The sequence below is a fragment of the Puntigrus tetrazona genome, chromosome 18 (genome assembly GCF_018831695.1).
Source record: "Puntigrus tetrazona isolate hp1 chromosome 18, ASM1883169v1, whole genome shotgun sequence".
NCBI lineage: Eukaryota > Metazoa > Chordata > Actinopteri > Cypriniformes > Cyprinidae > Puntigrus > Puntigrus tetrazona.
The window spans coordinates 24,547,285-24,691,463 of record NC_056716.1 but is presented as its reverse complement, the minus strand read 5'-3'; the positions used below and the strand labels follow the sequence as shown (position 1 = coordinate 24,691,463).

At 36.6% G+C, this 144,179-nt stretch overlaps 8 protein-coding genes, 1 long non-coding RNA gene and 1 pseudogene across 13 annotated transcripts in view; 3 read left to right on the top strand and 7 right to left on the bottom strand.

Moving 5' to 3' along the window:
* Positions 1-6,988, top strand: part of LOC122362776 — a 13,165-nt pseudogene extending 6,177 nt beyond the window's left edge.
* Positions 6,989-7,525: 537 nt separating this feature from the next.
* Positions 7,526-13,804, bottom strand: LOC122362647 (cathepsin D-like). The gene is given in 10 exon segments (XM_043264191.1): positions 7,526-7,949; positions 7,952-8,072; positions 8,322-8,420; positions 8,626-8,770; positions 9,333-9,455; positions 9,607-9,806; positions 9,905-10,023; positions 10,614-10,737; positions 12,474-12,630; positions 13,627-13,804. Coding segments are annotated over 10 exon segments (1,188 nt in total). The 5' UTR covers positions 13,689-13,804; the 3' UTR covers positions 7,526-7,911.
* Positions 13,805-15,614: 1,810 nt separating this feature from the next.
* On the bottom strand, positions 15,615-19,662 carry LOC122362651 (class E basic helix-loop-helix protein 41-like). The gene is made up of 5 exons (XM_043264194.1): positions 19,478-19,662; positions 19,303-19,366; positions 19,065-19,172; positions 18,819-18,944; positions 15,615-18,378 (listed from the first exon to the last, which is right to left on the bottom strand). Exons 1-5 carry the CDS (start codon positions 19,537-19,539, stop codon positions 17,455-17,457), a joined length of 1,284 nt encoding a protein of 427 aa, XP_043120129.1. The 5' UTR covers positions 19,540-19,662; the 3' UTR covers positions 15,615-17,454.
* Positions 19,663-21,132: 1,470 nt separating this feature from the next.
* sspn (sarcospan (Kras oncogene-associated gene)) lies at positions 21,133-27,027 on the top strand. The gene is made up of 3 exons (XM_043264193.1): positions 21,133-21,630; positions 24,881-24,967; positions 26,170-27,027. The coding sequence occupies exons 1-3, from the start codon at positions 21,376-21,378 to the stop codon at positions 26,527-26,529; spliced, it is 702 nt and encodes a 233-aa protein (XP_043120128.1). The 5' UTR covers positions 21,133-21,375; the 3' UTR covers positions 26,530-27,027.
* Positions 21,620-23,980, bottom strand: LOC122362653. Its single transcript, XR_006253143.1, has 3 exons — positions 23,394-23,980; positions 21,820-21,871; positions 21,620-21,736 (listed from the first exon to the last, which is right to left on the bottom strand). It is a non-coding gene; the product is annotated as an uncharacterized LOC122362653 (long non-coding RNA).
* A 4,486-nt stretch (positions 27,028-31,513) lies between the features above and the next one.
* Positions 31,514-100,561, bottom strand: LOC122362645 (inositol 1,4,5-trisphosphate receptor type 2-like). The gene is given in 59 exon segments (XM_043264189.1): positions 31,514-32,193; positions 33,656-33,817; positions 39,653-39,687; positions 39,690-39,812; positions 40,689-40,854; positions 41,299-41,423; positions 43,191-43,265; positions 43,848-44,031; positions 44,886-45,050; positions 45,983-46,158; positions 47,081-47,206; positions 47,308-47,500; positions 47,640-47,750; positions 50,714-50,830; positions 50,959-51,054; positions 51,275-51,385; positions 52,217-52,417; positions 52,795-53,006; positions 53,009-53,038; positions 56,220-56,400; positions 56,477-56,664; positions 56,780-56,882; positions 70,201-70,309; positions 71,738-71,880; positions 72,609-72,787; positions 74,545-74,665; positions 74,803-74,931; positions 75,084-75,209; positions 75,861-76,103; positions 76,400-76,600; positions 76,725-76,847; positions 77,046-77,171; positions 77,287-77,376; positions 77,835-78,002; positions 78,123-78,291; positions 79,082-79,133; positions 79,252-79,372; positions 79,487-79,674; positions 79,788-79,935; positions 81,379-81,526; positions 81,629-81,880; positions 81,999-82,181; positions 82,306-82,425; positions 83,149-83,321; positions 83,411-83,569; positions 83,647-83,788; positions 83,988-84,151; positions 84,235-84,334; positions 84,845-84,993; positions 86,561-86,611; positions 87,961-88,056; positions 88,207-88,353; positions 88,477-88,560; positions 89,145-89,243; positions 90,507-90,665; positions 92,057-92,143; positions 92,279-92,394; positions 93,602-93,672; positions 100,184-100,561. Coding segments are annotated over 59 exon segments (7,992 nt in total). The 5' UTR covers positions 100,276-100,561; the 3' UTR covers positions 31,514-32,109.
* Positions 100,562-103,126: 2,565 nt separating this feature from the next.
* On the bottom strand, positions 103,127-107,436 carry LOC122323037. 2 transcript variants are annotated; one of them, XM_043216669.1, is made up of 3 exons: positions 107,307-107,436; positions 104,089-104,213; positions 103,127-103,939 (listed from the first exon to the last, which is right to left on the bottom strand). In XM_043216669.1, exons 2-3 carry the CDS (start codon positions 104,109-104,111, stop codon positions 103,378-103,380), a joined length of 585 nt encoding a protein of 194 aa, XP_043072604.1. In that variant the 5' UTR covers positions 104,112-104,213; positions 107,307-107,436; the 3' UTR covers positions 103,127-103,377. The 2 variants fall into 2 exon arrangements, with proteins under 2 accessions (XP_043072604.1, XP_043072603.1); XM_043216668.1 differs by lacking the exon at positions 107,307-107,436 and adding an exon at positions 104,334-104,519.
* Positions 107,402-120,990, top strand: plekhg7 (pleckstrin homology domain containing, family G (with RhoGef domain) member 7). Of its 2 annotated transcripts, none has more exons than XM_043216667.1 (17): positions 107,402-107,624; positions 108,607-109,333; positions 110,172-110,194; positions 113,166-113,284; positions 113,446-113,486; positions 113,816-113,911; positions 114,244-114,390; positions 114,599-114,694; positions 114,821-114,922; positions 115,361-115,474; positions 116,409-116,583; positions 118,224-118,339; positions 118,430-118,517; positions 118,609-118,688; positions 119,716-119,869; positions 120,070-120,167; positions 120,291-120,990. In XM_043216667.1, exons 2-17 carry the CDS (start codon positions 108,725-108,727, stop codon positions 120,393-120,395), a joined length of 2,163 nt encoding a protein of 720 aa, XP_043072602.1. In that variant the 5' UTR covers positions 107,402-107,624; positions 108,607-108,724; the 3' UTR covers positions 120,396-120,990. The 2 variants fall into 2 exon arrangements, with proteins under 2 accessions (XP_043072602.1, XP_043072601.1); XM_043216666.1 differs by having other exon boundaries at positions 107,408-107,624; positions 113,813-113,911.
* Positions 120,991-121,242: 252 nt separating this feature from the next.
* Positions 121,243-141,032, bottom strand: eea1 (early endosome antigen 1). Of its 2 annotated transcripts, XM_043264711.1 has the most exons (30): positions 140,871-141,032; positions 138,840-138,914; positions 137,545-137,657; positions 137,296-137,350; positions 137,065-137,136; positions 136,883-136,916; positions 136,350-136,454; positions 135,755-135,876; positions 135,465-135,620; positions 133,797-133,811; positions 132,879-132,995; positions 130,763-131,101; positions 130,477-130,626; positions 130,099-130,218; positions 129,735-129,938; positions 129,441-129,641; positions 128,860-128,973; positions 128,595-128,750; positions 128,146-128,285; positions 127,533-127,863; positions 127,262-127,363; positions 126,961-127,155; positions 126,687-126,869; positions 126,420-126,605; positions 125,999-126,130; positions 125,207-125,392; positions 124,841-125,079; positions 124,637-124,757; positions 124,428-124,526; positions 121,243-123,973 (listed from the first exon to the last, which is right to left on the bottom strand). In XM_043264711.1, exons 1-30 carry the CDS (start codon positions 140,892-140,894, stop codon positions 123,851-123,853), a joined length of 4,209 nt encoding a protein of 1,402 aa, XP_043120646.1. In that variant the 5' UTR covers positions 140,895-141,032; the 3' UTR covers positions 121,243-123,850. The 2 variants fall into 2 exon arrangements, with proteins under 2 accessions (XP_043120646.1, XP_043120647.1); XM_043264712.1 differs by lacking the exon at positions 133,797-133,811.
* A 1,051-nt stretch (positions 141,033-142,083) lies between these two features.
* nudt4a (nudix (nucleoside diphosphate linked moiety X)-type motif 4a) overlaps positions 142,084-144,179 on the bottom strand; it is a 14,085-nt gene continuing 11,989 nt past the window's right edge. For both annotated transcript variants that reach the window (XM_043264775.1, XM_043264774.1), the window contains exon 5: positions 142,084-143,762. In XM_043264775.1, coding sequence (XP_043120710.1) covers positions 143,557-143,762 — 206 coding nt within the window. In that variant the 3' untranslated portion in view covers positions 142,084-143,556. The remainder of the gene's footprint in view (positions 143,763-144,179) is intronic.

Sequence of the window (144,179 nt, the reverse complement as noted above, 5' to 3'; positions counted from 1 at the left end):
TACTTTTAAGGCAGGTCCACCCTTGATGAATCAGAGATGAGTCAGTAGCCTTTTCAGTATTATGGTCATACAGTACAAGCAAGATCAAAGGAAGCCAGTAATGTCAATCATCAATCTAATTATTTCTCTTTAAAAAGTGCTTTTCGACTTAAATTAGTTTGTTAAACTAACATTAATATGTGAGTACCATATTACATATCTGAGCACGACTTTAGAAATACCAAATTCATGGGTTCGATTCCCAAGGAATGCATAAACTGATCAAATACAATGTAAATCACTCATGTAAATAAAAATGTCTCGCAAATGCATAAATGTTAGTGTAGAACAGCATTTACTGTGTCACTGTACACCTGATCTGTCCATTCTTGTATAAGGTTTTATGATCAACTAAATTATGATTGTTTTAGTGCAAAAACCTTTGGCATACTTTGAGATTCTCAATAAAAAAAAAAACTGATAATATGAAACCATTTAAAATGTGTCCTTAAAATAAATTATACACAGGCTTTAAGGATTGCTTAGTTAATAAGTGCTGACATTATAATTCTTGCTGAATAGAAAATTAGGAAATTATTTTTGGGGTGTGACTGTATGACTTTAGTAAACTCTAAACAGAAAAGCAAGCATTTGCAGTACTTCTGGACTCTCGGTCACACCTGGTTTATTGTAGTATATTCATTTATTCATGTAGCAGAGGCTTTAATCCAAAGTGACATTATTAGTTTAGTATTCTGTGTACATTTGTTATCTGTATACTAAGTAATTTAATAATATTTTTCATCTAAAATTTAGTTTTAGAAATGTTTTTTGTCTTTAATTTGTCTGTTTTGTTATTATAATTTAATAACAGATCGTTTTAGAAATATGCTTCAGTCTGATCAGATTTCAGAAGTAGTTTTTTAGTCATCTGGGATGCAACATACATCATACATAAAGCACATAGTGTCTGCAGCTGTTTCTAAATTCACTCATTTGTATTCACATGTGGCATTCAGGCTAGGTAGTCAGCTAATAGATGGCTTAACTACACCATCTGGCTCCAAAAAAGCTTTCTTCATTAAGAGTCCTTCAAAATGAGCTGTGTATAGTGATAAAATATTTGTTTTCTCTACACTGTTCGAAGAAATGGATCTGATTACTTTCTTTTTCAAAATGATAGACTGCAAAGGTGTAAAAATATGTAACACATCATCTGAAGGTTTGAAAAACAAATCACAGGTGAAAACTCCATGCGCTTTCATGCATAACTAGATGCACATTTAGTCAGCAAAGTCAGCAAGTGAGAGCACCTTTCTGCCACCTATATGCAGAGAATGATTTTACAGTTAAAGAAACAGTAATACAGAGAAAAAAACACGTAAATGAATGATATTGCAGACATTTTCTGATATTCTGTTTGGTTATGTCTAATTGCAGGTGATGTACTTCAGCTCTCTATTCCCTGTATGTTGTGCTTATTTGTTTCCCTGGCCCGTGCTTTCCTGCTCAAGGGTTCTGTTGATGGTATCATCCACATGTTTACACCAAAGGTAAGACCCTAAAGAACACGATCTGTGTATGTGAGAGCAGATGACACATTACAACAATGGTTAGACCAATTTACTCTACATGCTCTGGTTCATACAGCAGCAATTAATCCACTTTATTCAGAATTATGGTAATCATCCATTACTAATTCCCATGTGTATCCGTCGTCTCAGTCCGGTGGAGACCAGTAGATGTATCTATGGAAACAATACCCCAGCCAGATATCCCAGCATGCATTTGTGATGTGACTCGACAGAAGTGAATTAACTCTTCCATCAGCACAGACTGAAACGCAGCAGACCGTCTTGTTGTGCCAGCTATTTGACACAATACACAAGACATGGTCACATTTCTCCTCAGTGCTAGAAGCTATCAATGCGTCCCTTGTTGTGCTATGTGTCGCTTCAAAGTCTTATCAGTGGGTGGTTTGTGTAACACACAATTAAATGATAGTATGCAGCCTCTGCTTTGGAATAGTTCCGCTATTGAATTAAAAACAACGCTAATTTGAACAGAGCTGTCTGTGGCTGAAGTGTGGAGAGAAAAGAGATCAGGATTTGTTAATTAAATGTTTTGAATTTGTCTTATTATATAAAATCCCACGTTTAAGAAGATTGTGAAGCTGATACATTTCGCATGTCAATGCATCCAGTCGAGCAAGCGACACATAATAAACTGAAGTATCTTTTTACAGCTGGAAATCATGCTTGAACCCAAAGTGTGGCGTGAGGCTGCCACGCAGGTCTTTTTTGCTCTGGGACTTGGATTCGTGGCGTTATCGCTTTCTCCAGCTACAACAAGCGAGACAACAACTGCCATTTCGACGCCGTGCTGGTCTCCTTCATCAACTTCTTTACCTCAGTGTTGGCCACCCTGGTTGTGTTCGCCAGCTGGGCTTCAAAGCTAACATCATGAATGCCAAATGTGTGGAAATGTAAGTGGAAGACAAATGAACCATAAGAAGCGGTTATATGTTCAGAATAAAAACACACTCGCATTTCATAAACCGCACACAGACCGAATGACCTGTAGTTGACTTTCTCGTTTTAATGTACCGTAGGAACACGAAGAAGATCGTTGGTTTCTTGGAAAAGAAATCAATCCAAGTTTGATCCCACACCATATTAACTTCAGTAATGTAAGCCCTGATGACTACCAGCAAATGACCAACATTATCCGGGGCGTGATGGAAAACGACTACCCACGCCTAGGTTTAGATAGCTGCGACATCAAAGAGGAGCTGAACAAGGTGAGGAGGAGCTTAAAGTGAACAGATACACCTCGGGGAAACCTAAGAGACAACCGATATACACAAACTTTCCATGGAACACAACCCTGGCAGCTACGCTCTCACTCCAGTCATTTGTTTTGAAAGTTAAAACAACACAAAAGAGCACTATATACGTCAACGTGTGTTTTAAAACTCATAATCCATGGTCATTTTTTATTTGACATGGTTTTGAAAAGATTTTATTTAAAGATTTTAAATAAATGCTGTTTTGAACTTTCTATTCATCAAAGAATACTTAAAAATAATAAGCAGTAGACTGTTTTATGCATAATAATAAATGCTTCTTGAACACAAAATCATATTAGAATGATTTTGAAGAATCATGTTATGGGTCACTTAAGATTGGAGTTAATGTGTGTGTGTGTGTGTGTGTGTGTGTGTGTGTGTGTGTGTGTGTGTGTGTGTGTGTGTGTAGACATAGCACATTGTAGAAAAAAACATTAAAAAAACATTTTTTGACCACAATAAGGTAAACTGGAGAGGTACTAGTTTAGTGAAGAAGGCACAGAGGTTTTCTGCTGTGCTGTTATAGAAAGAGGTGTGTGGGTGATCAAGAGACACCGCATGATGAAACAAGCGGAAATATATGCTGTGTGCGATGCCATAATGAGATGAACCACATGCACACAAGAACAGTCACAGTCTTTTCCTTCATACAGTCACTTTACTCCTGCTGCTTTGATGTTTTCTTTCACTTTCATTTTTTTTTTGGTTTTGAGGTAAACGCTTACACTAAAACCAGCAAAACTCTTAACAGTACAGAATCAACAGATGTTTGTACGTCATTGCTATAGAAGCAAACACAATTTCACGTTTTGGCATTTAAACATCACAATTTAAATGATTAAGTAAATGTCAGTTTCTCTAAATATATATGTGATGTTTGCCAGCGCAAAACAAGTCCAAGCCTCGCCCTCCACCAGATTTTTACTAATCAGACGTCATCTTTGTATTCATATTTGCTTTTACATGTTTTTGAATGCATTCTAAAATCGTACCTGTATTTTGTTCTCACAGGCTGTGCAGGGCACAGGCTTGGCCTTCATCGCTTCACTGAAGCCATGACCCATTTCCCAGCCTCACCCTTTTGGTCCGTCATGTTCTTCCTAATGTTGGTCAATCTAGGGCTGGGCAGCATGTTTGGCACTATCCAGGGCATCCTCACACCCATTGTGGATACCTTCAAAGTACGAAAGGAATACCTCACAGGTCAGCCAAAGCCAAAACGTCTTAACTCTGCTCTATGGAGAAAAGGCGGCATCCTTTAATTCATATGTGCTTACATTTCAGAATATATATATAGTTTATAATCTGCATCACAAACATTATTTCTCACTGCTTTCTTTACAGTTGGTTGCTGTGTACTTGCCTTCTGTATTGGTTTAATATTTGTCCAGCGATCTGGGAACTACTTTGTAGCCATGTTTGATGACTATTCTGCTACTCTGCCTCTCCTTATCGTTGTTCTTCTGGAGAACATTGCTGTGGCCTGGGTCTATGGCACCGACAAGTACGTAACGCACTCTTCCTGTTAATAGAGAGAGCTTACAGCACCCTCTTGTGACAAGAGCTTAACATTGCTATGAATATTATTTTCTTTCTACCCTAATTGAATTCAATTTATGATAATGTGGCAACCAAATAAATAAATTACTGAATAACTTCTAATTAAATTACCCTTTAAAAAAGGAATTACAAAACCCTATAGACTGCTTTTACAACACAATTAATCGACAAAACTCTGATAAAATCATCTTGACTGAAACTATAAAAATATTTTGAGAAAAAAATATATAAATTATATGTATTTTTATATTTTAAACGTTTTATTTTTTGTAAACTTAAAACGTGTTAACTTTAAATACTTGAAACTATTTAAGATAAGTAAAACAAATGTTTAAAAAGTACATTTAAACTCAACACACATATATATAAAATTAATCATGAAAATAAATTTACACAAAAACAAATATAAAAATAAAATATATATATATATATTTTTTACAAAAGTTGAAAACTTACATTAAATGTTAAATATTATATATAGTTACATTGCATACAAAATAAATGGAAAAAAAAGGCCAATCACAATAAATATTTTCAAAAGCTTGATACGATCAACAAATTACAAAACAAGCTCAGTTCTGAAATAAGCAGCAACTCTAATGTAATTTGCAGTGACTGTAGCATTGATGCATCTCTGTCTCCTGTGGGTTCATCCAGGTTCTTTGAGGATCTAAAGGATATGCTTGGTTTTACTCCATACCGATATTATTACTATATGTGGAAGTTTATCACTCCAGTGCTGCTGCTGGGTCTTCTGGCCGCAAGCATCATTCAGCTGGGACTGTCGCCACCAAGCTACAGTGCATGGAACCAGCAACTGGTGGGTAATCTCCAATAAAGCTTTGAGAAAAGAGGCTAATATGTGATTTAAAAGCTTAAAACTTTGGATACAATAATAGTGCTGTCAAATGATTAATCGCATCCAAAATAAAGATTTTTCTCTACATAATACATTTGTGTATATTTATTATATGTGTGTGTATATATATATATATACACACACAAACTTATATTTTGCATGTATATAATAAAAATATGTTGTTTGTATATTAAACATTTACATATACTATCAAATATAACAAAATATATGTGCAATTAAGTGTAAATGCTTTCAAAATATATACTCTCTATGTGTCTTAATATATACATAATAAATGAACACAACACAAACACGTTATGTGAAGAAAATGTCTATTTTGGATACGATTTTTCATTTGATAGCACTTTATCTGAAACATGATTTAGCTCAAAATATGGCCATCATTTTCAGACTTTTTGTAGATTATTTTAGGTGTTTTATTTTTTGTAAACATTTCATTCATTTATCACATTTTGGGTGAATGATTCCTTTAAGCTCTGGTCAGTTCTAAGGCCTTCAATCCACAGTTTTACCCGAGGATTATAGTGGCATCATTCCTTTGCCAGAATAATCCAATTGCAGTGTCTGTTCTCAGGCTCAAGAACAGTCTCTGAGCTATCCGCCCTGGGGCCTGGCTGTCTGCATCTCACTGGTGGTCACCGCCATCCTCCCCGTGCCTGTGGTTTTCATTCTGCGCTGTCTGAACATCATCGATGAAAACGCAGGAGGCCTGTCGACCGTCTCCTATAAAAAGGGCCGCATTATAAAAGACACGGCTTGCAGGAACAGAGAAGAGGACGAAGACGACGCAAGTCTTCTCAATGCGAAGACGCCGAGCGAAGCCCCTTCACCCATGCCAGCCAATTACCGGAAGCAAAGCGGACCTGCTCCCGGCGCAGACGTCATGCTCAACGGTAGCTGCAGCACTGGATACGTAATGCCGAATATTACAGACATTCCGGACATGCCCGAATCCGATTTGTGAGGACCTGATCAGCCTCATCTGTAACTGTGAGGACCAGACTCATTTCACTTGCCCCGTTAGAACCTCTTCATCAAGTTCCAGACCTTGTCGATCACTGAGTGAAACAAACAGCATCTTCTAACGGCCATCTTCATCTCACACTGGTCCGGTACAAAAGTTTCAACATTTCTAATTGTATTATATCCGTAGCTAGCACTAACGCCCCCTAACCCCCATCCCAACCCATTGCCCCAACTGTTGCACGCACTTGCCCCCCTCCCCCGTAGGGGCCTGTAGACCCCTGGTTTATGCTCTACTGTAGAATGGCTATTTGTACAAACAGATTATGTTGCAAGTCAGGGCAGTTACTGTCCACAAAAATCGAGATTAGAAGCAGCTTAGCAGCTTTGGAAAAGTCTAGAATGTAAATGTATGCGTAAAACTTGGAAAACATGCAATACTTTTCTTTTGGATGTAGTTTTAATCATTGTACATCGGTGTATGGATTGCATTTAATACAACCCTAACTCATTGTTCGAAAATGTGTGCCTAATTCATTCTAAAAATGTTAATAGAATACAAGGCGTGAATGTTGTACATTTAAGGTATTCTGTAAATATATTATGAATAAATTTATTCAGATATAGTTTGGAATACAGATCATGTTTTTGGTAAGAAGTGCTTAAAGATCCAGTACGCTGACTTTTTTTTGTTTGTATGTTCTTGCTGATGTGCTATCATTGTAAAGAAGTCTTAAGACTTCTCCTCTTCTTGTAAATATTTTTTCATGAATTTGCTCAATGACGCAGTATTTCCTTTCTCAATATTGAGATTAAAAGATCAAAGGATTCAGACATGCTGTGGCCTATTACTACTTTGTTGCACTCCACAATAACCTGACCTGAAATAAATGAGAATTTAAAAAGATAGCACATGGAAAAATATGCATCAGTATAAGCACTATTGTAAAATTTCATTTTAACTGAGTGATTAAAAATTATTATACATACATACATACAATATATATATATATATATATATATATATATATATATACACACACATATATATATTATATATATATATACATACATACATACACACACACACACACACATTACTAATTTTCAAGGTTTACTAAAGAATATAGTAAGAAAAATGTAGAAAGTTTAATTTAAAGTGAGGTTTAGAGGATGGCCACTATTTATCCATTACAAAAACAATATGGAAAAAAAATTATATAGTTAAATCTCTATTACCTAATAAAGTACCAATATATCTTGCAGCCCTTTAGAAAATACAGGTAACAACGTAGTTGGTTTTAAAACCTTTATTGTCCATTTTGATTTGTTCAATCAGTGGGAGGTAATTTTCAACAAAAATCTGAAAACAAGTAGTGTCTAAAAATCAATGACATGACAATTATAAAATTAATGTTAAAACCTCATGTTACAATTACAGATATTCAAACAAGCTTCAAGCTAAAAATGCAAATGAGTGTAACTTGTCATCTTTTTGACTTTTCCTGAATCATTTCAGCTCCACACGACTCTTTAAAACGAAAACATTTGAAAGCTAAAAGCAGTGCAAACAAACAATCATACCACTATCGTGTCATCTGAGTAGAAATGATGTTGACGGATTCCTAGATTTCTTATTACTCTCATGACACATCTTAAGTGTTAAGTTCTACAGTTGGGTTTATACTGACTTAGCGAAGCCCACTCTGTTATTCTCCGATCAAACACGGTGTAGTACTGCCCAATGAACACATCACCCAGAATCCACAGGGGTCCAGCTGGGGGAGGGATATCCAGGCCCATGAACCCACTCAGACAGATATCCTTTCCTGCCTGGCTTTCCTGTAAACACATACAAACAAGCAGAGAGAGATACAATCTTTAGAAAGTTGTTGTTTTAGCAAAAATCCCATTAGTGTTTTGCTTTCCAAATACCGGCTAGCTGCATGTGATTTACAAGAAAATAAAACTCCAGATACTAGGGGGTTTTTTTATATCATGCATGCCCTCTTCACAAACACCACCTCGATTTCACAGCTCCACTGATGCAAACAAAAAAAAAACAACAGTGCTGAGGTAACTAATACTGACCTTGAGTATGTACTGTTCTCCAGTCAGAGAGTAAGTCTTTCCTCCCAGGACGAATGAGATGGTGGGGAGTGTGGCCACTTTCTTACAGTCCACCATGTACTACAGACAAAATGTGTTTATTACAATTTCAATAAATAAGCTGCAATTAATAACAGCCATCGTTAGTGTATATTCATACTCAACTTAAAAAAACATTATATAATATTCTAGATTTTTATTTTATTCTATATTCTAGAACTTCAATTTAATAGATCTAACAATGCTTCAATGAAAATAGCTACATAAAGATTTAAAGTTGCAGTACCTCTCCCTGGATCAGGGGGATTGCACCGATAGCCTTCTGCAGGGCTTTGACTTCAGCGGCTGGGCCGGTGATCAGAGACGTCCCAGTGTCCACGATGGCTTCACATCCTCCTTTACACAGAGTCAGCTCACTGCCGATGCTCATGCTACACACACACACACACACACACACACACACACAGACAGAGCGCTGTCAAAACTACTGTTACAGGGATGTTCTGCATTGGTGGTTCAGTGGTAGGATTTTTGCTTCTCACATGACAGACCAGGATATTTCATAACGCATCACATATTCATGCATCCCTTCCATCTTTCAGATTAAAGAACGATATTGCTTGCCTTCATAACAGATCAAATTAAACAGTGTTTCAAAAGGCACTGCAATTTGTGTGTGAATATTTTAATGTTGCCTTTACAAGCAGTTATATCTTAAAAATGCGCATTTTCAAAATAGATACAGCTTTTATGTTTGATCTGTTACATAAAAAGGTTAAACTAAATAGAGCATCAAAAATGACAAAAAAACAGGTGTCACTTATGCATTTAAGTATAACAGTAGTGCGCGATAGAAAAGCCAAAGCAGCAGTTAATCATTTGAAATGAGATACTTTCTTGCCTAAAATGACCTCTTTTCTAGCTTGATTTGTAAACATGCATTCATATAAATAAGATGAACACTGCATCACACAGCTCACAGATGTCTCTCACCCATCCATGTGAATCTGCCAATAGGCCTGTCTGCTGATGGCCACGTAGTTAAAGTCTCCAGTGTAATATTTAGGGTCTGTGCCTCCAAGAAGCAACTCACCACCAGGTTGGGTGTCAGGGTTTCTGTAGGACAAATAAAACAGGGTCATCTACAACAACCGGGCCTGAACGGTGCGACTCCATGATGCATGCTCGTGATAGACTTTTTAATCTAATTATCTATTTCAGAAACAACCCGAGACAGATGAAGATGGCTTAAATTAATGTACGTGACCTGTTCAGATAGAAAGAGAAAATATTTTTCTCCACTTTCTTCTGGCTCATCATCATGTCAAAAACAGGAGGAACCCCGTCGACGGAGATTCGAGGATAAGCCATCCCGAGAATCCCATCAAACTTTGCTGCAATGAAAGCCACTCCTGGCTGTTTTATAGCTTCTCCAAATATCTGCTTCTCAACCACGATATCCCCAATCTAAAAAAAAAAAAAAAAAAAAAAAGTAGTAACAGATCGGTTTCTTTCACCATTTGAGGTGACAAAAAAACAGAAAAAATAGACTTGTTGCTTCCTACCGTGCATGTGTCCTGGCTGAGATAACCAGACAAGCTTCCGGAACCATACTGTATGGAAAATTCAGTCCCGTTCTTCACATAGGAGCTTGACTTGCCCCCATTGTACTTGTGATGAAGCACTACAGGGTTAAAAAAATGTATTAAAAGTATGTAGCATGCTGATATAACTACTGTACATAATGTTCACAGAGACACATTCTTAACCTTATTTTACATGCCAGGGCCTTTATTTTCTAGCAGAGCAACAGCACTTATTTGAATAACATTTTGAATCCATATGAAATATTTTTATCTAAACTACACACAGTATGTTACATATACATTAGACGAAACACACACAAATGACTGCTTATTCACACCAAGAAAAGCAGTTAGACCTCGTCACTGAGGCAAGACTCTTGAAAGGGTGAGATACAATCACTGACATGTTCTTGCTCAGATTACAGGAACAAACATGCAAACGGTTCACTACAAACATGCCACGAAGTTGAGCAACATTTTGGCCGTTATCTTGTTATTCATTTTAAAGAATTTTCATGAAGTTAATCATGGTCTAATGCCAATAAATTATCAAAGATTGTCAGTTTTTGTGTCTTTGATCATTTATTGGCACTAGAACATTCATATAAATACTTCAAAATTAAATTGTGTGTGTATATGGTTAGTAATTCAAAATATCTAATCATTCCTAGTCTCTCTGTGGACTTACAGCAGGCAATGTCAGTCAGGGAACAGTGGACCGAGGGCACCCACAGGTTGGAGGATCCTGTGTCAAACACCACAGTGAAGGTCTGGACAGGAGTGCCAAGACCGATCTCTCCGTAGTACTGAGCCTGTAAACAAAAACCCCCGAATCGATCAAAACTCAGCGCCAAAACTGACTGTTATCTAAAATATTTTCTCAACTTTAAAATTCAAAAAGTCTTCAGAAAAAGTCAAATAAAATCTTAGGTTTACAAACATTGTATTGAGATTTTGGTTTCACTGTGAACTCAATCTCAGAATTGATTAATTGAATAAATGTCACACGGTTAATTCCTAAATAAATATCCCATTTTTTCAATTACTGATAATGAATTATGTTTTTATTTTGACACCGTGTTAACAGAGTTGACGTTCTTCAAAATAACTGTAAGAAGTTTTTAGATTAAAATATTTTCTCAGAGAGACCGCAGATACTTTTCAGTGCTTCAGATCTTATCAGTGAGATAAAGTAACAATTTCCTGTAACATACACAATTCTGAGAGATAATTCCACAAACTAAGAAAATAAATAAAATACACACACACAAATATATATATATATATATATATATATATATATATATATATATATATATATATATATATATATATATATATATATATATATATAAAAAAAGTACTATAAAATATCCTGATTGAACATTGATACATCAACTAATTCAGTACAAGAAGCCATTTAAAACACTTTTTAAATAAATTATTATATTGTTATGGACTGTAACATCTTGTAATTCATAACAATAAGTAAAGAATAATATATATATATATATATATATATATATATATATATATATATATATATATATATATATATATATATATATATATATATATATATATATAGACAGATAGATAGACAGATAGATAGACAGATAGATAGACAGATAGATAGACAGATAGATAGACAGATAGATAGACAGATAGATAGACAGATAGATAGACAGATAGATAGACAGACAGATAAAAAAAAGCTGAAACAAATAATGACTATTTTTGCGGGGACATCAAATGTTCCCGCAATTGCAAAATCGCTATTACAGCACAGTATTGTGAAATTGTGGTTATCGTGACAGCCCTATATAAATGGCATTCATTGAAAAAAACAAGAGAGATAAAGTAAATTATAATAAAAATAATAAATCTTTTTTTGTGAATCATAATTTATATCATGCTAATTTTATGAGGTCTTTCAGCCTAAAGAACTTGAATCAGTTACCTAAGATTGTTTACAAAACGACAAATATCAGCCGCTTATTACCAAAGAGGATTGTTGTGACCTGCTGCGGTAGAGGCATTATTTCAGAAGCATGACAAACAATCTCATGACTAGCTGTCTGACACAAACAAATCATGCTGTCCGTTACAGCATATGACAGGAAACGGACAAGCATCTTTTTTTTGCCGAATAACCCACAGAACAGGTTTCAAGTTCATTTTTTCCCCACTGTCAGTCACATTTCAACTTGCCGACATAGTTGAATTTATTAATCTTATGACATGACTAAGCAAAAGGTCTGAAACTATAGGTTAAACTATAACAGCTTGTCCTCTTTTTTGCAACTTCCTGTACGCACAGCTTTGTGCAACCTCTGTGGTCTGAGAGACCACATCCCCCTGAAAGCAAACTAATCGATTTACTCTACTACCGCGCTCAAATTCGAAATCTGAGAGAGAAAAACCCGGCCAACCAGTGATGTTTGGTAAACGATTAGGGGCCATTTACGTACAAGAGCGTGCGAGATTAACAGGCATTTCAAACCACGGTCACCCTACACGGGAAACGGCATTTACAACCAGTACTCACATCAAGGTAGTTTTTCAGGGTCTCTGGAGTAGGACCATTACTTGCTGGGAAGCCTAGGTTGTATTTCAGTGATGCAGAACTGGACACAAGCTCCTCTACAGCTCGGCCAGTGTCACTCATAGTGCGCCTGATGGAACGAAACTTCTGTAGAGGAATCCTGGAGAGAAACAGACGCAGAAATATCAACAGATCAGTTATCTCGAAGGCACAACTAAACCACCTGCTGCGAACTACAAACGTTCTCATTCTAAAAGTGTGTCAGAGTTCAATTCCATCCATTTTGTTATGACAAACTCAAGTTATATTTTATATTTATAGACAATGCAATGTCATTTGACTTGGGGAAAGGCTAGGAAGTGTAAGATTAAGCTGGTAAAACGTCAATTGCTTCAAATTCTTCAAATCAATTTCTAGATTAAATTAGGCACTTGTTCCGTGTGCATAAAAAAAAGTGATGCAGTAAAATCTGCTGTTTTGGACTTTGATAGGGTGGTGACTGTGAGTAAAACTTAGTATGTGTGTCAACTTCAAGACAGACAAATCAGGTCGGTTTCTAACATTCAAAAGAGACTTCCACCGTAACAACTAAAATCTAAAGTGAATAATGACTCTGTGTAACTGATATATACACACTATCCACGTGCTTTTTGAGTCGGCTGGGTTGAGATCTATCAGCTTAAGTGCACTAAACTGGATTTCTAAAGGTTGAATTTTAAAGGGCCCTTCATACTGATCTATAAACAGCTCTTAGTTTCTGCTGAGTCACAAACTGAGTCTCTTTGTCTGTGTCTCAATGTGCATCCTAAATTCTAGAAGATAGTGGTAATTTTCAATACTATTTAGGACAGATAGGGTGGATAGTACGGGAGCAACAACCTCCGGGTGTTTATTATTTTACACTAGGGCTGTGTCTCAAATCCTGATAAGCTGTGTAACCTAGAGAGACTTTTAATTCGTTCAAAAATATAAGTATATAAAAAACTAAGGCAACTGTTGTTTGGTAAAAATGTTGCATAAAATTATACTAAAATACTCTAGACTGCGTTATATAGCCCACGTGAAAGAACAACAAAGATCAGCGTGCGTGGTTTAGCCGTAATGATCGGATTGCGTCGCTGCGTTGTTATTGTTAAGTTTGTTTGCTCGACCTTACCGTACTATCGCGTCGGACGTCCAAAACAAGGCAGCAGCTAGCAGCAGACAGGCGATTCTCATGTTGGCGAGCCGTCGGGACCTGTTAACGCATCTGAGGAGCAGTGTAGATGTGTTGAAAGTGTTGTAGTGTGATCAGATATGTAGGGCAAACGGCTGCAGTCAGCTGATGCTATGGCGCTGCCGAGCAACTTTTGCTCACGGTCATGTGATGTGCTTTGAAGAACGTCAAAGCTGCGCTGCTTTCTGCGCAATCAAAGGGTTCTGAGGAAAGATTAAAAATGATTGGTAATTCATCGAATTTAATCAAATGAATCGCATTTTGATTCAATCTACATATATGTAATATAAATATAGAAGCAAAGGAAATATCTCAGTCTATTAATACACATTGTTAAATACATCTAAAATATTTATATATCTTTTAAAGAGCCAGTTGGAATGAAATAGTACTTAGTTAACACTGGTCCTGATAATTGTATTTCGGATTTCACCTATATTTTCATTAAGTTATGGTCTTTAACCTTACATTTAGTTATACAATTTATTTCATTAAATTTTGATGATATTCATGGAAGACTAGGAGTGACACACTAAAATTATGGAACAATTTAACCTTAATATAAATGAAATTTAAAATGTACATCATTAAAGTATTTATTATATTAATATTAGTTTTATTTGCCTACATAAAAAAAACAACTTTGAAGGTCCGTTTATTTTCCAATTTAATTTCCGATTTATTGTTTTATTTTACTCTATTTTGTAACATGAATTTAAAAAAATAGTAAAGGTCTAATAATTTGTCCATTTAAAATTGAGTTATATATATAATTCCATTTCATAGCTCTATTAAGAAATTCACAGGCGTACAATTAGATGTTGTATGTACTTACAGTTGAAATATCTATTGAAAGAATATACATGTAACTATTAACAACCTAACCCTAACCCTAACCCTAACCCTATTAACAAATACAGTTACTTACAAAGGACAGCACATTACCTACAACTTATACATTCGTTCGTTCGTATATGTAACCATAAATTATGTAAACAAAAGTATTACTTCGCACTTTTACCACTAGATGTCAGTGTGACCTAAATAATGTTCTCACTGCAGTCTGAGAAGTCGACGAAGGACTCTCCACATAGCAGAGTCTATCAATTTGCAAGAGTTTAACTTGCTCATCGTAACTTTATGTTGAAAAATAAATCCAAATGCAGCTAATCGCTTTCCACGTCCCCATCATTCAAGTGACTATGTAGCACTCTTTCCAATTAACTGCCACCACTGGAATAAGACTATATATCACAAATCTGTCTATTACATAAGACATATTGCTATCAAATCTATAGCTAAATGTTTACATAAGCATTTAGTAGCTGAGTCCTTGCTGCTGGGTTAAACTGTTTTATTTCCCACAAGCTATAATTTACAGACAACTGCTTTATGAGCTATAAAGTTTATTTTACACGTCTAGGGACTCATATCATGTGAACTGTGTTAACTTTGATTGTTTTTACGCTCCATCATTATGAATCTCACATCAGCTGATTTTAAAACTGACTTAACACCAAGATCAGAACATAAACAACATAGAACTCATTAAACGCATGCAAGGTCATTTTGATGTTTTTTATTTTATTTTATTGATATTTTGACTAATTACAGTAAATAGTTAACAAATGGGCATTTATTGACCCAAATTTTGGCAACTCCTTAGAAGTATTCATAATGTCCGTTTCATAGTAAATGGTTTTATTTTATGAAGTTGCCTTTTTATTATGCATAGAATCTGTTTACATGTCAGCTGAAGGTAAGTGGGTGTCTCTGGGCGGTTCATGTTGAAAATAACACTCTAATGGACTGTCACATGCGGACTTTGACCTGTAATGAAATCTGTCCGTCTGTTTAAGTGTTTTACTGTGTACTGTATAACTATCGTGCGCGTGTGGGTGCTGAAATGAACGAGGGGGGGAGTTTCATTTTGTTCACATGAGCTTATGTTTATTTGACAACTGAGCTGCATAATTTCAAACAGCAAATGTGTAAAGCATTAAGGAAATGTGCAGCAGTCGCTCAGTTTATCCTTTAAAAAAATCCATAGATTTCTTCTACAACATGAACATTGAACATACAGCATATTCACAAACTATATACATCCACATGCCACTTTTTAGGCAAATGACAGTTGAGGCAAAGACACTATAGGGCCTATGAAATGTGTTACAATGCAGAAATAAATGGCAGCTGGTACATCACTGTTCCTATGCATTCATAAACCCAGGTCTAAATAATAAACACATTCAATAAAAACGTCCACGATCTCCTGATTGTTAAGATCTATCCAATCTAAAAGGTCCATTTACACGTTTATTCATGTCATGTTTTACAGTGCTCCACAATATTTGTACAATACACAGCATGACCCAAACGCATTTAGCTTTTCGAAGTCATGAATAGTGACAATATTTCAGAAAAGGCAAAACACATTTGATATAATCACATCTCTTTAAAGGTTTTACCTTACGTACTTTTCAACAGCCGTCTCAGGCTAAAAATGAGCCAGCTCACACGTTTGAATATACCAGCTCAAGATTATTATGATGTCATACATTTATAGATACATATATTCCAATACTTGCCTTGTATTTAAGAAGATTTCCTTAAGAAAAACATATCGTAGTTTGAGTTCAAAGGGCATCGGCTTAAAAACGAAGAGTGAGGATTGTGTTATAGGAAACTGAGAAGGCAAGAAAAAGTGCACTTTACCTCTGGATTAAATAACTACTTTTATCAGAATATATACAGTACAAACTTTTATATCTACCAAAAGAACACAGATTACATTCAATATCAAAGTTCCATAAGGTGCTATTATATACCTTGTACATTTTTGCTAAAGGTGACACAGGACAATGTTGTCAGATTGTTGGCAAAGCACTCTCAGCGATGACTGACAGGTGATTGGTCCTGCCATTCTGATCTGGAGTGTTGATTTCCTTCACAAGAGATTCAGACTAATTGTTCGGGAGAGGGAGAGAAAGAGACGGGGACTGCTGTAACATTACATCAGAGGGGTTGTCGCTTACGCCATTTGTCCAATTAAAATCGCCCAAAACATTTCGTCACCACCCCTACCAGAGGAGCACCTCTAAGAAATGAGTCCTATCCCAAACACTACGGTATGTTGAGGTATGTAGGTAACCCTTTCAAGCACTGAACTTTAAAAAGAGCAAAATACAACCGAAATCCAGTCGTACTAGAATAGAAAGTTATATTATCTGACAAATACTGCAGCAGTCACACCAGCCTGCTTGAGGTCAATATCAAACGTTACATCCAAGAGTCCAATATGTGACGTCCAAATCTTTGAAAGGAACGTTCCGCTAGGATAAGCGGCGTTCGTTAGCTTAAAGAAGGTTAATACGTACAGCACTAAATTAAGTTTCTTCACCAAAAATGAAAAAAAGACAACTACGACAATGAAAAAAACCCAGAGATTTCACACATTTTCGGTCAATACTAATACGCCATTGGATGGCCGCGAATTGGATTTTCATTCAAATATCTCAATGAATCAGTGCAAAAGGCACTGGCTGTTATAATGTCCCCAATTCTCCCCTAAAAAAAGATTTGAAATTTGAAATTTTGAGTCCTCATAACAATAATGCTAAAAAAAACACACAAATAAAAGAACAGCCTCTGCTTGGAAATCCATAGAAACACTATAGTAAATACTCAATGACAATTAAATTAAGATAAACAGATAAATAGCAATTTTACAAGCAAACTAGTGTGCACTCAAAGGGCAAAAGATCAGCTTTATGTACCATCGTTTTCATTTCTTTGGGGCTGATGAATGGCATCATTCTCTGAGCCATGATGATCCCCAGACACAGGAGAGGCCAGGTCGGCCTCGGACAGGTCACCATCGGGAGATGGCGGCTCGTCGTCTTTTAAGGATGCTGCATTAAATCCAGAGGTTTTATCGGCGGGAGCGTTGGGGAAAGCGATGGCAGCGGCGGCCGCGGCTGCAGCGGAGGCATGCGTGGGAATCCCGGGGTAAAGCCACGGGAACGGGGTGGTCAGAGCCGCCGCCGCCGCCGCTGGATACACCAACTTCTCCAAGTGACTTTTATCAAACAAAGGCATGTACGATGCTGCTGCAGATGGGTTTATGAAGTAAAACGGCATGCAAAAGGGAGTCTGTTGTCCACCAACACCCGCCATTCCCATTAAAGAGTTCATTAACGCCACGTCCGGCCGGGTATTGGCGGATTCTGAGGCGCTGTTCGCTGACCAGTTCATTTTGGCTTTTTTGGTGACACGTTCATCTCCGAATTCCTGCTTGATCTTAACTCCTTTGGCCGTGTCACAACCTTTCTCGCATTTGCCATCGCCTTTCTCTGCCTCTCCTCCATATCCGCTGTCGGTGTCCGTGTCGTTCTCGTTAAGCTCGAGGTTCTGAGTCCTCTGGATGACAGGGACGCAGTTGGCTTGAGTATCCCTCTGTGCGTCCCGCTCGGGAGCGTCGTCGCCTGGCAACGGCCGCTGCAGGATCCCTGCACCAGGCTGGAACTGAGCGGAAACTTTGTGTAAGTGGTTGATGAGTCGCGTGCACATCTGCTCGCGCGCCGTCCAGTTCTCCACCTTGTTCAGATACTGCAGGGCTTCTTTGGCACATGCTTGAAAGCCTGAGTGAAACGCGTCTAAGTCAGCCTGGAGGGAGGACTTCAACGACCGCTCCTGTCATAAAAAGAGATTACAAAACCTGTTATAAAAAAACTCATGTGTAATATAATCAATATATATAGGATTTTTAAAGGTAATATATAAAAATAAATATTAAAAAAATAAAACCAACCTAGATTGATACACAGATGTTAGAAATAAACTTATCAACATATATATGATTTATATATATGACGTTTTTAGACAGGAATATATAGAAATTAAATAGAAAAACAAAGATAAAACCAAGATAGAATAGACAGATAAACAGATAGATAGATAGATAGATAGATAGATAGATAGATAGATAGATAGATAGATAGATAGATAGACATACAGATAGATAAACAGATGGACAGATAAAACTACTGCAGCTATTTTAGTTAAACTGCTGTACTTTTTAAGCTCCATTTACTGTTATTGATGTTTCTCTGATTGCATCGTGTGGGTTGCACATTATGTAATTTACCGTTCTGCAAAGCGATGATCTTCTGGTGCTGCTGCTCTGTGACAGCTGTCAAAGCGTTCAAATGCTTCAGAGTCAACTCGAGAACTACCGCTTTTTCCAAGTGTCCTAGAGTCTGTAAAACAATACGAACATTTATCGGATTCCCCTCTTTCTTGTTTTCCTCACGCGGGTGAGGTAAAATTACAAAACACATTTCAGCAAGACCCAACAAAAATCATTTGACTTAAGTTACCGTGAGCTTCAGATGTTCCGGTAATAAATCTTTCAGCTGCCCAATACATTCATTTATTCGGTCCCTCCTCTTTTTCTCGATCAGTCTGTGCGGTAACTTATACGCGTCCTGCGAATAAAAAGTATTAGCCATTGCAAAAAGTTCTTAAAGTAATAATCATCGCTCGGATTATAGACGCCGAGTGTTACGTGTACTTGACGGACATCACGTTTCCATCACGGATCCATAGTTTGCTTACCTTTCCTTCCTCTCTCTTCACTCCTCTTTTGGATTTGCACATGTAGAGAGACGAATATTCAACCCTAAAGAAAAGAAACACCATTTTTTTTAAAAAAGCAAATACATTCACTTCGTCATAAAAAGCGCAACTTAGTTTAAAAAAAAAAACAATGAAAAAAATCCATAAAAATTACCCCAAGAAATCCGCGTGATCCAGGAACTGTCTGCCCTGCATTCTCGGTATTCTTTCATCCATAACTTTGTCCCACTTTCTTGTATCCTTCTTTTTACAATCAGGTTTGTTAATCCAGTATCGGCGGAGCGGCAGCGCGTTGTGTCCGGTCTCGCGCAGCACCTCTGAATGATGATGTGTGTGCGCTCGCCTGAGCTGACACTCTCGCGCACTCACTCTGCGCGTGGCGACCACGGCGCAGGCGCGTCGTCACCAGGAACCGCGCGCTGACTCACGTGTAAACTGCACCAGCTCCAGAGTCTGGGAATTAAACGGGCTTGAAAGTTGTCAGTTTACTGCTGAAGAGACGCTGAAAAATAAAACCACAAGATATCTCCCGGACGCGTTAAAGTAATTGTTCGTCCTTGCTGAGGTCTCGAGGATAACATCTACACGTCTAAATGTGAATTATACTTATTATAGTATAGTATTTAATCCAAATGAGGACATATCTTATTGCTTTTACATAAACCTTTGTCTTTTTGGCATAACAATAAAAGATTATGTTTTATTTTCTTTCTAATTTAGGACATCTGCAAACTAAATTTACAGAAACATTTTATTAACTTGGCTAAATGCATTCATATTATTTATCATATATATTTATCACTATATATCTAAGCTAATACATCATATCTTTGGGAGAAAACCTATACCATGTCAATGCGTTGTTTTTATTATATATCATTATTCGTTTAATAATAGTTTATTATTAGATGCAATCAGATTTTATTAGTAGTCTCTACAAATATTTGACTGTACCTGCAAAATGTTCATATTTCCTCAATATACTTTTAAATGGGCTACATATTTTTAAGATTTTCAAATATATTTGCCTGATATATTGTAACTGAAATGAATTACATCAGACAAAAACGCAGAAAATGTATTTACTGCTTTATAATGTGAACTTTTTTTAAGTTCTGTGTAGCATGTTTAGCTTGAACTACCATCTCGATGTACTGAGATTGCTTTGCCTATACATGCCATATGAAACGAGGTGTGACATAACACAAAAGCACATAGAATAAGCTCTCAATATAGTCTGGCTGAAAATAGACTGCATTCTGTCAATATCCAGCTTTCAGAAGGCTTTAGCAGATGAACCCATTATAAGATTATAAATCAGAGTTTTTCCAGCATATAAAGAAAAATGAATCGAGTTTTGCAGTAGGTCTAGGTGAATGCAGACATATTCATTATACGAAACTTGCCCTGCATGTAGTTAATGACTCTCCATAATTAACACGAAGTGAATTGAACACGTAGCATATCTGCACTCTCTCATAATATTCATAAGAGATTAACTGTAACCCGCTCACATGCCCGCGGGTCACGTAACTTCATCAAAATCATGTGACTGACTCCAGGCTGTTATGAATAGATTGCACAGTGTGTTGCAGGAGGTTGGCAGGACTCGAGCACTCGCCCACATGTTTGCCAGAGACAAGAATTGTTTCTGCTCCGTAAGATCCCTGTTTTCTGTTTAGTTTTCAGGGAGACTAGTAGCTGTCGTGTGTTGGAGTCCCCCTTTATGTCTTCCCTCCCCTTTCCAACCCTCCCTCCTTTCCGTCTCCTCTTCTGTGCTCTATATGTGGCTCTTGTGGAATCTGCTCCAAATGTTTTCCATATTAGTTCAGAGTCCTTTCTGATTCCGAATAGCAGGGATCGCGTAGGGAGAGAAGCCTCCAGTGAGGAGGGAGGGGAAGGGCAGGGCAAGGGAACAGTCCGGCTAAAGAGAGCAAAAGAAACGCCAGGGAGAGAAAGAAAAGGAAGGACAAACAGATAGAAGGCGAGTGCAAGAACGTCCAGTCGGCCTCAAAAGAAGATTGAGAATCTCAGCACGAGACGGGAGGAATTATGGGGTCGGGGACAAGTCCGATGGGGTCGGCTGGAGGAGGCAACGCAAACGCTGGCAAGGAGAAGAAGGGACAAGCAGAAACTGGAGGCCCAGTGCTGGAGGAAGCCCAAAAATGTTGTGGCTGCCGCTTTCCTTTGCTGGTCGCTCTGTTACAGCTTCTGCTGGGCGTCGCAGTAGCTGCTGTGGCCTTCCTCATGGTTGCCATTAGCTCCTCTCTGCTGGCCAGGGAGACGCCCCATTGGGCCGGCATCATTGTAAGCTTCCTTTCGCTTCTCCCTCAACTCCCAGCATGCCTTGTTTACTCTTTTGGGGCCACGCATGAGGCCGTCTCGTATCGGATCCATTGGCCACACCGCCATACTGTGCATAAGCATACATAAACAATGTTACGGAGAGCATGCATGCACGGGCAAAAACAACATATTAGTTAGAATAATGAATACATTTATAACTTGAGTTCACGAGAATCGTCACTGGGGGTGTCATGTTGCAAATCTGGAAAAGAATACAGGTTCAAATGCGAATCACAGTAGATTTAGCCTGATAGTATTCGTGCACAGTTTTTAGTCGCAGAACCATGTAGCAAAAAAAAACAACAACTTTTAAACAATCCTTAGAAAAATAGTACTAAAAAAAAAGCTACAGCTCTGTGTTTGTTTGAGAATCACAGGAGAGTTAGATCAAACTGGATCTTTATAAATAGAAAATGAATCTTCAAAAGATTCAGAGCCATCCCTCTGTGCAGACATGCATGTTCGGTCAAGTAGGCCATATGGCAACAAAGCAGGGCTGAAACATGCATGATGATAACATTGCGCAGATCAGTTTTTTTCCCATGCATTTATAGAGAGTACATTATTTAACCCTGCCAGTCACAAAATGCAAACCAAATATTGGATTCAATCTTTTTGTTTTTAAATACATTTTCGTATTTGCAACTGATTGGCCATAGGCCTCAATAATCTGAACTTAAAAAGTGCCCCTATTATGGGTTATGAAAGGTTCATATTTTGGTACTGGGAGTCCCCAACAACAGGTTTTCATGCATGCAAAGTCAAAAACACGTTCATCTTATAATTTGCATTTATTTTTACCTTATTTGTTCAATGACTCCCAAATTATACATTTTTCCAAACCCTTCCTGTGATTGGACGACCAATGTGAAAAGACCAACAAGTGGCGATATGCGAATGTTTCATTTTGACGTCAACATGAAATGGCTTTTCAATGATTCAGAGTCGACTTTCTTTTGAGACACAAAAACTTTATACATGGTGCACTTTCAGATATAAAACTTGGCAGGATGTTTTCATTCACTTAGAGCTGTATTACACACTGCATTGACGGGAATTTTCACATTTCCAGATCAATGAGGCATGTGCTCAATCACTTGTCCGATATTGATAATACAGCATTTACCTATATAATAACTTGTTCAAAACCTTTGAACAAGACTGTTTCAAGCAAACATCCAGGGTTTGCTCAACAAACCTTTGCAGCAACACTTTACAGTAAGGTCCCATTTGTTAATATTAGTTGATACATTACTTAATATGAGTAATGAGCAATGCATATGGTACAGTATTTAATATTCTTTGCTAATGTTACTTCATGTTAGCTCAGGTCCATACTCCATTACCACTATATTAACAGAATATAAAGCAATCTTTTGATTTTAATAATGCACTAATAAATATTAAAATGAACTCTAATGCTTCAGAAGAAATTTCGATTGCTCATGGTAGTTAAATTATGTTAACAATACAACTTTTTTTTAGGTGTTGCAAAATAGGCTTTCTTTTTTTTTACATTTGAATTTCTTTACATTGTTAATTCAGATTTGCTTCCTCCGTTCACCAAAATATGAAACATAGTCTCTCTTCAATTCTAAATGCCACACAAACCCAATACAGTTTGGGTTATATGTTTAAACATTAGCTATTGTGGCAATAAAGCATAATGTTTTATGAGATTGCTATGTCAGATACACACATTTAAATTCACGGGACGCACATACTAGAGCGATAAGGCGGATCAGAGAACATCTCCGTGTGCTCTGGCATCTCAAGTTCAGTCCTCACGAGACCAGTGCTGCTGTTCCTGGAGAAAAACGCTGAGGTCACCAAGACTTCTCTGCCTCAGATCCTGGGAAAAAACAATCAAATTAGATACCACACGTTAGTCACAAGACTCCAATCACGCTGAGAAAAAGAGCGGGGAAAACACAGAGAGAGAGAGAGAGAGAGAGAGAGAGAGAGGCAGAGAAGAAAAGAGTGAGATAAAAAGCGTGAAAGATAAAGATATCTCGGAGCGTTGGGGGTCAAGCTATTCAATTTGCAACGGCAGTCAATATATTATCAGATGACAACTCAATGCTGAGTTGCACAATGCTGATTACAATAAGGGTTATGGTTGGCTCATAACAAGCCTGGCAGACGCAGAGAACTTAGGAGGTCTGCTGCACTGCAAATGAGATTAGAGCAACCCAGTACACTGGTATGTGTTCATGACAACAATGGTAACATTTTGCAACAACAGACTCTGAGATGCACATGATCGTGGTGATCACCCTCCAAACGGCCCATTACAACTTGATTAGCATGTATGATTAGTTTATTGTAGGCCACATTTAGGCTCTAAAAGACAACAGGTCCATAGATTGGTGCAGGGATGCTGCATTTTTAAAGGCCAAAACTTAGCATTTTAGCACTTTTAGTTCCATCGTCCTAAAGTTAAAGGTTTTTTTGAAATATGTTTTTTTTGGTTAAATGCCTAAAATAAGGTCTGACCCAGTTGAAAAGCTGGTTTGAACTGGTACACGGTTGGTTATAAGCTGGTAATGAACTAAACAGATCATGTGCTGGTCTTAATCAACTAGCTTCTGCTTAGGACCAGCTTAAAACCAACTTAGTACCAGCTCAAACCAGCTGCTGTCCTAACAGGGACGGTTATATAAGTGAAAGAGATTTTCATGTTTAATTCTACACTCTCAGAAATAAAGGTACAAAAGCTGTCACTGGGGAGGAATCTTTTTAAAAGGTTTGTACCAAAAATGTTTGTACCTAAAAGGTAAAAGGCACATATTAGTGCTTAAAATTTACATATTTGAACAAGGTACCATTCCAGCATTACTCTCCTTATTTCTGAGAGAGTACAACATAAAATACTTTATAGTAAAGAAGAGAACAGAAGTTTAGAGATGGTGACATAAAGTCATGCGATTGTGGTGTAGTTTCGTTTACAGCCATCATTTGCTTTTTTACTTCTCACAGTTGTATTTAGGCTTCACAAGTTGCGTTATTTTACGAAGGTTATCATGATGAACAAAACAGAATCATAAACCTTTGTTTATCGCACAGCTATATTTCTGCAATAATGCAAAAGCCAATGCACAAATCCTATTGGGTTTTTGTTGAGGGAACTGGGTGATAATTTCTGTGTTGGCCTACAAAAAATGTCATCAATGCAGCACTCTGTAAAAATACTCTGCGTTGTGTTTTGCAGATGATTGTGGTGTCTCTGCTGGGATTCATCCTCTTCTGCATCACCAGAGTGCCTGATGAGAGAGCGTCGGCTCAATTTATTGTAAAGGTAAATTATATTTATATTTTTTTGAACTGAGATATACAATTGCGCCTCATATGTATACGCATGCATTTAAAACATGCAGAGGTGCAACGTAGCTCTGAAAGCATGGAACTAAAATAGGCCTAGAATTATAGAATTCTTTTGCATTTTAAAGGAACGATTCATACACAAATCAAAATCGATCATTTACTCGGTCCATGCCATTTTTTCCATTCATCAAAAGTGTAAAGAGGTTTCAATATCTCAAAATAATCCCAAAAGCATCAAAATAGTATAATAAGCACATATTATTTATAAATTCGTATTTCAAATCTTCTGAATGAATTAGCGATTCTTTTGAGTCAGTAGTTTTCAAGGAATCAGTTGAAGTGGTTCACACAACTGCTCTAACTGATTTTTGGTGGTTCTCCAGTCAACAACTTTTCTACTCACTGAACCGAGATGAGGTCCAAACCCAGATAGACATGCATCTGCAAGATGTTTCTTAAAGAGCGCTTCATCTGGAAAGCATCTGCTGAATAAAACATCTGATAAACGTCTTTAAACGGTCAGTTTTTCATACATTCTAAATCATAAACACCTTAAAGGCATTTTCTAAATGTCCATTTAACATCTGACAGGAAACGTCCTACAGACCTTTTGCAGATGAGCAAGCACGTCAAATAGATGTCTCTGAGACGGACTGAGAGTGAAACATGAATTTATGTTCATTTATATTCCAAATAACATTTTCTGGACACGTGTTTGCTACATAAACTGAATTATGACTTGAATCGAAAAAATGGCTAATTGCGATGGTTTTGCGTGCTCGCTAAGTAAGCTCTGTACGAATGAGAATAAGTATCTGGATATGCTACATTTGTTATTTTATCATTGTCATGTCACTTTATGTTTAAAATCAGCATCATTGTTATTGTACGGTGAACGTTTTGGCTCCTTTCGTGTTTGACATGAAGAAAGTAATACTCTATGGCGTGAGCATGCTAATGACAAAATTTCCAGGTCTTCTGTTTCTGTAATTAGGCATATTTTGAATATTTAACGGCTAATCGACACTGGCAGTAACATTCCCGATTCATCAAGTCAGAACACTGAGCTGGTTTTAAATGAACAAGAATAGGCATTTTGGTCTATTTAAATCTGATTTCCAGCACTTTGCCTTAATCATCACAAATGACTGTAACCGCTCTCTCACTTCTGCCCAGCTCCTGTACTTCTTCCTGTGCACAATGGGGCTGGTCATTTCCACAGTGGTCATTGCCTTTCAGTGCTACCATTACGCCCTGACTAACAGCTACAGCTGCAAGGAAATGGGGGAGTACTGTTTGTGCACCTTGGACCCGGAGGACGCCATCGCTCGCACTTTCTCCTACAGCGGTGTGACAGACTGCAGTGCCATCGTAAGCACTCTACCCATGTATTACCTTCTGCAGATGGTGCTGAACCTGGCTCAGGCTGTCGTCTGTCTGGTGGGGGCCTTCCTCATATGGAAGAACAGGTACCAGGTGTTTTTCGCTGGGCTACAAACAGGATCTCCTTCTGCTCAGAATTGGCAAAAAGTCTAGGCCACTGAGAGATCTCTTTGGAGAAGTAAACGTGGAGCATGGGAGTGTTTGTGCCTTTAGGGAATAAACTGTTTGCTGCCCCTCTGAGAGTTTTATGCCATGTGACCTTTTTATCAAAGTCTGTGTTTGTATTGCCATATAATAATGTTTTGAAACGTTTTATGCAATCTTCAGAGATGTATTTTTCTACATTGGCTGTTTGAAAATTTCAGCTTGCGGAGGTTAACTGTTTATTTTGTACCACTGCCAGAGAGAGTATTTTCATCTATAAAAACAAGTAACTGACGCAAAATGAAACCTGAAATTTTAAGAAAATAAGCAATACAATCTGTTGTTTTGGTTGTTACTGTTGTGTTTATGGCAAGCCTAAAAATTCCTCTAATTGCTGTATTAAATTTACCTTAAAAAAACCCCAAAGCACCTTAAAATGCAATTATTCACATGTTGACTTTTTTCTAACTTCAGGTGCATTCATTGTTTCTACATATATATATATATATATATATATATATATATATATATATATATATACTATATATATATATAAACATATATATATACACACACACACACACACACACACACACACACACACACACACATATATATATATATATATATATATATATATATATATATATATATATATATATATATATATATATATATATATACACATGCATCATTTTAAGATATTAACAAATAGTACAATAAAATAAAATATTGGTTTATAACTGTTACTATTGATCTAATTTTATTTATAACTTCTAGTCTATTAATAAGCCATATTAAATGCTCGTGAGAATACACATAGAAGCAAAACTCTTTAACGCTGCTTAGGTGAAACATGATTTCAAAAATAAAACATCATTTTATTGAATACAGTACTGAAGAATTGTCTATAGCACTTAAAAAACAAAAGCACTGTGTACACAGCAGTCAGAAATAAGAGTGTGCAGTGACGAGGCTGGACGGGCTTGTGGACTGAAGTCACAGTTCATGCAGCCAGTGAACAGCAGTCAGTCAGTGACTGGGGGGATTCAAAGGGGTACTTTGACAAACAGCAGGTCACTGCCTCCATGTTCATGATATGCAAGGCCTTTAACTTTTATAATATTATTATTATTATTATTATTTTACTTACATCTTTTGCTTTTGGTGAATATTGAGCAAATGTCAAATTTGATCATCAAACCAAAAAGCTCTGTTTGTCACGATTAAGTCCTTGTCAATGAAGCTTGTACACCAAATTAAAACAACTGAGTGAATTGAACACTGCCAACAGGAAGAGAGCTGCCTGAGGTGTTAAAAGAGTCTGTTGCTTTTAAGAGACCTTCAGTCTGGTGTTTGGAAGAAATGCAACATGATGCTTCGGCACAGAAAAAAAAAAGCACCCATAAATGTAAGCTTTGTATGACTCATCTTTCCTTTGAGATGATTTCTAATAAAAGGCATTTACATAACCCTCTCTCCTTCATCATTCAATTGCATGTCCTTTAAAAATTATAACTGAATTTAATACTTGTATTTCTCTCATGTTGTCAAGAAAACATAAATATGTCATCTTTGGATCAGCCGTGATGTAAATGCAATCTAATAATGGGCTAATAATATAATATTAATAATTTTTGAATATATAAAATATTTGTATTGAGTTAAAATAAAAAATAAATAAGGTGTGTTCATTTTTATTGTAAGTGAATAATACTGTACAGTACCATTAAAAAGTTTTGATTTATCGAAAACACAGTAATATTAATAGTTAAAAAAATAAGTAATATTGTTAAATATCAATCCAATTTAAAAACGCTTATATTTTAAAATGTAACTTATCCTCTAAATGCAAAGCTGTATGCTGAACATCTAAATATTTTGAATATTTGAAGTCTTTACACTTTAAAAGCGTTATTGCTGAATTAAAGTATTCATTAAAAAAAAAAAAAAATCATAACAGTAGTGTTTGTGAATCTATAATGTGAATGGTGACCCAAAACAGGAAAAAAATAAAAAATAAAATATGTATATATATATATATATATATATATATATATATATATATATATATATATATATATATATATATATATATATATATTTTTTTTTTTTTTTTTTTTTTTTTAAAGAAAACTTAATTTTCTTTCATTGTATAGAAAAGAGCAGCGTGAGCATTTTGATAAACATCTTTTGCATTCCACATAATAATGTCAAAGGGTTTTAGAAAGACATCAGGATGCATAAACGGCATAACTGAAATGTTTGGCTGAACTATTCCCATAACAGAAGCATATTCTTGCAGATCTCCTCTGTCTCTGCAGCAGAACTTCAGCGAGTCACCCCGTACACTATTAAATTAAGCAGGAACGCTGAGTCAAATGAAAAATCCCCCTTGATTTGCAGTGCTTTTAGGAAAGAGTGCAGCAGGGGCGATCTTTTGCCGCTCCGCTACGAGCTCATGTGACAGATCTCATCTGCTCTCCGACCAACCAGCATGACAACAACACGCACAATCACATGCACACCCATCACATGCAGAAAGGAGGAAGGGAGGGTGGTATATTTAGTTTAATGAGTGTGTTTATGCAGCATGTTGTTCACGGTCTTGCGGTAATAACTGCACACCTGCATGACTTTCCTAACTGTGAGAAAGACTGTGTGTGTGAAGGAGGGATTGAATATCATCATTTTTTAAAAAGAGTTTATTTTTATTTATTCATTTTTTGCGATAGGGCAGTTCGATAACAGCATGCCAAGTGGGAGGTAGAAAGCGGGATGGGAATCATGGTATCGGGAAAAGGTCGGTGAGCTTGGACCACCCTGCTTTAAAACACAATAGAAAATGTAATAGATTTAGGGGATATAATGGAAATGTATTGGTTTTAATGAGTCTACTGGTATGTTACGGATGTTATAACCAAAACTCACTACTACTTTTTTTATAAACATTTACACACACCCCAGCCCTAAACCCCCTTACAGAATCAAAAACAGCAATTATTGTTGTACAGTATGACAATTATGCTGTATTGATGTGCACATGCCCAGTAGCACTGTAGGCCTCCCTTCTAGCCTTTTTAATCACCGGTTGTGCCAATGTCTGCAGTTTTACGGAATTGGGAAACCACTGTTGCCAAGGGTGTTTTTCATGTCAGTGCGTTTAAATGATCCCAATAACATAATAGGCTATTTATCCCTTAAAATGCTAATTTTACCAAGGGAACCTGCCAAAAAAAACAAAAAAAAACGTATATTTTAGTACCCAGATGGGTTTTGCTGTGAAAACCTGGCAACCCCCAGGTGGGACTCGAACTCAGGACATGCGTGTCTGCTCCAAACCAGCTCAAATGACGACAAGCATTATTTAAATGTAGTATAAATTACACCATAAACCATTAAATAACACTTACTTACCTTATTCAACAGCAAGCATTTCACCATCTTTAGAACAGTCTTTGAATTTGTGTGGTAAGCAGCTCTGTATTTCTATGGCGCGCTATCTAATAGTAATTTTGCTGATAAAGAAGAGTTAAAAAAATATATATATATATATATATATATATATAGTGAGTACAGTAATGTTTGAAGCAAAGGAACGGTTCATTCACAAATCCTTCAGATCACTGTCGAAATATATATTATAACCGGAAGACAAAAGACAACAAAAGGGGATGGCTGCATAAGGTCAGTATCTATGACATTTGTTTCTATTTGATTGTTTCTGTATCATGCTGGAAAGACGTGCCTGCCAACAGATGAGCGATCAGTTAGTGAGAGTGGCAGTTATCCAACTAGCTGTCTTCTCCTCCCCGATGGAGCGTTCCAGACGTGCTGGACTTTCCCCCGCTTAGTGACAGCTGTGCGCTATAATACAGCAGTCAGGGGCTAATTTTAACTCGTGCCAGAGCGAAGGCACGAGCAGACGTGAGTCTTCGCACTCTCAAGTAACTAGGCAGGGTCCGCACACCCATAAAACACACAAGTAATAAGTTAAAGAAACAGTTCACCCAAAATAAATAAATAAAAAAAATCACTGAAAATGTGCACACCCTCGGGACATTCGAGATGCAGACGAGACGATCAGAACAGATTTTGAGACATTTAAAATCACTTGCTGACCAATGGATCCTCTGCAGTCCAAACAGCTGATAAAAACATCACAATAACCCACACAACTCCAGAACATCAATGAACGTCTCGTGAAATGAAAAGCTGAGTGTTTGTCATCTCATCTGAATCGGTTTGCGTGCCTTTAATGATGGCGAGCGAGTTATGTCTTGCTAAATTTGAAATGCATCTACATCTTATACGACCTCAGGGTGAGTCAATTTTCATTTTTGGGTCAACTATTGCTTCAAGATATCTCATTTGGTATAAATGACCCATCAACATCATACACATTAGACTTGACTTTTTCTAACGGTGCGTATAAACTCTTGTTTATAGATGTAGGTTTTTAGAAAATATTTGAAAAATTTGAAAAAATATTCTAATAACATTACAAGGCAATTTTATCTTTAATTATAGACTACTTAATTGTGTAAATTTTTAAGCTGCAAATATAAAAAAAACTGCTATATTGGCTTTAAAAATAAAAGAAGGAACTAGTCTAAATATACTGTCACACGATCAAGTTCGGGTTACTCTCCTGAACAGTGGTCTTCCGCTGGTGGGTCATGACTTGACATGAAAATAGGTCATAGGTCAGCTGAATTTGCTCACAGATACCTTCATATTATAAATTATATTTTCATCATTGAGAATAGCATGAAAACTTTCCCGACTACCAAATCAGCATATTGGAGTAATTTCGTAAGGATCATGTGACTATTCTGTATTTTTTCTGTATTTATAGAACCATCTTATCTTCAGATATTCCCAATCCTTGCATACATGCCTAAATATCATGAAAATAAAAATTAATTATTTTCACAAACTTTCACACTCAAAATATTACGGGTTTCTAAACGGTTTAAAAACAGAGTAACCATTGTAATACCAAATATAAATTCTTTATTATTTTCTGTACAATTTTGTATAAGGCAAGCACAAATATGCTAGACACGTCCCCAACATAAAATACACAATAAAAATAATCATTATTTAAAGAGTTAAGACTAGCGTTTTTGTAGAAGGTGACACGACTGGTGACACGATTGTCTGATTATGAGACAATAAAATTTCCAAGTCTTATATCTTTCATTAAATTGTGAATTTGAATTCTAAAACACTATTAATTTGTTTGAAGGCACTTTATCTCTTCAGGTATTCCAGCACAGACTAAAGTGCACATTGAATTACAGCAATACTCCAGTTATGGACAGGACAATTAAAATGTGAGGGAGTTAATACTTGATGCTTTAAAAAAAAAAAAAAAAAAAAAAAAAATCAGATAGCCTTTCCAAAGACAAAGTCATCTGATGTGAGCCCCCAAACACAACCAGTGCTCAAGTCTGTAGGTTGTAACCGTACGACTGTCATGTCATGATGTAAAGTGTGAGATCACCATGAGTGTAGTGTTGTTCATGGTGTGAAGATCAGCATCTGTGTGTGAGTGTGTGTGTGGAGAGGTGCGATGAGTCGTCCTCAGTGTGCAGGGGGGATCTGATGGTTCATCTGTGATGGTCCCAGGAAGCCCAGTCTCTGTTTATTCTTCCTTTGCTCTGTCATCTGTACATGTGCAGAAACACACACACACACACACAAACAGGGAAGCCAATTCAGTTGCATCAAATTACAGCCTAGACAAAATTATCCCACAAGGCTATAATAAAATAAAATAAAAAAATCAATCATTTTATGAGTAAAAAAAATTGTTAAAAAAAATGTAATAAATCATGTTGGTTTCTCTCCATCACCTGTTTGTAAGGTGGGTATCAGTATATTTTAAATGTTAATATATAAGAACTATAAATGTAGGATTTTATCTGTAAGGATTTTAACTGTAAATTAACAATAAGTTCTAGCAACCAAAGCGGATACTTTTTTCCCCACTGACACTTCTTCTAATACTGAACCTGCTTCAAAAGTGACTTCTGAGCTACTCCACTGACAATAGATTTTTTCCACAGTGAAATCTGCTAATTTGACATAACAGGCAAAATTATTGATCAGGTTGCCTCCACAAGCACCATTTTAGAGTGTAATTTCTACACTCTCGACGTGAAGTCCGTTTAAAAGGATAGACAAACTGTTTGGTAACCAACATTCTTCAAAACTAATCCAATGTTCCACAGATGGAACGACATGACAATGACAATTTTTTGCCTGAATTATTCCTTTACAACATCAAAATCAAATTGACCTCTTCTTCCATGGGTCACTTTTTTGATTTTTGACCTCATGGCCGTTCCAGACAAAGAGAAGGAACTTCTAAGTAAACAGCCCAAGAGAACGGAGGTGGAACACAGTGTGCTACGCTGAATCAGAGAGAGCTTGTTTGTCTGAACACATGACGAGTTCGGATTTCGCCTACCGCATCTGAGCTGGATCTCAGCCTGGCTCGAGCTGAGAGGTGAGGAGGATCTGTTTAATTAGGCCTGGCTGTCGGAGAAGAAATCACTTTAATAAGTTATTTAACATCCAGCGCTGCCAGGAGAATTACACTAAGCCTGCTCCTCGTGACCGGCAGGAATCAAAAGGACCGCTGGAAGATGTGAGGGGAACCACAGCGCGGTTAACATTTCCGGTTCCACCGTTTCAGGCTCACTGGTTTGGATCTGTGCCGATTCCCAATGACTTTGCAGTTTCTGTGCGTTCAAGTGCAAGTATAGTTCAAATCTAAAGTCTATAAAAGGTCAAACAAACATGCAGGCCTTAGTGAGAAACTTAAAAAAATTGGGCCTTGGGGTAGCAATTTCTTTCCAACGTCATCCCAAAGCTCTCCCTCTCCCTGTGTCATGTGAATCTGTTAAACTGTTTGTGTGGAATCACATGTGGTCCAGGCAGGTGATGGCTGTGATCCGACACAGCGGATCACAGCCGGAACATCCATATGGCCCCGGGGCCCCGCCCCACCCCTGCTCTGACGCACTTCCACAGCAAGGCCTAATAGTAAACACTTCAGAGGCCCCGTGAAGAAAAACACTGTTTTGCTTTGTGAAACCGGGCTGCCCCGCGTGCTGCACGTTACCTGTTCTTTAAGCTCGGACAGCTGGGAAGAAAGCTGAGCCACGAGACCCACGGTGGTGTCCAGCCTCTCCTGCAGCGATCGGATCTCGTTCTGTTCGCTTTCTCCCTCGGAGCTTACCAAAGACATGGCTCTCATCCGCGGAAACCAGTCCAGATTCTTCTCCTGAAGGAAACATGGGAGATGTGAACGCCGCTTGGAAAACTTCAAAAACATCTAAATGACTATTTTGCAGTAAACATTATTCAGACATACTGGATTTTTAAAAAGAAATTAATCCCCTTATTTAGCAAGGTGATCAAAAGTGACAGTAGGCTTTTGCAATGCCACAAAAATTACTTCAAATAAATGCTTGTTCTTTTGAACTTCTTTCATTAAAGACTCATGAAAAAAAAATAATCAGTTTCCACTTCTACTTAAATCACAGTGAAAATAAGTAACATTGTTTTCACCATTGATAAGAAATGTTCCTTGAGCAGAGGATCATCATACTTGAATGATTTCTGAAAGATCATGTGACACAGCGCTCCAAACTTTTCTAATTGAAATACATTAAGCAAAAACTCCAAATCTTTTCTAATTGAAATACAATATAATCTATATCTCTATCTAATATCTATCTATAAATAGGCATATATAAATAAATATATATATATATATATATATATATATATATATATATATATCTATATATATATATATATATATATATATATAGAGAGAGATATATATCTATATATATATATATATCTCTATATATATATATATATATATATATATATCTCTATATATATATATATATATATATATATATATATATATATATATATATATATATATATATATATATATATATATATATATATATATAAAAAAAATAAAAATCACACACACACACACACACACACAAACATACATATTATATATATTTAATTATTTATATACATATACCACATTTTCAGAACCAATAATGCTGAAAATAAATAATTCAGTTAAAAAAACCTACAAATCATTGCTGAATGTGATGAATGAGTTACAAAGGCTGGTTTAATGGCTCTATGATTTAATGACACTACTTATTGGAGGATGTTTTACCCTGCTGACAGTCTCGCACTCTACAGTGCAAGTTAAGCAGCAGAGTTTTGTTGCATAACAGTTGCTGTTAAAGGCCTCAAAGTCTGTAGCACACTAAAGCACAGCATGTTGCCACCAAGAAACTGCCTCTCTAAAAAGCAACGGAAAACGGCAGGCCTCAAAAATGGGTCACAAATCTGTTTTGATCAGGTTGTGTATAGAAGCTTCACAGTAAGTTTACACTGCTGCTGAAGTTTATATATTTTTGAAAAAAGTCCCTTATGCTCACCTAAAAAAAAAAACAAGTAAAAAAGCAACACTGTCAAATATTAATCCGATTTAAAATAAATAGTTTTCTATTATAATACATTTTAAAATCCAATTCATTCCTTTGACGGCAAAGCTCAATCTATCCAAATTAGACTCATCAACATGGACAGGATATTTGACATCACAAAGAAAAAGAAAATGAGACCCAGACTACATTAAAATGTTAAATGGCTTTGTGTTGCGAATTATCGCCTGACTAAAATAGAGCATGGACGACAAAGTTGATCATCATCATGACCCATATCTATTTACAAAAGCAAGCTCATGAAAATGAACCAGTGTGCTGAAACCCCCTCGAGCTTTTTCTTTCAAAAGCTAAAGCATATAGAGGTAAGTCTGGACACTTTAAACCCCTGGAAGCAAAGACGGCTCTAGAAACAGGAAGTAGTCATGCAAATGAACCGCAGTCAGAGTTTTTTTTTAATGTTTTAGATAATAACAGTGAGTCATTCTGTTTGTAAAGTGTGTGCGCCCACACAGTAGCTCACGTACAAGATATTTGTTTGCGTTCTACAATTTGCTGTGTGTGAGTGTGTGTGTGATTAGCGTGTATATATATGAGTTTATCTAGTCTGGGGTGTGTGAGATAAGGAGAGGGGGGGGGGTAACTCATCACGGCAGTTATGTAAGGTGCTTTTCACAGTCGGCCTGACAGGAGCGCGCTGCAAGGTGCACAGAGAGTTCCAGGATATGTTTAGAGGTGGGAAAAGACTGCCTTCCCTTACACAATCATGAAACGCACGCTCACGAGGTGACACACCCGGGCACGCGCATCTTCTGATAAGAACACGGTGCTTTTCTCTGCTATACAATAGGGAATGCAGCTTTCCAAGAAAAACACACCGGATAAACAGTATGCTCTTCTAAGAAACAGGCGAAATGAACAAGGTCAAGCACGCTTTCACGTCAGATCGGGGCACCGCGACTCTCTCTATTGGAAGAGAGAAGTCTGGTTTTGCCGAAGGTTTCAGTGGGATCTTAAATAGGAAGGAAGGAAAAATTTGAATTAGGAATGAGCTGCTGCTAATTGGTTCCAGGGGATGGTGCATTATGAATCTATGAAAAACAGTAAAGGAAGAGGGAAAACATAGGTGAAGTGAGGACGGATGAACAGAGACGAGATTGTGAGGCTTTGAGTCTCATGAACCACCGCATTTTTTTTTTTACTAAAGGATACAAATGGGGCTAAAAAACAAAGCAACAAGAAAACATCACTGTTATGAACAGCTAGTGGAAATTGTTTTTTTAACCTGGAGTGGGTTTAGTCCTTAATTATCATTAAATTATACTTGATTAATAATTAATACAGAGTGAATTGACATTAAAATGAGCAAGCAACATAAAGAAGTGTAGACCAATGATGTAAAAAAATATTGCTCATTGTTAATTACTGCATTAACTAATGTTAACAAATTATACTGTAGAATTTTTTTTAGGTTTCTTCAGCTCAATAACGCAACATTTATTTGATGAAAAACACAGTAAAAACATAATTTGAATTTTATGTAATTGGTCAGAATAAATTGCTAAATAAATAATGAAATAAAATAAATATCAATTCTAGCACTGTTTTTAAATAAATTAACATAAGCAAATACACATTCATTACTGATAATAAAAATTCTGTCCCTTAGTTTTTTTTTTCTATTCATTAAAGGTTGCTAAAAAAAAACGGCACAACTGTTTTTAACATTGATACGAATAAGAAAGAAGTTATGATATTTCACAATATAACAGTTTTTTACAGTATTTTTTTATCAAATAAATGCATCCTTGGTGAGCATAAGAGACTTCTTTACAGCATTACATTTTTTTTTTTTTTTACCAACCTCAAACCGTTGAATGCTAGTGCATGCAAACAACAAAATTCATAAAAATTAACCTGCAACTAAGACAACAATATTTGAATGTCAAAAAAAATACACTAAATCACAAATAGCTAATACCTCACAAACGGACAAACAGTCATACACGCTTCAGCACATTAACGCTGCTGCATACTTGTGAGTGGGAAAGGTATTTGAGCTGTCATTAAAGTGCCATTAAACTTCTTTTCCCATCTGACAGACAGCATAATCGTTAGATCACGTGTCCTCGGCTCTCATCACCATAAAGCTGCTGTTTTGTAATGGAAAGGCGGTTATAGAGCACTGCCATCAAACCGGCTCTGGAAATAGCAGCATGATTGCAATAATCAGTTTGATTAGCATGGCTGGTCGCTGCACACGCACTCCTGCAGTCATCCGTTCACACACACACACACACACACACACACAGCCCGAGACGCCCAGCTGGGAGAAGCGGATCCAGCGGTGAATACGTGACCTTTGAACTCGCATTGATCGCAAGTCTAGAGGCCGAGGAGTTTTTTTTAAATTCTTGTTCCTGCCGACAGTGCATGACGATGGTGTTGCCAAGGAGACGCCTGACTCACTGTGTGATAATGAGCAGCATAGCAGGTGTGTGTGTGTGTGTGTGTGTGTGTGTGGGACAGGAAAGCACGTGTGAGGATAGGCTGAGCTAATAGCAGGCCACTTGAGATGGGTTACATAACAATGCTGTGACTGCTGCAGTACCTGCTCACACTCTCCTTTCCAGCAGTCTGTGAGTGATAATCACACGCACGCACACACCTGCTTCAATGTAAACTTGCAGCTGAAACTCCATGCTACACTTTTCTCTTTGAATACGAGCAGAGATGATAGGGTGAGCCGGTTTGCAGAGATTTGCATTAGCTGTGTTTTCAGGTGACTGGAGTACACACACACACACACACACACACACACACACACACACACACACACACACACACACACACACACATACACAAGCTACACGCTCATTTAAAAGACTGTAGCATTCTGCATTCAGTTACTGTTTCCTGCCGCCTGCTATACTACAAAAGAACCTTATATGAGACGGAACAAATACAGAGGAAACTAAACAAGCTTTATTTATGCGTTGTCCATGCCTCATCTCTCCCGTCTCAGCTTTAATGAGGACCCTTGTGTTTGCAGCAAGTCACAGTAATTAGTTAATATAGTACTAATAGAACTCTGTGTCATCAGTGGTGCTTCATGGAATCTGCGCCTGCAGAATCCTGCAAAAAGCTCTTTAGATTTCCACAGAATACAAACACCTGTCTACTAACATGCTGCTTTATTGGCTAGGCTGATAAACCGGGCAAACTTTGGCTCTTTGCAGCTTATCAGCCTCTGCCACTAACAGTGCACTTAGATTTTTTTTTTTTTACACTTTTACATCAAAAAATAAGTACAATGTACTTATAGTGGTCATATTGTAACACTTTTGCTGTTTTTGCGATGGGATACGAGTAAGGTCAGGGACAGGTTTGGTGTTATATACAAATATGATAGATAGATAAATTTAATTTAAATGTAAGTACACAGTAGTTTAGGACACTTTATATTAAGTATTTTATATTAACTACTGTGTACTTCCATTTAAATTTTTTTAATTTAAATTAAATTAATAAAAACTTTTAAATGCAAGTAAAATAAAATATTAAGCACTGCAACTGTTTTCAACATTGATAATAATGTTTCTTAAGTACCAAATCAGTATATTTGAATGATTTCTGAATCGTCATGTGATTTTAACATTTAATTTTAATTTAAATGCAGCCTTAGTGAGCTGACTGCATAGTTTATGTAGCCTATGTACAGTATGTATGTACCAGCAGAAACAGAAGCTCTCTCTCTTTACACACGCACAAACTTTAAGGAAGTTCACTGTCTCCTTTGTTGCACACTGAAGACAGTCTGCTTAGAGTCGAGTCAGAGATATAAATACACACACACACACACACACACACAGTCCTTGGTTTGTCAATTCTAACAATGTCAAAAATAACAACGTAAACAAGACTCCAGTTGTATAATATTCATTGTACCATTAAGTGCTATAATATTTATAAACGTATTATTCATGAATTAATGGCATATAGCTGACACATTGTCAATCATGAATTACATCTCGTATAAAAACAAGACAAGTCAAATGATGTCAGACATATTGGCACAGACATAACTGAAACAAACAACATTCCTGAAAGGAAGTCAGCTGATTAACATATTTGGACATTTGAAAAGGTCAAAATTTCACTGCATTACAACTTCTGCTTTTCTCATAAATGTATAACAAGTTGTAAACTCATAATTTAGATTTTATGTATTGCAATTTTTACTTTTTTCCTGAGAACTGCAAATTTAAACTGAATTTCCATTCCAAATTTATATTTCACAATTTTTACTTTAATTATAATTTGAACTCGAGGATGCTAATTTAACTCAGATTTATCTCAGTTTTTAGTTCCTCGCAATTGTGCAGAATTTAGCAAAAAAATAATAATAATAATATAATATAATCTTATAATTTTTCTATTGTGTGGTGGAAACAAGCTTCTATTTTTACATTTAACCAACTGGCCTGGTAAGTAATAGTTGATGTATGAAAACAGGTTCACGCAGGTGTTCCATCAAAACAAAAAACACATAAACTATGAACGTGATAATCAGAAAGTGTCCAAATGTATCATGCAATGCATCATGGCACCAAATGCGGTGATCAACTAACCTTAATCATTTGGGCCACGTGGCTCTCGGGCCCGTGTACTCTGTGGGGTCCTTCACCTTCACCAAGACCAGGAAGTACAAATAGTGCCACATGTTGTGCTCTGACTTGATGTGCTCCTCAAACGACACTGTCTTGTTATCAAACTTGTCTCTCTCAAGACCTAAAAGATGAGTAGATAATAAAAATTAAAGGTTCTTCAAAGAAAAAGCCAACCACCGTCTTTCAAAATCAATTGTTTTATTCATGGTATTCCACAGTTTATAGTCACTATAAAACTTTCTCCACATCAGTAATACTTTAACATAGACTTTATGCCCTCCTTAATGGAGTAAATGTCACCATGATCATAGTTGAACCCATCAAATAAAAAGCCCTGTCACAGACCTCATATACAAATTCAAAGGCAGTCAGAGTAACAGAATGTGACAGGGCATGACATCTGCTTAGAGCCGCCCCACTGGCTAGTTCCAAGCCATTCTAAGATTGCTGTTGTGCAGATGTAGAAAAGAGCTGATTTAAAGAGGCTATATTCTACACTTTTGTAGCACTAAACAATTAAAAAAAAAAAAAAAAAAAAACATTAGTTCTAGTGGACAATTTTCTGCCCTCACTCTGCCCCTGATGAATGAGACTTTTTGCTATTGTAACTTTAAACTATTAATTACTATTAACTTTTATTATTTGACTTTACAAATTGATATTCCAGTCAATCGTGCTTTTCGATGATTTGTATCAGAAGCGTTATACAAATAAACTTGAATTGAATTTGTGAAAGAGAATAAAGACTTAAAAATACTTCACACCAATTTCTAAAAGAATCATACTAATTTAGGATTCAGACATTTATTGATTCACTGAAAAAAAAATGCTCTTTTTAGGATTTCAATGACCACCAACTACTACTATTTTGATTAACATGGAAAATAATAGCTCAGACATTCTAATAAATATCTTTGTGTTTTACCGCAAGGATCAGTGTTATGACTGCTTAACTGATTCTGTTTCTCAAAATGTGTTTCCTTTGAATAACACATACCACAAATGAAGCAGGTGGTCTTCAGAATTTCTTCCTTTCTCTGTTTCTCACTCCTCAGGTCAGCAAAAGTGTCAATGATCACACCAAAGATGAGGTTCAACACAATGATGATGACAATGAAGAAGAACAAGAGGTCATATACGACACGTGCCGGGAACATGGGCTCCTGAGAAGCAATAGTAAGGGATTTGTGAATTGAGATTATATGGATATATAAATACAAACACATACACGCACATATATATACACACATATACATACACACATATATATATGAACACACTGTGTTTTATTTCTAAAAGCAGTTTTTACAAAAAGTCCTAGAGTACTGAAAAAACAGTTTTATCCATTATTGATCCGCAGTTTTCAATCATCCCTAAAATAGACCCTTTGAAGCTGGTGTGACTGATTTTGCAACGCTTCAAAGCATAAAGACAGATGCTCAGAAAAAGTAGAACCGAATGCAGGGGTCTGTAAAAGCATGATGTACAGATGCCTGCAGATTCCACAGCTTTAAACATGGATTATACTGACAGTATTAGTGACGCTGGAAAGGATTTATTGGCGATTCTCATGTCTGAGTGTGCTGCGTTGATGATATTCTGTTCACCTCTTTGGAGAGCTTGCGCAGAACATCTGCGATTCCTCCTCCGTTCCTCAGCCCGTGGTTCAGAACAGTAATGATGCACATCAGCAGGGTGTCACACACACGCTCTGTACCGTCTTCATCCTCTTCTTCCAATGGGATGAACATACACACAGAAATATACAGGCACTGTGTGGTTTCAAATTTTTATGAATATATATATATATATATATATATATATATATATATATATATATATATATATATATATATATATATATATATTATTTATTTATTTATTTATTTATTTAAACGTAAAGCTTTATAAATAACTAAATACATGTATATATTAAAACACACACACACACACACACACACACAATATAGTAAAATTAGTTGTTCTATATAGATATAATTATAGTTTTATATTTCTAAAGGTTTATTTTGTAAATATTTCAGAATTTTAGATGTCTATTTAAATTAATAACCACATATTGAACCTAAATACTAAATATTATACATTGACAATCATTTACTCAGATCAAACATACTTTAAAATGTGTTACATTTGTTCAGTCAATTCATCTTTCTATTTCTATTAAATGCAAATTTGATATTTTAGAGATTTGCACTAGTGGACTCCACTGTATTTGCGAGTCGTGTGTGTGTCTGTGTGTATAAACTAAGAAAAGACAGAAAGCAAGAAAGACAGGTAGATCAAAGGAATGAGAATGGAAAAGTAAGTAAGGAATAAGTGAGGACACAGAGATAGACCCAGCAGAGGTCAAGAGAAAGAAAGAGGGTGAGCGTGTGAGAGAGAAAGAGAGAGCACGTGCTGATATCTAGAAGAACAGGTGATATTTAAAGACTCACAGGGCAAAGCAGAACAAAGAAGCATATGAGTCATCTCCTCAACACACAGACACACACACTCTCACGGGTCATCTCAGCACCTTAACCTCTATAACAGATACTCAGGACCAGCCCTTTACAAACAAACACTTAGGAAAACCATAAACACACATGCACACGCAAATCACATGACATGTCACCACTATTATGCAAGATAATTCAGCTGATGGGTGAGACAGAGGTGAAATCAAAAGAGAAACTTCAGTGCTGCACAGTAAATACTGAACTATTCTTGAAGTCCTTCCCAATAATTACACTCAAATCAATTAAAAATTAAAGTATTTTAAAAATTTTAAATTTTACATGGCTGATATGCTGAATTTACATGGCTGAAATGCACACATTTCGTGGTTTGGTTGAATGATGTATATGATAAACTCTGGCCCTAAGAAGTATAACATACAGGGATACACCACCGCCAAATAAAAATGTTATTAATCACTTACCCCTATGGGGTTCCAAACCCATAAAAGATGCAAACTGCATATGTTATTCTGCATCAGCTTTTTGTTCAAATGAAAGCATAAAAATCTAAAAGTGTGTCTTGACTAACACAAAAGACTGTACGGAGTTTGTGTCAAGCGGATATTCTCCAAAATGGCGGCGCTACAGTGATAAGTCATTTGTTTTTTGTAAACAAAATAAAAATTTCTTGTTGCTTCATACCTTGCTGATTGACAGCAGATGGACTATTTTTGACAATGTGTTTCATAACTTTTTTGTTTTTGAAATATATTAAACCAATTGGAAAATATATTAAACCAATTGGCAACTGTGTAAAAAAAAAAAAACTAAGTTGAAAACCACTGTGTGTCCAAATTAATTTTCATTTTAAACATTATTACTTTAGATTTAATTATAAAGTTTTTGCAAGATTCCTTTTGTGACGCATTTAACTAGAAAAGGTTGCTATATTTAATGTTTTGTTTATTAAAAGGACATATATATTTCACGTGTGGCCTAAGTGTCCAGAAATCGTTAAAACTGTAGAAACGGTGACTTACCGTGGTGAGAACTAAAAGGGGAGTTAGGACAGCCTTCACTTAGGCAGTTCATAGACTCCTTTACATTCAACCTCTCTAAAAGAAACACCAAACAAATATACATGCGTTATATATATAGTTTTCGGTTAAAAATGTCCAAATCTACATTCATAGCGCATGGTTAATTCAAAAGTGAACAGGACTAAAATGTTTTAATAAACCATGTGTTGTATTCCAGTGCACGCGTGTGCATGTGTGCCCTTTCTGTCCCCAGTGCTTGTACAGTGATGTAGTGCACAGAGGAAGTGATTACATAAGGGAGTGTGGCCACTGCTGGGTTATGCAACAGGTGCCATGTGCTAGCAGGTCCTCTCTCACCTAAACACAGCTACAAGGCCATGTGTGTTTATACAAACACTCACACGCAAACTCTCATATGTTGACATGTGCACGAATGTACATGCTGAATACGGCACAGATGTGCTAATCTCTTTAAAAGAGTCATTTTAGTGCTCTTCATGCTAAGGTGTTTACACATATAATATGCAGGGTTGCCTATTAGCAGGGCATTTGGGATATATGAAACGAAGGACTAAAACCACAAGTTCTACAGATTAAGCGTCTGGAAAGATAGCAGACCAGAGCTTGACGGGGACACAATGTACACTTCGTGCTTACTTATAGCAGGGAGGCGGTCGACTTCCATGAGGAAGTCATCTTTAAAGAAGAGGAAGCCCACAATGGAGAAGAGGTAGACCAGGATGATAGCCAGAACAGCTGTGAGGAAGATGGAGCGGCCGTTCTTCGTCACGCTCCTCATCACGTTTAGGAGCGTTTCCTCTCTTCGCACAAGATCAAACAACTAGAGGAAGTAGAAAAGAGAAAGAGCAGGATATTAAAAAGACATGTCGAGTGCGAAATGAAATAACTATAAATAATGTATTTAAATTGTCACTGTTCTAAATCTGAAAAAAAATGATTCATTTAGCATCAGACTGATCAAAAGTGACAGCAAACACTTTTATACTACTACACAAATGTTATAAATAACGTTCTTTTGAACTTTTCATTTCTCATAGAACTAAATATTTTTGTGGAAAAGCTGTAAATTGTTTAAGCAGAACAACTGTTTTCAACCTTAATAAGAAGAAATTGTTCTTGAGCAACAAATCAGCATATTATGAACATTTCTAAAGAATGACGTGACTCTACAGATTGGATAAATGGAAGCTAAACATTCAGCTCTGCCATCACAGAAATAAACTACATTTTAAAATATAATAAAATAGAACAGTTATTTTAAATATTTTATAATATATCTGTGCTCTTTTTCTGTATTACATAATTGGTGAACATAAGAGTCTAATCAAAATAAAACTTGCAACACAAACATTTGAACGGGTAGTATATACACTTTACAGTAATAAAGATTATTTCTCTTTTTAGAGAATAATGGTCAATAAAATAAACAAGTTGTAATTAACCTCATGATTTTTGTCCAGTTTATAGAAGCAGGAATAAAACAAGTAAAATAAGACTCAATAAATGTATTAAATGACTGTGTAAACGTTTTAATTAATATCCAAAGCCATAAAAATACAAAAAAAAAAAATCTCTTAAAAGCAAGCTTCACTGGACTACACTTTTAACCTAAAAATGAATCATTCATTTCACTTATTGCTAAAAAATTGTACTGCAAAAGATGTGAAGTCTTACCAGGATACTGTAGAAAAACTCGTGTACGAACAGACCCAGCGTGCAAACGATGACGTAACTGACATGCAGAAGGAAGAAGACGTCCATGATAACTGCTTTGTAACCTCGTGTAAATGTGCCCTGGTTCCCCACAAAACTAACCAGGAACACGATTTTATTCAACAGCTGTGAAAACACATTAGAAGATAATGCTATAGTATTAGCATCCTTACGATCACATCAAAATATTCAACAGCCTTTAGTTAAAGCTGTCTTTTATGCACATATTAAATAAAATATTTGATTTGCAAGAAAAAAAAAAACTGAGAAAAGGGCTTCAAAACTTAATCACATATGGTAGTAAATGAAATTAAACAAAATGATAGCTGCACCTAACTACATAAAGTGTGCATAGTGGGAAAATAAATAAGACAAAACGATTTAATATTATTGGCTAACAAAAAAAAAGTAAGCGTGTCTAGCAGCTAGCCAGACATGGCCCGTCGCTGTGTGACATGCCCTCATCCTCAAAGCCCGAGCTCATTGAAAGAAAATACGTACGAGTTCACTTTTAGTGAGGATAAACAGTTTGTGGCGACCACTAGAAGACGTGGCAAGAGGCGTGTAGTATAACAGATCCCAGACTCCTAGAATCTGTTTCAGCACATGTCTCTGTTGGTTCTTCATGTGGTGCCATAATGGAGACGCCAGCTTGAGCAGACGCAAACAGACTGACACAACAGAGGGACGTGTCAGCAGTTTGAAGGCTGAAGCTCCAGTTGGCTGGGAGAGAGGCATGAAATCGGTCTCATTTTTTATCTGAACGCACATCAAGCACATCAGCCGCTTCTGTCATCGTAACTGACACTGATGCAAAATGGCAAGACTAGCTCCTCTTCTGCCATCTTTCATATTTAGCCAGATATCGAGCGGCTTCTCGTAATTAATCGGCATTAGCGATTAATCAGCGAACATGAGGTGTTAGCGGTTGGTCTTTTCTAATAGGAGTTCGGTTGGATTATACATTCAAAATACACTTTGACATTTAATCAATTCACGGACGCAGAGCGCTGACGAGCTAAATGAAGCGTGAATGGTTGATAATGAATTTGCCTTACGTTGGCGGCCCCCAGAAGCAGCAGTGTGGGTCCTAAGCCCAGCGTGTAAATAGAACGGAAGATGACGGTGACCAGGAACGCCAGGATCCCTCCACGCGGGGGAAGAACAAACAACGTGAAGGTGCTTACGACCACTGCTACCCACAGCAAAATAGACAAGAATGGTGGCAAGACACCTGAGAGAGAGAGAACAAAGAACAGCATGAAAATTTGGGGGGGAATTTTTCACTCAAGTGATGCATTTGCAGTTTAAATTATTCAGTTTTAATTGTTTAGATAAACTTGTTTTATTTATAAAATGTAATCAAATGAATACATAAAAAGTTAACCAAATGTATTGTAGTTTTTTTTATTGTATCGACCAATAAAATGCTTTTTATTTGTTGACTGTTTTCATTTTTATGGATTCTGGCCTGATTTCATAGACGGGGCTTAAATCAGGATTAGGCCATAGTTCAATTAGCACATTTAACTGGGGTGCATCTTAAGACATGTTTTAAGATTAGTCAGTGCAAGTTGAAACAGCTCAGATTTACATTTAGTCTAGGAATAGGCTTAAGCCTTATCTGTAAAATAGGGGTCTATGTTTGCTGATTTAATACAAAATGTAAAAAAAAAAAAAAAAAAAAAAGTGGTAATCAAATAAAATCAAAAACTTTTACAAATTTAAATCAAATAAGATTGTAACAATTCCTTTAATTATTTTGGTAAACAAATGCTTTATAAAAGGTTTTAAAGTTTCAATTTATGCATGGATTAAAAATAGTGGCATTCCTATAAAAACAGAATTTAAAAAAATGTATTATTATTACTAATAAAATGTACTATACAATATATATTTCGGTCATAATTATGTTATGATAAGTTAAACCAAACATTGGTAGATTTTAACGAAGACCTCAAATTTAAATAGCAGTTTTTCTGCAGTTTAATTCTAAGTGTATTATTAATCCAAATTTGGCAAATATTTTAAATTCCATATTATACAATACATTTCACTGTGACTGGATTCTGTGATTATGTCTGCATTTTCAAATGTGGAAACAATAGGGCCATAATTATGCATTTTTTTTAATATATCAAAACACAAAGCCATACCTTCATCTCCATCATCTCCAAATGGATAGAAAAGAGCGACAGCCAAGTTGATTAGCACAGCCAAGTTAAAGGAGATACTACCCCACAGAGATATATGTTTTGACACCCAGAAAAGTGGTGCATTATCTGCAAACACACAGCAATACATCAGCATAATGACTCTGACATAGGCTCGAACTGGTGATAAATTATTACACTCCTTTTTTGCACAAAGCAAAACAACCCACTTCTTATTTTCTTTTGCCACCTCATCTCATTGTAGAGGTCATCAAACTGCTGGAAGAAGTCATTGACCTTGCTGCCCTGGTCGTCTCGCTCTGTTGTAGTGAACACGCGCACTTTTGATTCTTCTGTTAAGTACTCGCAGATGTTAGGCACGGGAAACACAATCTGCTCCATCGTACGGTCATGGCGGACGATCTGAAATCAATCACGTGACATATTTTGATTTAAAACGACTGATAAAGGTGATAAGTAAAGGAGTCTTCAAAAGCCAATAAAAGGTGAAAATTAAATTAAAGAAACATAATTATCTTTGTAAGTTCTCAAACTGTCATACCTCTATCTGAGCGGTGTGGTTGGCATAGTATAGGAGCGCTGCTTCTCCTTCAATGGTAGGATCTGGGCCAGGTTTCAAACTCTGCTGGAGGTTTTTTCTGTGGCGTGCCAGCTGATCATCAAAAACACTCCAGTCAACGTGACATATTCAACAGATTCAGAATCAGAGCCCGATATCAGGGCATAACTTTTGGCCAGGTGGCCTCTCACTAGCCGATTCATCTAATATTGCCCATCAGAGGACATGTATGCATTACAGGAAAATTCTGTAGTTTGCGCTCAAAACCTTGACCATTTTACTCCAAGCTTACATTTCCCCCTCACCTCAATTTATGTGTTGCATTTAATCATTTGTGTGATTGAAATGTCGGAGGTGGAAATTACATTTCTGGAATAAAGTGACCTATTCAATGCAGCCTTGTTAAGGTTCATAGCTAGCATTTTATGCATGCTAAATATACAAGCAAAAGCAAGACTGACAGGAATGTAAATGACAGACAAAACCATTGTCATAAAAAAAAAAAAAAAAAAAAAACCTACTTAAAAAAATGTCATTATACAAATTAAAAGTGTATAATTTATCACCTTTAGTTGTATATTTAAAAAACCCTTAGACATTAAATACACATTTTTAGAAATATCTGACTAAAAATGCATATTACCATTTTTTTTTACACCATAACTGAAAATAATGCACTTAAAAACTAAAAAACTTTGTTCTTCATAAAAAAAAAAAACATAGAAATGAATAAGCACAGCTAAAAGTCAACCTCTGAGACTTCAAAGTGTTTGAAGTTGCACCAACACCCATTAATCTATTAGTGACACGTTGGTGACTTGGCTAACTCAAATCACATTAGCAATTTAGCAGTTTCAAAATGCCAATGCAACCCTTGGATGAGTCAATTCATAGGGGGGTCAGGACTGATCAATCTGATTACTTCAAAATCAAAACATTTTAAGAGCTACCCACGCAGAGGAACTCTGATGTTTATCTCGGTGACTGAATACCCGCAGCGATGTGGCCAAGATGCATTAGTGAGACAACAGCATCCAGAGACAACCTAATCAAAACAGCGCTCTGAAAATCATTTCCAACAGATGACGGATCAAAGGGCAACAAACGATCAATGACGCTCTGCAAGATCCAAGCAATTCATTTAAGTTAAGAGCTATATCGCAGTTCATACATACAGATGCCTACTTGGTCTATTGAATCAAACTAGTTACCTTTCTATTAAGCAACAAGTCTGAAAGGGAGGCGGATACTCTTTAACCTCCAAAAAGGACGCGTCCTGAGGCAAACAAGTAATCATTCCACACCCTCAGTGTCCCTTTATCACGTAATGGTCTTAATGCAGTAAACGGGACCGAGGATTTACATGCTTGCTTTCTCTCAGGCTGAAGGAGCACAAAAGATGTGCGCCACTTGAGACACCCAGAAGGTGAAATCACTTTGTCTCCTTATTGCCATCTAAGCCACATTCGCTCCAAAAATGTTCACAGTGTCCTATTCATTTCAGATCAAAGCTAACATCGGGAATCTGTTTATACGAGCTGGAAGAGAGCAAGGCATGCAATAGAGAACTAAACTGACACCAAATAATGTCATTTAGTTTGTCATGTACCAAGTAAACACAGGAGGATCTTGTGTTTGGAAGCCGTTTTTTTAAGCACTGGAGCTAACACAGCCTAAAGCAACCATGTCAACAGTGCTGAGCAAATAAAAAGAAATTAAAACCGCAAAAGGAGAAAAAGGACACGGGAATGTCAAAACCATCTACAGTATCATCATTCAGTTTAACTTTCTGAGAGGAAAAGTACATTTACGCAATCAAAGAAAGATTATGAAGCTTTTTCGAAAAATAATTCACCTGTAACACCAAAACCAGTCATATTTTGAGGGGTTTTTTTTTGTTTGTTTGTTTTTATGATGTTGCCATGAAGTTGCTCGAGTATTTTGGGTGGAACTTAGCAAATTCTAATTATGACGGTATTATTTAAAACTAAATATAAGTAATTAATAATAATTGTTCAATTGGTGTTTAAGCATTTCTTAATTTCATTCTGTTTATTTATTTTTTTCCACTCTCAGCGAGATGAGAAGATAAGGACTTCTTTGGACTCCCTCTCCTTCTCCGTATGACTCTTATGTCCTCAGGCCCAACTTGTTTTCTACAAGTTATAAACTACACAGCAAAATGAGACTGACAAACATTGTGCAGATGGTCCAAGTGAGGCAAAAGCTCCCCAACCAGATCATACAGCCATAGGCCAAAGTTTCTCAAGCCATAAAATAGCCAGAGGGTCTGAGTAGTCAAGAAGTCTTGAATTTTAAACAAAAATCTCACTGAAAACTATGGTAAGAGCCACGAGATACATAATTTCGTAAAAGCTAACAGTGGGAGAACTACTGTATGCTCATCTGAACTTTCTTTCAGTCATGTGTGTGAGAGTGTTTGTAAAAACACAGATAGACGAACACCTGAAGTTTTGTCATTATGAAAGTAGCAAGTTAGACAGAAATAAACTGTCTGGCAGATGGCTGAGCCTGTCAAGAAAGCGTGTAGAAGTGAAAATGAAGACTGAAACTGAGAAATGCACAACTGGCTTGAGGATTTCCTCACATGAGACATTACCTCTTCCTTAAAAATGAATGTAATTAATAGTACTCATTAATAACAGTATATGACGCTGGATTGTTTTCTTTCCTTAAAAGGAATCAGATTTTTTTTTCCAGCTTTATAATTAAATATCTTACTATACTAGATATTTTATTTAGTTTACATTGCATTTTGGAATAACAATGTCATTTTCATTACTACAAGTACTTAACAACAACACTTTTCAGGAAGAAATAACACTTTCTGCTATATCCCTATTCAGTAATTCTTTCTCATCAAGACATAAGCTTTTCTCAGCATATTCTCAGTTTATCAGACATCCTGCATCCAGAGAGTCTGTGTTTTTCTGTCACCAATTGGACAAAAATCTCTGACCAAATTACCTACACATAGACCAAGTTAGGATTCACGATTGAATCACAGTGTTTTGCAGTGAGCGTTTAAATCTTACCTGATGGGCCAGGATGTAGATGTTGTGGCCAACATCTTTAGGTCTGATTTGATCTAATGTCTCTTGATCAATCTCACTCTCTTCTCCTTGAACGTAAGCCTCCTTGATCACGTCAATCTATAGATGTGACGCCAGAGCACTTTAATTATGTCAAAGAACAGGCATGTTTTGGCTGATAAGAGATGATCTAAACTCTAAACTATACACACAACAGCAGTACTGCAGTATAATACCGATTAGCTCACCAGTTCATTTGGTCTCATCTTATACAGGATCTTCTCTGCATTTTCGCTGTCATGACGACTTTCCATGATGGCCAGAAGAAGTTCAGATGCATTGTTCTGATTTTTCATGGTAAAGACAAGAGCATTTTTTAACTGAAATTACTGTGAAGTACAAAATATTCACATATTTTCCTCCTGGAGATAAATGTGCATATGCTTTTACATGCCAAATCAAAAAATTTGAAATGCTTCAGAACATTCTGTTCTCTGTAAAATTGCATTATACATCAAGTGCTTTCTTATTCAAACTACACGAGTGACTGCAACAAACAAGTACCTTCAACTCCAGCACAAGGTCAAGTCGGTTCTTCCCCAGTGGATCAATTGGATTCACAATAAGAGCGATGATGATGTCAATGCCGTTTGACTCATGCCTGGCGATGCATGACTGCGGAGGAGGAAATACACAAATCTATGATCCAAAACAAAGTCTTATATATAGAAAATACTTATTTTTGCATAATTATTAATAAAGCTAGAGGTATGCTCAGATATGATACCAATTGTAAAGCATTATCCTCATGGATGTTTGATACCTGGTTACCATGGGCTGGTCTTAAAACCTGGTTACCATAAATGAGTATGTATATTACATGTTATTACAGTATTTTTAAAAATATATTAAACAGATTTTATTTTTATATTTTCATTTTAAGTTTTAACAATTATTTATTTAATGCTTTTGTCATTAAATAAATCTAAATATTTATATTTAGTTTTAATTTATATTTGTTTTAATATTTTTAGCACTACAGTTTAAACTTATTTTGTTTCTTTTTTACATTTTAAATCAAATATTTACATTTTATTTCACTTTTACTTCTACAATTTTCAATAGTCTCAGACAAAACTCCAGCACTGTATATCATTAGATTAAAATGACTTATTTTTACGTAATAATTAATAAGTATGAATGAATGATGAGTTTAAGTGTATAGTAAGAAAAAAAAACAAAAAAACCTAACATTAACTATGACACAATTTATGTGACCACCTTGACTACATTTAAGTTAATGTATTAATTAAGACTCTGAGTACACATGAACTCATGCCAGAGTTAAGGTTCTTGATTAGTACATGCTTTAACTCATCATTACCTCGTACTTAAAGGTATTAGTACATGATTATTCATGTACTGTTACCCTTAGATTCAGTTTTCCATGTGCAAAAAGATTTGTCCCCATTTTTCAAAAAAAAAAAAAAAGCGCCGTTTCAATACCTGGTTTTCGTGGCAAGGACCCTGGCAGTACTCTGTGATGGTCTCTAGTGTCTGTTTGACCAGGTCCACATTCCTCTCATTAATGTAGAGTCCCAGCAGCCCCAGTCCTCCCGTCGTACTGCCACAGATACAATCAAGAAACTGCAGCGTCTCACAGACCAGATTATAATTGGTTTTGTTGTTCTGATCTCGCAGAAAGTTCTGTATACAAGAGAACAGAAAGATTTGGACTAACAACACAAGTCAAGTCCTGAGTGGCAGTAATTGGTATCTCTATTCAGACAGACTCGTCCATACTAGGTCGGGGGTCTCTTGAGATTTTGATCTCCACAGCAAAAAATGTTTTACTCTTTAAAACATCAAGGTGCTTTTTCTTCTCACAATGAAAAAAAAACCCACTCATTTAAAGCTCTCTGATTTGCTGACACGGTGAAGGCAGCATTACTGCATTTGACTTCTAAGAACACCGTGTACCTATTCACACTGCCATGTTAAACACAAGTAATGCGCTAAAATGATTCATAGCCGAAACAAATGATGCTGAACAAAATTGGACCAGTAAAAAAGATTTGCATCACCTGCAAGTCCCTGTTATGGTTCTCACAGAGCAGCTGAAGGAAGCGTAGGATGGGTTTCATGATGGTGATGGCCTGGCTCATCTGGGTCTCCTCCACCACCTCCTCCATCCCGTCCACTCCTGATCCCATCGACTCCATCTCAGGGTCCACTTCCCGTCGAAAGATGCTGTAGGCTTTGGAGGTGACTGATGAGGCATCTTTAAGCTGACCCTAATGTCTTCTCTGAGGTGCAAGGAGTCTCGGACTTTACAAGAGAATTAAGATTTTTAAACTGTTATCAGTGATCAGTGGTTTTTAGCATTATTTACATTTACATGACATTTAGAAGATACTTTTATTCAAAGAGACTTACAAATGAGAACAATACAAGTATCTATAACAAGTCTCAGTTACCTTTACGTAATGCAAACAGCAAGTTTTTTTTTTATTCTATAAAAATAAAAACAGAACAGAAAAAGATTTGAGTAAGCTAGTGTTACAGGGCTTTCGCTTTTTGTTAACGGTACAATAAATAAAAAGAATAGATAGAACAGAAAAAGGACAGAGAAGCTAAAGTTATGTTTTTAAATAATTTGATACAATTATAAAAATAAAATAAGATTGGAAAAAGACAAAAAGGGTTTTAAATAAAATAGTTCTTTATAATTATTTATAATAATTTATTAGAAAATAAAATTAGAAATTTGCATTAGCTTTTATATTATCGTTTTTCATTTTCGTTTTTTTGTGTGCTTTTGTTATTTATTTTTTTACACAGTATCTTTCTATTTTGCTTTAATGCATATTTTAAGGCCCCAATATACTTCAAACGAAATTGAAGAATAAACTGAAATGACATACTTTTTTAACAAAAACAGGCCAAAATGAAATTCGTTTTGGTAGTTCAAATCGGCTCACAAACTTTTTGTGGAGATCGTTTTGACTCCTAAACACCATTGGTCTGAGACGGTTACGCAATTGATGAGTGTATTTTGAAACTCCACTTTCTTTGTTATGCAAAAAGCAACAGAGAAACATCACATGCAAGTTTTCCAAAGCCATTAAAAGAATGAAAATAAAGGTAGCAAGCAAATAAATATTACACCGTACTGCTGTTGCTGTTCTTCTTCTTTCAAAGAGAATTTAAAAAGGTATATAATAACTATACCCACCTCCCGAATGTTTAGAAACAGTACACTGTAACTCAAGCTTTTTGAAATCCTTTTTGCCCTCAAACTAACTTTACGGTTTTATTTTTTGTAATTATAGTACTGCATGAAATGAATGTACGAAATGTAAACTAACATTTATGAACATTTGCAGTACACAAAAAAAACTGCACGGCTGACAAAATACATTTAGGTACAGTAATATCACACAATCAAGAGCTGTGATTCAGTCATAAGCACAATATTTATAATTGCATTCATACAATAACATGAGGGTAATATTCAGCCACTTATACTTTAGACAATATTGAAATGATGTCAACGGTTTCAAACAAAGCCAAAGGAAAATTAATGGTTGCAGGTCTCCAATCAACACACATTAATAATGTTTGTGAATTAATTAGTGGTTGGTTTGTTAAATGATTCATTGTGGTTTGCTGTTAAACAAATCAGTATTTTTGAATCAAATCAAATGATTCACCAGGTAATGAATCATGTTCAATAAATCAGTTAAGGGAATGAATTAACGAATCACTCAAAAACTGTCACTTGTTGCCACTTAAAGCCCTATAACGATTGACTATAGTTGCAACTGCAACTATTTTCCTTCAAATAAATCATACATTTTTATACAATGTACTGACTGAGTCATATTCTACAGCGTTCTAGAGAACTGATAAACTAAAATTTTACTTTAAGTCACCCACAGCACGTTGCAGTTACTGATAAAGAAAAAACATTTGTATTTGTTTTTGAATTTATATTTAGGCACATTTGAACCTTATTCAAAACTTAGCTGTCGACAATATTTCTCTATTAAATGATCATGTCTTGAGCGCTACAGTGCTCGACACACTAAACAAACTTGAAATGTTTTCTTGGAGAAAAAAAAAAAAAAAAAAAAAAGTGTTAAAAAGAACACTGCTTTTTAACAGCAGGCCTTTAATAAAGTGCCAGTGACCCCTCACATGATGCAGCAGTTGAAACAGGGACAGACGCTATTCATATGCCTGATAGTCTCTTCATTTACACTGCCTCAGGACAGAACTGCACTCACATGAACAGCTATGCATTAAGGCACACTTGTTTGTGATAAACGGGCTATTCAGGGAACCAATGACATACTTCTAGTTCAGACGCAGCATATCATTAGAGAGTCTAGGACGCTTTTTTTTTAAGATTAAGGATGATAAAGCAGAACATTGCAATTAGGACACGTCTCTATTTTCAGCAAGAGACTGAAAGAGTGACTTCTAATGGTTTATTTTTAGACTTTAAGACATCACACCTGGTTTGCGGTCTTTTGGGGCCTTCCTTCATTAGAGATACATTTCCAACAAAGCACCAGAATCAGTCAAAATAAAATGTTTATTTTATTTTCCACCTATTTCACTTAGTCCAAAAAGGCATATCAATCCCGTCTATAGTTAGCTGCCAGATTTTTAATCATTGTACATCCAGCTCAGATAATACCGAACACGTTTCCATGGTAACTTCTCAATCTTTTCAATCACATCTTTTATCAACCTTGTGTTCAAACACACAAAAAAATTGGATACAAGTCACATTATTTCAATACGAAGGTGATCATCTAAAAACAACTGGAGAAACATTTCCAGGTGAATTTCGCCACGGTCAAATTCCAAAATGAAAATGGGGAAAAATTTGTTTAATTATATTGCATTCTCATTAGAAAAAAAACAAGAAAAAAGAAGGCAAATGTTAAATTATAATAATAAAATTGAAAATAAATGTGCACACACTAAAACTTAAGTTTTAGAGATGGCTCATCTGAACACCTCTTATTGGCCACTGCATTCAAAAGATCAATAGACTCACGTGTGATAGGTTATATTGCACAACACTGAGAAAAAAAAAAAAACGAGTAAAAAGAGTCACAGTGCAGATCTAAACTTAATGTAGAAGTCAACACTTCTAATTTCAGTAATAATAGATTTAGTTTACCTGTGCAGCGACATTATCGTTTAGAAACCGAGGATATCGTGGATATTGCATTACTGACAATAACTAAGAACAACCATGGATGAGCCATTATTTAAATTTGGAACTTTTGAGATGATGTACGTACAGAGCCGCATGAAATATATATCACACTGTGCAAGTGTTTTTGGATATTACCAAAATCTTACACACTCTGCCTTTTAATTATTATTGTTTATATAGTTTTTTTTGTTATCAGGGTTAAATACGATGAAACATTTCTATTCCTTTTATAATAAGATTCACTATACTTTCTGAGAGGAAGGAGATGTATACCTTTTTTATGTCTGATGCCAGAGCCCTCACCCTCCTCCTCTCTCTTCCTGCAGCTGAGCTCGAACATGTTGACTGACACACTGGAGCGGATCTCTTTCTGCGCCAACTCCATTCGATCATAAAAGACCTTGAAGAACTTCTCAGACTTCTTCTGTTTGTGCAGCTGATGGTGGAAAGAGTTCTGTAGGGAGACATGCGGAAAATTACATCACTTAAATCTTTCAGATGTCTGTGGTGAATGTGTGTACCGTTGATACCTGAATCTGTGTATTTCCTCCTCTCAGGAGTGCAATGCCCAGTAAAATGCTCTCCTCAAAGATACGGTCGTTCTTAGTGCTGACGATGAGGTCGATGACCAGCTCGGACGCTCCGACGTTGTCCAGAGCACACTGGATGTCTATTACGCTAGTGCCTGGCTTATCGGAGTCCTGTCCTGGAGAACCACCTTTGTACACACACAGAGAACACCGTTTAGCCAGGTATGAGAGGAGCAGAGGTTGGGGCGAGAGGATGTATAGGATGGTGAGCAAACAGTGCTGATGGTCATTTGCAAGACGAACCTCCAGCGGAAGAGCTGTTCCCGCTGCTGTACTCCAGTGCTTTGGCGTGGGGCCACTGGTTGCCAAAGTAGTGTGTGAGGAGACTTTTTCTCAGTGTGTTACCCTGAGGAAACCAGAGAGGAATTCAGTTGAGTATATATATATTTATATGATAAATAAAAAAAAACAACAAAAAAACAACATGTATAAATAATAATTAATATAATATATAAATAATATAAAGTTTATAAAAACAAACTTTTTGTTCAAAGACTGCAGAAAATACTTTTTTCAAGAACATTTCATTGTTCAAGACTGAATAAATGGCTGCTGAAAATTTTGCTTTTGCATTACAGGAATTAATTCAATTTTAAAATAGATTTTAAGTTGCATATTTCATTTTAATTAACGTAACACAACTTCCTTTTTTTGATCGAATAAATTTAGTCTTGGTGAGCATAAAAGACTTCTTCCTATAATACTTAAAGATTATAAAAAATAAATAATGGCATATAAAAAATATTTGATATGCCATTGAGACCATATTAGGAAATTGACATTTCATTTATTTGCCACAACGTAGTTTCTGTTGTTTAAACCCACACTGTAAAAACTTACACTTCTTAAGTTTGCTCAACATTTTGTTATTTATTTATTTTTTTTAAGTGCTGTAAAACTCAAAAGTTGATAGAACTTAACGGTTTAAGACAACCGGCTTAAGCAGATCTTGTTTTCTAACAAAATGTTGGGGAAAAAAAAAAATTCCTACAAATATAAACTGACAAAACTCAAAAATCTGATGAAGCTGCTTGTCTTAAACTTTTAAAGTTTCCTAAAATATATATATTAAAAATATATGTTATAATGCAGTGGTAGTCTGAAAGCAGAAAATTACCACTGAAAATAATCATTTTAAATAAACACAAAATATATATATTCCTTTTTTTAAACAATCTAGTGCTAACAATCATTGCGAACTGTGTGAAGTGGGGAGTACTTCATTTCCTGTCCGTTTTGATTCTCTTCACACTTCTGAGTGTTTTCCATCCAACTGTGCGGGATAAAAACACACGCTCACATGGGAGAACTTTTACATAACTAGTATAAACTGTAGTAATTGCTGTAATTATGCCAGAAGTGTAGCGAAACCTCGGGGAGGCTGAGGGTGAGACGGTGAGAGCTGAAGGTAGAGAGCAGACGGCTGCCTTGAAAATCTGCTTCCCAGTGGGAGAGAAACTGAACGTGTGAAAAAGGCAGAGGGTGGGGGGGAGAGTGGCTGGCATAGAGAGCGAGAGAGATAGATGAACACAGAGAGAGAGAGAGCGAGAGTTATGTAACACCTGGTGGCGGCTTGCTGAGAGATCACGAGGAAGACACGGTAGAGGGAACGGGATGGTACTGATAGTCTCTCCCTTCTTCTGTCTACTGGCTGAATGTTCTTTCTTTTCTTTGTATCCTTCCTGTCTGTCTTATTTTCTTGTTTCTATACATCTGCCTAGGGATAGTTCCAGCAATTTTTTAGATCGAGAGAGAAAGACGCAGTCAGTGTTTGGGATTGACAAACGTATTCACCAACAGGTGTGACTCTCCAATTGTCCTGTTCATTTGACTGCTCGCAAGAGCTGGTTAAACAGCATTTGTGTGAAAGAATAGCGAAGTCAAGCACCTCTTGCAAAGGCTGTAATTAACAGCTGTAACTATAGTGAGTCACTAAAAGAAATATCAAAGACGGCCACTTTTATTACACCAAAATGTCTTCGCAACTGACCTGACATTTCATGAAGGACTCTATAATAATAAAAAAAAGAAAATTAAATAGAGACATAAAACGATACAATACATATAAAAAGAAAAGCAATTAAAATCAAACATTCAGAAAATAAATTATGGCATAAATAAATAAAAAGGGAATATAAAAAATACATAAGTAATAAAATGGTTCAAATAAAAATAAATGAATTTTTTTTTTTATTAATTTAAAAATAAAAATAAAACCAAATAATTAAAACTATTTTAAAATGGCATAAAATAAAATGTTGGGATCGCCAAATGTTAGTTTCCTCCTAAATATTAACTTGCATTATTTCCCTTTTGCAACAAATAGATTTAAATATTGACAACTCAAACTGCACAATACATTTGACCAATTTTATCCATTTAGCTGCCAGAATGACCGTGTTCATCCTGCAAACACCTGCAACCGACTATTTAATAGAAAATAACTGCTCATGAACACCCTGTGGATGGCCAGGAAAGGAGAAAGGTGGTGGACAGACCATGACATTTCACTGACTTCACCCTTCCACACTGTGTCACCCAAGAGGATAATGAAACCCAGGGTGGCCGTGTGGCCCTGCATGCGCCGACACAAGAGTGACAAACTGCCACAGAGAGAAGACACTTTTCTCTCTCACTCTGACAAGCACGTGTTGTTGCTGTTCCCACTCTCTCAGTAAACACTCATCAGCAGTCAGCACAGACTGTGTCTGCTTCCACTGTCTGGACGAGCCGTCACACACGCACACACACCACACACACACACACACACACACACACACACACACACACATACACAGAAAGCAGGTGAACGTTCTCTATTAAAGAAACAGCTCATCCAAAAATGAAAATCCTGTCAACATTTACTCACCCTCATGCTGGTTTCAAACATGCATGACTTTTTCTTCTGCAGAACATGAAAGAAATTTGCTAAACAAACCATTTTGGCGACCATCGACTTCCACTGTCCAGTACATTTAAGAAAACGGATACGGAGACTTTTTTTTTCAAAATATCAGAAGGTTCGGACCGACATGTACGTAACTAAATGATCTACTTTTTATGTTTCAGAAACCCTAATAATTAACCCAATTTGCCCATATTCATGATGTCATATTTTATGCTCCTGTTCACTGTAATTGGACATGCTTTCCTAGAAGCTGCTCTCTTTCCTACAAAACCAGCTGTAATGGGGGAGTTTAGTGTCTCCTGATGCTGCAGTCTTTCTTGCACTTTTGCGGAGGACTTGATGGGAAGACCGAGGAGAAAAGTGAGAGATGAAGGTAGCATTGCCAGTCTGACTCATCCGTCTGCTGCTGCATGGCACAGGGGAAGGGAAAAAAAAAAACCTGAGCAGGTGAAGTGAGGACGAGAGAGAGAGAGAGAGAGAGAGAGAGAGAGAGAGAGAGAGAGAGAGAGAGAGAGAGAGAGAGAGAGAGAGAGAGAGAGAGAGAGAGAGAGAGAGAGAGAGAGAGAGAGAGAGAGAGAGGAGATAGAGTGAGAAAAAGGAGGGGTGAGGGAAAGATGGAGGGATAGATAGAGCAGTGGAGAGGAAAACACAGACAGGCTGACTTGTTTTAAAATGTGCACGGGCACGCCACACTGCGGCTGGCCTGGCTAAGCCTGGGATGCTCCAGCAAGCTTCAAAAAAAAGCCCTCTGCTGCTGTATGCAGGTATCCGAGGACTCAGGATGGAGGGATCTAGAGAATGAGAGAGAGACACAGCAAAAGGGAGGGGTGCTCTGCTCTGCTGGACTCATCAAGTCATCAGTCTTAGGCCTCAAGGCACATCCCTGGGTCATATCGCCTACCGTTACAACACATGGGGCTCCGCTCTAAGGTTACAGCTGCCAGGCTTTCTTCTCCAACATTTAGATGCGTTCAAAAATTAAGTAGTCGGGGGAAAAACTATATAAATTATATACAAAATATGGCAAAATGTATATATGTATACACACCATGTGCGTTCCAGTCCTCTACTCGCTCTACTGTCCAGTCCTGATGTAACTTTAAAATGTAACTTTACATAAAATGATATGTGCTTTATAAGGGCTAATAAACAGCCAATATGTTAAAAAAGGCATGCCATTAAGCAACTAGTTAATAACGAGAATTCGTCCCTGTACTTAAAAAAAAAAAAAAAAAAAAAAAAAAAAAAAAAAGTAATAGTAATAATTTATTTATTGACTAAATTGCTCAAAGGTGACGGTAAACTTTTTTTAGTAGTACACATTTTATAGTACAAAAAATATTTAAAATAATTTTTTCCCCATCAAAGAGTCCAGAGGGTGATCAAATTTTATTATTAAAGTCTATAAGAGGTGAGGGGTATGACTTCCCTGCTGATTTAAGCCAGAGAACTAATTTTGTGTGTTAACCATTGAAGCGGTTGTTCGAACATTTCACACAACACAAACGGCCTTCAAAACAACTTCATTTGCTCTTTAAAATTAATGGACTGAAACTTTTCTACGATGCACTCTCATTTTTAAGAGCAGAGGGAGGAAAGAGACTTTGGGTGGAACAGATTTATGGAAGAGAAAGAGTGTGAGAGAAAAATCAATACACCTAAAATCTCGGCAGGCAGTCTAGACATGAACACCATGACCACATCTCGATTTGAGTCGAGATCTTGCATAATAGAAACCAGGGAAGAGAGTGGAAAAAGAATAAAAGATAGACACTAGTTAATTTATTAAGGGATAGCTCACTCAGAAATTATGAATGATTCACTTTTATAATGCTTTTTTGAAGCTTTTTTTATAATGCCTTTTATGAAGCTTAAAAACATCATAGAATGTAAAAGATCCATTATATTTAAATCAATTAAAACCGTTTCATAAATGTAAATGAAATTAAATAAAAACTAATTCATGAGTTTATTATTTAGATCTGGACACCTTGCATCATAACCACCAATCACACATTTCAGTTGAGTTTATGAATGCAATGGCCAATCAGAACTCGCGCTAGACTAAAGTTACATCCTTTTACTTTATGCAATGTATTTAAATTAATCCTAGTTTATGTGTTTCTACTAATATAACCTGATATTCTACAGGCTATAGTTTTGTAAAGTGAAAAAAAAAAAAGAAACTTTATCTGAAATGCTTCAATCGAACCAAGGGACATTTATTAACTATAAAAATGTCCTTACAAAAAGGTTAAAAAGTGTCACTGGAAGTCAATTAAGGGGGGCAAGCATTGTACACAAATATGTACACAATGCAGCACTGAGCTCACGAAGACTGCTTTATCTGGCATTACAGGCATGATGAAACAAAAATGAGACCAATCGCCGCAGATTAGTGTCATACAAAGGAGGGGTTTGGACAAATTAAATCATTGAGCGATTCGATTGGTAGTTGCTAAGCAAGTAAGGTAAAAATAAATGTATATTAGAAGACAAAGAACATGTTTTTTGACCTTGTTTGCATGTCAATTTAAAGTACATTTTCCAATCATGTATGAAAGTATTTTACGCTTTATATTAAGTCTTTGGAAGCCAAATTGCAAGTTGTTTTTCACTTAACAGCTCTCACTATTCATGAGAGTGGAACAAATCATTCTTTTGAGTCGGATCATTTCATTAAATCTGTTTAACAAAACTGATCTGAATGATGCACTCCTTTTGCGATTCTATACAGTCTTCATAAAGCATTCGTTTTCTTTTAAGCAAATTTCAACATCTTGATCATAAGCCACATTTGCATTGGTTCTGGCCTTGATACCTAAAAGTACTCTCCAATATCAATCTCCCCTAGCATTTATCTTCTCATAGTCAGGAGGACAAGGGGGAGTCTCTAAGTCCGGGTTCCTGTAAGCATCCGCCCAGTCCAGTGGCCTGACCGCTGCGCGATTGGTCCAGAGGTCCCTTGTGACCTGCTCTCAGAGGTAGCAGTGTTCAATGTGGCTCTCCTCATGAACGGTGCCACAAGCAGGAAAACAAATTAGCCTTGCATGTGAGAGCAATTGGAGAGATTGTTGATTTGCAGGCAGGGCCAAGACAAACAGCAGCGAGGACGTAAACAACCATTCCTGAAGATGACTGACCCTGGTGTCGTTCGGAAGTGGGGCATGTGATCGCCTAACGTCCTTAGGGGCACAAGACGTGTTTGTGATATGCTGACCCTGGATGCTTGGGCCTTGATTTCAGACAGACCTGAACACTCATAGCCCACCGAAGTGAGCATTTACGCACAAATAACATTACACAACAGATGCTGAGTCTCATGCACAATTAATTTTCATGATGTATCCACCTAAATCTATCAAAATGTACAAGCAAAGGGCTGATAAACAGCCAACATTAATAACATCTGTTCCACAGCCTTCCACTGAGGCGGTTATAAAAAAAAAATAATGGAAAGAAATATCAATTTGTATCTCGATTCTTGGATGTATGGAAAGATTGTTGATTTGCAGGCAAGGTCAAGACTTTCTCTCTTTAATGATAATGTATTCTAAATAGACATTAACATATAGTTGGTCTACTCTTTATGGCTATATTAGCTCAATCCAATCATCTAGAAAGGCCTTTCACAAGTGTTTCTGTGGGTATTTCTGGGCATTCGTGAGGTCAGGCACTGATGTTGGACAAGAAGGCCTGGCTCACAGTTTCTGCACAAGTTCATCACAAACATGTTTGATGGGGTTGAGGTCAGGGCTCTATGAGGCCAGTCAGTTTCTTTCACACCAAACTCGTCCAACAATGTCTTTATTGACCTTTCTTTGTTTACTAGAGCACAACTAGCTGGAATAGAAAAAGGCCTTCTCAAAATGTTGGAAGCATAAGTCCAAATGTCCAAAAGAAGTCCAAAATGTCTCAGCAATCCCTGAAAAATAGCCCTACAACAGTTACAGATTGCACAATGTAGTCAGGCAGGTAACGTTCTCCTGGCATCTGCCAAACCCGGACTTAGCCATCAGACTGCCAAAGAAAGATTTGTCACTGCAACATGTTTTCACTGCTCTGGAGTCCAGTGGCAACAAGCTTTACAAAACTCCATCTGACGCCTGGCATTTTACTTCACTGTTTCACAAATAAACCGCATGTCTAGATTTTTTTAAATATATTTTTTTAAATATATTGCACACGCTCAAGGTTTTATTTTATTCATGTGAACTATGGTTTAAATTTGAAATAAATAACTTTTCCAGTTTATACATATTACTGCTGGGCAATAATTAATCGCTTCTAAAAAAGGTTTGTTTAATAATAATAATAATAATAATAATAATAATAATAATATATGCGTCTTAGTGTACACTAAGATTTTTTATGCATTTTTATGCATATATAAATACACACACATGCATGTATACGTTTAAGAATTTTTTTAAATATTTAATATATTTTTAATAATTTAAACGAATTATATATATATGTGTGTGTGTGTGTGTGTGTGTGTGTGTGTGTGTGTGTGTGTGTGTGTGTGTGTGTTTTACATAGATGTAAAACAAGCAATATCACACTGTACATTTAGGTACAGGAAATCACAGCACGCTGATATACAGCCATATCACATGGCTACGAGTGTGATGTGTTTATACAAGACTATTCTCATCTAAAAAACCAAAAAAAAACGAAATGATACGAAGTATTATTTATAAAATTACTATGGAATTGGTTATCCGTCTTGACACTTCAGGTGAAAATACCACAAGCAGAGTGATGCAAACAGTCAGAGTTCCTGTATCACTAGAAAACTATTTTTTTACAATATGCAACCTATAGATTTAGTTGAGATGTAATACTTTAGTAATGCCTTTTAAATAATAACGTGACAAAGATTCAGACATTGTACTAAGCAAATTCCACTGCTTGAATTTTCCATTTGAGTATCCTATGAATTAACGATGGTGCTTTCCAATGGTGTGTATGCAGGACAAACTGACCAGGATGAATATCAATAGAGAACATGATCTAAGCTGTTGAGTACATGCTGCTCCTAAAGTTAGTCTCCTCACTAAAGCTTACTCCTGCTGCGTGCTCTGGACGTCCTGTGGATCATCTACAGGTGTGTTTTTCTGACTCTTAAAGGAAAAAAAAGAGTAGTACAGCATGTTCTGGGATCATATCCATGGTGACCACACACCTCTTGCACCATGCTTGATGACTTATTTAAACAATGAAGGTGGGACGGGAAAAAAACAACATCCTTACCAATACACAAACGCAGATGGAAGATGGAATGCATTAAAGATGCAATACGAAAACCCGGGCCTCTATCAACAATTGTGGGTAAAACATCAAATTGCAAGTGATACAGACTGGACTGAAAGGACAGATCTAAATATAAAATTAAATACTGTAGGTAAATACACTAGGGTGACGTGGGGTAAGACAAAAACATGACTTCTGGATGTACTAGCTTTATAATTCATTTTTAATAACAAAATTAAATTAGAAGTCCTAATTAGTGTATGAACAATATTTATTTTTAATTAAAAAATTTTAAAGATATAGCCCTGTTTTTCTTGTGCAGGATTTCTTGCATTGATTTCATAAATTTTATTCTAACTTCAAAAAAACTTCACTAGACTCCCTAAAATAAATCCCCTAGCCGTTTATAAAATTTGTAACTTTTTAAACAATACACACACACACACACACACATCAGTGTAGCAGCAGGGACACCACCGTTCACTTTATTGCATTGCAGCAGTTACAAATATGTTGGCATGTGGCATTGCTGAGACCCCTGGGTTAAACGTGTGTGTGTCCGCGTAGGCTTTGGTCTAAGAGCTCTGGCGGCATTCGTGTGTGGGCTGAAACAGTCGTATTCCACCACAGTCATCGGGGAGACCTGCTTGCACAGAGCTGATGTATGTGTGTGAATTTTAGAGAGTGTACATGTCCTGTTCCCACCCCCGGCCCAGCATTGTGTGTGTGTGTGTGTGTGTGTGTGTGTGTGTGTGTGTGTGTGTGTGTGAGCTTAACCGTTTGAGGTTGGTAATCTGGAAAGCTGCTTTGCCTCCGGGCGGTAGTGTGAAACTTGGCTGGAGAGAAATACAGGCAGGATGAGAGAGAGAGGCATAGGCTGTTATGTAACAGGGCTTTTCTTTCCTTTGTCAACAAACAGGAGAGGCCCGTTTATACACACACACACACACACACACGCACGCACGCACAAGCTAGTCACCAAATACTGGTATGAGAGAGTTTACTTCAAGGGTACGCCCAACTCGTGAGACGTGAGGTATTACTCTAAATAAACACACTCCAGAACAGGCCTCGGTTAATGTTTTGCAACAAGAGCTGGACACAATGAACAGAAACATGTTGGAAAAGAGAGAAAGTACGCAAGGACTAAATGAAGTGGTCTGGCTGTCTTACAGAAGGGATTCACACATACACCGAACCACGCTCACTCGCAAATTTATCACGTTCTGCAAAAACAAAAAAGCCTGTGCAGTGCATCAATGGCCCCCTTTGCCATGAAAATGGTGCTGGTGCTTATGCCAGTATTGGGAATTTGACCAGAGGGATTTATAAACAGGCTTGCGTTTTCATTGACGTAGTTCACTATGTTACAACACAACCTGGCCACAAACATAGCACAGTACATGACGAACTGAAGTTTCAGAACTTTTTCTTTTAACGCCCAAAGTCTTTTAAAACTGTGTCTTAAGGCAGTCGTCATCAATAATTTGGCTTGATTTAATAAGCAAAACTTATTCATATTTGTAAAACTATTGCACTTTTTAAAAACAAAAAGATTGTAATTTGAATAAATGAAAGCAGATATTACAAATTACAGATACAGTACAAATATTTGCATTGTTAAAAAAAATGTATACATATATATGAATCTTTTGAACATCTCACAATATTACTTAAATAATAATAAATAAATGTAGCCTTGAGCATATCAGATTTAGTTACTTTAACTTTTTAAAAGTTTTGGAATGGATAAAGTACACTATTAAATTAAATAAATTATATTATTACTATTAAAATTTGAAACGATAGAAAACTTAAAATATGTGGGATAGAGGAAGGTAGTGTTTTGTTTTGATTAAAGATTATGAGAGAAGAAATTATAGTGAAAAAAAAAAATATTACAGTCAAAAGCACACCTCTTTGGAATCACAAATCAAATGCTCTAAAACAACTACACACACTTCCACTATAGTATCAAAAACTGAATATATACACAGGAAAATACACAGATATTCTAATTGCTTTTGCACTCAGCTTTCTCTGCTGTGACTGTTTGGTCATTGCCACATATCTAAAAATCACAGAACAACAGCACCTGCTTGACATTTTAAACATTTTGTACATTGTGTGCAGACACACGCTCACGTTCAGCTCACCACGCTGACACAAGTGATCATTCGAGAGAGAGGCCAATTATATCTGCTCATGAGTCATGACCTGCTGCTCAGCAACCAAATCACCAAGTCACTGGCGAGAGATAGAGAGAGGAAAAAAAAAAAAAAAAAAAAAAAATGGCTTCAAGCTAGTACGAGAGAAATTCAACCCGAAAACAAAGACTTGAGAGAAAAAGCATGTGCTAAACGATGGGAGAGACCGAGCGAGTGAGCGAGAGAGCGAGAACATGATGAGCCACGTGAGGTTGGCTCAGACACTGCAGGCCGGTTACGTAAACACCCCCCGCTCTGTCGCCTCATGGACTCAGCAGACACCGCGCCTCTCCAATCCCTCCGCCTGCTGCTGTGCCACGCTTTTTTCTCTTCCCTCACATGGCTTCTCACATGCTCGCTCCCTCCCTCCCTCTTTCCTTCGCTCGCCCTCCTACTCTCTCTCTCCCCGGGGAGCCGGCGGTCTGTGCCGAGCAGGCCTGCATGAAACCGCAGCACCACTCTCAGGGCGGGAAGAACATGGCAAAACAGCCAAACCCCGTGGAGAACGAGAGCGCCAAAACAAACAAACAAACAAACAAACACATAGGAACGTGGAATTACGCAAACTATCTTTTTTGGTGGAGAGACAGAATAAATCTGATTCGCTTTTCTTTCACTACTTTACATTACTTACACACTTCTAAACTTCCTTCCACTCACTGTGATGTCATAATGACCATAAATATTGTCATAATGTTTATGGTGCAACTACATGGCAAACCCAGAGAATAAACGGCAAAAAGATGAACAAAATGAACAAACATCTACAGATGTGGGATTGCACAAAGCTGCTTTTTTTATTGGTGCAGAGATGAAACAATGCCTTTTAAAGGTGTGGCCACATTTACTGTTGCTCGGGGAAATTGTGTGGATGAATTTCAGATTTTTTTTTTTTTTACATTTTTATGATTTTCCTCACATAAAAAATAACTCACAAACGCACTGGATTTCCTTTACAATCCACAGTTTGAGAAAGCTTGATAATTTAATTTAATGCAGGCTAGCGTTTAAGGCACAATGAACGGAATATATTTTTTTCTTCTTTGCATTTTTATAGCAATATTGTAAAAGATCATCCAACTTAAATCAATGCAAAGTAGTGCTGTCAACTATTAAATCACATCCAAAATAAAAGTCTTTGTTTACATAATGGATGTGTATGGTGGATATTTATTATGCATATATAAGAACACAAACATAGAGCATATATATTTTGAAAATATTCAGATGTATATACACATTTATATTCTTTTATTACATATTATATTAAATAGAAAAAATATTTTTTGTTTTTTTATATACACAAATATACACAGTATACACATACATATTATGTAAATAAAAACCTTTATTTTGGATTGGATTCATCATATTAATTTTACAGCACTGGAAAAGTAATCCAAAGTATTCAAACTGTAGTGTGATTATATTACTTAAAATGTGTAACATAATGGATTATGTTAATAACCAGTTTTGTCATGTAATCTGGAATCATTTTATAAGTAGTCTACCTAGATGTCATAAACTTTATCACGCAAATGACACAGCAAACAAAGCCAAACCCTGTGGAGAATGAGTGCTCCAAAATAAACACAGAGATGTAAAAACTACGTAAACTATAATTCATTCGGTGGGCAGACTGCATAAATCTGACATTTACCATTGCTTGGCAAAACGTCACAAGCAAATTTCTGATTCAACAAATTCAGATTGAACAAACACAGATTCAACAAGTTCAAACGGCAAAACTTTCAAACATTCCACCACTCACTGTGATATCATAAATTATGACTATGATGTCATGTAATGTTTAGAATGACTGAAACTGACGTATAAACATTCTGAATATTTTCACCAATAGATTTCAATAAATTCACAAAATCTCAAAAAAGAAAACAAAAGGTGCTTGGTTTAAAAGCTCAACTTCATACCTTGTTATACCATTGAAAATGCCCCTTTTGTGCATGCACGCTTATGCTAAAATCTCGCTAATGAAACAGTGCCTTTATACTTTGAAAATGAGTCTAGTATGTTACTGTACATTTAAAGTTCCCCAATTATGGGTTATGAAAGGTTCATATTTTGAGACTCCCCAACAACAGGTTAACATGCGCTTTGTCTTATATGCTTTTATTTTTACCTTATTTGCTCATTGAATCCAAAATTATTCATTCAACAATTCATTTTTCCAAACCCCTCCTTTGTGTGACGCTAATCTGCAGTGATTGGTCAGAATAGTCTCATTTACATTTCATTATGCCTGTAATGCCTGATAAAGCAGCGTTTATGAGCTCAGTGCTGCTTTGTTTACAGCAGTTACCGGGGAAACCGCTATTTTTACCACTCCAAAAGCAGCATCTAGTGACAAGGAAGGAATTTGCATTTTCATTCAGTCAGTGCGAAAAAAAAACAACAAGTGAGCGAGTAATTTGCTAATGTTATATATTGAGGTAAACAAGGAACGACTCTTTCAATTATTCACTGTCGACTCCGTCTTTTGAGAGACAATAACTTCATACACTTTGCACTTTCAGATTTTCATTTGCTTAGAGCCCTGTTAAAACATTGCATGACAGGTAATTTTAAACGAATCTGTAATGGGGGCACTTTAAGACATTCTACTAATGACCATTATGTCAAAATGTTTATGATGCAACATCTGAAAACGAACTGTAAGATCTTTTCCTGTCCTTTATTCCTAGTATTTTTCTATTCTTCCTTCTCTTTATTTTTCTCACTCTCTCTCTCCACGTGCAAGGCCGTATTCAGCTCTCTGCAGTATTGATTTGTGGTGCTGGGTGATTTGGCTACTTGCTCCAACACTATGAGCGTGTCCTCATGTGCCTTTGCTTATGTAACAGCGCGGGACTCTTTCTCCGCTGAATGCTGATTAACTGTCTGGAGCTTTAGGACTCCCAGCATTCACCCTGCTTACAGATGCCAACGACACTGCAGAGGCCCAGGAGCTGCGCTTCACTTCGCACACCCGCATACACACACACACACACACACACACACAGCTCTACGGGTTGAGGGGAGGGGTCATCAGGTTCACTGTCCTTGGTTTTGGCACTATCGCCCTCTTCTGGTGGTTACCGACATGGCAACAACATTCCCCAAAGGCATTATGATAATCACAGGTGGCAGGTGCAGTTTTTGATGTTCACTAGAAAACCTGTGCTGATCTGCCATTTGCTGCTACTTGTTAGCGCCAGTTTGTATAAGAAACCCAATTTCTACACACTCAAAAAAAAGGCTAGAACGAGGTTATGGAAAGTTGCCGCCACACTTACCTTTTCCTCGAATATTTCTTTCCTATCCAGCATCTCTCGAAGAGTCTGCAAGATCTTAATACACAGCTTCTCTTCTTTCTCCATCAGCTTCTTGGTGTGTTTGATGAGCCTGAGGGAAAATAGTGTATTATTTTTCACACTAAAAATGTAATTTAAGAATATTAACTTGACCACTTGACCAGTCACATCAACTACAAATGTACAATGCATTTAACTATAAATCAACAAATACAATTAATCATGTATCAAAATACATTTTCCTTGATTTTCTTTTAACTAAAATTCGTTCAATATATTTTTTTTGTGTTTTTTAGTGGAGAAATGCTGGCTGGGATTGTATTCCTTGAGAACAATAGAATATGCAGGTCCCACTTACAGGCTGGACACAACAAAACTAGATTTTAACAGTCAGTAATAAAGTAAAAAAAAAAAACTTACTAGACTAAGACTAGAAGAACACTACTGTCAGTATGATTTTTAAAATGCTTTTAAACCATTTCTTTTGCTCACCAAGGCTGTTTATTTGATTAAAAATATAAAAAAAAAAAAAAAAAAAAAAATATATATATATAATAATATATATATATATATATATATATATATATATATATATATATATATATATACACACGCACACACACACACACACATTAAAACAGTTTATTCCTGTGATGGCAAAGCTGAATTTTCAGCCTCATTACTTCAGTGTCAAATGATCCTTCATAAATCACTCTAATATGCTAATTTGGTGCTCAAAAACATTTCTTATCAATGTTAAAAGCAGTTGCACTGCTTAACATTTTTTGTGTAAAGAGGTTACATTTTTTTCAGGATTCCGTTTTAAAAACTCATCCTTGCCATACAAAACTACTACATTGTCTGAGAAATGCAATAAAAACTTATAATAAGTCCAGCTACATATTACAATGATCACATACTATGGGGTTGAGGCTGTTTTCGATCAATTCAATAAGCATTTGAATTGTTTTTGCAACAAGTTCCCATTTGTTGTTTTAAGTAGAGTCATTTCAACAAATATAAATGTCCAAAAACGTTGTTGCAAATAAAACAGGAAATCTGTTTTATGTAGTCATGTAGACTTGCATAATCATAGCAGACGGCTTGTGATTTTAGTGGTATATCTTGTTCAGACTCAGATAATTGCTTATATAAGGCACTCAGAATCCCAGGCACATACACAACAAACACATTTTATAGCTCATATATGATTCTGCTGCTATACTAAATCACAGCACAACCAGTTCCAACACATACATATAAACATGAACGTATTTTCAATTGAACTCAGACTAGCATTTACATGTTTTAAATCCATTTTTACAGACAAACACGCAACAGATAATCAGCTAAGGGTGTTGCTGACGCAAATGTTTGAAGTTATAACAGAAATGCTCATGGATTTATAATGTCATACCTATACCTACGGCTATTTTTAACACTGCCACTGGGCTTGTTTAATATATTCATTGCATATGACGCACGGTTTTAATTAGTTTGATGTGGGTGCGTGTCTCACTTAGACATGAAGGCTCCATCCTCGCTGCGGAGCTGTGCAGACTCAGGAAACAGCATCTCTGGGCTTTGCAGCACGTCTACTAATACAGAAAACTCTGCTTGCACCTGTGGACTAAACTGCTCCTCCAGATACACAACGACTCCCTGAAACGCATAACAGCCAATCAAAAGCAGTAGTCAGCATCACAAACACCTTTAACATGCACAAATACTATTATAGATACTATACTGTTTTCTCATTAGCATGCACACCTAAATAAAGGTGCTTTAAAAGGTTCTTCACAGCGATGGCATAGATTCCACAAAGAACCATTCAGTCAAAGGTTTTTTTAAAAGAACAATTTGCAGTGTGGTATACTATTATACTATTACTATTTTTTTTTCTCTCTTGAAAGGCTGCATTTTCCGGAAAATAAAGGGTCAAAATTTAATTGTGCTGATGTTTGGTTTTTTCATATATCAGAAAAATCTTAAAAATACACCTTGACATAAAAAAACCCAACATTTTAAAGTTATACAAGTCATGTTATTACATAAAAAAAAAAAAAAAAAAAAAAAGTTTACAATTTACATTATAAACACAAAAAACTATTATATACTATTATATACTAAAATATTTCATGTTCCCCTCACTTAAGTCCAGAATAGAAAATGTAACTATAAAACAACCATATGGTGGCATTCATTACACACAACATTAATTGGAAATTAATTTATTATTAATAATAAACTGAAACTGAAAAAACTGCAGCACGCTTCAGATGATGCGTGAAATGTATGTTCCATAAAACATGGTACTTGCTACTGATTGGTCAGTTGCCTTTATAAAACTGAGGTCGTGTAACAGAGACAGTTTTAGATTTGAAGGTTACCTGCAGTTTCTCAATGATCCTGTAATCATGGGCCCCAAAGGGCTCCTTACGGGGTCGGCCGCGGGTTGACAGCTTCCAGTCCTTCACTGCGCGCTGCACCATGCTGGTGTGTGTCTTTAGCGACAGGGTATTGACCTGACCGTCCAGGTCCACTGGAATGGGGATTGCCCGGCTCTTAGCTGGACAGGGTTAGATGGAGATGTCTTTATAACCTTTACACATTTTCTTACATATAGCTTGTTAAAATGTTAAACATTAATATTATAAAAATGCTAATGGCAAACACTCTTCTGTATTATTCTTTTATGTTTCAGGGACATTTTTATAGCCTTTTTCTTTTAAGGCAAGAATAACAGTTTCCACAGATATAACACTTATTCAAAAATGAACTATTTATCTTAATAAATACTTGACCAATTATATAATTGGTCAAGTCTACGCTTGGCAACATTATGTGCCCAAAGAATGAGAGAAAGAATGACTTCCTGAATATACAGAATAACCAGGTTATTCTATCAATACATTTTTTTTTCTTCCTTAATGGCACCAGAAAGAGTGTGAAAGATGTGAGATGTGAAAGAGCGGTTCAGGGAGCATGAGACATTTTCACTCATGGATTGGCCACCACAGAGACCAGGCTTTAACCCCACTGAGAATCTTTGGTATGCGAGATGAGACTTCGCACAGTGGTCAGACTCCCCCATCATCAATACAAGATCTTGGAATAAAAATTAATGCAACTTTGGATGGGAAAATATATTGTGACATCGCAGAAGCTTATCAAAAAGATGCCACAGCAAATGCATGCCGCAATTAAAGCTAAAAGTGGTCCGACTAAATAGTGTAACTTTTTTTTTTTTTTTTTTTGGACGGGCAGTGTATATATTAGTGCTGTCAAAAAAAATGTATCACGATTAATCACATCACATCACTTTGCTATTAGAAAAACGGAACGAAAAACCAAAAACACTTTGCTATTGTAACGGTTAAAGGAGCTGCTGTGTAGTGGGGAAGAAAAAAAAAAAGACACGGGCTCCAGTCGGATTTGGGCAAGCGATAATCTGCTGGACAAAGGGCATATGTTTGAGGCCTGCGCAGGGTTCTCCTGAGCTTGTTTGGAACCAAACTAAATTTGGTACACGTAAGACAACTTTAAATACACGCACTGTAGATGTGACTGAGCGCACATGAAACCACACGAAAACTGGTTTAAAGGTTTAAAAAAGACATGCAAAAAAATAATACACTTTTGTGACAATGCAAGTGACTATTGTGTAAACTGTACCAAAACATAAGCAAAAGTCTCGTATCACAGCATGCAGTGGCTCTTTAGTGCAGACGAGATGCGCTGATGTGAAAGCGTTTTAAGAGAGTGTCAGCGAAAGAAGACACTGTCCATCTGAATCACATACACGCTCTATAAAAAAAAAAATGACTGATTTGATTTGATAGTCTGTAGGAATTTATTTATTCACCAAACCTACGTTCTACAGGCTATTGAATCAATGTGTGAATATCCATCATTTTAAAGTCGAACGCTGCAGGAATTAGTAAAATTATGCAATATTATGTAAATCCATGCCAAAACTCAGGACCTGATTAAAGATTGTGATTATACTATACAGAGATTAGTGAAATAGATTTCCATAACTTCTCAAACTCTTTTATTTTACTTCATTTAATGGAATACATTTACTAAATGCTAAACTATTTAATTTTGGATTTCATTAGGTGCAAACTGCAGGAATTTAGAAACCTGAAGAACACTGGCCAACATTTAAAAACATGTTAGCAACAAATAATAGCTGGAAAATTTTTTTAATAATAATAATTATTTTTTTAGCAAATAATCATTTAATCCACAGGTCAAATCCCTCTGTCACATGCAGGTGTTACATTTGGGTTATGACACATCACTGCCAGATGTGAAACTTACCCACGTCAGCAAGGGTTTTGATGCAACCCTCAATGTTAGTCTTCTGCAGGGAGTTGAGCCAGGTGCAGTTGTAAAGTCTGCAGGCGGACTGCAGCAGCTTAATGAAAGTTGCTTGATGGGCCTAATGAACAGACAGAAAGATCTCAGGGTCAACCAGCGCAAGGAAAGCAGTAATATGACTGATTCATAGAGCATAAAAAGAAATGTGCCTCCTTTTCATGTCAGACTGTACTCATGAATCGAACTTTCTAGCTCTACCTGCAGGTTTGAGTTGCTGACAGAGAACTGCGAGCCGAAGAAGCCCTTGACGATGGCCATGATCGTATCAGTGACGTATTTTTCAAGGCATGTATCAGCTTGTTTCCTGTCTGTGGGGCCAACGGACACCTACAACAACATCATCATCAGTTTAGGATGCTTAGCACCCACATAGCAAGCACAAATCAGTCACAGATGATCTAAACAGCTCTTTAAGCCTGTATATTATGCCTCACAAAATGCGAGGGTGGGAAACAGAGAGCTGGTGTCAGCTAACTCACCTTTTCCATATCTGCAAGGAAATTGTCAAAGAGTTTCCAAATATGATTGCTGGTGTAGATCTCCTTCATCTCCACCTCAGTGTCTACATAGCAGTGGTTCACGAAATTTACATATGAAATTTTTACCTGCAAAGGATATAAAAACAAAACAAAAAAAAAAGTCTCGTTTTAATTGCATTTTTTAATCTAAGAGTACCAGGTAAAAACTATGGTATTGTATATGTACTTTGTAATTTGTACTGTGGCTTTAAAAAAAAAAAAAGAAAAAAAAAAAAAAGAAGGTATTTAGCCATTTAAGCCAAACTTAATAAATGAATAAATATTAATAATAAATCAAACCTAATTTTTGAAAATGATTGTATTGGTATGTTATTTTAGGACTACATTTTTAAAATAAATAAATAAAAATTCATAATTTTTTATAAGGCTGCATTGTTGGATTAAAAAAAATATATAGTAAAAACAGTAATATTGTAAAATGACAATAATTATAAAAACAAGAACACCAATGTTTTCTACGTTAGTATATTTTTTAAAATGTAATTTTTCTCACATTAAGAAATAATTCTAATATGCTGATTTCGTGCCCAAGAACCATTTCTTGCTAAAAATGGTTGATATTTTGTGTGAACTGTAGTACATTTTTTCAGGATTCTTTGATAAATAGAAAAGAAAGTTCAAAAGAACAGAATTAATAATCAACAGCTGTAGCGCTTTTCAAATATGCCATGGTGAGCTTTTCAAGAGAGCATTCAGGTAGGGTTAATGTCCCATCACCTCTGGAATGCAGCCCTCGTACGTGACCACTTTGACAATATCATCAAGCGGCAGAAGGGAGTTGCACTTGAGCTCTGTATCAACGTTCTTGCCCTCGGTGCAGGCTGCCAGCAGCTCCACCAGTGTGATGTGGTATGCTAGAGCATCGTTCTCCTCCCGCGGGGACGACATCATATTTTGCAGTACCGGGAAAGAAGCACGATCATTGTAGAAAACCAACACGTCTTCTCCTCCGTTTACCAGCTACGGCCAAAAACAAACACAATGTCTGATTTATCTCTACAAATGCATTAATTCACTTTTATCTGAAGGAAATTCTATGTGGATAATTAGTGGAAAGTAATGAGTATGAAAATATTTTTCAACATTACTGATAACTATCCTAAAATTACATAATATATATAAAATATATTTATTTTCTAAATACATTATTAATTATAAATTAAAAGCAAAAAGTTTTTTTTTTATATTTTCAGTATCATAAACACGCTAAATATGCACATATCTCCACCACATATTAAATTCAAAATGCGTCGCACCTCATTCATGACTTTGCATTGACATTCCTTCACGTATTTGCCATCGGCTTTTACAATGGTTTGGAGGAAGCGCAAGTACTGCACGTGACGGCCGTGGGTCTCGATGCAGTGCACAAAGTGATGCACCACACGGTCGCTGATCTCGTTGCATAGGTGGTAATTATTCCTGAAGATGTAGCACATAGATTTTGCCTCCAGAAGCTGAGAGAACCAAAAACAGAATCAACCGAAACATCAGAATTGCCTTTTAATACCAAATAACCTGTTATTTATAGAAAAGACGTGTAATGCGCATTAACAATGTCCTCATCTAAAATCAACGCACCCCAGGGGTGAGGAAGAGGTTGAGGTGTTTGTGCAGTAGCGTCTGGTTCTGAGGATTATCTCTGCAGAAGTACTGAAGGAACGTGTGGGCTAGAGTCATGATCTCGTCCATCTTTTCATCCCCCTGGAGATAGAGTTTGGCAGCATAAGGATCTCAGTTTGACAATCTCCAGGTCTAGATTTATTTTACAGTAGCATATGATAATGTTATGCTACATTATAGTTTAATCACTTCTGAATCGAGGAACAAAATTCACTAGCGCCTGGTTGTGGAATCTATAATTTATTGAACGGATCATATAATCACTAATTGTCCAGTCACCTTCTCATACGGGATCTGGAGGAGGTCCAGCACCACAGTGTGAGCTCCCATATTCTTTAACAGCCTCTGCTGCTGCACACGAATCTTCTTACCAGGAGAGCAGAGTTTACTGAGACTCAGCAGGATCTACATCACAAACAAAATCGCAACTTTTAAGTTTCACAAAAGTATTTTGGAGTTCTTCTGCCTCGAAAATTTTTCATCACTGGAGCCGGGGAACACTGTATGAAAAAGTTCCCACCTCTTTGACAATTTTGTAGTTGTTGGCTTTGTTGCTGTCTATTTGAGGTTTACTGCTCCCATCCTGCACTGGGCTCAAGATACCTGCTTCCTATAAACCAGAACTTCAGAAATTAAGTGTCTCATAACAGGTATTTAACCATTTCATCTTCAGTGTGTATGTGTGTAAATGTGTGTATATATAATATAATATAATATATAAAATATATTTTTTTTTCGCTTCATTTCAATGAATTACATTTTTACTTGTTGACACAGCAATAGCAAAAACTTATTACAAATTATTACAAGTATCAACCTTATTGATTATTTTCTTACTAATATAAGTAATATGCGTTTATCATAATTTACATATTATAATGTTGGTCAATCGATAATTATTAATTAACTAATCTTGTGAGAGGCACAAAATAATCCACATCAAACATTAACTGCTGTATAAAAGTCTTATTTTCTAAGATGGTAAATATATGCACTGCAGAGAGAAAGCAAATCTGCTGCATTATAATTTACTAATATGCTTGCAGTGTTTTTCCCTTAGATGCGTACTTCCAAATTCTGCTCTTTGTTTTGATTGTCAGCAATGTCTTCATTGCCGTAACCTCCACTCTTCTCGACCCAGAGTTCAGACTTCTCCACTGTCAGCCGCAGCTGGTCCAGACTTGCCTTGATCTTCTTATAATTCTCAACATCCTCCTCTGAAACCAGCAACTGGACCTGCGAAACAAACACCATTAAAACATACAGTTCTTCCATTAAAACAGAATATTTAAAACCCATGTTAGTCTCCATACACTGATAAGAAGAACTGATAAGAAGCATGAGTGAGAGAAAGACCTGTTTGAAGGCCTGCAGAACTTCGGCTCTCTGGCTGAAGTGTTTGAAGATGAGCTGAAGAGAACCGGACACCAGCGGAGGGTAGTCCTGCATGATGAGGTGAATAAGCACCCGCAGAAATGTCTGACCGCCTTCATCGTCAAGGTCCACCGAGCTCCTCTCCTTAGCACTGTGAACACCACAACACAAGATCTTAAATCAGAATTGATACCAATCCTAACATCAAGTGTGAATGAAATATGGGCTGGTAAATTACCAAAATGTAATCTAGTAGAGAGTGACATGTTATCTATGATATATATGATATCTTGGCCATTGTTTACAGCTACTTAATGGTGATTTGGTTTTATATTTAACAGTCCTGTTTGTTTGCATTGTTGTTTTTAATTTAAACTGAGTAGTAAAAAAAAAAAAAAAAAAAAAAAAAGATAGTCTTAAAATCAGTTTTTTTTAAAAAGTGTATTTACTGATTAAAATTTAAAGGTCAGTAATATTTTGGTTGGCTTAAAAGAAAAATACTTTTATTACGCACAAATGCATTAAACTAATCAAAAGGTGAAACGAATTGTTACCTAAAAAAAAACCTAATAATACCAATGCTGTGTTCTTTTGAACATTCCATTAATAAAATTCAAAAAATTTCCACAAAACAAAATTTATAAATAAAGTGGCACAACTGTTTTAACACTGACAACAATAAGAAATGTTTACTGATCACAAAATAAACAACTTGCAGCTTATTCAGCTTATTAAAATGTGTTAAAACACACACAAAAAAAAAAAAATCACATTTTTTACAGTTTCAATTTAATTTATCAGCAGTCTGACGTCTAATCAATCGTTTAAAAAAAGGCAGAAAGAAATTCTTTGCTCATAGTAATTCAAGTATCACAATTCAATTATATTTTAAACACCAAACAGAAAAAACACAAACAAGTTGCAAGAAAACATTCCCTCACCTTCCCGAAAACATATTCTCTGCTTTCTCCGCAATCTCCTCAATGTTTGGCTCTGGAACACATCACAATAATATTAAAACATACAAACATACCTTTAAAACCAAAAATAAATTAACCGCATGGTGTATTTGGAAATTAATTTATATTACTGTATGTCATGAAACTCTCACCAGCCATGACAGGAACTTCTGCCACTGAAGCAGAAGTGTCCAAAGTCTGGTCGCCAAACTCTTTTTTATAGATAGACAGCAGATAGGTGATGCGGTAATCAAGTCGCACATTCAGAATAAACTATAAATAGAAAAAACAAACCTCAAAAACTTTTCTTCATCATAAACTTGAGTTTTGTGTTGTATAACTGATAAATTTAGTTCATTGAAATGCAACAGTCTACAAGGGCATCACCTGCAGAATCTCAATAATCCTGAGCTTGGTGTCCATCACCATGACGTTCTCGTTGTCAGGGAGACAGATCTGCTTTCCGTGGATTGGCTGAGCATCAGGGAGACAGTGGGGCATCATCAAGCCTCTGCTTAGAACCATCTGAGTCACCATCTCACCCACACCGTGGATGGTACGCATGACATTATTACCTACACAAACACAGCCTGAAGTGTTCCGCAGCCTCAAGGACAAGCAATTATTATCTTGCAAAACAAACACAGAAGAAGCAAACACTAAAGACGACTTTAAAATGGGGTCTCACCTCCCTCAGGACTCTTGTTGAGTTTAAACATAAATGTGGAAGTGGGTTGGACAATGTCCAGGATGGCCAGCAGGGTGCGCGTGAGACAAAGCAGCTCATTAAAGCTGTAGAAGCCAAAGTAGACCAGGTTACGTGCCAGGTGGACCACCTGTTAGCGGGACAGACAGGAGGAAAACCATTAAAATTCAAAGTGTTTGAGACTGAATCATTAGTATTCCGGTTGAGCTAATGCGGCCAATCTGCTGTGTTCTGGCCTCTGGACACATCACATAATACGCAAGAAAAACATCAAACTTGGCACACAAACACAAAACACACAGACACACGAGCACGAAGTACAACATAAGCTCCATGTGACCGATTCGCTAAAAAGAACTGGTTTACACTACACTCTTTGTGCTTTGTTTTTGATGCACTACAGATAACCAATTCAATTGTTCAGGAATGAGTTCGACAAAATAAGGCCTAATAAAAGTTTAGCACAGCCTTTTGGAATCCAACTGCACTGGATGTGATGTATTTTTGATTCACTATTAGAGTCAGTATTACACCAGTCAGACTGTATGGATGAATTTGATTCACGACAATATATTTTATGATGTGGGAACCAGACCACACTTGTTTCACACTTGATTCACTAAATAGAATCAAATCCTTTGATTCTCATTGGCTCAGGAATTGGATGGACTGCACTGTGTGCACTCTTATGAAAATAGTTGTTTACAAAAAAAACAAAACATTGTTCATAAGAGACTACACTACACTGGTTGATCTGTATATTTACTGTATACTGAACAGAACCATTCATTCACGATTCAACTGAAGTACATCCATGTTGTATGGATGGATAGGATTGGGTGAGAAAAAAAAAAAAAAAAAAAAATTATAGGATTGGAAACTCAACTACACAGTTTGCACTGTATGACTGATTCTTTACAAAGAACCAAATTATTTGTTGGGGAATCAGTTGGACCATTTGTGCTGCATGGATAGATTTTAACTATCAAATTCATTTGGCAATCAGACTTCAATGGTTGTGCTAAATTTCACTAAATTTAGACTAATCATTTGTTCAGGAATCAATGGACTACACTAATCACTGTATTATTGGAATTGACTCATTTAAAAAAAAAAAAAAAAAAAAAACAGCTTATAAGAGACATTAGTTCAGGAACTGGATGACACAGTGATGAACTGACTAGACTACTTATGCAATATGAATAAATCTGCATCACAAAAATAAACTATAGAAGCCATCAGTCTAAGAATATGACTGCACTGTTTGTGCTTTTATGATTTTTATTCACTTGTAAGAATTAACTCTTAAGAGTGATTCACTGACTACATTGAGCATGTAATGTGAATAAACCCGATCCACTAGAAAAAACTATGATCCCAATAGAGTTCAATGAAACTTACCACCATAGTTAGCTAACAATGCTATTTGGAAACACACCCCATGTCAGGTATGCAGATTTGGTGTTTGCTGAATAGTAGCATAAGAATCAACCAGAGTATTTATGGTATTCTGTCCACAATGATGGAAAATTTCACACATGAAAACCATTTACAAAAACAAACATCATCTCACCTCAAGGGTCAATTCATTTTTCTCTCTGTCTCCAAAGGGATCAGGCTGACTGACCACATCTTTGAGATATTCATCCACAAAATGCATAGTAGGGGCAAACTTTCTCTTCATATCCTCTCTGGAAGTGTCTCTGAACTCATAGTCATATCTGTTGACCAATTTTACATTCAGATAAGCTGAACAACACATAGCAGTCTTATAAATAAAGCCACACATTGGTAGAAGCACCAGAGAGTAGTTTCCATCTTACTCATTGACCGAGATCTTGGAGGGTATCTCAGTCCAGAGTCGTGCATAGCGAACAGGTACCACGGCCTCCTGTGGGTCGCGGTCCACATGCATGTGCAGCATTAAACGACAAAATGAGGCACGCAGGTTGTAAGGCAGACAGTCATCAAACATGCAGCGCAGGATTAGATCTACTGGCAGCTGATTGGAGATCTGATTGATGGCCAGATACTGCCGATCCAGGCACATTTTAGCGAAGAGATTGAGCTGACACCTGAGAATGGATAGACATTTTGTGTGTACTCCAATTTAAGAACAATGGAAAAAAAAAAAAAAACAGGCTAGAAGATACAAAATAAGCTATATTTTCAAACATGTGATTCAACTCAAACCTGTAGTAGGTGATGATGTCAACATCCATTTTTTGCCCATCCTTGGCATCCTGAGCCAGGTGGCGGATGGACTTCCCATGAGGCTCTTTGTGGTTATCAATCCAGTATAGCCATACCTCTTCATCATCACCATCCTCCTGGATTAAAGATGACTCCAGAGAGGTCTCAGTGTGTGGGATTAGTCTATGGAAACATGAACCCAGTCATATCTTAATATAATACAAAACGACCTTGTCATTGTTAGCGTTATTAGAGATTCATCCCGTAACTCTGAGTCACTGTTCTTTAGCTAATCTCAGGATCTCACTTGGTCTGGATGAGGATGTCTGCGTTGGTGGGGTTCAGCATGAATTTGCAAATCAGTTCCTGAGTGACAGGAATGGCTGTTTTGTTGGAGACACACAGGTCAGACAAATAATCCAGAAATCTGGGGAAAAATGCACAATAACATAAGCAGTTTACTATCTGATCACCACTAACCAATGAGAAAAAGGCACTTGTATGCACAAATCCAATCTGAATGTATACTACCATTTAAAAGTATCAGTAAGAGATTCTTTCTCACTTTTTTTTTTTTTTTTTTTTTTAGAAATTTTATGAGCTTTATGAAACAAGAAAGCATTCAATTTATCAAAAGTGACAAATCAAGTTTCAAATAAATGCTGTTCCCTTTAAATGTTCTTTTCATTACAGAATCCTAAGAAATGTATTCGTTTCTAAAAAGAAAAAATTATTAAGCAGCACAATTATCATAAAAAGTGTCTAGTGCATTAATTCAGCATATTAGAATGATTTCTGATAGATTATTTGATACTGTCAGCTGCTGAAAATTCAGCTTTTTTATATATTTTTAAAATCAAAAATGTTATTTTAATATTGTAATATATCATAATACAGCTACTGGGATACTTATTTAAAAAAAAAAAAAAGTCTTACATGGGAAAGAAAAGAACAAAAAAACAAGCATTTGTTTATACAGCTAAATATTACAGTACTTGTCTTATAGATCTCTTATTTAATCTCAACACATTGGTACCAATTTACAGAGAACCTTTGTTTTCTGAAAGATTTTAGCAGTTCCTTTAGCATTTTCTGCTGGTACTGGTTAGTACTAAACATTTGAGTGGATGTCTAAATCTCTGGGTCAGACCTGGGCTCTCGGTTCCTGCGCAGAAGTTTGACAAAGGTCTCAATCTCACGTGCAGTGATGTGTTTCTCTAACAGCTTGCGGTTGTTGTGCAGAAGAGCAGTGATTGTATCTTCAGCCAGGATCTCATAGCCTATCTGAGCCTGCATGACGGAAAAATTCTTGGCTATGTACTCCTGTGGGGGCAAAAAAAAAAACTTAAATGTATTAGCCCAATAACCAACAACCCCAATAATTCAAACTGATAACTGAAGATGTTCCTCACCTGATTCTTGCGGTAATCTTGTTGGGAATGGCGCAGAATTCTGTAACAAAGTTGTAGCATGTACTTAAATGGAGCGTTGCGTTGCTCTCCCATATCTTCCAGCTTCGGCATGGATGATTCTTTGCTTTCAGAAAATGGGGCTTTAAGAATTCCAAAGATCTGTAAATATAAATTACAGTCAGAAATTTGCCATGCGTTTATTAAGTATTAACGTGAGGTTACTGTTCGGGGCAAACCTGTGCCAGGATGTTCTGCTCTCTCATGAGTTTCTGCCTCTCTCTGTTGGGGTTCGAAGTGACTACAGCCAGCACGTCCTGTCCGTTGTTCGGCACATCGCATACAAAGAAGATCAAATCCTCCAAAAGCTTAATGGTAAACCTAAACGCAATAGTATGTTTTTAAAATTATAAATGCATAAAAATGATATCAATTTACTTCCTTTGTTTGAAAGTGACTGAGGGAGGTGAAAGCTGTGCATCATGCATTTCTATGCTACGGACAATGGACAATGCTAGTGTGCAAAAGAAAAAAAAATCCACTGTGACCACACCTCAACAAACTCAAAAGTGATGTATACCTGCGCTCATTTGCTACTGGGAAATTGCTGATCCCCAAAATACGCACAAACATCTCCAAGACCTTGTTGGCATCATTGGCAAAGTCCAAATCTCTGACTTCTGACATGGGGACAGAATTAATGGAGAAAGCCTCCTTGTCCTCCTTCATGTGGCAGGTGCCGATCTGTTCAAATAAACAAATATATTATAGCTTTCATTCAGCAGACACATTTTTCTTTAAATAAAAAAAGTAGGAAATAAACAAACCTTGAGCATAACGGGGCGTTCCTCCTCAACATCAATGGGAATATTAGTACTGGTCACCCAAGTGTTTGTGCACAAGTTCCTGAGTCTCACATACGAGTTCCTAAAAACAGAAAGGTACATATTTTCAAGGAATCAAACCCATGACTTTGCAATTGTTGGCTTCATACTGTTTTTTTCAGCTACAGGAAATACCCAACAGTGCATTTGGCATAGTGTGGACTATGTCTATGCCATTGACAGCTTTTAATGGGGACTTGAATAAAAAACTAATCTGGCCAAATGGTTTCATAAGTATATTTTAAAATCTAAATGGTTGCTTTAAAAAGGCTTCGTGAGCACTTGAATGCATTGGTAGCACTTGTTCTACAATCATTAATCCCTTTCAAACCCGTACTGCTGCTTTTTTACACCTACTTCTCTTAGCTTGCACTTCTAGCCAATTTTGGAGCTTATTTGTAGCTTGTCTCTTTAGAGTAGATTGCTTGTAAAGCTCCTCGTTTTTGATAAAAGGGTTTGTTAGGCTAATAAATGCACATCTAAATTTAAGTGTTTTTCATTCTAATTGCATGGTTTTCACAATTTACAGTCATTTTAGTGTACAGGAACTAACCTGGGAACTAGGCAGTCTGCCCGCTGTAGGGTGGTGGCATCCAGTTCAAAAAGAGAGGCAATGTCATTGCCATGGGGCACTGCAACAAGCGTGTAGGGGATCTTGTCAGCCTGCCACTTCTTTTTAGAGTACAAAGTGTCTGCGTTGGTCTGAAGTTTGCACAGAGAGACAGGGAAAGGACATTACATTGTTGTTACATTGGTGTAGAAAACTCCACATATGACAATGCTAGTTACACTAAGTCTGCATGTACTGTATCATTATGCAAACAAAAAAAAAAATTTTGCAAGTGTCTTTTGACATCCTTTGACAGCAATAAAAAAAAAAATATAATAATCATGGTGATGAAGTACCTCAAACTAGAGTTATTACTACTGACTAAAATTAAGATTAAAAATTATATTTTAGGCAGTTGCCAAGGAAACTATTCTCATTTTCACTGAGGTGCTAATATGACTAAAATGAAAAGAAAAAAAAATTAAGAAATATGAACATTAAATAATACAAACTTTTATTTAACAAAAAATTACTAAAATAGAATTAATTAAAAAGAAAAACTAATTTTAACAAATGAGTATAATACTATTCCATAGTAAATTATTTTTTTAATACTAATCAAATAAATGATAACATATACACACTAACACACTTTCAAATGGAAGTCTATGGGGCAAAGCATTTAAAAAGCATAAATATGCAACTCTAAAATATGCAGCCTTTTGTTGGGGAACAGGATTCGAGGCTTGACTTTGACAAGTCACGATTGCAAGCAAGTTGACTAATCTCATGCTGAAACTTGCAGTGTTTGTGTCTTTTGGCTCTACTTCCACGAATGAGTGCGTTTTAACATTTATTCAATTCCAAAGTTAGCGAGCTACTGTAAACACATCTTTGCTTGTTTTTGAAAAACTGAACACTGTTAATCGACAGTGTTGAACCTGCAATTCCAACAATGGCCACATCTTAAACAGAAAACCCAGAGAAAAACCCAGAGGTCATCCACAGTGAGGATATTATGCAGGACTGCATCTGTGGCACAGACTGTTTTCACCGGAGCTTTTTGATGGAGGGCTATTTGGAGAGCAGCATTATAAATTCTCCTCTGCTCTGACTCTCTGCAGCTCCTCTGACTCACTCCTCCACTGAAGCAGACAGCACGTCTGCCTGACTCTCACGGGGCACCCCCAGATTCAGACATTATGTAAGGAGCCCCCTCTGCGAGTGTGCGAGAGCGTGTGCGAGTGTGTTTGTCTGCGAGGCTGCTGAAGCAGAATGCTAATACAGCGAAAAGGTGCAGTGAGAGATACAGGCGGAAGAGAGAGAGAGAGAGAGAGAGAGAAAAAAAAATCTCCGGAGAGTAGGAGGACGGGAGTTGTGCGAGTCTGTCTGTTGCAGCGTGAAGGAGGGGAGGGAAGCAGATTACGTAATAGCGAAGTTGTGCAGGAGAGTTGGGCTGAGCCGCAATGCTGTGTAGACGAGACAGAACGGGTTCTGTTTACTTCAGCAGAGCGAGTCAGGAAAAAACTTCTTCTAAAAGTTCAACACAATCAGCAAATGCGATTAATAGTTCACATATAGATTCTGCAAACTTCTGTCACATTGTGTGGCTACTGTGGGGGGAAAAAATGTGTGTGGAATATGAAGAATGAGAAAAGGATCTTCTGTGGAAATACTTCTGACTCGGGAAGGCTGGCATCCAAGTGATGTCTGACTCACCTCGTTTTTGGTGGTGATACTGTCGGTACGATCTTTGAAAACAGGATTCACCTGAAACAGAAGTAGAAATGTTCGTGAAGGCCTTATGAAATACACACAGAAGCAACGGGGAGCCGTATTATAATTTTTTATCTTGGACAATAACCCCTCTGTCTCTGTCTGCCTCGTGCACAGTGGATGGCTGTGACTGATCTTACACCACTGTGACAATAACATTGAGAAGACTGCCACCTGCAGCCCATCTATTGCACTAAAAAAGTATTAAAAAAAAATAAATGATTTAAGAACAAAATTATCAATGTTCTGAAGAAAATGAAGACATGACTATAAAAGTTATGTACTCTACCATTCAATTATTTTAGATTGGCAAGGGTTTTTTATGTTTTGGAAAATATTTAATCAATATGGCTAAATACTATTTTAAATAAAAAAAAAAAATTTCAATATAAATTAAAATATTATAAATGATGGCAATATAAATTAATTGATAACTTTGACAGCCATTAAATATCCATATTTCAGCATCACATCATTTCTTAATTATTAATCATTATTAATGATTTTAATAAAGCGGTTGTGCTAGTTAATGACATAATTTGACATTGTCGAAAACTTTGTAACAATCAACTGAATGTGTTTGCTGAATTAAAGTGGTTAAAAAAATGTGGTAAACAGTACTGTTAAAAAGGTATTCGTCTCAGATGTTTCTCCAAAATCCTTAAAAATAATAATTGAAAAAAGAGAGACGACTACATTCACATTCAGCAGAAATACAGAGCTATGAAAAGTCTATGACCACATGTCCACAGTTATTAACAATGCAAATTTTTAAATTACTGTACATTCATAACCCTATAGTTTGCATTTCCTCAGCATTTAATTACAGAAAACAGCTTAACACTGCTGCTTGAGGGTTTCTAAAACAATGACTGAGTAAGTGACGACAATAAGTTATTGATGGGAAGAGTGTCTATAAAATTATTTAGAATATTAAAAGTTTAGATAATTTGGTATTGGCAGAGTTTGATGTTTGATGAGCTGATCGAGTCCTTAAACTCCTTGCTGCATACAAGAAACAGCAGAGATCTCATAGAGAACTGCTAATGTATTCTGACATTCTTCTTCTATCAGCATTCAGATAATGTGTTATTGATTTTAGGGTCAGTTGCGTAAATGCAGCTAAATCAAGTGTCGCACCAGTGAGTTTACTGCTTTAAGAAAAGCTTCATGCATGCAGCATGCAAATAGATGTAAACCACGGGTATTCACACAAACCATACAGTAAACCAACATGCCAAACCATACAGTAAACAGCTCTTTAACCATGACTCAAATATGCAAAACAATCAAAGGGAAAAACCGGATGGGTTTTGAGGAAGGACTAATCATGGAATACACACCTCTGCCGCAAGGTAGTGTCCTGTGGCGAGGTGTTTGAAGCGAAACAGGCTGTTCCACTGGCCAGCTCCTCCTCTGCAGGGGTCATAGTGGACAACCTGAAGGATGAGACTGACGATTAATTCTGCACTGAATTATACTGTTCTAACTTCTGAATAGGAGCACGCAAACCATAAAAATGTTGCGATACATTTTACTTCGCTACATATAAATACGTTTACGTTTGTGAACAAGAAAAACATAAGTACCTCCACTTCCCATAGTGCTTTTGAACTGGTGGCGGAGGTTGCTGATTGGCGGAGAGTGGTTCGTAAGAAGACATACTGCTGCTTTTTGTACTCATCACAAGTAAGAAACTTTTCTTGCTCAGCATGAAACAACCTCACCACATCCCCCTAATTAAATGAAAGAGAGAGACAAATGATTAGAGAGATATTATAAACCGCATTTTATACACAACAAACCTAAATCAATACATCACTTCCCACATATATAATATACCACAACATGAGACTCACCCCTTTTAATACGTCATCTCTGTATTCACTGCATTTCATGAAAAGAGTGACCTTCCAACTAGTGTTGCAGTTCAAAGCGTTAACCTGGCAGACCAGAAATACAAAACACACATCTTTATTTCTATTCGTTTTTCATGGCATTTCTATTTATTTTTATTTGTGTGACTGAAATCGTAAACTGGTTTGACTGATTAACTGAAAAGTACCAACTCAAAAAAACCCCCAACAAATACATACACACACACACACACACACACATATATATACACACACACATACATACATACACACACACACACATATATATACACACACACACACACACACATACATACATACATATATATATATACACACACACACACATATATACACACACACACACACACACACATATACATATATATACATATATACACACATATACATACATACACACATACATAATACTTAATATGCTTCCTTATTATTTTAAAGATTTTAACATGTACATATCAGAATAAGTATTTTGTTTGAATTTTTACATACTAATTAAACGTAATTAAACCTTTAAAATGAAACACTTTACTTATATTGGACATGAACCAGGTAATTAATACAATGCATCAGAAGCTGTGACTCATCATGTGATCTCATTAAGAGTGCTGAGAACACAGCTAGTGTCTGACCTCTTTGCAGCCACGGTTATCCAGAAGTTCGATATTGCTGGCGTGAAGAGGCTGCCCTGCATTTACAGGCATTAGAACCACTTTATCTCCAACTACCACCTATGAACACATACACAGATAAAACACTGCAATCAACCACAGAGGTTTCTGTTCTTCCTCCATTTCAACAATAAAAGAAACCAAATGACATCACATCCTGTGACATGCATAGTTTGGAAACTTGTGTTTTTTAGACACATTTATACTTGACCCCATGAAATCCGCAAGCATGTCTTTTTTTATGCAAGCATATCAAGTAAAGCAGTCAGCTGTGTTAAAGGTGAATAAAACAATGCAATTGGTCACAAATTCAATCATTTAATTCTATTAATTTATAACAACCGATTAAAAAAATTTTTGTATGTCAATGAAGTTGTAAACGATTTACATATTACACATCACATATCACATCAATATTGCATGTTTTTATGATGTGTATGCAAATTTAAGTAAAAACACATTAGGTAGAACCACACTTAAAAAAAAAAAACTACCGAAATAACGTCGTTGAAATATCTAAGGTAGTGTTAAACTTAGGATATGAAGGATAAAAATAGCTGATATTTGTCCTTCAGCTATTAATGTAGAGTCTACAATTTATAAACGATAACCTATAATAATATATATAATGTCACATGAGAAAAGTGCACTTTAAAGTAATTTCATGGGGTCATTAAATAGCAGACACTAATGAAAAATGACAGAATCTGTTTATACACACAGAAATAATTATTGCATGCTTAAAGTGCTAGTGTAAATGCAGTTTCTAAAAGGACTTGTGAGTGAAGTGCTTATTCTCTGTCTCTATACATAACACACAACCAATCTCACTCAGAACTCAAGCCACTGAGGACAGCAGTGAATCTAAGCCTGTATGAAAGCCATTTAATAATTCTATTCTGCTTTGGAAACTATTTGCATACTAGAACTGATCTTATTTGGATATATTTTAATAGTTCAGGTTTGAATGAAGAAATTAAAAACAAGATTGTAACAGGCAGTTAGGGTTGCATGTCACATGCATGTTAGCATGCTGCATACTTCTGTTTAAACACACACACACACACGCATGCGCCAAATATGTCATATACCTTCACGATTCACTTGCTGAGATGAAAACAAGAGGAGAGACCACAGTTAACACACCAAAATGTTAATATAACGATGAGTTGATTAGCGTTTTAAAATGGGTAAATGACCCATTACCGATGATGCAGTAATATTTCACTGCAGGTTAAAAAAAAATAAAAAAAGATAAAAGTCAGAACCTAAACACAAAGATTGTTTCTTAAACTTGTGTTGTGTTAGTGGTGTGAAGCCTACATTGTCTCCTTCGCTGCGTAGCTTCCAAAAAGGCTGGATGTAGAACCAGGAGCCCTCGTTTCCTGAAGGATCCAGAGACACACGCATGGCGTTCTTCTCCAGCAGGGCAGGAAGACGCTTATTCACGGTCAGGTACTTATTACTCTTAATATGGAGAAGCTGAAAATATAAAGCCAGTTTACTATATTAAAAATGCTGTGCCACATACATTGTCATAAAAATAAAAAAATTGTGGTCTATAAAATTTTTCTTTTTTTTGAGCAATGCATTTATAATATTATCAAAAATACAGATATTTTACAGAATGCTGTTCTTTTGACATTTCTATTCATTGAATAATTCAGAAAAAGTATTGCTGTTTCCACAAAAATATTAAGACATATTTCTTTAGCACGAAATCAACATATTAAAATGATAATACGTAAAATTCAATTCAATTTGATTTGTACAGTACTTTTCACTATACAAATTTTTGCAAAGCAGCTTGACAGCAAATATTAAGTGAACTTATATTTAGGAGTAGGTTATTATTGGTGACTACGGCACAGCAAAAACAAGCTGCATTATGGACCAGTCATATTTCAAAAGTGAAAATTCTGGCTCTGTGACACTATAATCAAACACTACATTGAAACTTTCAGTTTATTATCAGATGCTTAATCTTGCGTAGCCAGACCTTCAGACTGACAGCAGAAGGTCTGGGAGATTTGTCCGCTTTGCATGGCCAAGGCCTGCCCCAGAGACCATTTGACTGACAGGTAAAGAACCAGTCAAGTTTCGTTTTGTGGCACATCATGTCATGTGAAAATGTCGCCAAAACAACAGACTTGGCTTATTCTACGCCATGAAATTCTTACATTTCACATATTTTTGAAAATCCACAGTTTAGTTGAAACTGGTAAGTTGTCACAGTTGTAAAGACTAAAGCTTTCTTCTTCAATGAGCTGGTTTGGCTTCATGGCATCTTTGTTTTTTTAGGAGGAACATCAAAGAACACGATACACATGTCTCCCGGAAATCCTGTTTAAATTTAACCAACCCGATGATGCCTTCAAAACTCCTGAAGTGTTTCTAGATAAGTATGACATATGCATCAGACATTTAACCAACGGTCTGTGAGTGTAACGTCTGAGGCTGACACTATCAGATACTAGAAACACATACCCAGACTTCCAAATCATGTCTTTAAAAAGTAAAACACAAGGCCACACACACACAAATTTCAATCAAGTCAGTAGTCTTAAAGGCAGCTTCAAAACTCAAACGAAGAGGTCCGCAGGGTCGAATATATATTTGGTAAAATGTCTGCAATCATGGTTTTTGTATAAGCCCATAGAAACACACAGACTCAAGTGACCAATCAAACAGGCATTTCTTTCTATCTGTTCTGGAGCCGTATATCACCCACGCTGTCAAACGCCTCTTTGGCCCTTGAGCGGGGCACTGGCAGCCTTGGCAACAGTGTGAAAACAAACAGAACGTTCTTGATGTCCAACCAAAAGTGTAAAAAACAAACATTTGTTGATAAGAACAGGGAAGCTCGACTGTACCTGTATAACCCGACTATATTTGACAACCTCTCCCAACAATTTCTTGTTCTCAGTGTCATTTTGTTTCTGCTCCAGCTCCGCTGCATGCTGGAAAAGGTAGTAGAAAAGACAAAAAAAAAAACTATAATTAGCAATGCCTAGTAGATAGAATTCTATTGCATAATCGGTGATGTTAAAGAACCAAGACACATATCTACTCTCAGCACATTGAATTAAAGGCACCTGTAATTTCTTGAAGAGATCTCCCTGTGTGTTGTTCCCATGTTTCCCCTGTTTGGCCTTCCAGAATTGTCTCTGTGCAGAGTACCTATTCATTGGACACACCTTGAAGAGACAATCTAGACAACAACAAGAAAAACTATTAGTTGCTTTGATAAATACACAAGTCTGTCATTTTTACTCACAAACCAAATAGATCCAGGATTTTTCCTTGATGTGAATGCACTGTGCAAGAAAACAAACTCAAATACACTTCCTCAAATGTCCCTTTTGGCAAAATGACAACTGAGTAAATCCAACAGAGCCAGAGTTTATTTGCTAACCGAGCAAAGGACATATATTATAGAGCAAATAGTGCATTTAGAAAGACCTTCAGGAAACCACTAAAAATGTGTCTACACCAGCGTAAAGGTCTTGAAAAAGATTGAAGAACATTTAAAAAGAATCTCTAATTTGAAATTATGTTCATAATTACTGATATTCAGATTACATGAACTACTGCATACAAGTGTGGTCACACTTACTATTATTACATACATACTGTTTTACCATTAAATCCATTTTCAGTGAGAAATCACCAAGCACACAAAAAGCAAGTTATCACAAGGGCGTATGTTCAAAAGCACAGGAAGCTTGTATTGACTTGTAGTGAACATCCCTTTGGAGCTAGAGTTTCAACAAAGCCCTCCAGCGCAAGAGGAAAAATAAAGGTTTACACTTGGTGCTATTTCTGATTCTCCAAATTGCACTTGAGTAACAACACTGTTTATCCACCTCAACTTACAATTCTAGTCATTAGGCAACAGCCAGGCACCCTACTGAGATCTCACTATAAAGCTGAAGACGTGGAGCTCTGACAGACTGCCTGGCCTTGGCAAGAGCAAAGACTCTGTGTGTAGGAGGCTGTTACTGCTCAAGGGCCGAGTAATTAATCAGTGGCTGAGCAGGTGTTAAGCAACACAAACATAGAAAACTACAGCTACATATTTATATGGCCGGTGTTGGGATTTCTTTTTGCCTGCCACTTTTTATTGGTACAACATTGCTGGGCAGTAACTAACCAAAAGTGGCAACGCTAACCTTTTTCTTAGCATGTAGCTCAAGTTTTTTTTAAAAACAGCGTAACAAGTTACTTTTCCCACCAACTAGTGTAGTAGCTTTTAGCATACAGAAGCACAAAAATTAGTATGTTGTAGTATGATAAGCGGATTTTACATTTAGCTCCCAACACTGTTATAACTACAACCACAGTCCATCGGCTAATAACAGTGCTAATAAGTTAGCATTGAATCATTTAGTGTGATGAATCTTTTCCAATTGACTCACCTCTGAATTTTTTCGGTGGGTTTGTAAGATCCCCAGCCTCTGGTTGCACCACACATCTGTCATCCACCAACCTGAAGAGGAAAAATGTAATTTATGTGAATTTAAACACTTAAGTTTAACACTTAAGTTAGTATATCAAAGACTTAAAGCAGCATATTACAATGATTTTTCTGAAAGATAATGTTACACTGAATACTGCAAAAATTTTAAAAATTTAATAAATGACACTTTATAGTAAAGAAAAAGCCCTAGCCCTATAAAGCCCTATTTTACATTGCAATAAATGCCAAAATTGTTCCATTTCTATTATTCATTAAAACTATGCAGCTTTGGTAAACATAAAAAAAAGTCTTCTTTCATAAACATTAAGAAATCTTACCAACTTTTAAATAGCAGTTTGTTGACAACACAAGTAATCTAAAACCTAGCCCATTATGCAAATCCTCCATGCCTTAGCAGAATTTTACTGGTTGACAGAATGCATTACAATACTTAGGGAAATAAAGTTGTGTTCAAATACACAGATTTTTCATCACTTTTTCTTTATAGAACTAGCCATGAGAAATGGTTGTATATATTTATTAAACACACACACTATGCATTAATTGAAAAAACAACTGGAACAAATGGATCAGATAATATTACTTGCACACAGTGAGCCACACAAGATTCGAAACCGTATCAGATTTGCATTTAATCAGTGTGAACAAAGTCAGTAATCAGTTTTCTAGCATGGCCTTTATTCAATGGTGGATGTAAAGCAGCATATTAATCCAGCATCACTGAATGAAGTCCCGCTATGGACACTGACTGGTCTAAGAGAGAATTTCAAAAATGTTTCAGTGCTTATTAGTGCCACTGCCATGCATCAAATCAAAGAGTGGAAGCTTGTTAGATACTCAGTGGATTCACAAGACTAAAGTGAACAGAAAGAACTGCATAGAAACAAAACGAGCAACTTGAGAATTTAAGTGACAGAAGGAAAAGTCTTCTGATATTGATATAAAAATCCAAAATGCTTCAGGTTTTATTATGAAAAAGTCTTTCAAGACATAAGAAGAGAGACTTATTAGGCTCAATGGAGTATATCAAAGCAAACAGAGTTTCCTCTCAGGAAGGATTCAATTGATAATGCTTGTAATCCTAAATCAACAAAACTGTTTAACTCCCTCTGAATACAGAGCATATTTGCCCACTCTATGGTCAATGCAAACCCACACAGTTAAATTTAATTACACGCTACCCTCAGTTGCTGTGACCACAGGCTGTCTTAACAGAGGAAGGCTATGCTGAAGCCTTTCAGAACACAATTTAGTTTAAGGAAATAATGACCGACCCACAAATTAACATCATCCTACCCTCAGTCAATCCAAGATGTAGTTTGTTTCTGCAGCGGAACACATTTGGGGAAACGCATGCTTGCCAGTAGATCTTCTGAAGTCAATGGGTGCCGGCAGAATGAGAATACAAACAGCTCATAAAAACGTCACAATTATTCCACATGAAGCCAGTCCATCAAAAAATGTATTTTAAATTGGCAAGCAGCAAGTTTGTAATAAACAGTAAATCCCATCATTTACATAATTTAATTGTTAACAACTGCATTGACATCAATCAAAGGACTGGAATCTTGTGGATTACTAGAATTTTGTTTTAATTATCATTCTGATGGCATCCATTCAATGCAGCGGATCTGTTGGTGTTAACGAATGATGGAATGCTAAATTTCTCCAAAAAAAAAAAATAAATAAAATAAAATAAATAAATCACCTAAATCTTGCATTGACAGATTTTTCTGACTGAGAAATTTCCAGCACATGTAAATTTGTTTAGTTAGTAATTTTCTAGTTATTTATACAATATTAATCAATCAACCAGAGATTTAACCGAAGTGCCTCTCTTTAAACAAAGAGCTTTTTGTGAAAGCCTGAACCAAGTTTAGATAAAAAAAAGGAAGCCGCAGCACTCTTTGTAGGCCTGATAAACACACCAACATCCAGGCTTTCGCCAATGCTGTAGTTCAAATTAAAAATAGGCAATTGCTTATCAACGACAGCTTGTGGTTTTCTTAAGGATAGCAGTTGTCTTAGTTTGGCTATCTTGTGAACACAGTTGTCTGTAACTAAATACTTTAACAATAAAATGTAGAAGTTCACACCGCTGTGCTGAACTGACCGGAGGAATGTGGGTGTGAACGGTCTCTTAAAGGTCACCTACATGTTTTTGACAGTAAAATAGTAAAAGGTTTCGTTCTAACTGAATTCATGAATACTTCTTTCACAATGAAAATCAAACAACCACTCAAAGTGTAGCACTCCATTAAAGCTAATCTTCATTCAATTATAGAAGACACAAAACTGAATAAATGGTGTAAGTTCACACTACATACACTAGCATATTTAAAGGAAGTGCCACACAGCGTATGACAAAAAGGCTGTTATCTGAGCAGAAGCAGTACTTTTTACCTATTGCTCAAGAGTTGGGCGGAGACAGTGTTTCCCCAACCTTGCGTGCCCCTTTGTACCTCAAACACCTTTTTGTGTTTCATGATAAAAACATGAAATACGAAGTGAAAGCCATCATTTATTTAAATTAATTGAATATACGTCAGCCACGCATGTGTAAGATGATGTATCCTTACATATGATCATAAAGTGTGTGGAAAACCGTTCAATTTCATTTTTTCAACTTTATGAAGAATTCAATGTTTGCACGCATTTTGATGCAATTCATCTACTATTAGTCATCATGCTTAGAGACATTACGCAAATAGTTTGAAAGCACAGAATACATACCACTGAATGTTGTACATTGGAAGTGTGAAAAAGAAAAAATCGTGAGCAAAGCGAGTAAAGAGCTGCTTCCTGAAATCTAATTCTGTCTTGTGCCGTTATAATCTATTGACAACCAAGTCCAAAATACCGCTCTGTTTTTTTTTGTTTTTAATTTAACAAAGCTGGTTATCATGAGTAGGCTGTGCATTACTGTGGATGAACAACTTACAGTAAAAAGCCATTTCTCTTGAACAGAGACGAAGTTGCAAAGACCTGCCTTTCAGGTCTACGTCAAGCAACAACAAGTTTCCCTGGGATTCTGAACTGAAAAAATAAAATTAAATTACATTTCGTTGCTTGGCACAGTCTTCAAGGTCACTGAAATTAAGATTATGAAAGCCCTCAAAAAGGAAGCATCAGAAATGTTATTCTATTCATCTTAAATGCCTGTCTGTGTTTAATAATAAAGCACAAGAATTACTAATCATCAAATGTCAAAACCTTCAAAAAAAAAAAAAAAATAAAATAAAATCATATTGCTACCAAACAACCACAAAAAGAGCCACTCTACCAAACAATGACTAAGCCAAGTAAGTGCTGCAAATGGATATTTTCATAGTGACAAATTGTTTTATTGCTTTAATTGCCTATGTGAGCACACTTCCTCATCTTCCTTTGTATCTGTACAGACGTATTAAACAAAGACATCAAGTACATTAATAGGACGTGCTTTAGAAGAGGGAGTAGAAAGCAGGAAAGGTGCCAACGGCCCAGCTTTACACGCTCATAAATGAGTAACATAGCACTAGTTTTTTTTAACTCTTTGACAACCAGCAATCTTCAAAGACACAATGAAGTGCACCAAGTTAAACATGAACCAAATTCAGACCTGGTCGGCAATGTTGAAACGTGCTAATTATAGCTCCATTACTTGATGACATGAGGTGAAGGAGCAAGGCCTGGCTTAAAGCTAAATAATAACCCCGAGTTTGCTACAATTTAAACATGTTTTAACAAATTCTGTTCTTTCAACAAGATGTCATTTGTATTTGATATGCAAGAAAGTGGGAGTAAGGCTTCACAGCCATGAACTGAGACCTATTTAGAATGAACTCTGTGACCACCTATATTGTCCTTTTAACCAATCTACTCTCAACTTATGGCCATAAATGTTTATTGTGTTGAATTTCAACCAATCAAGGTTCTTATCAGTCTTTTGCCTCTACTAGGTTTCTGCAATACAGCAAGTCCTTGGTACCTAAACAAAGAAAACCTGATTCAACTTTCATTACATCTCTTCAAACCCATGAAAGCCTCTGGGAAATAATCCAAGAACTCCTTGTTTAGGATCAGAAGAAAAGCTCTGGCAATGTTCGGTATGGAGCGCAAGCATACTACGAAAACACTGCACAGTATACGCTGCATGTCGTTTACTCGGTTTGAAAAATATGAAGAAATTTCTGAGAGTCCAGTATACACTGCAGCGATTGTAAGAGCAGTACCTTAATATTCTATAATCCGAATACTACACCTATCTGTTTATACATATGGGACAATATATCTGGACAAACACACTGCAAGTATAACAAAAAAGACCCAACAAAAACTGAAAAATCAACTATGCACTGAGACATGCAGTCTGACAGCTCTCTTTGACAACGTTTGCTCAAACAGAACACCACGATTTCCAATGTAAGTGCATATTTGTAAATTAGCTGCATTATGTTCCAATAAAACCCTCAGGACTTACTCTTGAATCATAGTAAGAAAACCACCACACATTCAGCTTTTTAAAAAAAAAAAAAAATGCTGAAACTCCAAAACCACTAAACAACTGTGTCATGAATTGTGAAGGAAGAAACGACCATGGCTGCAAACCATCTGATGCAATGTCACAAATAAAAACTTTTAAAGACAAAACGTTTAACTAGTGACATGTTGTACATATTGTGACCGCAGCATTCTGAACGCCACAGTGCACTGGAGCGTCATTTGTTCTGCACCTTAATTGCTTGATGAGTCATTGCACTACAATGCAAAAGTGATTCAACACGACCTGAAACGGAGCTGGGCGGTTCAACTCCATGTGGTTAGATTCATGATCTTTCATAAGACTCATGCATATGTGTTCCTACATGACCATAAAAAAAAAGGAAGGAAGGAAAAAAAAAAAAAAAAAAAAAAAAACTGCCTCGGTTGGACAGTGCAATCTCAGAAAAAGTAAAATTACATTTGTAAAAAAAATTTATATATATATATATATATATATATATATATATATATATATATATATATATATATATATATATATATATATATATATATATATATATATATATAAAATATTAGTTTAAAATATATATAATATTAGTTTTTTATTATTAGTACTTATGGATAGTTTATTTCTTGAAAACTGAGTACTGCATTTCTTGTTTACCGGTGGATCTTCTGCAGTGAATGGGTGCCATCAGAAGGAGACTTCTTACAAACACAACCTTTCACATGCCTTGTAACTGATACTTATAGCTGAGACTTATGGATTATATTGATGTTTTTACTTTCATTTTAACGGCACCCATTCACTGCAGAGGATCCATTGGTGAGCCTATAAAGCTACATTTATTAAAATCGGTTCTGATAAAGAAATAAACTCATCTGCATCTTGGCCTGAGGGTGACTACATCTTTAACGACTTTAATTTTTCATTATTGCTTTAATAATAAAAAGGTGCACCCTGTACAATTTTATCTGAGTTCGACTGGATCTTACTCCTTCCAAAAGTACCATGTACCCTTATTCTGTTTCAGTGGGTGACCTGCAGACATCCTGAAGCATACTATAGTTACCACTTATCCACAGGAGCTGGTGCTGGAGCTGGAGCTAGAGATGGTGCTCGGCCATGAACAACACGGTGTTCTGATGATTTCTCATGTTTAAAATAAATAAATAAAATAGATAGCGAAAAAAACCATCAGATTGCGCTACCAGCATCTCATTCTAAAATCTCCACACCTACCCTTACCCTAAACTTAGCCTTAAAATTATGCAAGTACGGTTTTGGTAGCACACCCCGATAGGCAGCATGTTTCGTCTGTACACTGGCTCGTGTTTCCACTTTGTTCCCTTGTATGAGTCCAGCGAGGTTTCAGGGCCGGTTCGGAACCAACATCTGAGATCCAAGACTATTATTCCAGCCCCAGTGGAAAAGTGGTAAGTGCTGACTACGACTATGTCTGCAGCGTGCGCTACACCTATTCTTTTATTATTCTCACTCTGATTATTAGTGGCTAATTAATCAACCATTTGCCTCACGCATCAGGTCACGTGATATCAAAAATGGTGGCATCCATGAGGCAGTGACCCACTCCATGATTAAATCAGCTTGTTTGATTTAGAAAGCTTTAGAGGTCTGTATTCCATAGGATGCAAATAACCTCCCAAATGTACTGTTAATGTTTTCCACTTTTTAAACTTTTTAATTAGCAAACTTCACATGCCTTTAAATTGAGCTTACGCTGATGTATTAGCTTTACCATGTAAACTAACAGAAAACTTTGCATTCCTGTTCAATGCTTTGCATGCTGCTGAAGTAATGCTATCACCCTGCACCTCTGGCCTGCAGTATGTGCTCAAATCACTTCCTACTTCCACTCAACAAACTACTTCTAACATGAGGAGCACAGTCTGCTCACGAACCAGTACTGCATGTTTAATATTGCAACGCTGCATTTTGGTGCAACGTATTAACATCAGCGTATCTGCCATGTTTACTAACTTTTAGGACTGATACAACGAGGAGGCGGCTTACCCTAAAGTGCTGATAAATCCATTGACAGTTCCCTCCGCGTACAGAGACACGATATCCCCAATGTGAAGGAAACAGGACCTGTGTTCCGACATGACTGCAAACGTTTCGGTAGTTTTTCTGATACTTTAACCCCTCTGATAGAGTCGACTCAGCGTCTCAAGCCACTTGTTTCTTCGCCTTGACAGAAACGCATTGTAATCCGGTCGTCCGGAGAAGAGACGTGCTGAGCCCGTGACTTTTGAGTGGCGATTCCTCTAACTGTCGCGTTTCTTCATGTTTTCAACTTCTTCCTGTGAGACAAACGAGGCTTTTTTTCTCACCAATATGCCACTCGAGTGGGAGGAGACTCGCTCCCCGTCCCGTGAAATCAAGGAAGTGATGCTGTCTGTCTTTTAATGCTGTGGTATGCGACTCAAAAAAAAGTAAGAACGCGATTTGTGGGTTTGCGCATTTGCGTCGGTGGCGCACAATTATTCCGGAAGTTTGCCTTTAAACTTTTTTTTTTATTTTTTATTTTTAATTCTATGAATGAGTTTAAACAATGACGTTTTGTTTTCGTATAATGTATTACCAGCATTTATTATATATGTTTTTAATAATAAAGCGCCATCAGCGATTTGTTTGTTTGTTAACTTTAAAATATGTCCAATTATACATATAGCCTGCCCTAGGGGAAAAAAATACTAGCTACTTTAGAAACTGTTCTGATTTCGTGAATTGATTCAGTTCTAGATATTAGTTCTAGCTAAATATCCCAAACAGCATGCTCACTCATAAATGAATGAATCACAAGCTTTTATGACCGTGGCATAGCCATAAACGTTTGTGATTTATTGAATATGTTAGCCTGCATTTTACCATTTGTGTTTGTTTGTCTGGTTTATGTTCATTAAATGCATTTTTGGGGCTATTTGAAAAAAATGAAAGCTCTTTATCTGATGTTGCTAACATTCTTTTGAATATGTTAAATGAGATTTTGAGAGGCTGGGTCGTCAAAGTGTGTCTGAGTAATCTATAGAGCACTTTTGCATTACAACAGAAACAGCTATTATCAGACACGAGCAAAGTCTTTTGAAACTTTTCTTGCAAGCCTACCTAGGAATAATGGCAGAAATGACTGATTGATGGTAAAATAATATTACTGATCAATGGATCTATTTATTATTTCTTCAGGGGTAATTTTTTTTAATGAATATAATTAATAACACAACTTAATCTTTACCACTTTGAGAGTTTCACTAAAATTCAGCTTCATATGCACGTTGTATCCTCTTTCTTGAGCTCGTGAGCTGAGGTTTTTAAACTCGTCTACACTGCCATCTAGCGGCATAAAGATGAAAGCATCAAATAAAATCATGGTCGCATGTTGGTTTTGTTTCTCGATTACAACTAAAATCGGGTTTTAGGTACCATGGGTTTTAGGTACCATGAAACTGGTTTGGCTTACAACAGTGTTCATCACCATAGCAACTTATGCTCCACAGCTTCCGGTTGTTCTGCTTTAGAGAGCTCAAAGTGAAATTTGACCAATCAGTTTCAAGCAAAGTGACACATCTCTGATGCAATAATGATATTCCCCAAGTTTCTCCAAACCATAAAATCATCTCATTTTTAGAATCATTATGTATAATTATTTTATATTCATTTTTAGAATCATTATGTATAATTATTTTATATTATTTATATAATTGTCATCTTCTTAATCCATTACAAAAGCCAGCTTAGTTTAATAGTAATTATTAAGATTTTATTCAAAATTATTATAAACAAATAGATAACAAGCAATACTTACGAATATATATTCATAAATTTGTTTTAGTTTAGTTTTTGTTATTTTTAGTTTCAGTTTAGCAGAACAGATCAGTATAGAAATTGAAATCAGTACAAACATAGGCCTAAGCCAAGCAGACAGGCCTTTGTTTACTAACATCTACAGAAGTTGTGATTATATGTGATGTGTTGAAATGTTTAACATTAAAATACATTTTTTCTTATTTAACCATAATCATGATATTTTATCTGTGCTGTGCATAAATCATAACTGGGCCGAATGATAAAAGGCTCAAATTTGAATGTGTTTTTTCCCCATTTATATATATATATATATATATATATATATATATATATATATATATATATATATATATATATATATATATATATATATATGTGTGTGCTGCGATTTAGCAAATGCAAATTTGAACAAACGGCAGAGTGATCACATGATACAGGCAATGGTTTTGTAGTGTTGTTTACAGAAAGGATGCTCGTTCTCATATTTTTCTGTTAATATTTTTCATGTTGGGCAGCGTGTGTGTTTTTATTCAAAGCACTAACTTAGTATGATGTATTTAGATTTAACGCGGTTCTGATCTGCTGTTAGATAACGAGTCGTTTGTTGCCTGCCATTTGCAGGTATCTCCCCAAAGTGCCACACACAGCTCAAAGATTTTTTCCGCCAAGGGGTGAGAACTTAATGACTACAGTTATTTATATTTGATCATTGTTATTTTATTTTAATTCGTTTTTTCATATTTGTTGTCAGTTTACGAAATAGTTTTTTTCATCAGTCGCTTTCGTCTTCGTTTTAGTTGTCCTTTACGAAAATAACCTTGCTTACCTCACACTCTTTCAATGTTAAAAAATGTCCTGGTGTCACCCTGGAATATATATATATATGTATATGTATATATATATATATATATATATATATATATATATATATATATATATATATATACACACACACACACACACATATATATATATATATATATATGTATATGTATATATACATACACAATAAAATTTTTCTGCGTCAGAAACAGATGTGAGAGCGTTAGAGGGGAAAAACTGTTTTTTAACTGCATGCCTTAAGTAAATCCTGACATTAGTTGTTTGCACATTAGGGTTTGCACTGGCACAAGTTTGCAATCTGGCCTTTAGTGGTTTTTTTTATTATTTTGTTTTTACATGCTAATTGTGTAACATATAATGCAAAGAGCCAACATGTTATAACATCAATAAATTGATTCAACATCGCCAAAACAATAGCAAAGCCATTTTAATAACGCAGAGCGCATCTGAATCAATGCATGAAAAAACAGAATACATTTTAGTCAAGACAATGAATTAAGCAAGAGTCATTGAACATCAGTACCTCAGCATTCCAAAATAATAATAATAATGAATAGTTATTTAGTTAAACAAGACACATTGATTTCAGTGTCTGACCCTGGCTCTCCACAAAGGGTACAAGCATTTCCATTACAGCGGTAGAGCGGAACTCGACTAGCAATCAACTTAAGTTTCTCTTTCAGATCATCTTGTCTGGTTTGATCCTGACTCCAGATGTTTTTAAAAGCAAAAGCTTTAATTCCCCCGTATGCTTTTAATTTATTAAGCCCTCCTATGATGTTGTACTTGCCACTGAGACAGGTGTTCATACAGGGAGAGTTTAATGTGTAGAAAACCACACAACCATCATTTCTCTTATTCAGCAAGTTTGTCAAGGGTGAATTATCTGGAGGGTTCATCAGCAGATACTCTGAATGAGCAGTATTTGGTTTCTTCTGGACGCCCGCAGCAATGAGCTCGTTGCCCACATAAACTGGATTTTCATCAGCACTTATGATATTTTTCACCTCTGCTTTTTTGTCGTCTTTCAGGAAATTGGGAGATTTCGACGGGATGAAACCTTTCTTACACTGATTCTTTGGGACGTTGATGGCTACTGCATACTGCCCTATTTCATAACTTAAAAAAAAATACATACATTTTCACCAATCAAACAGATGTATTATGTCTTCTGTATAATTACACGTAAAAGTCAAAATGTAAACAGAAAGCTCTAAAAATTCCACACATAAATGTTTAAACTTTACTTCAGTAAAATGAAAACTTACTTAAAATGAAAAAATCTTGTCATTTTGGCCAGAGTATTAATGTCCACACGTTCACCCTCCACACTCTGAGTACAAAGATGAAGCAGAGAGACCAGCACAAGGGCTCTTGACAGCACAATAAAAACCTAAAGTGATCAAAAAGGCAAAATCATCGACAGTCATCTGTGTAGTATATTACTGTGTGAAGGTCAAATGTTTTACGTAAAATGGACTAACTGAATATAAAATATAGCACGGTGGCTTACCATGATGTCCGTTGTGGATTATCTAGCTGAATCTTTACTGCACTTTAAATATTACGGGCAATCGCTTGTGAGAGCGATGAAAATGATGAGAAGGAAAAGGACGTACTCGGGTTCTAGACCAGACCTTTTAAAACCCCAAGCAAGATAAAAATAGAAACTGTTTTTAAACTGCCATTAATGGTGTCAATGGGGAGTTTTTTTTTTTTTTTTTTTTAAAAAGATGACTCTAATAACACTCATCTATAGTGAGAAGCTTGTGTGAAAACCACAGGAAATTTCCACCCTCGCATCTCGACTGTTCTCTGAAATGAAAACAAGCAGTGGATTTCGTGTTGTAAGCTGCTCTGTAACATATTTAAGCATATTTAAAAACATTTTAGTGTTTATGTGGGACATAGACATGAACACATTCTACTAGTACACTAAGAAGTCATTTTTTTCTAAATTATATTATGTAAAATTAAATGTAATTCTACTCAATACATTTGTTTTTCCTGTTTTGCTTTCTTTAGCACAGAATAATATTCATCAGTGTATACTTTTATTTGTTTTTATAGCCAGAGGTCAGATTGTTGACCCAATACTACACCATCAAACTGTAAAGATTAGACTACCGACACATTTGGGGCCTATAATGAAACTTTTTATTAATCAATTGACTACCAGAAAGACTCAAATATCTTTACAAATTTCTGATCCATCAAGTTCAAAAAGCCTTTCTTTGAGAAATGTGTCACTCTAAAATTCACATTAGCAGTTTTATCGCATGAGTCATGCATCTTTGAGTATGCAGACACAAAACAGTTTGCAGTTCACACCAGACACAAACTGTGAAAACGTCCTTTACGATCCTTTACGAGTAAAATGGTAGAAATACAGAGAGAAGTATATAGAATTGTTGTCATTTATACCAACGTTATTGTGAAAACACTGTTCTTCTTATGTTCAGTAATAAACATAAATGTGTCACTCTAAACATCAAACCAGAAGTTTCCACAAGTTGTAGGTTCATTTATGCTGGCAGTGACATGTTTCTTTACGTATAAGTAAAATTTAAGCATTTTTGTGTTGTAGTGTAATAAAAAAGCAAAACATCACACAGAATTATATAGTGCTACAACTAAACCGATGTAAAATGCTTTACACAAACATACCCATTGGAATCATGGTCTATAGAGTCTCAAATCACGGTTAATTTGTGGTTACCATGGTTTACCTACAATAACCATGCCTTTTAGGTTTTATTTGTAGTTATACCATGGTTAACCATGGTAAGGTACATCAGCCAAAATGCTGACCTACAGCTATAGCTAACTATACTGAGGTGCAGGAGAAAGCTTTATTGATGTGGTGACTTACAAACACTTGCGCATGTTTTTATAGCACCACGATAAAATACAAAACCATGTCAATAAATCTAGATCAGCAGAGAACAGCATAACTGTACTGTAAAGGAACTATAACCGTATGTAGATGGAATTGGATGAAATCAGACAATAATAAATATTGCTTACAAGCAGAACTAATGTTTAAAAGGATTTGACTTTAGTTAAAGCTGTTACCTACGTTATAGTATCATGCAAACACACTCATAAATGTGACTTCCCAGAGCTATGACATGACATCCGTAAGTGTGCTGAATTGCAGGAGTCTGAGGTCGGTCATCTGAAGCTCTGTGTATGAAGCTCATGTTATTGTTGATAGGGGCATAAGAGTCTTGATTTTAGCTGTTTATAATATTCACAAGTAAATGTTTAATCTAACCTCTATTATACTCATGTGAAAACATAAAATAAAACAAGAGAAAAGAACATAATCGCTGATGGAAAAACATTTTTTACATCTAGGGTTATTCATCTTCTGTTTGATTAAATTCGCCTGCACTGCCACCTAGCGTCGTCAGGTTGGAATTAACAAAATAAAGTCACATGGATTGTTTTATTTCTCGATTATCGCTGAAGTTTGGCTTCGTAATGCAATTAATTATTCGCAGTCACTAAACGTTTAACCGTTCACAAAGAAAATATATAAGCTAATACAATTGTACATGTGGAAATGTTTAAATCGTGACCGAGATGAGATAGATAGACGATAGACCTATCTACCTCTGCCCAAAACACAACAGAAAATGTAGTGGATTTCATGGTTATAATGGGAACTGTATTGGTTTTAATGACAAATATAATGGTGTTTACTGGTATGTGATGGAGTCTATTGGTGGGACGTTACATCCTTTTGGGGGAAAAAGCAAAAAACACTACAAAAATAATTTTTGTGATGGTTTTACTGGAAAAAGTATTTGGGTCATAATGGTATTGTAATGGAAACCAATTAGAATTTCTATGATGGTTTCTATTGGGCTTCTATTGTTTTGTTTTTGTTAGTTTTTTTTTGTCCCTTTTTTAACAGGGAAGACTAATTATAGAAGTCCACATAGGCATATTTAATATACATGTTAAATAAATAAAATATACTGTTCAGATCATTTTCAGATTTCCCTTCACTTGACTTCATCATTTGTAACGCTATTAATACAAATAATGACTTGAACTTGAACCTGTGCTGAATGTTTCAGTTCATCAATTGATCATGCAAAAGATTTAACTGAATTAATTTAGCGATTAAAGATTTCTAACATAGATCTCTATGTTAAGGTTTTAACCTAAACCATCACGTTTCTTAGTACGTGTTTTTTGAAAATAGTTAAATAAAATGCATCACTGACCCCGTTACAACAACTAAGTAAACCAACTACAAGCGACTGACCCAATTGCCGGCAACTAAATAAATAAACGAACAAACAAATGAATAAATAAATATGTATAGCAATTCAATGAGCACCCTCGTCACGTGGTCACAGAAAGGAAAGCTAAGATGCTTGACATTTGCTCAGAGTTTCCATGAGGTTAAAGCCCGTGTGAGACTACGACATCTAACCTACACCTTACCCGTCATTTACTTTTTTTTACCTACCTCTCTAAAGAAACACGAGATCGCTGAACACCGCGCTCTCGCAAATATATCGACACAATACAGCTACGCTCCACCTCCATTGACCTTAGGCGACAAGGCAGCAGACCTCCCTCACACAATACCTGCTGAAGCCGCGCAGCCCGAGCACGCTTACTTCACTTCAAACGGAGCGGGAGTCTGTTGCTGCGCGTGATATTTTGCGGACGAACGTCCCGCGTGAAACTACAGCAGAGACGTCGTACGTTTGGTTTAACTCTTTTTTTTTCTCTCTCTCCCTCCAGAAGCCTGGTTCTCAGATCACCCGGGAACGACTGGGCGGTAAGTGGTACAGAATCGAGACTTGCGTTCAGAAATAACTGGCTTGTATGAAGACTTAGACGTTCGTGATCGCGCGACTTGGCTTAATAGAAGCAAAATAAGGCATTTGCGGCATGCTTTACGACAACGGCAACGTTGTGGCTTTGACTGTGGTAAATTAAAGTGGATTTAAAACAAAATTAGATCTTCGCCGTAAACCTAGACTAGTTGCCCATGTCTGTTGGAGCAGGGTCAGGTGCCTTTGTTTCCCACGCTGCACTGTCACAGTGATGGTGCGACCCAAAGTTTCTTTATAATGCACAACAATAAAGCACGCGGTAATAAAATACAGGCTAATGCTGAAAATGTACAGTAGTTGGGTCATTCCTTATAAAAGGTGCCCTTTGTGCTTTGTTTCCTGTTTCCTGTAAACACAATTAATATTGTATATTTGATATTTAAAAAAAACTTCTTTTTGGTTTATCCTAAAAGTTAGAAACCGAACATACGGCATATAAACACATAAGTATATAAGGACTTAAAAATCACTTAAGATGGTGAATGATAAACTACACACTGCCTGTTGAGAATGTGGTTAAAAAAAAAAAAAATCCTTGTGAATTTTGTGAAAATTGCATAACATTTATAGGGGCTTTCAATGTCTGGCTACTTAACGTCATAAGTTCTGGTAAATGCAGATTAACCCATTTAATCCCATTTGTGAACAAAATTTATGTTGGAGTTCAAAGGACCTTAAAAGAGTTGTTGTAGTCAACCACTGATGAAAGTGCAGGTTTTCAGAAATGTATGTAAACATAATTTTATTCCTTTTTTTTTTTTAATCGCAACTAATTAGCAGAAATGTTTGAATTATTGTTTGCAGTCGTCCATATGGTTTTACAGAGTAATTTTCTTTAGACACTAAGGGCATACTAATGGATAGTTCTACAGAAGTTTAAATAAACGCAGTTGGTGGCTTTTCTAATCCTTTCTTGCTTTTCAGAAACTCCAGAGACATGGATTTTGGGATTGGACGCATTTTTGTAGGAATGACTCCAGCCAAACTTGCGTCTGATTCTTAATCAGTCTTTTATTGGATATATAATGCCGGATTACTCAAGATGACGGAGTTGAATTATGCTTTCATAAGTGAAAACGGAAAGGAAGTGGATAAAACTTTGGACTGGAGTTACATAGACTGGCATGAAAAGAAAACGGTCAGAGGGACAGATGCACAGACCCAAACTCAATGCGTACAAAGCGAGGACAAAGACACCCAAACTGCTAATCCTTTCATAATGCGAATAGATTTAGGAAGAACGCCGTCCAGATTGAGGTACGGTTCCCTTACGGAGTCTGACGGCATGCCTCCACACTTATTTCAGTTTGACAGACAAGCTCCGGCTCGAATCTCTACATCCCCCACTCTCAGGAGGATGAGGAGCACGAGAATCTCCTACAGAGATCCAAGCAAGTCGGATGGTCCTTTAGGAGAGGAGTCAGCCACTCCCACGAGTCCCCTTTCTCCATTATTTAGGCAGAAATCTCCACTGGCGGCTCAGTCGGATGGAGAGAATGGGAACTTTGAATCTTCAGTGATTCATGGGACAATTAGATCACACAGATCAAAGACTCTTGACAATGGCGTCATTTGCAAAAGCAAAGAGTCTCGTGATTCAAAAGAGCCAGTTTCTGATGATAATGAAAGCACAACTGATGACAATGACCAGGTATACAATGACAATCAAAATGTCTTTAAAAAATTATTATAAATGTGGTTTTAAAAAAGGTAATGTGCAGGTAAATAATGAATTAAAACTTAAGCAAACTTATCTCCACTTCCGCATTTATTTTATTTTTAAAAAATAATTCATTTAAATATTTTGTGTGTATTTTATTTGTGGCATAATATAATTTCAGGTATTTATAATTCAGATTTAGTATTTATTTATTTCCATTTTGTAGTTTTAGGGCTTCGGCTTTCCCGGGTTATTCGAGTAATATTTATGTTTTAGTTTATTTGATCTGAGATGTATTTCAATTAACAAGCATGTTTTAATAGTTTTATTTTCTTTATTTTCTAGGCTTTATATTATCCATTTTTAAGTTGATAATAATCGGTTTCCTTTTGTTATAGTATGTGATACAATCTTTTTTATATAATGGCAAGAATCTTTCCGCTCTTAGCAAAGAAAGCCCGTCTCATTCTTCTTCGAACTCTCCAAGTAGTAGTTCACAAAAGCTTTTGACATCGGCTGAATCGGTCACTTCATGCACCGACAGCTTCAAGCAAGCCCTCTGATGAGGCTCCTTTCACCACAGTCAGCAATCACCAAATAATGGAAGGGTCGGTGAAGGATCAAAAGTATAAAAGAGAAGCTCCATTCACTCCTTTCAAGCATTGATCCGAGCCTTAACACAATAGAGTGAGATATCAGTGGAAGTGAGAACTTTAGAGGTCTATAACTCGCACACTGTATGATGATATTCTCTGAAATTGATATTTTGCAACTGATGACCAGTGTTGCTTCTTTGCTCACCTTTTGCTGTGTCTTCTTTCGATTACAGGTCAAGGATCCCTGTCATAAGAGGTATGTGATCTGTCTCTATCTAACGTTTTGCATAAACCGTCCCCAGCCGAGTCATATTTGCATGTGAACCATAATTCTGCCCTTAATGTCCTAGTCACTTTGTTCTGTGTCAGCATTTCCTTGTTCACTTAAACCACTTGTCCCGTACTTGTTGCTCAACATCTCTAATGTGTAGTGCTGTTTCATTAATCCAGGAATTTGTTTGTGTGGAAACACACCGTTTGTGTTAATGAGGCCAAAACAGGACTGTTTTTCAGTAGAGCGCCACCATGCTGACGCAGGGGGAGCTGGGGTAGAGGGAGGTTCATTGTTCATTGTATTGCTGCTTTGTTAGCTGCGCATGAACTTTTAAGAGAGAGCTATTACAGTCCCATCGTTCAGCCCAGACAAACTCTCATTAGTGCTGCTTTTCCCCCCTCTCGGGCCCACTGTGCTTGGACCATGGTCGTCTTTTCAGCGGTGGATAATTAGGCAGCTATTGTGGCCTTAATTACAGTATGGCACCGTCTGATTGCAGTGCTCATCCCTGGATGGCGATTGGACGGGACAGTTATTCATTATTCCGTGGAGGTGCGAGGACAAAGCTCCCTTCTTTGTGGCTGTGCCGGGGTTGGGGATAGTCAGCATAGAGGGCTGCTTCATTCTAGGACTTCATTGTGGATGTGCCTCTAGATAACAAGCCATTAGCAGTGACCTGTTTTTAATGTTGGTAAAAAGGAGATGCGCTGAGTGACTTTTACTTGTAGGGTTTCAAAGCCTAATGCACTGGCATCTCCGTTTCTGTTTGAACTTACAAAAGAGAAGTTAGAAGTGTAAATAGTGAACACATGAGGGTTTTTATTAGCCTCTGTAGCTCTGAAAAGGTCCAAAAGGATGCAAATGATAAAGTTAAATGTTAATAAGGAAGTATTTAATGGGTTCATCGTGCCAGGTGCCGTGGGAATGGGTGTTCACTTTTTATAATACTGAAGAATTTATATCTCATAGCAACTGTATATGACTCAAGGGTTTATTGGTATATGATCCTATATTTACTGTGATGAACACAGAAAAAACTATTATCATATCTGCAGCTGTGTACACTGTTGTCGTCATAGACCTTCAGGCCCGTCCATCCATCCATCCATCCATGATTTAGTTTAGCTCAAACCCAAACCAAAAAAAGTTAATCAGCTAATCCAAACAAGGTTTAATAATCTATACTTGATTTTAGTAATCAACTGAATTTTATATAATAGTTTTATATATAGTTTTTAACTTAATTATATTTATACTGCAGATCTTTGTTGAACTCTAAACAATGAAATGGTGGCTGTAATAACTTATTGATTTATTAAAAAATGCATTAAATATTTAAAACAACTTCTTGATGAATATAAAATATAGAACACGTATATTAAAAGCTTAATTTTTAGATTTATTGGTCCAGTTAGCTCTGGACATTAAATGGGATTTCTGAGGTAAATGTAACATAATGTTACGTGACATTCTTTAACAAGTGTTTTATTGACATCTTTCTGCTTTAGAAAAACTGATTGCATGAGAGGTGGTGCATTTCAGTATGTTTTCCAATACATGTTATGATGTTCATTTATGCTTGTTTCGTGCTATAAGAAGTAGTAAAGAAGAAAAGAAGGTCACATCGCATGAAGGTGAACTATTTGTCTTGTCTATAACAATATTTATCAGTTCTATACTGTATGACTTTCAAATGACTAGGCTTATTCATTTTCAGATAAAGATTTGTCAGTAACATAATTGTGGAAGTATAGATAGATGGAAAGTACGATTAACTTTTACTTTCAAGCTCTTATTGCTCTCCCATACCAGCATCTGAAGAAAGGTTTATTGACACACATCACATGGTGGCACATCGCTGAGGCTCTGTACAGCTAGATGGGCACAAAGCTGAGAGTAATTCAAACTAAAAACCAGACTGTCCAGTTGTCTGTGAGAACAGTCATAGCTCTGACTAAAAGCCCTTATGTCAAAATGTAACAGGAACTGAAGCATAGCAGAACAGACTACAAAATCTCTATACGGAACTTTAATGTTGTTTAATTTTAATGTATTCATGATAAGCTCTAATGATAGGAACTGCACATAACCAAAATACAGGTTTTTTTTGTATATTGTTCCCAATTCATGAGTGAGCTCATGATTATAATCTTGACATTTACATCACATGTAAACCATTTTAATTTTAATACAAAGTCAGTTTGAACTTGAGTTTTACGTTTTCAGAAGAAAACAAACAATTATTTGACTTGATTAACAATGACTTCGCTCTTATGGCTGCAGGCAAAAAAATCAGGATGCTTTTCCACCCCTGCTGCTCTTTGTTCTTAAACAGTGGATATATTAAAGTTCCAGTCTTTCAGTATATCCAACTGTTAAGGTGTCAGTTGACAGGCCTGTAGATCTATGCAATGGTGTGCTTGTACAGCTGATACATGTTATAGTTTTGTTTGTCATCTTTGCAACACATTTCCGGCCACCTAATACTAAGAAGGCATGTTAGAAATGTGAACATGGAATTCTTTGATTTTCTGCTCAAGCAAATCTGCCTTGAATTTTCAAGTTTAGCATGGCTTGGCTCTGCGTAAAGAGATTACAACAGCGCATTGGCCAGGGTTTATCAAACCTTCTCTGATTAATTTAGTGGAATAATTGTTTTCCGTGGTCTAAAGAGCTATTGTGCTATTGCGGACTGGAGTAAAGGTGGAAATAATTTGGCAGAATTGCAGTTCACATTGCAGATCTACCCTCTAAACTCATCCGGCTTGTGGCGAACTTGTAGAAAGTGTCTTTATACAAATACGAAGCAAATAAATCTTAAATATGATGCTCAGTGGTTAACCAACATTGTTTCAGTGAGCATCCATCATGCAAAACTTTGAAAGGCTGGCTGCCTCGGGGCCTGGAATGTTCTCCGAACTCACCTGCTTTCTTCTGGTTTGCTTTTTCTCAGGCTGCAGGAGAGGAGGCGGAGCTCCGTGGTTGTGAGTCTCCCTGGATTGGATGTTTCCCCTGGAGATTTGTTTGTGTCCAATGGTGTTGCTGATATTTTAAATAAATCAGCCTATTCAGGTTAGTCATGCCTCAATGTCATGATTCTGGATTTAATACGATTTGCTAACACGTGCTACTGTGCACCCGTAGAATTAAATAATAAAAGAACAGAAGTATATAAATAAATTTTATGGCCCATCTCCTATTTGCAGTAATTAACAAAATTAATTTTTTTACAGACACTAAGAAATCAAAGTGGCCTTTCTCGAGGCGTAACACAGTAAGTGCAAGTACTCACACATTTGAACATTTCAGTACCATCATGCAGATATCTGTTCCGTGACTTTTTGATCTTTGGTTGTTGCCATCTGCAGATACTCGTAATTTTTTTTAGATGATATCTAGCACATAGTGTTCACTGACCCACTTTGAGCTAAATCAGATTTGAATGCACGCACCCCCTTCCCCCAATCAATTCCATTAACAGTAAACAACAACACACATGTCCTGCTATGCAATCTGCTGCACAGTTTGTGCTCAAACACAAAGAGACCTGTTGAGGGCAGGGTGCTGTGATGTTGAATAAATGTGAGTGATGTTTTTCAGCAGACAAAAGGGAAGACTCGCAGCGTAGCTGACATTGACAAGTGTCTGGCTGCTATTCAGATCCAGGAATGGCGAGACACAGACTTCCAGACATATAAGGTAAGTGTTCAAAGCTGCTGCCTCAAAACTGAGTTGAAAATCCCCTGAGGTCAGCACATTCGTTTTTATGCTTGGCCATGGCCACTCCCCAGGTTACATGGTACAAAAAAGAAAAATCACAAATAGATATTACCACACTTCCTCAGTTGACCGAAAGAGGCATTATTTTGGATTGGTTTTATAACTCCATAATAAGTACATTGTGATATGTATGAATTGTAATTAAAATCAGCTAAACAATGTAAATAAACACTAGTCTGAAATCAAAGAGAAATCTATGTTTTTGCCTGTTATTTCTTGCCTAAAGGAGTACGATTTCTGTCGTTTTTCAGGATATGTCTTTGGAGGACTTTTTGAGAGGTCACTCCGAACTGGGAGCAGCGGAGAATCCAAAAGCCTACCGTAAACAGGAAGCCATATGGGAGCTTTTCACCAGCGAATGTGTCTACTTCCTTGATCAGCTCATGGTTTTAAAAGAGGTGTGAATACAATGCCTTCAAAAATTCTGTAATGACATGTCCTCCAGTAAAAAAGACAAACTGTTAAAAAAAAGTTTAATTTTAGCTACTGTATGACGTGTGGTTACTAGCGAACGATTAGCTTGCACAAATGTTCCGGAGCTAACAGACCTTGTAATTACTTTGTAAGAATAGAACGTACATGTGTTTGCTTTTGTTCTGCATGTAGGTGTTTTTGACCACGCTAACAGACCTTCAGATGAGAGAGTGTCTTCAGGATATTGACTCCTGGAGGCTGTTTGCAAATCTCAATGAGCTCTGTCTGGTAAGACTTTAATGGATTAGGTGGTGACTCGAAATTAACGGCTTGTTGGTTGCAGTGTTTCGTCTTTGTTCCAGTTTATAAGATGAAATGTTATATTGTCTCAATTGGTTTCTTACTGTATGGCAGGTTAGCTTTGGCTTCCTTACTAGCCTCTTGCGTGTCATTAAGGAGATGTGGACAAATCCAGACAGCTGTAGTACTCAATCTCTTCTTGAACTCCTACAAAAGGTACGACACCATAAATTGACATTTTTATATCTAGCGTATGTATATTTGTAAGATGTTTTTGACAAAGGTCACTTATGCTAAACAAAAAATACAGTAAAAATAATTTTCTGCATCCATTACACCAGTCTTCAATGTCACACGATCCTTCAGAAATCATTCCAATATTCCTATCTAGTGCTTTTATAATTAAATTATCAATGCTGAAACAGAAAAAAAAGCTTGTAGGAAGAGAAAGTCATGGCCAGTGACCTTTAAATATAATGTATAACGTCCCAAATGTAGACTATTATATTAGGCAGTTAGCAAATGATTGTTCTGGGGGAAAAAAAACTGAACACCATTAAACATTTGTTCCTTATTTGTTGAAAGATAACTTTTTTTTCTAATCTCTATTGTTCTCTGCTAATTCCTCTCCTACGTTGAATATTTGCTTTACAGGCATTTGATGACAGCATATGCCATTGTCTACAGAAATACTGCCTGAATTACAGTACAGCCATTCTTTATCTGGACAGCCTGAAGCTCAGAGAGGACTTTGGCTCTTTCGTGAAGGTAACCGTGGCAAGCGTGATTTGACACAGTAAATCAGGGCTTGGTCTTAATACTTGACAAGATCCAGGGAACAGGGCAAACGTTACCATCCAGGTTCATGCCACTGTTGAATGGTTACAGTCCCATTGTTTTTCATGTAGGAACACAGTGACCAGCTCACTGGTGAAAGAGGGATGACTCAGCTACTTTCCCTTTCTTGCATCATGAGCTTTCACCGAGTACTGTGTTTTTTTTTAAGGAATAGTTCACCCAAAAATGAAAATTCCGGCATATTTTACTCGCCCCCAAGCCATCATAGGAGTATATGACTTTTTATGATTTTTTTAGGTTTTTTTTATATATCCTGGCTCTTTTAAGCTGGGTAATGCTTGTGGATAGTGGCCATTATTTTAAAGATCCGTAAATTGGATCTATGCATTGTGAAACTATCCTACACGTCTTTTTTTGTAATAATAAAAATATTTCTAGTTTTCAAATTATAATGTAAAAACTGACTGTTCTATCTTCTTGGCTGACCTATGACTCTTATGTCATACGACGAGTCAGAATTCAGCAACTCAGACTCAACCCCCCCTTCCAAAAAAAAAGTTAAGTTATTTTTATGATGGATATATCCAATTTACAAAGCTTCAAAATAATGGCCACTATCCATGAGCAATTTACCATGCTGGGAAAATCCAGGTTAAAAAAAAGAAGAAGAAAGTCATATACACCTAGGATGGCTTGGGGCTGAGTAAAATATGCTGTAATTTAAATTTTTGGTTGAGCTATTTTTTTTAAGCTGTCTTCACATTCATTTTGCCCTGTCACTTCTAGCTTTTGCACTCAGTTGCACACAAGGGATTTTGTTGTATCAGCTGACTTTTTATTCAAGGAAAAAATCACTTCAGCCTCATTAACATTCCTCCCATCCTTCACTCTTTCTCTCTTTCAGTGGTGTGAACGAAACGAACAGTGCCGCAGACTGCAGGTGAAGGATCTGCTGGTGGTTCCTCTGCAGAGGTTTACACGGTACCCTCTGCTGTTGAAGAACATGGGGAAAAAGAGTTGCTCTGAGGCCGAGGACAACACCATACAGAGCATTGTGGATCTCGTTGAGAGGGCAATTTGTAAGTTGGTGGCATTATTATGACAGATGCAAGTACAGATTCACTGATATAACAGTTCTAGCCAGTACCGATAAGCAGATCATTAATTTTATATACATACACATGCAAAAAAAATGTCTTGGTATAAAAATCTCAGAACTGCACTTTTGGGGAAAAAAAAAAAAATCGTAAGATTGTCATTTAGACATCAAAACTTTACCTGTACTGTATAAAAATTGTTCATTTTGAGAGAACATTTAACAGTGTTATTAAATGGTTAATGCTTTGAAAGACTGATGAGATAAACAAACATTTTGTGTTGCCGAATAGTCTGATTGGCTCCATACTGAAATTTACTAAAAAAAAAAAAAAAAGCCCCAAACAATAAAAACATCTCTAGTATCAGCTTTAAGTATTTTTACAATAGTTGAGAAAATTGGTTTTCACTTTCTACAGCTGTGACGGATAATCTTTGTTTCTCAGATGAGGACACTTTGATCCTGTTTGGGTAAAACACTCATGTCAAAGCAGGTGACAGGTGACTTTTCCTGTTCTCTGGCTGCCATCACAGGGAGCTGTTCGTGAGGCATGTGGTGACAGTCGACATGCAGTGACTCTGTGAAAGACAGAGCTATTTTTGCCTCAGAGATGTGAGCCAAAACAGCTGAAAGTACACCGTGTTTTACTAAGCTATGGAAATGTGACATTTGAATGTCCAAGCCCGGTTATCTTTTTATGAAGCATTACACAACTTGTCATAAATCCATTATGTGTTTATCACATACCCTGTTTTGATAAGGAAGTGAGATTATAGTACTATGTTGTTTCATCCATTCCCAATCATACAATAGTTTAATTCATATGATTTTAACAAGAATTTAATAGAAAATGTTCCACGATGGGAATGATTGTTGTGGTAGTGATACGCGATTTTGCTGTTGACCCAAACAATAAAATACGGCCCTATTTGTAGTGATATTAACAGGAAAAATACTTTTACATTATTCTACAACAAACATCCCAACAACTGATTCTTTGTGATGGTAATGACATGTTTTATTTATAGCAAGCTAGCTATTTTTAACCAAAAATGCATTCAAATTGGCTGTTATGAATTCAATATGTGCTTGAAGTGATGGTAATAATCACATTTGCTATCATGTCTTGACTTGTTGACCTGCTCTGGGGCTGATTTATGGCCAGACGGGCTAGAAATGATTAAGTTAATCTTCCATACAAAAGCATTTTTTTTTTTAATTCAAAACATTCCAGGATGGCAGCAGCTCATTTCAACACACTTTATCACACCGTTCCCATAACCAATATAAGGGTGTGTGTGTGTACAGCTCTTCTTGGTGACTTTCATGCAGTTGAAAAAGCGCACGAAGAGTCGTCAGATGGGTGTGGGGTTCAAACAACACGATTGTGTCATTGTTGATGAAAGAGCCTGTACTTGGAACGCAGTAGGAAGAATTAAATTCAGTTGATTGTCTCCAACCGAACAAACCAAAAACAGGATCTGTGGTTTTACAAAAGCAGCAATGTTTGTTTGGGGAGGTGCGGATGAACACGCTAACCTTAGCCAACCGACTTTGTGTAGGCTGACGATACAATAGAGTTCCCACCCAGATCTCTCTCTCTCTCTTTCTGTCTCTGTACAGATGATCTTGAGGGAAAAGTGAAGTGGTTGGACAACTATCAGAAGGTGAAGCAGCTGAAGGAAGCTCTGGTGTGGCTTCCTGTTTGGGAGCAAGACAAGAGGGCGCATGTTCCCGAGGTCAATGTCAAAATCTGTATATTCAAGCATGCTATATATTCATTTTAGTGCTTTCGTAGAGATCTCAAGGCTGTGTTTGATCCTTCACAGAATCTGAAGCACTTGCTGAAAGCTGTAACCCTTGAGAACCTGGTGTCTCATCGAAGTCTTCTGCACGATGGGAAGCTCATTCTCATAGGTCAGATAAATAAATCAGTTTTGCTCGTTGGTCTGTTTATGCTTTTGGGGCGGTCGTGTTGTTTGCTTACACTGTTTTCTTTTGCGCACAGAAAATGCGAAGATGCATGAGGTCTACCTGTTTCTATTTGACGAATTTCTTCTAATTACGAAGATCAAGCGAAGCAAAAAGGTGCGTCTATCGATTCGTGTTAAGCATGTTTATAAAGAGTCAAAGAAAGTGGCTGTTATTTGGTGTTATTACTGTGAAAGGCTTAGCAGCCCTGTCTTTGTTGACACAAATCAAAGCATGGGCAACTCGTCAGAGCTTGTGAAAATAGATTTGTTGATTCTGTCTGGGAGTGATTATTGATTCGAGTCATTACTCCCTTTAACGCGCTAAGGTTGAATAGAGATCAGTGGATTGTCAGCTGATAGTACTGTACTGGCTACTGTAAATGGACATGTATTTATATGAATTAGTGCTATCAAACAATCGCAGTTAATCACGTCCAAAATAAAAGTTTTTGTTTACATATATTTGTGTATTTGTGTTTACTGTGAATGTTTTTATACATGCATTTTAAACAAACACATGCATGTATATATTTAAGAAAAGAGTACGTGTATGTGTATATGTTAGTACGCACACACATATTATGAATATAAAAACTTTTATTTTGGATGTGATTAATCACGATAAATCATTTGACCACACTTATATGAATGTATTTTATCTTATGAGTTAAATTCACAATAAGTTTGTAAGATAATACTGCTATAAAATGCTAAAAAGTTAACATGAAATAAAAAAAAGACATATACTTTCGAATACACTACAATCATAAAGTTTGGGGTTAGTAATAATTTTTATTTTATTTTATCTTTTATTTGACAAGGAAACAATTAATGATAAATTAATGAAAAAAGATACATGTAAATATTATATGTATCTTTTAATTATATATATATATTTATTATTTATTTATTTTTTTACACTTTCTGTTCAGGAAAAATGATTTCTGTAAGATGATGTGACAATGGAAACTACAGTCATGGCTGCTGAAAATTCAGCTTTCCCATCACGGGACAACTACATTTTAAACTAAATTAAAATAAAAAAAAGTTATTTCAAATTGTACTAAAATTGCACACTATTGTTTGTTCATTTATTAACTTTTCAACTGCTAACATCACAGGCGCGTGTTTTTATGTTGCAGAGGTCTGGCGTGGTGGAGTTGAACCCCCTGCGTTCAGCTGTGGGCCAAGACCTTGATATTTTATTACAGGAAAGCTGTAGCTTCATTGTCCTGGACCAGCCCATCTCTCTGGACCGCCTGCAGTTAAAGAACATTGACCAGCTCAACGCCACAGGTGCTGACAACACACACACACACACACACACACACACACTCGTGCCACACAACACATACACATACTCTTTGGATTAAGACCATGTTGCGGTTGTTATGTTATTATTTAGTAATCCAGACATTTCCATTGAGGATGGAGCAGCCCATGTGTGATCAGCAGTGATATTGATGTAGATTACGTTTCGTCTCTGAATGTTTCAGCATCCGGTCTGCCTAATTCTTTCATAATAATGCACCAGAATCGTTACCAGCAGTGCATCGGGGTCTTCATTCTGCAAGCCCAGACTGAATCTGTGAAGGTGAATGTTTGACCGCTAAGAATTCACAATTCCGCGTCCTGCCTAACAACGCACCTGTGATAAATTCGCTGTAAACCATGGCTTCTTGGGGCTTATCATCAAGCTGTATGTTGTGCGTTTCAGAAAGCGTGGGTGACTGAGATTGAGGATGCCATTAACTCTCTGCTGAAGCGGGACTGTCAGCAGCCGCGGGTCAAGAACTCTTTTCTGGAGTCTTCACAGATCTAATTTATACAGAGACTTTCTAGAGAACTTCCCCAAGAGTGCCAATGAACCACAGCAGTGCGCAAAGTTCGCCCGAAAATGAAAATTCTGTCATTTACTCACTTTCATGTTTTTCCAAACATGACTGGCTTTTACGAAAGAATGTCTGGACTTTTCCATACAGTGGAAAAACGACTGAAGCTATCAAGCTCTTAAAAGGACAGAAATCACCATGAAAGTATTCATTCATTCAAGTATCCTCTTTTCTGTCCTTGAAAGAAAATCATAAGGCTTTGAAACGGTTTACTGTAACAGTAGTGACTCTGAGCAAGTTCCCCGAAGGAGCGGCTTTTCAATTCCCTTTTTTCATTTTTGGAGAACAGAATGTTGCACGTTCCTAATGCAAATGCGTAATGACGAATTTGTGTGTTGGTGGAAAACTTAAACGCTTGGATACAGTAAAGAACCTACTGTATGTGTTGTAATGCAGTGTGCAGGTTAGCGGAATTCTAATTTGTATGAATTAAAACTATCTTTAGAACAATGTTATGCATTATTGTTTTGTGAATAACTTACTTGTTTGACCGTGGAAAATAAAATCTTAAGTTTTTATACATGATGAATGAAGTATTTTATTTAAAAGCATAAACGGGATATAGGTAAAACTAATAGTTTTTGGTCATTTGAAATTAAGCTGAAAAAAAATAATGTATGTTTGAAAAAATTCAATAGTGACAAAAGCACACAACTAAAAGAGTATAGCATCGAAAAAGAATTAGCCCTGATAATATTAAACATATAAAACCATATACTCCAGTATATAAATATACATTAGTGGATAAATATTAAATAACTTTGCAGGACACTGAACGAAAATAGAAACAGCTAGTTTATTATTTACTTTTAAACATGATGAAAATTTAGAAAACAATACCATTGAACAATTTTTTTTTTTCCTCAACAAAAAATCTTGGGTGGTGACGTAGTTCAGATGCTTTTCGTTTGAGTCAGAACCTTCAGGCAAACAAACCAATTAACCTGAAATCACATTCACTATGATGCAATATTTATTAAAACTTTTTAACTCATTTACTATACTCCGATAGATTTTTCTTCCAGTGCCTGTCTTCTTTCAAAAATGCACACGTGACAGAAACGAACCTTGATATAAGGCACACAAACACATTACCACAACATGAACGTGAACACCCTGCTGTTCAGCACATCAAAATATATGAATCAATCCATAATAATAATGCGTGACAACCATATAACAGATACTGTTAGTGAGTAGTGCTGATCCAAAAACCTACAAGTGATGCACTTTGCATATGCGGTCACAAATTAGCTTTATTTGCAAGCTGCACAACCTGTTTTTCTTCAAACACTTTGCTAATAATTACAGCATTGTTAACGGTCAGAGAAAACAGGAAGTGATGTCAGATGAAGGGTTTTGACCAGTTACATGGCACCGAGTGGCTTCTATCGTACTGTCGTCGACTGCAGCACACATCAATTAAAGGGCTGTTATTCATAACTATTCGATTTTCTGAAATCAGGTCACATGACTGAGCTGGTGATGAGCGCGAAACATCCTGAGACACTTTTGATTCATCCTGGGATACATATGAATCACTATGCGTTACGCTCCTGAATCCATCTACCGATACAAACAGGAAGCAATCAATACCCGACAGCAAACAGTGGCACCGACGCCGCAAGCCGCGTACAATCTATTCGGCAAAGCAAAAACATCAGAATGTGGCAATGGCATAAACCACATGCGGTGAAGCATACTTTACAGCGCACTCGCTCACATTTAGTTCTACGCCAAGCGCTTACAAGGACGCTCACAACACTTTCAGCTTCTAATAAAGGAACAGTTCACCAAAAAATATTAAATTTTGCACTTTGAGTTTTATGAGATATTGTGAATTAAAGAGTTTCAGCTCCCATTGACTTTCATTGTACGGATAATGTTTAAGTTTGATTCTCAACATTCTTCAAAATATCTTCTTTTTTAACCCACAAAACAGAATGCTGGTAACTAAAACACAAACAAGGCATACAATAAGATGCTTTGAAGAATGCTGGTAAGCAGTCGACTTTTTCTTAGTTATTATCTTTTTTTAAATATCTTCTTTTGTGTTCTGCAAAACAAACAGAAAAAAGACAATGTTCTGAGTTTCAGTTCCTACTGACTTTGATTTGACAAGCATCCAAGGTACCGTTTGCTTCTCAACATTCTTTAAAATATACGTTTTAAAAAATGCATTTTGGTAACTAAACATAAAAGACATACAACAAAATACTTATTTTTTTGTAAAGTTGTAAAATAGTTTTGGTTCCCAATGAGTTTCATTGTATGGACGTTATTTTTTCAACTTAAAAAATAATATGATATTGCCTATTGACTTTCATCGTAAGGTCAAACATACAATGGAAGTCAATGTTTGGATCTAAACACTCTTCAAAATGTCTACCTTTATATTCCTCACAGAAAATCTCATACAGGTTTAGAATAACATGAAGGGGAATAAATGACAACGGAACTTTTTTAGGTGAACTACGCCATTTAGTATAAAGTGTTGGCTCGCGGGAAATGAGAGAAACCTCTCAAGTTGAAGAGAATTGTAGCAGCTGATATTTCAAACACAATCAGCGGTCCGTCATTCATTTTCAATACACTATCACACAATCAAACCCAATGCACGGTTATTGCTTAAAAGCAGGGCAACATGTACATCCAACATGTACAAATTGATAAAAGAAAACAAAAAAAAGACATATTTGTGTGCGTAAATCTTTAAAAGAATCACCAACTTGTACTGGTGAGATTATGAATGCAAAACAAACATCAAGTGTTTCATTTCAACAGACATAAGAGCAGCAAAGCAAGCATGTACGTAACACCCACATACCTTGTTAACATGCCCACACTGAATGAACAATGATAAAGTCTCCATCGAGTGACAGTTATATCTGAATTATTCACATGTGCCTCTTTTGTCTGTACATTTACTTACAAATATGATATATCAAATAAGGACCCTGCTTTGGTTCTACACAGATTCGCTCCGATCCCCCGTCTCTTACACTCAAATCTTTTAACGCAAAACTCAATCCCGAGTGCCAAAGCTGCTGTGCTTTAGCACAAAACTGATTTTTATATTACAAATTTTACATCTGCTCAAGAGGTTCCTCCCTTTTGATTCCTCTGGGTCTCAAAGTGGCCCCATAAGTGGCAAAGGCACTGGACAGATGAGGACAGCCGCTCTGGCCGGGTTAATTTAGTGTTCCCTCTATCTGATTGGCAGCATCGAGTGACCACCGTGACGTGCTGTTCCTCAGCGCTCCCCGCGGCTTCTGCGTCTGCCCTCTGCTGGCCTCTCCTGGTTGCTCGTGTTCCCTCGGGAGAGGTCAGGGCGAGCGGGTGCAGAGAGGGCTGCGGGGGACGGGGGTTTGGGAGGGAGGGGAGATCAGCCCTGGAGCTCCTCGAAGCAACTGTCGCACACTCGGACAGCCTTCTTGGAGGAGGGCGTCAGGGCGCAGTGGGCGGAGCACTCCGCACAGAAGATGTTACCGCAGTGTCGACAGTGGTGCTGGGGGAGTAAAAGACAGGGGGCATGATTCGGGTCAGGTGGGTAAGGTAGGTCATTTGCACTGATTTGATTTCCTTTGATTAATTTGGTAAAATATTCCTAAGATATTTCTGGTATATATATATATATATATATATATATATATATATATATATATATATATATATATATATATATATATATATACTCATATACTATATATACTCACAGTAAAAACACTAAAATAATAATGTTTTCCAAAATTAAGATAATTTAAAAAGAAGATTACTTCACGTTACACTGAGAATCCTTGGAAGGTGTTTTAATGCAACGTCATGTGATCACTCTACTTTGAACTCAAAAGTGTGGATCAATAGGTTAGATCATTAACGCGGTATTGATCGCATACTTTGATCCATGAGCGGCTTCATCAAATAAGAAAGTGAGTGTGTGTTTGCGTGCGTGTGATTCAGACCTTTCTGACAGTGACAGAGAAGCCTTTCCCGCAAGCCATACAATTCTGCACCTCATGATCTTCTGCCCACTTTCGCGTGAGAGACTGCGACTGTTTTATCTGGAACAGGAAAAAGGAGCCACATTTGACTAAAACCTAAAGCTTCCTCAGCTAGCGAAAACCACCAAAACTGGGCAGTAATTTCAGTCTGGGGTTGGCGTCAGTCTGACCTGTAAAGACTGGTTCTCCCTGCCAAGCTCCTGCATGGCGGCTGTAGTGTCATCCAACTTCCTGCGCATCTCCAACATCTTAGCCTGAAGCTTTTCAATCTCACCTTCCCCCTGAACACACCTGGAAAATTACAAAATCGATCGTTTCATTTCTTTACACCTTTGTTTATTTTTAAGCCCAAGAAGTATCTAGAGGAGTCCAACCTCTCCAGCAGTGCTCTTCTCTCATCCTGGTTGTTCTGGACGGTGGCCTCCAGCACGGCAATCTCCCCTCTCAGCTCATCCATCTGTTTCTCCAGCTCACCCACCCTCCTCTGGCTGCTCTGCCACTCTCGCTTCAGTGTCGCCACGTTCTCGTTCAGTGCCGCCACCTGCATAGACATCTTCACCTCCGCCTCTTCCCTCTGCTTCTCCACCTCCTCTTTAGCCTTCATTTCTGATGCCTGAGAAAGGAAAAGAATTTGAACTTTTGAATGATTTTTTGCTAAATAAGTCAGCAATAGAGGTTACTTGTTAATTGTTAAGTAGTATTTCAAAATAAATAAATAAATAAATACATTTGATAAGTACCAGTTGCTGTTGTAATTTATCTGTCTCAGCTTTGAGCTGCTGCTGTTTGTGTTTGATGGAGTCTCTGGTCTTCTGATGCTCTCTTTGTTCCTTCTCCAGAGATGCCTGAGCCGCCTCCACCTTCCCCTGCATCTCCACCTTCTGCTGGATCAGCAGCTGCTTCGCCGCCTGGAGCTCCTTCAGCTCCTGCAAGAGACACAATTCATGGGAATCCAAAAGCCATCAAAACACTTACGGTAGAGGACAATTAAGGAGAAACATTTAATTATATGAAATGTTTGTGTATTACAGTTTTCACAAAACTATTAAGCAGCACGAATAAAATTGATTTTAAAATAAGTATTTCATAATATATGAAATGCTGTAAATTGTAATCTATTTCTCAACGCTACAGATTTTTCTTTACTTCTGATTAAACAAAATGGACCCCAAACAGTTCTCATACGAAAGCGAAATTTCTCAGGATGCCACAACTGAAATGCCTACAAAATAAAGTTAGTAAAATAAAGTAGGTACTTTGATTGGACATTAAAAAGTATTATTAATAAGTTTCATCATGGGGGTCCCTACGATGAAGAAACTGACTTAGAATAAAGCAGCTGTTTTAGGACACTTATAGGATTCTACTAACATTTTGTGGAAAATATTAAATTAATTAATTAAAATCAGTAGGCTTTTTTTTTTTTTTTTTTTTTACAGAGAAACAGCAAATAATGCACCTTTATTAGTAACAGATTTTAAGGCTGTTCTGATTCATAAAAGTGTTTTGGGGTTAGATGTGATCAGTCTGACCTTCTCATTCTTCTCAGTCAGGGCTTTAAGATCAGCAGACAGTTTGTTTTTGTCCTTCTCCAGAACGCTCTGGCACTCTTTGAGCTCTTTGCACTGAGCCTTCTCCTTCTTCAGCTGCTCCTCAGTTTGTTCCTGAAAAAAAAGACAGTCAGGTGAACAACACATTATTTCCATAAATATTCTAAAATAACAATCTCCATATCTGCGTTGCTAAGCAAATTAAAACAGTTCCTGGTAACAACAGAAGGTTGTAGTACTGTAGTCTCGCTGTGTCTATAACAGATTCTTTATTTATAGCCATACCATCAAGACCAGTGGAATGTGTTTCCATAACCTTCTCACCACATAAAATTCTGTGGTTCAAAGACTTGCTTGAGGGCACTATGGTGATATCTAAAAAATCTGCAGCATATTTTATTACCTGTTGTTGTTGGAGCTTCTGTAGAGCCTCCACCTGTTGTTTGATTTTCTCGTCTCTCTTGCTGAGGCCTTTTTCCATCTCTGTGCGGGCCGTCTGTAGCTCCTGGATCTGGGTTTCATGAGCACTAAGCTGGTTTCTGTTAGCCACCAGCTCCTCCTGAGCTAGAACCAGCTTCTCCTCACACACCTACATGACAAATAATATAATAATAATCAGGTACTGCATGGAATCATTTAGTAAGGTGTGCTTGTACTTTATAAAACAGACCTTGAGGTCCTGGCGTACAGCAGAGAGCTCAGACTCTTTGCCGTAGTAATCAGACTGAAGAGCGGCAAGACTTTCTTTGGTGCTGTCACTGGTCTTCTGCAGCTCTGCACAGCGATTCTTCTCAGAGTGGAGATCTTTAGACAATGTCGTCACCTGCTCCTTCAGCTTTGCCTCCTCTTCAGTCTGAAACACAATTCAATTGATTTCATGTCCCACTGTCTCCTACAATAGAACATATTAGTACATAAGTGACATAAGTGTCTATTCTACATGCCTTTTTAGTGAGTGAAGTCTGCAGCTCGGACACTTGTGCCTTAAACTTCTTCACCTCCTGGCCTAAAGAACCCTGTGTTGTCTTCAGCTCTGTCTTTAGCTGCTGTACACTGTTTTCTTTCTCTTTCAGCGTATCTTGAGACTGTTTCAGTTGAGTGTTCAGTGCGATAAACTGAGATTGAAACCCCTTTTCTGCCTAAAAGATTCAACATAATTATCAAATTGCTCTAACATGAGGGTACATAAAGGTCTTAATCAATGCTTTCTTGAAATATAAATGGACTTATAATGCACAATCTTACCTCTATCGATTTCTCCAGCTGACCTTTGACATGGCTGAGCTCTTTAGAAGCGGTCTCTGTGTTTTTCTGAAGCTCTTGCTGTGTTTTCTGATAAAACTTCTCCTGCAAATTAGAGAAAGCTTGATATTGAGGTTTCTGTGAAAAGGTTTGCATGAAAAAGTGTGCTTGTACTGAACTACCTTTAAATAAATAGCACACAATTTGATAATTGTTTCTTGTCACACTATAAATTAGATAAATTAGATCTTTTTGTACATACACAACTTCTCACCTTCTCCTCCAAAGTGGCCTTGCTGGTTCTCTTCTCTGCCTCTAATTGAGTCTGGCTCTCTTTGAGAGCTTTAGAAGCTGTGCTCAGAGCCTCTTTCACCGTTGCCATTTCTTTAGTCAGAGCTTCCTTCTCCTCCTGAGCTTTCTTAAGATCTGCACTCAGTCCCTGAACTTTCTTATCCAGCTCTGCTTGCCGCTTCTGACCCTCCTGAGTCAGTTTATCCAGGCTGGCCTGCAGGGTTACTCGCTCCTGCTCTGCTTTCTCCAGCTGTTGTTTTGTTTCAGAGAGGGCTGATGTTTTCTTCTTCAACTCCTCTTGCTGGGTGGCAGCACTGAGACACAAAGGAAAAGGAATATTAATAAGTCATGCCTCTGATCTGTACTCATATGTAAAGTGTGGGGTATGAAAAAAGTATTAATTTATTTAAAAGAAATCCTCACATCAAACTGTTTTATTGAATGAACACATATAATATCTTTTTCTTCAGAGAAATAAATATATAAGTGAAGATGCAATTTAAAATCAGATCATGTAAATGAGCCAAGACTGAAAAGAAAACTGCTCATTAAAACATTTCTGTCTTTAACATTTTAAATTTTTTCACACAAGGTACCCTTGTTTCTCAGAGTCTAAAAGACGGTTCAGCTCCTTTGTCTTCATCTCCAGCTCACTGATCTGCTTCTTCCGCATCTGCTGCTCCTTCTGAGCCTGTTCTCTTCCAGAGCGGAGTTCAGTTAATTCTACCTCTACTTTCTATGGAAAGACAAAAATGCACACAGGAAAACAAACCATCAGATTACAGAAATTTCATTTAAAAAAAATAAATAAATAAATAAATAAAAATACAATGCATATGGAAAAATTTTATTAATACAATTCCATGTAATTGTCAAGAATTTTTAATAAAATAAACATTGTCATTATTTCGGCATAATTACTTATTTCAAGAACACTTTCTTATCAATATTGTCGTTTGGCATCCGTAACAATCACAACAGGCCTCTAGCATTTTCAAAATGAAGTGATGATGACGAAGCAGAAATGTGCTGCAGTGACGCTGACCTTGGTCTGGGTCTCCAGTGTCTCTATCCTCTGCTCTGCAGTCAGCAGTTTGTCTCGGCTATCCTTCAGACTGGTCTCCAGCTGAGAGCACTGCTCCTGCTTCTCCTGCAGCCTGCGGCCCTGCTCCTCCAGCTGAGCCTGCACTTTACTCAACTCCTGCAGAAACACACACAAAAATAACAACTGTGAACTTAGAACAAAATTATATTCTTGTATTGGATATAAATATACGAGGCTCAAATGGTGTCAAAGCAATTGTACATACTTGTTGCTTATCTTGCAATGCATTCTGGGCAGTCTCTAGGTGGTTCTCCAAGTCAGCTCTCTGGGCATTTTTTGCTGCTTCAGCAGACAACAGCATCTCAGTCTTGGCCTTTAGCTATAAGACAAAAAAGTAATACATCATTTATTAAATATAAATAATTTTTTTAATATATAATTTGGTGACAATAAATTAATATGAATAAACTTTATTTTTTCTTTATTTTTATTATCTATAAATCCTTAGGCTGAAATACTTTTATCTTAGATGCGAATAATTAGACAGCACTAATAAACTATTATATTATGTATTAATATTTGTTATATTTTTATTAATATTTTATTATATTATAGTTATATTATAGATTAATAGTTATATAGATAATTCTAGATTTTCAATTTCCATTTTTGTTAAAGGTTTAGCTTTTCTGTGCTTGTCATTGTTATCAGCCTTTTTACTAGTATTATAAAAATATTCTTAATTGTCTTTGTTTTAATATACAATAACAACTATACAGAAATGGACATCATTTTCATATTTACATTATCATTTGAAATAATTATGAGCAAATCACAGCACAGCACCTGTGTGTCTAGCTGGGCAATCTTCTCTTTGCTCTCTGTGAGCTGTGTGGTAAGCTCAGAGATGGTGGTCTCTAGACTCTGGCAGCGGTCTTGTGCTGAGCGCAGATGGGTTTTCTGCTCCTGCACCTGCTCGTGAAGGTTGTCCTGAGCCTGTTTGTGGCTCTCTGACTGGTTCTTGAGCTTGTCGGTCAGCTGCGTAATCTGAATGAACATGTGGGTGGAAAACTAGAATGAGCATCTGCCTTGTTCAAAGAGCAGGAAGGTGCAGACACACACTAGTGCAGTGTCCAGTACCTGTTCCTGTAGTGAGTGATTTTTCTCTTTCAGCTGATTCAGCACAGCTGCCTCTCCTTCACCGGCCTGGATCTTAGCACACAGATCCTCTCTCTCTGCCTCCAGCTGGCTCACGCTGTCCTTGCTCTTCTGCAGCAGAGCTTCAAGGTTCTGGATCTTCTGGTCCTTGTCCCCGATCTGACGCAACACCTGCTCCAGGTCATTCTGCATAGGTCAAAGGAACACATCTGTCACAGTTTCCACAAAAATATTAAAGCAGCACAATTACTATTAATACTTATTTGTTTTCCTGAATGCTGAATATTGCTTTTCATAGAAACTTGCACTGGTGAAACTCTTAATGAGATGTGACAGTTATGCTTGCCTGTGCTTCCCTAAGTTTCCCATTAGTGCTCTGTTGAAGTGTTTGCAGTTCTTGGTGCTGCTGTTTGGATTTGTCCAGCTGATGCTGCAGGTCAGTAGACTTGGTAGAGCTCTCCTTTAACTACACGAAAGCACAGTTATGCAATCACACAGAAAGAGAGACAAGTGCAGTGATTAAAAGTGAAAACAAGACACTCAAGTCCGCCATAGTAATAATTACTTAGTCTAGTTTTGTATGTAAACACACATTATAAGTTAACACACTGACTACAGCACTAATTATTCTTAGGATGCCTTCATTCACGTGATCCAAGTCTTCCAGTTTGTATGTGCAGTGCTGTAAAAATCTGTAATAATCAGCTGTTTTTTCTGTCTTTACCTGCTCGTCCGAGCGGGAGAGTTTAAGCTGCAGGTCTGCCACCTGCTGTTCCCGATCTTTGAGTTTCTCTCCTGACAGCTGTCTCTGCTCTTTCAGTCGTCCCTGCAGCTCCCCCAACTGACGCTCGGTTTCCAGCAGCTTCGCATGCAGCTAGAGAGGATGAAAGTACGAGAGCCTGATTATAGTATCAAAGGATGATTGATTGATTTCATTAAGAATTGGTGGATTAAATTCTAAAAACGTATAATGTATACATCTATAAAATACTGTACAGTTATTTACTAACCTGGCTGATCTCACTTTGCTGCTGCAGACCCTGGGTTTCTTTATCTTCTCTCTGCTGTTGAAGTTGCTTCCTCTCTGCCTTCACCTCCTGGTGGTTCTTCTCCAGCTCACCGAGTTCCCGTCTTAGTCGTGTAGCCTCCTCCCCACGTTCGGTCAATTCAGCCTGCACCCGACTAAGAGCTGACTCTCCCGATGACACCCGGGCTTGGCTCTCCTGGAGCTCCAGGTCTTTCTGGTGCAGACTAGCCTGAAGACTCTTTTTAGAGGCCTGCTCCTGACTCAGACGCTCATCAAGTTCCTGATTCTCCTTCTCCTTACGAGATAACTTATCTGTCAAAAGCTGAGGCATAGAGGAATAATTAGACCAACTCATCGTACAAAACTAACTGTCGTATTATAGCAGTTAATTATAATGCATTCCTCACCAGCCTATGCACACTGTACAGAGCACCAATAACCAATACGATGCCAAGTTGTATCATGCTGACAAATATCTGGGAATTCTGGGATAGCGTAGGGATCTCTCTTATGAGGGTTTATGAGTTTTATGAGGGCAGGGAAATTGTGCTGTGACCTTTGCCTGTCACAGCTATTAAAAAGGGCAAGGCAGATAAGGTCACATTTTGTCATGTCTTGCTGTTAACAACAGTGTCTTCTTGCATTGGCCCATTTTCTGTTTGGTCCTTCAAGTCTATGAAAGAGTCTTAATGGAATAGTTCCCCCAAAACTTAAAATGTCATGATTAAGTTAAGCCGATCTGAAGCTGTATGATGTTTTTTTTCTAGTCACCCTGCTTCGTGTATTTTAGAGCAGCGGTTTTCAACCAAAACCTACTTGAGGTAACTTGCAGGGGGATTGCAAAATGTCTTAATTATTTACAATAAAGAACGTTACATAATTTCACATTAAAATGCCTGCTTGTATACGTAAATAAAAAAAAGTGTAATGAACATAATTATTATATAATGTATGAATAATACATATGTTATAATAATAAATATGTAAAGCTGTTAAAATGTACATACTTTTTTTTTACCGTGGACCACAAAACCAGTCCTAAGGATAGGATAGGATAGGACAATATTAGAAAACAAATCTTATTTTATCTTATCTTAATATTGTGAAAATCGCTTTAAAGTTGTCCAAATGAAGTTCTTAGGAAAGCATATTACTATTCAAAAAAACAGATTTAATATATTTACAGAATTAACAAAACATCTTCATGGAAGTGTATTTTAGCTATTATTACAAATATACTCATGCAACTTAAGCCTGTTTTTGTGGTCACATAATATAATTTGTGAATCTAGATTATTGATATCTGCATAACATTTTAGTTGCATGAATGAACATACTTTATATTATAAAACGACATGAATTAACGTTGAATAGCATTGTCAAGCAATAGCTATTGTCAAGTTTCATTGTCAAGTTTTAGTTTGCCCTATTTCTTATTCCTGTCCTTTGCATGCAACTTCCTTTTGAACTTGAAATTATCGTTTATATATATCCCGCAGGACACTTCACAGGGATGGTTCTATTAACGACCCCTTAATCGCTCCTATTTCAAATCCTATCAGTACCATTTTTTCAGAAGCCTGCCCGCCTTTGGAGTCTGATCTCCTAATCCCGTCCTGACAACTTGAACAATGGACTAGAGAGTTGTGGGTCATTACCTGTGGCTGTATATCGCTCTGACCGCCACAACAGGCACGAGACGAATCGCTCCCTGCTGCTTTAATTACACAGCATCTGCGATGTGTCTGTCAACACTCTTTAACGGCCAATCAAAAACACACGGTGTGCTGACAGGTCAATGGGGCGACTTTGGACTGGACACACGGAGCCAGCAGCCCGAGAAGCTTCCTATGAAATGTGTTGGGCCATTTCCTGAAAGCCAGCTGGTGACGCTTGTAAACGGCGATACAGTAAACTTATATTTGGAAGTGGGTCTTAACATAGCTGGCACCGGCGTGTGTTCTGTGAAGCTGTAAAGTAGGCCATTAAAATATACAGCTGGATTTGGTGTGAGCATACAGCACATGCCTTGTTGCTTATGGTGGTCCAGTAACTCTAGACAAAGCATGTCTCCATCTGTTTGTATATGTGAGTGTTACCTGGGTCTGCTGCTGGTAGTTGTTGAGGCTGCTCTGTAATTGGTGGATTTGTTGGGTGTAGACCGCTGCCTCCTGAGGACCCTTCTCCAGTTCTGCCTTCAACTGAGCAATCGTTTTCTACAAACAAGCATGCAAATGTGAGATCAAAAAAGCCCAGTCAAAGTATAGCCTGTACTTTGATGAAAACAGAAGCTGAGAGGGACAGAGGTGCAGTCATGTAGGCCTAGTACCGTTGATCATTTTACAGTACATTTTACTCAGTAATGCTACTGTAATCTTCATATTGTTCAAATTCTGTGAAAATGTTCTGCTGTTTTGTGGGCACAGAAACTAGACTGTGACTATACTTTCAACCTTCACCGTGTCATTTATTTCCATGTTATTTTTAATATGCCATCTACTCTGACCAAAATATGACATTTTTGCACATGGCAAAACAAAGAGAAAGAAATTATTAAAAAAAGATTATTAAGAGATTTAAAAAATATATTCATTTTATTGACACTGCAAAATTAAAAGAACATTACATTGTAAATCTGTAGCACTAGTTACTAGTAACTATTAATTACAACTTTTCCCTCAATAAATTATTAAACTGCTTATTAATAATTAGTAAGGAAGTTAAGTTTATGTATTGGATTATACATAAACATGTTAAGTTTGTGTATAAGTTCGTAGACACATAAATGAGCTTAATTACTACTAATAAATGTCTAATATTCCAGTTATTTGCATGCTAATAAGCAACTAATAGGTGTAACCATAAAATAAAGTGTTACCAAAAAAATCAAAAGCTGATTACATGAAGAACATATAACACAGACATTAGGAAAGACTACTTCAATACTGCACAACATCTAGCAACTTAAAGATAAAGATAAATAGGGTGTTGAGGAATTCGAGAGGAGAAATTGTTACCTCCAGTTTATGAATCTCCAAGAGCGAGCAAAGCAGGTGCAGAGTTAAGTGAAGGGTAAACGAGGGAGAAGGACACACAAACACAGACCAGTGAGGTGAGACAGGACACACAGTACAGAGACAGAGGTGCCAATACACTGCGTCTACAGGTTATGACAAGTACTTTAGGGCAGAACGCTGGCTGTGTTTCAAACTCTGCTGAGCTGCCAGCACAGAGTGCACATTTAGGCATGCTTCTAATGCTAGAAATAGAAAATATACATTGTTGAAAAGTCTGGGGTCAGTACGTTTTTTTGTTTTTGAAGAAATGAATACTTTTCTTCAGTAAGGACACAATTAATTGATTAAAAATAACAGTAAATTATAGATTTTAGCATTGTAATCAGCATATCAGTAGTATTTCTGAAAGATCATGTGACAGTGTAGACTAAAGTAATAATGGCCGCTAATAATTTTACCATTACAGAAATAAGTTACATTTTAACAAACAGTCTCAACTATTTGACTAAACTTAATATCTTAATATACATCAGTGCCTTTGTTTCGTCTCAAGATGCACACCAGTAACGCTTTTTCTAAGGCAAGTTAATCAAAATTACTTAAATGTCCTAATTAAACTAAGGCCTAATCCTGGCTTAGCCTAAGCACTGTCCACGAAACTAGGCCAAAATGTACTTCTTATTTAGGCCAAAGTGTAATTACTTTGTAAAAATATATCACAACATTAATGTTTTACTGTATTTTTTATCAAATTAATGCATACTTGGTGAGCTCAGCAGACGTGAAATGTAGTGCACTAAAAAGTATCAAAAGATAACATCTAGTACAAAATTAATTAACTTTGTGTGTGAGCCATGAGAGGAACAACTCCATTACTAGGCTGCATATTATTGCTTAACTAGACAGCTCTCTAGGGCCTAAAACAGACACACTATAATCTAATGGATCTATGGAGGCATACTGTGAAAATAGAGTGATGCCAGCGACCTTAACATTTCATTGTACCGTCACTAGATGGCAGCCTCTGTATTAGGTACATCGACTATAGTCGAACCAAAATATCTGAAAACGTACACCTGAGTGATCCGTTTGTAATGATCTACGAACCAGAACAATTCTGCTTTTGTGGGACCTTATATAATTTTTAGGTCAGAAGTGTAGGCGATTATAGGCATGTTTACAGGAAACACTCAGAGGTGGGAGGCCTGCCAGTGAGTTAATGGTTAACCTCAGGAATCTGTTTGAGAGGACAGTCGGTGTGACCCTTAGATGTTTAGCAAACACATTCGTATACGACATTACGATTGAAACTTATAGCACAAAATGGCTTGCGAGTTTTAAATAACTTCAGTTTTCGGGGTAAATCATCAAACCAGCCATTTACAGTCATTCACAATCTCGGTTTGCTTCAACGGGCGAAGTGACGTCACTGTTGCACCCATTCAAAGGTCAGCTGCTTGTCGCTGTCTCAAAATGACCTTTCATTATCTCTGCCTTCCCAAGCTATTGATTCTGGCATGAGTCTCCATATTTGTCCGACTTCTATCAATACTTACATTTTCCGAATAAACAGCAGAGATCGACTGTTTGTAAAGCAAAACATCATGGAAACTCTGTACTTATGTTAGTTGTTTAGTGCAGACAAGGTCACAGCAGGTTCGAGCTCACCTCTGAGGTAGTGAAGTTGGCCTGCAGCTGTTCGTATTGGCTCTTGAGGCGCTCTGACTCCTCCTCCCTCTCACGGGTCATGTTGTCCATGAGCGTCTGCACCTGCACCAGCTCTTTCTTCAACACCTCCACGTCTTCCACTCCGGGCCTCTGGAGCTGGAGGAGAGCCAATAACAGACAGGATTAAGCCGGGAGAGACTGATGTGGTAAGAGGTTGATGAGGTATGGGCGGCAGCAGCTGAGAGGATGCAAACTCATTAATTATCATGAGACAATAAATGTGATATTACCAGTTCTGCCGCCAGTTTCTCTTTCTCCTGTTTCTCTTTCTGCAGATCTTGGTTTAATTTGGTCAGCCTTTGCTCCAGTGCTTCTCTCATGCTTTTCTCCTCATCATAACGAGATTTGATGTCTGGGATATAAAGCACGTGTTCCTTTAAAGTCATTTTATTTTGCTTTGTTTTTCATTACATTTTATTCTATTTTTCATTTAATTTCATTTTATTTTAGAACTAGCCTTGATCAGATCTTTTTGTATTAGTGCTATTAAACATTTGCGTAATATGCATGTTTGTACTGGGCACGTTTGTACACACAGTTTATATTTAGAAAATATTTACAATATTTACACACACATACATAGAATATATATGAATATATAGAATATATATGTTTGTATAACGTGTATGTTTGTATTTATACATCCACTTAAAATATATATAGTACACATACATATATAAACAAAAAGATTTATTTAGGATGCCATTAATTGTGAAAATTTGTTTGACAACTACTTTTTATATAATATTAAGTATAAAAAAACCTTTTAAAAATTCACATGAAAATAAAATGCAGGAATAAAACAATAAAACCTATAAAACTTACCAACTATCTCAGTTAAGAGCTGAGCAGCTTTTTGTTCAAACAAGTCTTTCATTTGTTTGATGTTGAACTTCTCTGTCTCAGATTCATTAAGCCTCAACTCGAGCTCTGAGAAGAAAGAAATACTGACTGCAAAAATCACAAAATGTATGATTATGCTTTAAAACAAAACATTTAAACTTATGCACCCGTGACAAGCAATTTTGATATAGCCCTTAATTTTTTGAATGAAGTTAAATTATATTTAATTTTAAATTAAAATAAATTAATTATATATATATATTTTTTTTTTTTGAATGAAGTTAAATAGAAGTTTTGAAGTAAAATATATATATATATATATATATATATATATATATATATATATATATATATATATATATATATATATATATATATATATATATTTTTAAAAAGTGTAATATCCTGTGTTAATTTGGAAATCAATATGATTCCAGTGAGCTATTGATTGAGCCTAATGTTTACTGAACCCAGTACATTCCTTTAATGAATAAAATTAACACTACTCAACTAACCTGATTCTTCACTAGTACCATCACTCTGTGGGCCCTAAAACCAATACACATCCATCAATTCAATTAGAGAACACAGCAAACATTTCTTTAGTAATCAATAGACATAATGAAAAGGGTGAGCTTTTCTTAATTCATCTCTGATTTCAGTTTGAACAACCAATCAAGCATTTCAAATCATTTACTTTGTTAGTTGTTATCTGTCCTTGTACTTTGTCTAATTCTTTTTTCAATTCTTCAGAAAACCAGCGTTCCTCCTGAAAACACACACAAGAATTGCACATCAGCGATTTTAAACCCAATACACGTATCCAGTGGAAATGACATTATTGAGTAATGGTGCTATGAGTGATGCACATTTCATGCATACTAAGGCTGATAAGATAAAAGAAGGGTGGGAGTCAAAGGCAGAATACCTTCAGTGAAGCCTGTAAATCTTGGACTTCCTGTCGAAGAAGGGCTAGATCCTCCCTTAGCAAGAAAAGCACAAGCCTTTATTATATATACACATTTCAAATTAATGACTAACAATATGATTTAGTTCTTTCTGTATTGTTTAAGTAGTTTGCTTTTATATTAAATAGACTGCTAGATTATCTGGCTGAGTGATGGAGTTTCTCTGACAGCAAAGGGAGCAAGAAGGGTTTAATATTAGAGAAGCCCACCTGCCAGGGGTGAAGGGGGACGGCTGGTCTCCTGGCTCATGGAACACCTCATAATGTTTGAAGAGCTCTTCAGCAGAGTTATGTGACTTCATACACTGGGGACAAATGAAGCCCTGTGGACAAGCAAGTTAACACCACAATGAAATCAGATGAAGTTACAAAACAGCAAAGAACGCATAACTTAACATCTCCATACGTCGGTCAGTAAAAGAGAGTTCAATTCAAAAATAAATATCTTAATATTAATACCACAAAAGGAGATGGTCATACTACATTAAAGAGCCGTTCCCGAGAATGCATTGTTTAAAACGGAAGAGAAGTTGAAATACGTCTTGTCTGCCTTATTTTTAGAAATCTGAATCCTGTGCAAGACCCTGGGAAATATGTTGGGGGAAATTAATTAGGGGAAAAATGCTTTATTTGTGAATGGCCCCTAAGGAAGCCAATGGTGACCATAAAATACCAAAAATATCTTAATGGTTTGTTTATCCAAGAATTAACACTTCCTAATGTTGTTCCGAATCCAGAAAACTTGGATTAGTCTTTAAAACATAAATTAAGACCTGAAAGGTTTCTATCCGTCCATTGAAAGTTCAGGCAACTAACACTTTATAGATCCAAAAAAAGTAAACAGTTAAGTAAAAAGGCACTGTAAAACAAATCCGTATGAATCAAGCGGTTTAGTCCAAATCTTAATTTAGACTTTCATTCACCAGTGAATCATATTTGGTAAACATGAAAGCAGTTTGTTTACCTGGACTTTCACTGGATGGACAGAAACCCCTATCAGGTTTCATTTTAATTTCTTAATTTGTGTTTCAAAGATTAACCTCTTACGGCTGATTACAAGACACACGATAACCTCTAACATTTGGCATCTGATAAAAACCTTGTATGCAAGTGTTCCTTACGCAAATATATAGAGACATGAATGAGATTTGATAGCTGCAAAAGCGACAACAACGTTCGTTCCTCACATAAAGGACATAAAAGACTTGATTCATATAGACTAAATTGATGGTGTTTTTCTTTGTCATTTCAAAAGCTTGGTGACAACGGTTTACCATTCACTTTCATTTTACGGGAAAAGAGCAACATTTTGATAAATGTTCATTTTAACAACAAATCTTGTACAGAGAAAATGAGAGCGAGTAAATGATGAAAGCTAACTATCCCCCAAAACAGGCTTGAATACAACACACTCTTATCATTTCAGCATCTGAAAGAGAAAAACCTTTAGGCAATGAGGCATTTTGCCAGTAATATGGTAGGGTTATAAATTTAATTCAGCTTACCTCTGAGGACTCATTATTCATATCAGCAGACGGCTGCTCAGACTCTGAGCTCTGGGAGCCTCCTTTCCCAGGAGTCTATTTCCACAAAGATAAAGACAGAGAAAGCAGAGAAAGCAGAGAAAGGAAGAACTTGAGGCAGACGTCAGCTGTGATAAAATTCATCTCATTACATCACACTATTCAGGTCTGGCTCAGCTGATCAGGTATCTGTGAAGCCGATCAGGACTGAGAGCTGGCTTGGCCTGCTCGCTGCATGTCATTCACAATGTGTAAAAGCAAAGGCGGCTTTTTTTCGCTTCTTGGGATGTGCAATGCACTGCTGTCATTCATACAAGGCCATGCATCGGGCTGAAACAAAATACTCAGCAAGAGGGGCGTTTAGCGTTTCCCTCGGTCTTGGCAACGAGAGCGGTATGATGTCAAACAATACTGTTTTCTAACATTGATATGCCCTTGACATTTCATGTGTGTCTACTGTCAGATCACAAGATGTCACAGTGGTTGGAAGCTGCTCTTTAATCACCATGAGATCTCACACTCAGCTTTCCTGTCACTCGTGAAAGTGAATGTCTTTGACGCCTCACAATTTAACATTGTCTTGATTTAAAAGAATGAAATAAAAATGCAGCCTTTCCTATGCAAAAAAAAAGCAGCACGTTAAATAATTATAACGTTTAAGACATGAGCTGGGTGACCTGGCAAATAAATATTCACGTCACACCTAAAAGGAAAAAATGCATTTATTTTTGCAATTTTATTTTAATATAACCTAGCTAACCTAATATAACCTAACAACCTTAAAATTTTGGTTTGTTTTATTATTTTAAGGATAAAGTAGTAACATTTTATACAGCAAATTTGTAAAAGACTGTATTACCATTTTAATCTGAAGTTAATTCATTTCTAAGTAAAGGCAGTACAGCAAATGATACGAAGATGTAGAAAATATCTGAGATGCATAACTATTTATATAATAAAAAATATTATAATATTTGTTATATGATATTGTTTAAAATATTTGTTACAATAAAAATAAAATAAAATAAATATAAAGATTATGTTATGGTAATACTTTCAGGATTGCATGGCTGCATTAAATTGAGCTAAAGTGACAAATACATTTATACTGTTCCAAAAGACTTCCATTTCCAATAACTGCATCAAAGCATACAAAAAAATTATAATAATTTTTTCGAAGAAAATTATTAAGGAGCACAGAATAATAATAATAATAATAACTGAGCTCTGACATCACAAGTATAAATTATATTTTAATAAAAACGTTACATTAAAATTAATAAATTAATTAATAAATAAATAACAGTTATACTAGCATGGTGGACTGCAAAAATGTTGCCTGGTGCTGAACCAAAAACCTAATTGCACATGTTTTAGCTAATGTTGGTTTAGCTGAACCCGCTTTTCTTTTTAAGGTAGAGCAAGATACAGATTCAATGAATTGCTGAATGGAGATAACTGCACATCTTCTCCCATGCACGACAACTGACAATCATTACAGTCAGAGCTTACATGAATACCAAGCAAAAAATTAAGGAATCCTAGGTTGTCAGCTGCTGCTGGGCTGCGTGACTATAACAAGAGGATCCGACACATCAGACATTACAATTAATGGACATCATCCAGAGTGAGTCACAAATCATTGCAAATATATTTACACTACCCATTTCAAAAGGACCGTCTTTTAGACAGAATGAACAAAGATGACACCCTGCCGTTACTTGTTGTTAATCATAAAGCGACTCATTAATAAGTAACTGTAAAAAGCAATGTAGCCCGCTAACAAGCTAACAGCTCAGTCTCCATGTAAACATTTACGCAGAATGACATTATCATGATATTTACTGTTCCTCAAGAACAAAACATGTCTTTTTCATTTACGATTTGAGACTGTCCTCAAGACAACACAAGAGAAGGCATTATTTATCAATCTTGCACAAGGCCATCATTCAGTGTCAGGCCCGACGAGCTACATATCACATGCAACTGAATGTCTGTGAGGATTTGACTCACCATCTGTAATATTCGTCTTAACATTCTGGTCCTTTCTCTGGTTAGAACTATGAAAAATCAAATCTTAAAAGTTTTGTGCTAATGAGGGTGTGTTTTATTATTTTGTTGTTGACACCTGCAGACTCACACTGCTGCTTCTGTACAAGCCCACCCGTTTTTCGATAAGTCCCGCCCTCCAACGAATCATTGTTTGCCGTGATTGGGCAGATTGCATGAGAGGCTTCTGAGATGCCCAATTGTAGGTTGTCTAAAGGAGCGTCCACCAATCATTGAAAAGAGAGATCAGGTCAAAGGCGGGACTTGTCGGAATGGAGCGCAACAGTGTCTGCCCACTTTTTCAGCGGCCTTGATTCCGGAAGTATTTTCCCCATTCATTTTTTTCACTCAAGATTAAAAAAAAAATCCGTAGTAAAGCCCCCCGATTTATCACAATATTACAAACATTATTTTGTAGAAAACATATATTTAAAAACCGAATCACTGGAATTTATCTTATCAGGTCATGAACTACGCATCCCATGAAGCATTTCGAAAGATGTAATGCAATACAATTTTTAAAGCATTTAAGTGCAGAAATCGTCAAATACACTGACATTTATTTTATTTAGATATGTGTATATTTTTGTATACAAAAAGCATGCATGTTCCCAAACCCACTGAAGCTCTTTAACCCGATGAGGTATAATCAGCCTCGAGAACCTTAAAAATCTTTAGACGGATATGAGGAAGAACATTTTTTACCAAATGCCATCTTGTTACAAAATTACATTTTTTAATTTCTCCACCCAGGGAAGGTGGGAAATACGCTAAAAACACCAAACAGCAGATTTTTAGCAAGAGGGAAAAGGATATTTTCATTTGAAAAACATAAATAGAAAAATAGCCTGTGGGTTTTGAATAGAAGACATACATACTTGCATGTTTTTGCAGCCTTATAACAAACTCGTACTTGTAAACTATGTGTCTCCAAAAGAGGACTTGCCACATGACTTTTCAAAAAAGTTCATACCTTTTCTTTGAAATGTTTATAAGGATGTTTTCCGATAATAGGTTGTCCTATGCTGCCTCCTCCCTCTTTCGACATTGTTTATCATTCATCATTACATTACTAAAAAGTTACCATAAATCACATTTAACAGCCCTTCGGGGAGTAACCTCGGTGAGTTGAGCCATCATTCCATCCATAACCACAATCAGCACCATCATTCCATCATTAACACAGAGATGAGTTTATTTAGTTTAAAAGTTGTCAGGGTGTTTCTGATTTTCCGAAGACAGGTAAAACACATTTTTGTCATTTCTGTTAAATCACATAGGGGACATTTTCACCGTAATCTTTGACATATTAAACAGTGTTCAATAAGCCTCACTGATAAACAAGTAAAGAGCTGAGGTGCCTGTGTTTAGCAGTGCAATTCTTTAATCCTGTCTAAAACAAACTGGGACTAAATAAACTACTTAGGCAGAAGCTGACATTTTTAATATTAAAACATATTTACAACCTAACATGCAATCTTCCCTCTGAGGAAAGATAAGTATGCTTGTTTACCATTTACAGTCTTAATAAAACAGTTTGGCAACATATTCCATCCCATTCAGTGAATTCCACATAAAGTTCATTATGGAAGATTGCAAAGGCCCCAGTTGAACAAAACAGTATGCAAAATTAAATAAAATTCCCCCTCGGCTATCTGAGATATTGATGCGAGAATTGTTAATGTAATGACAACACATATTGCATTTCTGTGGCCTTCTGACAAGGTTTGACAAGATATATTACGGTTAATGTAGGGCGTTTGCCTTCTCTTTTTCTGAAATATTCAGAATATCGCTTCAGGCAACATAAACTGCATAACATTCCATAGTCTTTCCTGGACCAATTACACCGGGAGCAATTTTTTTATTTGTTCACATTTTACCAAATGCCATCTTGTTTTAAAGAGACAGTGGCTCAAAAGTAGTTATTCTGCCTTACAGGAGATGCAAAAACAAAGAAGGCCAATCAGATTGCACCATTTAATGCGGCAAATTCACATTTAAGACCAAACTTTGAAAATACCTTCAACTTCACAGCATGTTAAACCTATATTACAGGTAAGATATCTGTGATGAAGGCATCTAATTTAATCAAAAGCAGCCCAAATCTTCTTTTAGACTATTTACAGGTTCTATAATTCATGATTTGACACATATTTTTCTTATTTTGTTCTTCATCAAGAATTTTTATATATATCAAATGCCTAACAAATATGCCTAGTTATCTATTAGATATAAATAGACAGCATTTCATAAGACCATCGTAGTTATCCTTTCAAAAAAACAACAACAATCAGACCGTGGCACATTCCTCACTGTGTTCCTCCACCTAAAGCCATTTGTAAAATAATATTTCCAGAATGTCCATCATGGCAAGCATCTCCGTTAATCCGTGCTTAATACTTAACATCACAATCTTGAAATAACTTTACCTTGTTTAGCATGAAATGCACGTTTACAAATGAAAAGTTATGAAAATAACTCTCCTTGTTAATTTTGACCCAGAAACTTGCAGGCATTTCACAACAAGCCTTTGGTTTCTACACTTAAAAAAGAGGTTCAAATAGTAAACATTGAAATTATACATGCAAAACTGTCTTTTCCAGTCCAAGGATAGTTTCCCTTGCATCAATGCCCTCTGGTGGCAGTTCTATCTGTGCAAATGGGGCAGTCCACAGTCGTGTGAGGCTGTCTGGCGGAGGCTGGCGTTGTCATCCGTGTTGGCTGGCTCCTGAGCGTTGCCGTTCGTGGGGCCGCAGCGAGGAGTGAGTTTGCGGAGATACTCCGCGTGGACAGGTTTGTGGCATTGTAGCACCCGAATCGCCTCATCGATCTTGAACCATTTCCGCTTGCGACCTGCAAAAAGCGTGTTATAATTTAATGGCATTTTGCTAAAATTTGCATTAACAATAGTAAAAAATTTTAAAATAACGGTTGTTCATTGGCTTATAACATTACGTAAAGAAAAAATTCACCCAAAAATGAAATTACAGATTTCTTGACTCTCTCGCGAACGTTCATAGAGCTGTTGCCGGAAGTCAGTGATTTAAGTTATAATTTTAAAAACAGAAATTTTTGTTACAAAAAAACAATCTACTTAAGAAGCCGTGTGGCAGAGCCATATAGGTTAGTTTCATGAGGGCCACTATGAGTTCATCTGAAAGAAGAAAGTCATATACACCTAGGATGGCTTGGGGTGAGTAAAATATGGGGTTGTTTAAATTTTGGGTTGAATGATTTCTTTAAGAACTTTTTACATCCATTAAATCAGTT

Coding starts and splice junctions, on each gene's coding strand:
- LOC122362651 (XM_043264194.1), bottom strand. CDS start 19,539: ATGGATGAAAGAATACCGAGAATGCAGGGCAGACAGTTCCTGGATCAC. Junction 19,173..19,302: donor TGAAGAGAGAGGAAGGAAAG/GTAAGCAAACTA, acceptor TTTTATTCGCAG/GACGCGTATAAGTTACCGCA. Junction 18,945..19,064: donor CGGAACATCTGAAGCTCACG/GTAACTTAAGTC, acceptor ATTGTTTTACAG/ACTCTAGGACACTTGGAAAA.
- plekhg7 (XM_043216666.1), top strand. CDS start 108,725: ATGACGGAGTTGAATTATGCTTTCATAAGTGAAAACGGAAAGGAAGTG. Junction 109,334..110,171: donor CAACTGATGACAATGACCAG/GTATACAATGAC, acceptor TTTCGATTACAG/GTCAAGGATCCCTGTCATAA. Junction 118,518..118,608: donor TGGGAAGCTCATTCTCATAG/GTCAGATAAATA, acceptor TTTTGCGCACAG/AAAATGCGAAGATGCATGAG.
- sspn (XM_043264193.1), top strand. CDS start 21,376: ATGGGGTCGGGGACAAGTCCGATGGGGTCGGCTGGAGGAGGCAACGCA. Junction 21,631..24,880: donor CCCATTGGGCCGGCATCATT/GTAAGCTTCCTT, acceptor TGTGTTTTGCAG/ATGATTGTGGTGTCTCTGCT. Junction 24,968..26,169: donor CGGCTCAATTTATTGTAAAG/GTAAATTATATT, acceptor ACTTCTGCCCAG/CTCCTGTACTTCTTCCTGTG.
- eea1 (XM_043264711.1), bottom strand. CDS start 140,894: ATGTTAAGACGAATATTACAGATG. Junction 135,621..135,754: donor AGAAACTGGCGGCAGAACTG/GTAATATCACAT, acceptor GCTCTCCTCCAG/CTCCAGAGGCCCGGAGTGGA. Junction 125,393..125,998: donor TGACTGAGAAGAATGAGAAG/GTCAGACTGATC, acceptor TGTCTCTTGCAG/GAGCTGAAGGAGCTCCAGGC.
- LOC122323037 (XM_043216668.1), bottom strand. Junction 103,940..104,088: donor ACAAGATTTTTTCATTTTAA/GTAAGTTTTCAT, acceptor TTTTTTTTTAAG/TTATGAAATAGGGCAGTATG.